General features: G+C 41.4%; 8 protein-coding genes across 11 annotated transcripts in view; 5 read left to right on the top strand and 3 right to left on the bottom strand.

Moving 5' to 3' along the window:
• Positions 1-15,338, bottom strand: part of azi2 (5-azacytidine induced 2) — a 17,798-nt gene extending 2,460 nt beyond the window's left edge. Inside the window, exons 1-7 of the mRNA XM_017703934.2 lie at positions 15,160-15,338; positions 11,780-11,999; positions 5,932-6,048; positions 4,969-5,068; positions 4,545-4,696; positions 2,968-3,029; positions 1,935-2,065 (exon numbers count right to left, since the gene is read on the bottom strand). Of these exons, the coding sequence (XP_017559423.1) occupies positions 1,935-2,065; positions 2,968-3,029; positions 4,545-4,696; positions 4,969-5,068; positions 5,932-6,048; positions 11,780-11,992 (775 nt within the window). The 5' untranslated portion in view covers positions 11,993-11,999; positions 15,160-15,338. The remainder of the gene's footprint in view (positions 1-1,934; positions 2,066-2,967; positions 3,030-4,544; positions 4,697-4,968; positions 5,069-5,931; positions 6,049-11,779; positions 12,000-15,159) is intronic.
• A 7,512-nt stretch (positions 15,339-22,850) lies between these two features.
• On the bottom strand, positions 22,851-30,386 carry LOC108431050 (nuclear receptor coactivator 7). 2 transcript variants are annotated; one of them, XM_017703935.2, is made up of 7 exons: positions 30,270-30,386; positions 27,229-27,376; positions 25,620-25,757; positions 25,180-25,332; positions 24,920-25,015; positions 24,722-24,795; positions 22,851-23,451 (listed from the first exon to the last, which is right to left on the bottom strand). In XM_017703935.2, exons 1-7 carry the CDS (start codon positions 30,293-30,295, stop codon positions 23,316-23,318), a joined length of 771 nt encoding a protein of 256 aa, XP_017559424.2. In that variant the 5' UTR covers positions 30,296-30,386; the 3' UTR covers positions 22,851-23,315. The 2 variants fall into 2 exon arrangements, with proteins under 2 accessions (XP_017559424.2, XP_017559425.2); XM_017703936.2 differs by lacking the exons at positions 27,229-27,376; positions 30,270-30,386 and adding an exon at positions 25,930-26,424.
• A 25,173-nt stretch (positions 30,387-55,559) lies between these two features.
• zgc:114181 (uncharacterized protein LOC619255 homolog) lies at positions 55,560-67,590 on the top strand. Of its 2 annotated transcripts, XM_017703872.2 has the most exons (12): positions 55,560-55,605; positions 56,086-56,193; positions 56,317-56,460; positions 57,603-57,765; positions 59,150-59,238; positions 59,563-59,760; positions 60,266-60,350; positions 60,505-60,665; positions 60,988-61,152; positions 61,523-61,664; positions 61,825-61,972; positions 67,304-67,590. In XM_017703872.2, the coding sequence occupies exons 1-12, from the start codon at positions 55,582-55,584 to the stop codon at positions 67,374-67,376; spliced, it is 1,500 nt and encodes a 499-aa protein (XP_017559361.2). In that variant the 5' UTR covers positions 55,560-55,581; the 3' UTR covers positions 67,377-67,590. The 2 variants fall into 2 exon arrangements, with proteins under 2 accessions (XP_017559361.2, XP_037389727.1); XM_037533830.1 differs by lacking the exons at positions 55,560-55,605; positions 56,086-56,193; positions 56,317-56,460; positions 57,603-57,765 and adding an exon at positions 58,680-58,707.
• A 923-nt stretch (positions 67,591-68,513) lies between these two features.
• Positions 68,514-93,535, top strand: wdtc1 (WD and tetratricopeptide repeats 1). The gene is made up of 16 exons (XM_017703933.2): positions 68,514-68,722; positions 69,878-70,025; positions 71,347-71,430; positions 72,957-73,003; positions 75,268-75,379; positions 77,668-77,855; positions 83,068-83,250; positions 83,584-83,678; positions 84,295-84,410; positions 85,144-85,219; positions 85,309-85,399; positions 85,860-86,030; positions 86,398-86,633; positions 87,129-87,297; positions 88,630-88,822; positions 90,951-93,535. Exons 2-16 carry the CDS (start codon positions 69,978-69,980, stop codon positions 91,146-91,148), a joined length of 2,007 nt encoding a protein of 668 aa, XP_017559422.1. The 5' UTR covers positions 68,514-68,722; positions 69,878-69,977; the 3' UTR covers positions 91,149-93,535.
• Positions 93,536-96,199: 2,664 nt separating this feature from the next.
• tmem222a (transmembrane protein 222a) lies at positions 96,200-101,419 on the top strand. Its single transcript, XM_017703871.2, has 6 exons — positions 96,200-96,372; positions 96,807-96,891; positions 97,585-97,616; positions 97,719-97,815; positions 97,946-98,076; positions 100,428-101,419. Exons 1-6 carry the CDS (start codon positions 96,218-96,220, stop codon positions 100,546-100,548), a joined length of 621 nt encoding a protein of 206 aa, XP_017559360.1. The 5' UTR covers positions 96,200-96,217; the 3' UTR covers positions 100,549-101,419.
• A 3,183-nt stretch (positions 101,420-104,602) lies between these two features.
• tpbgl (trophoblast glycoprotein-like) lies at positions 104,603-107,233 on the top strand. The gene is made up of 2 exons (XM_017703859.2): positions 104,603-105,333; positions 106,261-107,233. Exons 1-2 carry the CDS (start codon positions 105,080-105,082, stop codon positions 107,192-107,194), a joined length of 1,188 nt encoding a protein of 395 aa, XP_017559348.2. The 5' UTR covers positions 104,603-105,079; the 3' UTR covers positions 107,195-107,233.
• Positions 107,234-110,872: 3,639 nt separating this feature from the next.
• kdf1a (keratinocyte differentiation factor 1a) lies at positions 110,873-119,778 on the top strand. 2 transcript variants are annotated; one of them, XM_017703932.2, is made up of 4 exons: positions 110,873-111,020; positions 112,617-113,773; positions 115,122-115,202; positions 117,667-119,778. In XM_017703932.2, exons 2-4 carry the CDS (start codon positions 112,636-112,638, stop codon positions 117,723-117,725), a joined length of 1,278 nt encoding a protein of 425 aa, XP_017559421.1. In that variant the 5' UTR covers positions 110,873-111,020; positions 112,617-112,635; the 3' UTR covers positions 117,726-119,778. The 2 variants fall into 2 exon arrangements, with proteins under 2 accessions (XP_017559421.1, XP_017559420.1); XM_017703931.2 differs by having other exon boundaries at positions 110,873-111,136.
• A 10,966-nt stretch (positions 119,779-130,744) lies between these two features.
• nr0b2a (nuclear receptor subfamily 0, group B, member 2a) lies at positions 130,745-132,253 on the bottom strand. Its single transcript, XM_017703870.2, has 2 exons — positions 131,582-132,253; positions 130,745-131,368 (listed from the first exon to the last, which is right to left on the bottom strand). Exons 1-2 carry the CDS (start codon positions 132,111-132,113, stop codon positions 131,127-131,129), a joined length of 774 nt encoding a protein of 257 aa, XP_017559359.1. The 5' UTR covers positions 132,114-132,253; the 3' UTR covers positions 130,745-131,126.
• Positions 132,254-144,179: the final 11,926 nt, after the last annotated feature.

The following is a 144,179-nucleotide window of genomic DNA, read 5'->3' as shown; positions in this document are numbered from 1 at the left end:
TGTGAGGCAAAATAGTCCCCAAAGAAAACTTATTATTTCAGATTTTCCACTATTTTCCATCATCAACATTCCATATAAACCCAGAAGACTTGTCTAGGTTCACTGGTAGTTTTGTAAAGTAAATAAAATGTCTATATCTGTGTTGTAGTCATGGCAACCCTTGGTTCCTATCACCACCACTGTAAAGACATCTGAACCATTTCACAACAAACTGCTCTGAATCACTCTGATTACATCTCACACTCTGCGGAAATTCTGAAAAATGGGTGGAATTCCCCTAAAATGCTGCACTGAGAGCTAGTGCTGTAGTATTTGAGACAGAGTTTAACTAAGTTAGCCTACAGCATAAGGATAGAGGCTACTAAAAACCCCAACATTTTTAATATATGCTACAATACCACGATAATCATGATGATCACACACCAAATGCTGCAGTTTTGAGGATCTGTTAGAGTTTAAAGCTCTGCTGCTTTTAAAGCTCTAAATGACCTTAAAGCTCCTGAATGTCTATCTATGATCTCAGATCTGCAGACAACGACCTCCAAATACCTTCAGATAAACACAGAAAACGTGGAGACTCTTTCAGTTATTCTGCTTCTAAACTTACTTTTACTTTTTAAAACATATCTATAAATTAGCCTTTAATTACAGATCAACTCCTATTTTGTTTCTCCATTTCTCTATAAAATCAATTATAGTTACAAATCAACTACAATATATTCAATAAAGGGTGCATTCATTTAATTTCCAAAAAAATTCAGAACCAGTATTACTGTTATTGTCTATGCTCCAGTACTGTATATAGTCATTTGTAAAAGTCTGAGCACCCTGGTTAAATTCCATGTTGTTGATTTTCTGAATGTGAATAAGTAAACAGTATTTATAAGTAAAAAGTATTTATTGCAAAAAAAAGAAAAAAATACATATAGAATAATAAAAATGTGAAAGAGATTATTCTCTTCCAGAATGTTAAACTCAGTAAATAAACAGAACCTGTGCACTAAAGTGCTGTGTTCAAGTCTCTGCGGAGACACGTTCACTCAGGAAAAACAACTAATCATAAGACTGAACAGCTTCTCCAGTTAGAGTGCATTTTAACATTTACTCTGAAATAAGTATATAACAATCAAAATAACAATCAAACTGTGCTGTGACGACATCAGAGACTTCATGGTGGATCATTTCCTCAAGAACCAGAACTGAATCAGAAGAACTCTCAGATTAAAATGTTCCTTTTCCCCATCTAAAACCAATATCTCTCTGCACTGCAGACAGATCAGCGTTACTGTGCACATTTAGTCTGTTGGTCAGAACTTTATTCATATTAATAAAAGCTTATCCATCAAATTAGACATTCTACATTCTTCAAAAATATATTCTTCAGGGGTTCTTTAGTAAGGAAAATGGCTCTATACAGAACCAAAAATACTCCAAACACCCTTTGTATGATTAAAGAGTTCTCTGCAGGGTGAAAAGTTTTTTAGATTAATGGAGAATGTGCTGTAAAAGGTTCTATATAGAACCTTTTTGTTAAGCATTCTACATAGCACCAAAAAGTGTTTTTTCCTTTGTATACAAGCCAGTCATTGCAACAATAAAACCCTTTCCAGAAAAAAAAAAAGTTTTTCAGAAAAAGAACCACATATACCACAGCACCACTGTCTTTGGTGACCCCTTGAAAAACAACCATTTTTAAGAGAGTACACTCAGAGCAAAAAGTTCTATATAGTACCAAAAAAGGGTTCTTTGGCTTGTAACAATAGTGGAACCCTTTTTGGGTGCTGTAATCAATGTGCTCTATCAACCTGAAGAGCCCTTTGATGAGGCAAAGAACCCTTTTAACCATGCAAAGACAATGAGTGCAGTGTGTGCTGTGTGTACCGTGAGTACAGTGAGACAGTGTGTTCAGTGCATGCAGTGAGTGCTGTACTGACCTCTCCGGAGCACCGGGGGCAGCGGCCTGTCTCTGAGCTTCTTCATCAGATCAGACTGAGTTTTCACTAACGTACGCATACGGGACATTTCACTGCACATGTCTTCATATGACCTCATCACAGCCACCGCCCTGCAGGAAAAACAGGAAACACTGCAGCTCACAAACATAAAAATCATCAACACTGTCTGCACATAGAAAACATTTACAATACTGAGAAAACAGCCTTGCCTTGGACTGGTGCTGAAAAAATAAGCCTGCTACTTAACCTCATACATTCTCTTTCTATGCCATTTAGTCTGTAATTTTATGTAGAACTTGAGTTCCCTGTGTTGGAGAGTTCATGCCCACACATCAGCACACTGTGCTTCAGATTTAAAGGGGAATTCTACAGATTTTCCAAAATTCCATGTTAAGATGGTTAAGATGTAAACAGAGTGGTTTGGTTTGAAACACTCTTGAGAATTGTTCACAGCGGTGGTCATCCACCGCTCTGAACCAGAGGTCCACCTCAAAAAGCTCCTTCACAGAAAGTTACTACATGAAATGGTTATGAATTCCCTGCCTGGTTGCTGGGACGTTATCTTCATAATAATACAATAATGATAGCTTCATTTATAGTGGTGGCAGCTCAAAGTGCTTTAGAGAAGCTTTTGATCCTAAAACGCGTTAAATCCAGGGAACATAAATGGTGTTTGTGTTGTGAGGTGAAGAAAACTATTTTTTGGATTTTCCACCTTTATCCTTCCACTCCGAATGTCCTTGTTTATACCTCAGCCACTGAATTATCAGGATCTTGTTTTACAAAATATAAAAGGAACACACTAAACAAATGACTTATTAATGATCCATTATTATACAAACACACACAGCAATAACAAACAGATGTGAAAAACTATGGTCTCAACTGATTCCAGTCAAGACATGAGAGAAGCTATAACAGTCAACAGCACCATCTAGTGACTAGACTGAAAACACACAGACACAAAACAGCACACACACTCCAACACTCGCTCTCCAGTCACACCCAGTACCTGGAGTCCAGCGACACCTCCTGGCCTTCACCATTTTTAACAACTGAACTGTCTGAAACATCCTGCAAAATAAATAAATATATATAAATAAAACTGATCAATAACTGATTATTAATTACCTTTAAGTTGTGAGCTAATGGTGCTAAAACAGTCACATACACTCATTTCTGAATGGACCCGTATCACAGGAAACCCAAAGGTTCCTCCTTTTTCTAAAGAAATGAGTTTGGTTAAAAGAAAGTTGTCTCATAGTGAACAGGGTGTAATCAGTGACGGTGTTTGACTGACGGCACCATGCAGCGGTGTATCACCCCTCTAATTCTTCAGTGATATAAGATAAGATAAGAGATAAGCTAATCCTTTTAGTCCCACAGTGGGGAAATTCACAGTATTACAGCAGCAGCAGAGTAATAGAAGTAAGGCACTCAGTAATAGAAACGAGAAACAGTATAAACATTATAAATAAAAATAAATAAAATTAAAATAATAATAAATAAAATGAAAATAAAATGTAAAAAATAAAAGTTAAATCTCTAGTTAAATATGAAGCTGAAGTCAGGTATTCACCAGATTCTTCTACTCAAATTTTCCCATTCCACCTTAAATAGAGCAGCAGTTCTGGAGCTTCAGGCATCTGAACTGCTGGACTATTTAAGTTGGAGCGGGAAAGTTAGCTCGCTAGCTACTGAGACATTAGCATGCTATTAGTGATTGTTTTATGCTTATTATAAAGAAAATGACAAAAAAAATACACTGAAGCAACATTAGACTAAGATAATATGACAGTTAGTGTCATTTTTTAACAGAGAAAATTCTCACATCTGTGGGTTTCTTTGGTCTCTTACACTCCGTTTCGAGTGTCTCTGAAAAACCTCCATTTGTAGGGTCATGTAGACCCAATACTTCACTCTACCCCTCTCAACAAGAATCAGGACACCCTACACCTAAAGGAGATCACTCAGAACAGAGGGCTAAGGGCTCAGTGGTTGGCACGAGGGGTGAAACGGAACTGGGCCTCAAAGCACGAGTGTTCAACACTACAAGAAATCGATATCTGTTTTATTCCACCTCTGCAGGAGTTAGGAAACATTAGCGTGTTCTGCTACTGGAGGTGGCAGAAAAAAAAGGATTGAATTTTGTTTGCTGATCTGCTTTGATTCATAAATGTAAAAGCAGCATGTGACATAAAGAGTGGTTTAAAAATGGTCATATAAAAATGAATGATGACTCTTTTAGGTACAATCTTTGCAAAAATAGTGGAACCCTTTTTGGTGCTCTATAGAACCCTTTTTTAAAAGGTTCTACATTGAACCTTTTACAACACATTCTCCATCAATCTAAAGAACCATTTCACCATGTAAAGAACCCGTAAGTCATGCAAAGCGTTCTTTGAATGTTCATGGTTCTATATATAGAACTATTCTCTTTACTCAAGAACCCTTGAAGAACCCTTCTTGTATAATAAGCATGAGCCGTGATGTGTTAACCAGGGCTGAAAGAGTAGCCAATCAGACGCTGATGTTCTGCGCCGGTTCCTACAGTAGCTGTGGTCACTGATGAAGAGTGCGGACTCTCACCGGTGTGGCGGAGCAGAGTTTCTGCAGGCGGCTGTTCTCCAGTTTCAGTTGGTCCAGCTCCTCCTGCAGTGTGTGGAGCTGCACTCCAGTCTCACTGCAGCTACTGCGATCCACCTGCCAGTAATCCTGCGTTTCACTCAGGCTCTTCATCACTGAGAGGAACACAGCACACATGAAGACACTTATCAGCCTGTGTTACTCTAAAACCTGCACACACAGTGTATCGATAGCAGAACAGTGGCATCGTTCCATCTCCAGTCAGTGCTGCAGTGTTTAGTGTTTATCTAAATACTGCTCTGCCCTGTTTATTTTCTTCAAAATATGAAAGTGCAGAAACATTTCCTTTGGCTACTTTTTAACAACTGAGCTGGACTGGCCTGAGCAGGACTGAACAGGACTGAACTGAACTCTGTGTGCCGTGTACCTTGGCTGGTCTCCATCTCTGATCGGAGCTGCAGGATCTCCAGCTCTTTAGCCTGCAGCTGCTCCGTCAGCATCCGCTCAGACTCAGCTCGCTCCTTCTTCTGCAACACAGCACACAAACACCGCTTACTGACCAACAGCACCGGTCTGGTCCGGTCCACACGAGGATGAAAACGAAACTGAGAGCACTGTTTGTGTGTTATGGTGATAGTGGGTTCTGCAGGACTGACATCACAGGAGGCTGCAATGTTCAAATAAGCCAGTTACCAATCAAAGTGTGCTGTGATCATTCTGACCAGTCACAGCTCCAGATGAGTCTCTGTGGGTGTTTTGGTGAATCTTACACATGTAATCCAACAAAAGGAAATGACTTTGGTTAAGGTAACACAGATAAGCTTTATCCAGTGTGCTCTTAAAGGGTTCATATCATGGAAAATGTTCTTTTTTAAATTAAAACAGATGTAAAAAGCTCAAATCCTGACAATCCATATATGCAAAATAAGCTGAAAAACTGCCCATTTTCAATCAATCACTAACCTTAACATTACTCAGAAACACACTGAGAGTGACCCAGTGTTGCCAAGCATTCATGCATGACTATACTGAAAAGAAAAGGGCTTGAAAAATAAAAATGGAATTTAATCAACAAAATAGAATAATTAATAAAACAAAAATAAATACACGTAAAATACAGATGAAGAAATATATCATTAAAAAACAAGTAAATAAAATGATAGCTAAAAATAAAAAATAGCTAATTATTTTTAAAAAATCTTTCTGAATGAGATCACAATACAGGACAGGCAATGAGAACAGATGTGTGTGTATATATTATATATATATATATATATATATATATATATATATAATACCGCAAGCCCTCCTGCCACAGCATTTGTCATCATCGTAACTGTAATACGGTATTTTGTGTTGCTGTAGATGTGAGTGTGACGGCACCAAGTACCAGTTTATTCAGCTCTGCCTGCAGGTCCTTCTTCTCCATATAGATTCCTCGATAAGCACTGAAGGCTTTGTTCATGTATTGTGGCCCCTCAGAGGGTGGAGCTTCAGGTCTAAACAGCTAAACACAAACAAACAAATAAACAAACAATGCAGTTAGAACACGCTACTGATTACACAACATTCACCAGCTCTAATCATCAAATCTGAGCATAAACATTTAAGCCAACTCATCTAAACTTATCAATATCATCTATAATTCCAACAACAATAATACTAATAATTTGTGCAGTATAAAGCGGATGTGTTTATTTTACATGCACACTGATGCAAACATATAGTCAATGTTCAATTTAAAGACATTTTATGCTGTGCTTTTGGTTATACTACTGACTCTACCCATAAAATAAACAATACAGAACACAGCTAGGGTCAATAATACAGCATTTAATCTGTTATTTTAGGAAAACAATCACAAATACATTATCCTGCTGTTTTAAACACACAGAGATGCTTTTGTTTATTTATTATTTGATGAAGATTTCAACACTATCAAGTCAGGTCAGTGGGGGAGCTGTGCATTCGCTAACTCAAACTCCACCTACAAGCTCAGCTATTGGCTCAAGAGCTGCTAAATGCTGTCGTTTTATTGGCTCCCTATCAAAACATTCATGAATTAGGGTGCTCTTCATGTAAATGAGGGGCTGGTGGGCTGGCGCTTGATTTCATGTGCTGAGGCTGATTGTGCTGAAATATCGTATAAAAGTTGAACAAGAATTTCGTGAGTAGTTCATCTTTTTTTAATCAACTTTGGTCACTGATGGCTGTCGACCCCTCAAAGCATCCCTGATGTATTTCTACACCTCCAGCACAGCTGTAAGTGACCAATAAAGCAAATGATGTTTAGCCGCCCCTTGTCAAATAACGTTCTGTTGATTTTCAAGTGAAACGACCTGAACGTACTGAACTACTGAACTTACATCAAGGTTTATCTCCTATGTATTCATGTAAAAGAAGGCAGAATAATGTTAAATCAGCCATGGTAAAGAGACAATCTTCCCTTACCTAGGATTTGCAGTCAGAGATGCTCACTTTACTATGAGTTATTTGATGTGAATTTGTTTTCTTTTATCCAAATATATGAGTAATGTGTTGTGTGCTGTTCAGACACTCCCTTAATGACTAAAGTGTCAGTGTCTGCATTTACATGCCGAGATTTTCTCCAATCCAACTGAATATATTCCAATTATATATTAAGACTGAGGTGTTTATTTTCACTCTATTCAATAATCTGTTGGAAAAACTTTGTTTACATGCTCACTACAAGTAATGAGATTCAAAATGATGCACGTGTAGCGAACCACTTAGTGTAGACGTTACCCCGACAACCAGCATTACGTGAGTCCAGTCAGAGTGAGACGAGCAGCAGTGGGCAGTGCTTGTGTTTTTAACTACTTTAAAATTATGTCAGACTCAGGAAAACATGTCCTTATTAAAGAAGGCAGAGAGGAAGACGTGTTCTGAGACACATAAGCTGGACGTCCGTCCCACCACCAACTTTTAAAGATCAGAACATAAACTTCGTCTCCTCTGCAGACCAGTTTCTGGCATGTTGGACGGTATGAACTTTAACTATGACGTGACACACATGCAGAACGGATTTAAACTTTCCCATAGGGAATATAATCAGATACAGGTGTTTACACTGATAGTGTTATTCTATTTAACGGGTACTTCACAGCATTACCCACCTCTTTCAGACGGATAGAAACTGTATTCCTAATGGCCTCAATCAGACTAGACTATTCTGACTGAGGTGTTTACATGGACGTATTCTATTCCGATTGAACCATTAGTTGGAATATTAACACGCTGCCCACAGCAAAAATATTACTTTGTGTCACAAGGTTTCGGGAATATGAAAGAAAGTTTATTAGAATATTCAAGGCTTGCTTCTTTACTTTGTTCTTTATTTTGAAGACTGTTGCATTTAAGTTTCAGTACACTGGAGATGCTGTGTTGTAGCTTAATTTAAACTCTTATTCTCCAGGATATATTTTGGTTTATCCATCTGAATCTACATGACCAAATAATATGGCAAATTATTCAGCAACTGCATAAAATAAATATAAACATTTTTCGTTTATTTACTTATTTTTCCCCTCAGATTAAGAGAAATGTGTTTTATGATCAGACATATCACCCCTATGAAAACAAGAAAACAGGGCTTGTGTACCCTGCCCAGATCAGGGTTACCGGGGCCCCACCCTGGAGACAGGCCTGGGGGAGGGGCTCACCAGCGAGCGTCTGGTGGCCGAGCATTCACTCATGGTGCCCGGCTGGGCCCAGCCCAAAGGAGCTACATGAGCCCCCCTCCCATCGACGGGAGGGGCAGTAGTAGGGGTTCGGTGCATTGTGGATCGGGCAGTGTCCGAAGGCGTGGGCCTTGGCGTTCTGATCCTCGGTTGCTGAAACTGGCTTTTGGAACTTGGAATGTTACCTCACTGACGGGGGAGGAGCCTGAATTGGTGCATGAGGTTGAGAGATACCGGCTAGATATAGTCGGGCTCACCTCAACACACAGCTTGGGCTCTGGGTCCAATCTCCTTGAGAGGGGCTGGTCTTTATTCTTTTCTGGAGTTACCCATGGTGAGAGGCGGCGGGCAGGTGTGGGCTTTCTCATAGCCCCTCGACTCGGCGCCTGTATGTTGGGGTTTTCTCCGGTGGATGAGAGGGTAGCTTCCCTACGCCTTCGGGTTGGGGAACGGGTCCTGACTGTTGTCTGTGCTTATGCACCGAACAGCAGTTCAGAGTACCCAGCCTTCCTAGAGTCCTTGGGAAGGGTGCTTGAAAGTGCTCCTCCTGGAGACTATATTGTCCTACTGGGGGACTTCAACGCTCATGTGGGCAACGACAGTGAGACCTGGAGGGGTCTGATTGGGAGGAATGGCCTCTCTGGTCTGAACCCGAGTGGTGTTCAGTTTTTGGACTTCTGGTGAGTTGGATCAGGTGGGGGGGTGGGGGTGTGCTGGTCAGACCAGGCAAACCCAAACATATAGTGAGGGTTTGGTGGGAACTTCTGGCAGAAGGACCTGTCAGATTGATCTTCAACTCACACCTCCGTCAGAACTTTGACCAAATATTGGGGGAGGTGAGGGACATTGACTCAGAATGGGCCATGTTCCGCTCCTCCATTGTTTAAGCGGCTGACTGTAGCTGTGGTCACAAGGTAGTTGGTGCATGTCGGGGCGGTAATCCTTGAACCCGGTGGTGGACATCCCAGGTGAGAGATGCCGTCAAGCTGAAGAAGGAGTCCTACCGGGCATGGTTGGCCTGTGGGACACCAGAGGCAGCTGGCAGGTATCGACAGGCCAAGCGATCTGCAGCTTCAGTTGTTTCCAAGGCAAAAACCCCGGTGTGGGAAGAGTTTGGTGAGGCCTTGGAAAGTGACTTTAAGTCGGCTCCAAAAAGATTCTGGCAAACCGTCAGGCGACTCAGAAGGGGAAAGCAGTGTGCCACTAGCACTGTATATAGTGGAGATGGTGTGCTGCTGACTTCGACTGAAGACGTCATTGGGCGGTGGAAGGAATACTTTGAGGACCTTCTCAATCCGACCGACACATTCTCCAGTGAGGAGGCAGAGTCTGGGGACACGGGAATAGGCTTGTCAATTACTGAGGCTGAAGTCGCTAAGGTAGTTAAAAAGCTCCTTGGCGGCAGGGCTCCAGGGGTGGATGAGATCCGTCCCGAGTTCCTCAAGGCTCTGGGTGTTGTGGGGCTGTCTGCTGACACTCCTTTTCAACATTGCGTGGACATCAGGGGCAGTGCCACTGGATTGGCAGACTGGGGTGGTGGTCCCTCTTTTTAAAAAGGGGGACCGGAGGGTGTGTTCCAACTACAGGGGAATCACACTCCTCAGCCTCCCTGGTAAGGTCTATGCAGGGGTACTGGAGAAGAGAGTCCGACTTATAGTCAAACCTCGGATTCAGGAGGAGCAGTGCGGGTTCTGCCCTGGTCGTGAAACACTGGGCCAACTCTTTACCCTCTCCAGGATTCTGGAGGGTTCATGGGAGTTTGCCCAAACTGTCCACATGTGCTTTGTGGATTTGGAGAAGGCATTCGACTGTGTTCCCCGGGGTATTCTGTGGGAGGTGCTTTGGGAGTACGGGGTACATGGCTCTTTGCTACGAGCCATTCAGGCCCTGCACGAACAAAGCAAGAGTTTGGTTCGCATGGCCGGCAGTGAGTCAGACTCGTTCCCAGTGAGAGTTGGACTCCGTCAGGGCTGCCCTTTGTCACCGATTCTATTCATAATTTTTATGGATAGAATTTCTAGGCGCAGTCAGGGGATGGAGGGTGTCCAGTTTGGTGACCTCAGGTTCACATCGCTGCTGTTTGCAGATGATGTGGTCCTATTGGGGACATCAGGCCGTGAACTTCAACTTTCGCTGGATCAGTTTGCAGCCGAGTGTGAAGCGGCCGGGATGAGAATCAGTACCTCTAAATCCGAGACCATGGTTCTCAGGCGGAAAAGGGTGGAGAGCCCTCTCTGGGTCGGAGATAGGCTCTTGCCTCAAGTGGAGGAGTTCAAGTATCTCGGGGTCTTGTTCACGAGTGATGGTACAAGGGAGTGGGAGATTGACAGGCGGATTGGTGCTTGGTCAGCAGTGATGCGGGGTCTTTACCGGTCTGTTGTGGTAAAGAAAGAGCTGAGCCATAAGGCAAGGCACTCGATTTACTGGTCGATCTACGATCTGGACCTCACCTATGGTCATGAGATTTGGGTAATGACTGAAAGAACAAGATCGCGAACGAATACAAGCGGCCGAAATGAGTTTCCTCCGCAGGGTGTCTGTACTCTCCCTTAGAGATAGGGTGAGAAGTTCGGTCATCCGGGAGGGACTCGGAGTAGAGCCGCTGCTTCTCCACGTCGAGAGGAGCCAGCTGAGGTGGTTCTGGTTAGGATGCTTCCTGGACGCCTCCCTTGGGAGGTGTCACAGGCAAGTCCACCTCGGAGGAGACCCCCGGGGAAGACCCAGGACACGCTGACGTGACTATATCACCCAGCTGGCCTGGGAATGTCTCGGAATCCCCCCAGGGAGCTAGTGGAAGTGGCTGGGGAAAGGGAGGTCTGGGCCTTATTGCTTAGGATGCTGCCCCCGCGACCTGAACCCCAGAGAAGCGGAAGATGATGGATGGATGGATGGATGGATGGATGGATGGATGGAAGGATGGATGGAAGGATGGATGGAAGGATAGATGGAAGGATGGATGGATGGATGGATGGAAGGATGGAAGGATGGAAGGATGGATGGATAGATGGATGGATGGACATACTGCTATATAATTTTTACAGAGCAGATCACTAAAGAGACACCATCTGTTTATAGTTTATAGCCCAGATTTGTGAAAAAAAATGGGTCAACTTTCAGTAGAAAAAAAATTGTGAGCTCAGCTTCTATTATTATAAGGGTTTAAAATTACATCACCTATCTATTTGACTGGAAAGAATACAGTTACAGCCTCATATAACACCCACCTTTTGAATGTAGCTTATAAAATATGAACGTTATGAAGAATATGATGAAGTGTGTTTTGGAACCACCGGTGGGCCCAAGGAGTTGAAGAGGTTAATATAGTATGATGTAGGAGTGAATTTGTCTTCAACACTAAAGACTAGAGAAGCCACAGAACCCTGAGAAACTAACCACAAAGAAACACTCAGAGGCTGTTTCGAACGATCACTGACAGACCCACACAGTAAAACAGGAAATAAACAATACCAGTTCATCGTGTTTAGAGTCTCTGATATGTGTGAAACTGCAGGAGCTGAATTTCACTACATGACTGACCTTGTCCTCCAGCTGTTTAACACGTTTGCGCAGCAGCGTGTTTTCTTTCTCTGTGTCCCGCAGGCGCTTCTTTATGTCTTCGTATGCCGTTACCAAAGCGAAGTGGGAGGCCACGGACTCGTCGCCCGAACACACGGCCACCGGACTCTCCGCCATGTATGCTGTCTCATGCTTCAGGATGCAGATATCGTCGTCCACCAGCGGCGACTCCATACTGGAACTGACACACACACACACACACACACACACACACACACACACACACACACACACACACACACACACACACACGTCCCCCTCAAATCACTGGACTTCATATTTGGAACATTCATTGACTGAAATGTTTTCTTTCCAATGATGTAAACTTTCAAAAATTTCTTGCTGGTCTTGCTTTTAACAGGATTTTTCTCCCTGTTTTTAACAGCTCATAAATCAGAAAGCTTTATTAGATAAAGACTCAAACCTAACTAGACAATGTGGACTGTAAAGTGTTCAATAAATGTAAAAATCAGAAAGCTGTGATGTGCTGCAGTGCAGAGACACAGAGGGCCAAAATTTTGCTAACCAAAAAAAAAAAACCAGATTTTAAAAACTAAAACACTGAAGCAAAATCTAATTGAAAATGAAGTTAAACCCCAATCAGTTAAACCTGATTGATACCAAACAATCAGATTAAAGCTGAAATGATGATGATAACAGCGGCGTTAGAGGAGTGAAGAGCAGTATAGCTAATATGAGCTGAAAGCTGCTCTAACAGGATTGTTTTCAGGATGGTTTAAAGTGTCCAGTGTCAGGGCTCTTCTAATGCTCTCTGTCCACTGGGTCCATTTTTAGAGCAGCACAGAATCTTCACCTTCATTAACATTCATTTAATGGCAAAAAAAGCGCCAAGGCCACACCCCTTTAACCATCCCCATATTTGAGACACCGATTACACATTGCAGAGTGTGTCCTGGGCTCAATGTGTGAGCATTTCCTGAAAGTATTAATCAGATTTGGAACGGTCTGTCAATCAGTAAATGAAAAAGGACTGACTCAGAGGTCAGAGATCAGTTTTACTGTGTTTTTTTTTTGAGGGGAACTAAACATGGAGCTGCATTTACTTCAGTTATAAGAAAACTGTTGCTGATCCTCCAGGAACCTTCATGATAAAAACAGTTAATCCTTCAGCCTTGTGTCGAAATCTCAATTTAAAGAGAGTGATTTTTAAATCACAAGAGCTGCAATTTAAATTATAGATTTTTTTTATCAATGTTGTCTTAACTGGTGAACATTACCCAAATATCACATTAAACTGTCTGTAGGTGAGTTAGACCTGTTCTGAAGTTCTGAAGCCATGAAAAAGTGGACAATCTGGTCTTCTTGGCCAAAATAACAGGCCTGGACTTCAATTTACAGAGAATAAATGTAGTTTTGTTCTAACTGAAGTTTGGGGAAGGAGCATGGCTGAAACCCCTCCTTCTTCCAATCTAACGCCCTATAAATTCACATCCTCACCTTCTGTTCCAATTAAATATTCGTGGTCCCTACCATCTCCCCCCTGTTCCTCAGTCCTGCATCTGTTCTACAGCAGCTATGAGTGTTCAGCCTTCTATCTACAGGCAGAATCTGCCCAGAACTCCAGCCCAAGTTCTCAAAGTTCTTCCCTTCCTCAATCAGTCTTCCCTCATACTACCACCACCATGTCCAAGGCACAGTCTGAACTCACAAATCACATTAAAATCACAGCCGCAATATCAGTCAGAAAAATTCGAATTAGATATTTTCCCAAACTGTTCAGTCTCACTTCATGAGCTCCTCAGACAGTTTTTCTCAGTATCATGTGCTACTTTAGAAACCCGTGAGGTGGTGATAGGTAGGGCTGGTTTTATAAGAGTACGTGTGCTGCAACATTCCCAACTCATTCTTTTACAATATGGAATGCTGAGTATGTACGAAGCACTATAATGTTTATAAGCCTGACTGTCAAAACACTACACACACATAGTTAAAGGCTCTGTTTTCTATAGGGCTTCATGAAATACCCCTTCATCCCGAAGCATTTCTTCTCATTCTCTAAAAATATATATTTTTTAATTGGATTTTTGGATTTCCATTCATTTTTACTGTAAGAAAATGTCTAAAACCAATTAGACATTAAGTTAAAATTATTTTAATTCTTGCTTTATGAAAATGTGTTTTTATGTCTCTGGGATTTCATCGATATCAAAAATCACCTCTACAGTTAGAAAAAAGCCCAGTTATTTAAATGTGGGTGTGCTCACAGCCTAAGCCCCTCCCATTTTGCTTTGATACGCTGCTCTCCAGTGTTTAGTTCTGATCACTAACACAGTGAAAGATGGTGAATGAGATGCTCAGACACCTTTACAATCACATTCACTGATTCGATACGGTCATTTATACTGTTTATTTATGTTGTACTGAAAACACTGTGATCTTAATCTACCTCTCTAAGCACTCTAAACAAGACCAGATTGATATTACAGTATCAGAAATGTTCTATGACACTGAATTTCGGTACTAAAACCCAGACAAACCCTTTTTATAAGCAATCCTGAAATAGAAGGCCCGGGTGTGATCTTAGACTCTGGACAATGGTTCTACACAGAATTATACATACATTATACATACATACACACATACATATATACATACACATACATACATACGTATGTATGTACATACATATACATACACATACACATACATATACATATACATATGTATGTGTGTGTGTGTGTGTGTGTGTGTGTGTGTGTGTATTAGTCATAGTTTATCTATGACAGTAAAGCTTAAATCACCGGTCTGTAAAGCACTCTGAGCTGCCAGCGTAATGAAAATTGCTCTATAAACAAATACCATAATTATTATCATTATATAAGCCTTATTTATTCCGATTACATCGTATAACGTGATCTTCAGTGTCGTCAAAAGCGAAAGAGAAAGTGCTGCTGTGGGCTTATTTCACGTAAATGAAAGCATGACGGAAATAAACCTTTAACAGTGGCTAAATCTCCAAATAAAATGTGAAAACCTCCACTTATCATTATAGAACGGCTGTATTCAGTAAGACAGAACAGCAGCCACAATATTTAACGTAAAACACGCAGAGCTTAAAGACTCATTCAGGTAGATCTAAAGCCAAAACAGCTCGAAATGAAGCAATAATGACTAAGGATAAATAATGATCAGGATGAGATTTGCTGCTCATAAAGCTGAGCGTTAGCTTCTTTTTTTTCGCAATTGTACGTTCTACCTTAAATGGTGCAGCAGTTACACTAGAGAGCCTCAGGAGCTCTAATGTAACCGCTGCACCATTTAAGGTAGAACGGACAATTGTGAAAAAGAAGCTAATGCTTAGCTGCGAGAGTTGGACTTACCGAGAGCTTCACTACAAAACTAACACAATATCGACCATCCTAGGACTCCAGCTCTAAAAGAGACGCTGCAAAATCCCCCGGTTGTCTTGTCTTTTCTCTATAAACCCGCAGAAAGAAAGAAAATAAAGCCGAAGCAGGAACGGCGGACATAAACAGACAGCAGGAAACACGTCACCGCCCTGGCGATGATGACGCCGACACCGCATCCGGCGGATGCCAAACATTTGAACAAATACATAAATACGTAACGAAGATTGCTTCATTTTATCCTCTGCATACAGCACACATATGCAGCGTGTACTGTACTGTGATGTGACAGTAAATATCAGAAATATCATCCTATTTTCCCCAGACGTGATTATTTTACGTTCCTACATGACTGAAATGTGAGTCACTGATCGTGACAGAACAGTAAAGTCCACAGATGAAAAGTTCCAGGGGAAAGTCCAGGTGAGATTTAACTGGTTGCTGGTGTTTATTACTACAATTGGCTGGCGTTTAGCAGACCTAACTGGATTTTCAAACTGGTTTCTACTGGAATTTGCACTCCAGTAGGCACCAATAGAAGTGTTCTAATTTCCAGGTAAAAACAGTTGAATTCTGTACAGGTATGAGTCCACTGGTCACTTGTGGAACCAGTGTGATTTTCCAACTGCCATTTACAGTACAATACTGTAGTATACTACACTTTAATACAGTAAACAATGTAGTATACACCTACAGTATTACCTTAGAAAAGCATGACTTCTTTTCAATGCTATAATATACTACATTTTACTATAACTACTATTGTAAACAAGCTAGTAAACAACTACAGATTTATCTTGAAATACTATAGTATACTAAATTAGACCATGGTAAACAGTAAACAGTCTGGTAAATGACTACAGCATTACCTTAGCATACTTCAGTATACTACACAATTAAGCTGTTACTATAGTAAACAACCTAATATAAATAGTATTACCATAGATCTTTACAACGTCTTTATAATGTTTTAGTTTACTACATTCATACATTTTACTGCATTTTATTTAATCTAGTGTGCAACTACAGTATTACTTTACAATACTTCAGTATCCCCCAGTTTACTACAACCCCATTCTCAAAAAAGTTGGGATGATGTGCAAAGTGTAAAAAAACAGAATGCAATGATGTGCAAATCATTTAAACCCTTTGTTTCATTGAAAATAGTACAAAGACAACATATGAAATGATGAAACTGAGAAATTTCATTATTTAAAAAAAATTGCCCATTTTGAATTTGATGACAACAACACATTCCACAAAAGTTGGGACGGGAGCATATTTTTCCCGCTGTGCATAATATACTGTAAACACTAATGTGTTTTATATGGCCATTCCAATTCACTGATTCCTATGTGAAGCTGATTGACAGCTAACTGTAGTTCCTGTGTGCTGTATGAATATGGAGAATAGACTGAACATATACACTGCTTCACTTCTCTGTTGTTTCTGTAACTATAGCCATGTAGTTAACTAGGTATCACTGAGATATAGTTAAATATAATTTGCTAGTGCTGTAAAGGCAACATGGCAGAAAAATCTATACAGAAATCTAATATATGTCTGTGGTGTTCAGACAGAGGATAATCCACTTGCATAAGAAAGGACAAAGTCAAATATTGAGGCTTCTTGGTCATTTTCTCACATTCATTCTGCTGCTTTTCACTGAAAAACCAATACCTTGTACATAATGACCATTTTAACCTAATCACACCTAATGTTGAATCTGGCCGACTTCTCAGTCACACCTGGTTCAACAGCTAAAAATCTTGGCGTTATCATAGATTCAGATCTAGCATTTGATAAACACATATCTAATGTTACTAAAACAGCTTTTCTACATCTCCGTAACATCGCCAAGCTAAGAAATGCTTTATCCTTACATGACGCAGAAGAATTAGTACATGCCTTCATTACGTCAAGGCTAGACTACTGTAATGCGCTACTGTCAGGATGTTCTAGCAGTAACTTAAATAAACTTCAGCTAGTTCAAAATGCTGCAGCCAGGGTCCTTACTAAAACTAGAAAATTTGACCATATTAGTCCAGTCCTATCAGCTCTTCACTGGCTTCCAGTCAAATTCCGCATAGACTATAAAATTCTCCTGTTAACGTATAAAGCCCTACATGGGCTCGCTCCTGAGTATCTGAGAGACCTTATCTCCTATTATGAACCACCACGATTACTTAGATCACAGGGTGCTGGCTTCCTAGTAGTTCCCAAAATTCAGAGAAGCTCTGCAGGAGGAAGAGCTTTCTCTTATAAAGCGCCCCAACTCTGGAATAATCTCCCCGATAATGTTCGGGACTCAGACACAGTCTCAATCTTTAAGTCTAGACTAAAAACTTACTTGTTTAGTTTAGCTTTTGGTAGTTAATGTTAATTCCCTTTAGATAAGGCTGCAGATCCAGGGGTTCATGGACATAGTGAATTGTGGGTAAACTGAGATGCTGGTGCTGCTGTCACTCACTACATGCAGTCACTCAGGTTTGTGGACGGTGGAGTGGGTGAATGCCAGTGTCTCAGGGAGCCTCCGTGTCTATGTTACCTTCTGGCTCTCTCCCTTTAGTTAGGCTGTTATATTCAGACCTGCCGGAGTCATTAGTCACACTCTGATAATTTTTTACATTTTCTGTTCTTCATAAATCCAGTCTAAACTAATTCCTAAATCTTTCCTTCCTCCGAGTTACTGACTGTCCACCGGTCCGGCCCAATACTGATGGATGTCCCACCCTCAAGTCCCCCTGTCCCCCTGATTGACCAGACTGATGGAAGTTTCTGGAACGCAGCTTCTCCATTACAGATCACATCCAAATCTATATGAACTCTTAATTGTTTCCACTGTTGATTATACACACCTGAATATATTAGAACTGCGTGGATGTAAAATTGACTTTTCAATGTTTAACTTATAAGTTGTCTGACCAGTGGTAGGATGGTCCCCCCTTTAGATGTGAGTCTTGGTCCTCCCGAGGTTTCTTCCTCCTCCAGCTCTGAGGGAGTTTTTCCTTGCCTCAGCGCTCACGGGGGTTCTGTATATTCTGTATATTCTGTATATTATGTTCAGTGTTTTGTCTGATTCTCTGTGCTGTGATTCCCATTTTTGTAAAGCTGCTTTGTGACAACATCAGTTGTAAAAAGCGCTATATAAATAAATTTGATTTGATTTGATTTGATTAACTGGAACTAAATGAATGGTGGTCTGTAACTGTAGTACAGTGCTGTATATACAGTCCTTTACCATAATTCAATTAAGTGTAAACAAAAGCAGCTTTATGCACCCGTTTGGTTCTGTGTAACGGTCAGTCATGTTTGTGACTGCACTCTGCTGTGTGTGCGGTTCATGTGTTGGGAAATGCAGCCCTGAACTTCTGCTCTGAATAGAAACGTGTTTGTTCTCATATCCTATAACTGTCAATGTTCTGTTGTAGACGGTACACCACACAGTGAACAATGACTGTGATGTATGTTTCAGGTGTTCTTATGCTGTTCTTACAAATAAGTCGGTAAGGGTCACTTTACCACAGTCAGAAAGATCAACGTGCAAATTAGATTTCAAGATAATAATAAAATAAAAAACAAAGACAAAAAAACGCTTTATTAACTTAATTGTTTTTGTAAATATGTGTCCCAATGTCCCAAAAACCTTAGGATGGGACCGATTTAAGACTAGAAACATTCTAAAATGTCCAAAAAAGGGTCAAACAAAGGGTTAAGGCTCAACAACTTTATAGGTTTTCCACCCTCTAGAGTGCAGTGTAATGCACATCTGTGAAAGCACCTTTAACACTGAATACATTCTGGAGCAACATATGCTGCCTTTTAGACACCATCTTTTTCAGGGACACCCATGTTTATTTAAACATTACACTCCTAAAAACATCCTGCACATGTTGCAGTAGCATGGCTGCGTAGTCAGAGAGCGCAGGTACTAGACTGACCTGCCTGCAGTCTAGAACTGTCTCCCATTGAAAACATGTTGCGTATTATGAAGCACAAAATCATGAAGACCCTCTGAAGAGTTTAATAACAGAAAAATGGAAAAAAATTCATTTTCAAAACTGAATCAGTTTGTGTCTGCAGTCTCTGAAATACAATAAACCATAAAATATTGTTTTCAGTTTTCAGTGTAAAAAAAGGCCAAACAGGATTTATTAATCACTAATAAATCATAATAAATAATAAATAAATCATACAGCTTTCTGAAAACCAGTGGTGGACAGTATCAAAGTAAATGTATTTTGTTACTGTACTTTAGTAATTTTTTGGGTACTGAAGTTTTTCCATTTTGGGTGACTTTTACTTCACTACATTTCAAAGTAAAATATCTTATTTTTTACTCCACTATCTCCACTATATTTTGCGAAATCTTTCGTTCCTTTTGGTTTATGTGTGTATAAAAACATGACATCAAAAACAAAAGAAGCGTAAAGCAAGAACACCAATCAGGGCAAAATGGCACTTGATCTTGCTTTGAACTGTTGGTCATACCAACACTGTGCAAGCAGACAGTTCAATGTCAGTGCAGCAGTGTAAAATTTTGGGAGAGTGTAAAATTTTTGAGAGTAAAATTTTTTACAGAATTCGTTTTGGCTGGTTTATGTTTACCCGCGACCCTGAGGAAGAAGTGGCTTAGAAAATGTGTGTGTGTGTGTGTGTGTGTGTATGTGTGTGTATGTGTGTGTGCGTGTGTGTTTGTTTATGAACAGAGACCTATATAGTAATATAGTAAAGGAAAACGCATTTGTGAACCTGTGTTTAAAACAAGATTTTATTAAACTTGGAACTTGTACTTACTGGAGTAATACTGTATCTTGGATACCTCTACTTTAACTCAAGTGCATGGTTTGTGTACTTCCTCCACGACTGCTGAAGACTGTCTCAGCGAGCGTCCTGAGAGTGTGAGAAATTAAGAATGTGAAGAATGAAGGTAAATCAGACAATAAGCCCAGAGACACTGTTTAACAGCTTCATCTCTGCTTCACATGAAGAATTCGCCTGATTTTATATCATTAGACACACCTTCTTATTTATTTATATTATTAATCTTTTAGTTTTCGATGTAGTGAAGGTGGACATGGAGATGGTTGGTGTAAAAGTAGAGGAGGCAATGGATAGGGCAAGATGGAGGCAGATGATCCGCTGTGCTGACCCCTAAAGGGAGCAGCTGAAAGAAGAAAAAGATTAATCTTTTAGTTTTCTAGTTTTCAGCTTTATTAATCAGTATCTACTATAAATGATTTAAAATCCCCTATGAATCATTCTGCCTTTATTATGAGTTATTCAGTATCTACAAAGAATTATTCATTATATCAGTATAAATTATTAATTATTCTACTATTATAGTAGAATAATATTATAATCATCTACTATTTTTCAGTATCTACTCTAAAATGTGTAAATTGAGGAATTAGAGTTTAGGAATTTATACTTAAAATTCACCTTTAAATGATTGTTTCATGTATTAAATGCAGTTTAATATTATTTAATGCAAGTTGACTTAAAATTCATGTAGATATGCAGATTAAAAAATGTTTTTTTGCATAATCTCTACCAAATTGGTTTAAATTTAAATCTAAAATTAAAACTTTAGATGTTATTTGACAAAACATTGCTAACTCTATTTCACCCTTCATGACCACAGTGAGAGAGTTGAGGTCAGATCAGTGATTGCTGTCCCAGTATGCAGTGAGTGGTGAATAACTCAGCCACTAAGTGGAGCCATATCTCAGAGTATGATTTGATTCCACACTGAAGTGAAGTGAAGTGTACTATAAAGTGTTCCATATCCACTATGAATTATTCAGTATCCACTATGATTTATTTAGTGTCTACTATGAATGATTTAGTATCCACTGTGAATTATTCAGTATCCACTATCAGTTATTCAGCGTATACTATGGATTATTCAGTATCTACTATGAATTATTCAGTATCTACTATAAGGTGTTCCATAGCCACTCTGAATCATTCAGTATCCACTATCAATTATTCAGTACATACCATGGATTATTCAGCATCCACTATAAATTATTCAGTATCTACTATAAAGTGTTCCATATCCACTGTGAATTATTCAGTATCCACTATCAGTTATTCAGCGTATACTATGGATTATTCAGTATCTACTATGAATTATTCAGTATCTACTATAAGGTGTTCCATATCCACTATGAATCATTCAGTATCCACTATAAATTATTCAGTACATACTATGGATTATTCAGTATCCACTATAAATGATTCAGTATCTATTATAAATTATTCAATATCTACTATAAAGTGTTCCATATCCACTATGAATGATTTAGTATCCACTTTGAATTATTCAGTATCTACTATGAATTATTCAGTATCTGCTATAAAGTGTTGCATATCCACTATGAATTATTTAGTACCCACTATGGATTATTCAGTATCCACTTTGATTTATTCAGTATCCACTATGAATTATTCAGTATCTACTATAAAGTGTTCCATGTCCACTATGAATTATTCAGTATCCACTATCAATTATTCAGTATATACTATTGATTATTCAGTATCCACTATGAATTATTCAGTATCTACTATAAAGTGTTGCATATGCACTATGAATTATTTAATATCCACTATGGATTATTCAGTATCCACTATCAATTGTTCAGTATCAATGAATTATTCATTGTCTACTCTAAAGTTAAATTGTAAGATCTGTAGTTAGGAGTGATGGACCCTCACACTGAATCTCAGGGGTTAAAAGATGAATGTGACTATTTCAGATAAACCCTTCTATGATATAAAACCTTCCATTAAAGGTTTCAGATGTTAGATAACCTGAAAGCGCATGTTCATTTGGCTCCTGCTGAATTAGAACATTGTTTTAAAGAGCGAAAGCCCAGAAAAGGGTTTTATGGGTTTAAGTCAACACCAATTTACAGCCTTTCACCGAAACATTTGCCTCATAAGTCTCACAACAGACTGTGTTTCTTCTTGTTTTGAAAGCTTTGATAGCACAATGCTCAAAAATGGCCTAAAAGCCTATAAAAGCCTGACCCTTTCATAGTTTCTATGGAGGATTGCACTGTCTTTGAGGCTTAGTGGCTCCGTTTCAACAGGTTTTGTTATTTTGAAGCATTTTTAAAGTGATAGTTTGGTCCAGATCACCTTGTATGTAGTTGATCAGCCAAGACGGGTTTGGTGTCTGACGTTTGATGCTTTACTTTTAGCACTTGGAGCTACAACGCTAGTGTAGCTAAGTAATGCAAGCTTATACCCCACCAATTAGGATGGTGCTAACCACACACCACACATTGACTGCCTCACCATGTCAGTGAAGTCGGCTTCCTATTCACCAGCTTGTTATTCAAATTTTCCTGTTCCACCTTAAATAGTGCAGCCGTAACATTATGGCCCCGGAGGCTAAAGTAGCTAACAACTAATGGAAGGTAATGCCCACCACTTTGCATGGTGCTGCCACACTTGCCCGAATGTGTTAGTGAAGCTGGCTTCGTCATTTTCTCATCAAATTTTTCCTTTCCACCTTAAATGGTGTAGCAGTTACATTCCGGCGCCTCAGGCCATGTCATTAAGTTATATTTTCTTCTGAATTGCTCTAACCGGTTCTAGATATACATTTGTTTATGTGTAGCATATTGAAGCTCTGACAAACAACAACAACAGAATCAGGAAAATATTTCTTTTAATAAAAAAGCAAATTTTAAACAGCACTGATCAACAGCACCAAACACACAAACCCATCTGCAGTGTGAAATACAAAAATAAATTAAGTGTAAAAATGATAATTGTGAAAAAACTGTACACATCTTTTTTTTACATTCCTTTTAGTCATGTCAGATCTTAACAAATGTAAACAGTTCTTTGTTCAGCCGACAGTGTTAGCGTATCATTCAGTACTACACAGTAGTTCAGTCTCAGTAGTGTTTGATCCGAGCAGGAAGGCGCCCATCCTGTCTTCAGAAGGCTCCCGTAACGGATTTGTGAGCCGCTAAAAGTGCCAAACCGTCAGAAATCGTGTTCCAACCTGTTCTGACCCGTTGAGCTCTGTTCCAGGGCTGGAACGGCAGGTTAGACACTCTGAATGAGCGGCTGAGAAAACTTTCAGCTCCGCTGTGCTTGTGTGCGTGTCTTTACTGGAAGGTCCACACCTCCACGGCCTGGATAGTGAAGTCCTGGTGGGGGGAGAGAGGCTGGTTCCTGAAAGTGTTGCAGGAAAACGTGGAGCCACGGCAGAGATCTGCGTCCAACCACAACCCAAACGGTCCCCTAGGGTCAGAACAACAGTGGTCAGGTCACTTTGCGTCGAGCATTTGCAGGTATTGTCAGTATGCATGAAAATATATGCTATTTCTCGCAACAACACTCACTGGCCACTTTATTGGAAACCTTATACCTTGTGTTACTCCAAACCAAGGTGGATCTACAAGATACTAGGAGCACTTTATTATAAGGTCTGCTTCTCAATAGTCTGTGAACTTCAGCAGAGCCACAGTAGATATAAACATTCAGAAATGTGATATAAATGTATTTCTATGAAATCTTCTCTAAATTAGTTATGAACTGTTCATTGTCTAATGAGTTAATTGTATCTTTGTGTTGTTATCACACCGAAATTATGTTAGTGAAGAGCTCTGTAAACAATAAAACAGCATAAACAATCATGTTTCATAAACACTGTAATTTTACTGTAACTTGCAATACAATGTGTTCTTAAATTACACGTTTTCCTGCATTTCTCTGTAAAATCTGGAAGCAAATCTCATGTTTTTAACAGTTTATAACATGCAGAGATTACAGATATTATTTATTAGCACTTACTAAGGCAGAGATTGTTATGTATATATATATAATGTATAGGTTTCTTTTTAGTTTTCATCATTAATAAAGAATCAATTAAACAATATTTTTAGGAAATTTTTAAACCTTCAACCATCATGTAGATCTCACTTTAGACCATTTAACTCTTTTCTGTTCACAATGGACCATTTAATATCATTTACTGCACTCTTAAAATTATGGTTTGTCAAGGGCTCTTTAATATACACATCTATATAGAACCATTTGCTTGCTTAAATAGTTCTTTGCATGGTGAAATAGTTCTTTTTGACTGATGGAGAATTTGTTGTATGTGGACCTATATAGAAATAGTTCTATTTAGGGTAAAAAAGGGTTCTTATATTGTTACAATGTCAAGCTTGTAATGATAGCAGAACCCTTTTTGGTGCTGTATAGAATGAAGACCAATACATTCTCCATCAGTCTGAAGAACCATTTCACCATGCAAAGTGTGGTGTGTGAGTGTTCATGTGGAACCATTGTCTGAATATATTTATTAAAGCACATTCATGCCACATTTCTTAGTTTGCTTACAAACAAAATGGTTCAGCCATCATTAATTGCTTGCTGATAAATTAGTGATCATTAAGAAGCAGATTTTAAAATGAAGTGGTACAGAAACTAGGTGTTTCTAATAAAGTGGCCAGAGAGTGTTCCTGGACATGGAAAGCAGATGCAGTGAAAGGGTTAAAGCTCTTACCCTCCGCCCCCCATCTGCAGAGAATCCAGGAATCCTCGCACAAAGTAGGAGTTCTCTCCGCTCCAGCAGAACGTCTGTGAAGAAAAGAGAGAACCTGATCAGACGTGTGATCAGAGAAACAGGCAGTTCCAGTGAAGCAGACAGGTAGGAAGGTGATGCTGTCAGTGATGATGGTGATGCAGACGGTGGTGAACATACCTTAAACTCAGGACCGAACGTGAAGAGGAAAGTCTCTCCGGTGCCGTAGCAGCTGTCACTCACTCGGAACGTGTGGGAGGAGAAGGCACCGAACACCTGCACGCAGAACATCAGCACTGATTACTGTTCACTGCACAGCCTCACTGAACCTGTACAGGTCACTCATCACTATGAGGAGCCTAAAACAGCCTCACTGCACCTGTACAGGTCACTCTCATCACTGTCAGGATCAGAGTGGAGGTGCTAATCAGTGTTCACACCTGGTTGTGCAGGTCCTTGATGAGCAGCAGGACAGGCCGCTCTATCTGCGCTGTTTTTCGGTACAGTGTTCTCAGGCTGGTTCCATGTTGCACCGTGCTGTACACCAAATCCCACACGCAGCCCTGAACCCGTGGCGGGAGATGAGCTGCCAGCTGTGAACAAAAACCAGAACCCAGGTCAACATCTACAGATATACAGATTACTCAGTATTAGCCAGGATTACAATTTACTTATCAGTCTAAGTACATAGTATGAATTATTCAGTATCCACTATGAATTATTAGGTATCTAATATGAATTATTAAGTACCTACTGTAAATTATTCAGTATCTACTATAATTATGCAGTATCCATAATGAATTATTCAGCATCTACTATAAATTATTCAGTATCCACTATGAATTATTCAGTATCTACTGTGAATTTATCAGTGACTCACGCTCTCAATGTGATGCTCCTGCAGGATGTAGCTGGTGTGGTTTAAGGCTGGGAGTGTTTCTTCCTCATCCTCAGACATACACACACTCGGGGTACTGCACACACTCTGGGAGCGTGCTGACTTTCGCACAGTGATGATCTGCAGAGAAATGACAAAAGCAAAAATGACAGTCAGTAACAATCAAACTGAACCAGAGGATCATTCTGACACCTGCAGATCTGATCATCTGTGACCCTGAATAAACACACTGTCTGTGTGACGTGCATCAGAGTCTGATTCAGATCCACTAAACCCTCCTGCAGATCCTCACCTCCACGTACGGCTCCTCACAGCCTTTGGAGAAGTAGAGGATCTTAATGTTCTCCATAGTGGGCCTCATGTTAGCGTTGCTGTGAGCTCTGAGCTCTGCTGTGTGAGTCACTGGAGCAGATCTGTTATATTTATCCTACACACTCTCAGACCCTGATTGGCTGGCTGAGTTTTGTGCAGCAGAGCCATTGGCTGCTGGGTCACTTTCATTTCTTGTAAAGAGCTCCACAAACTGAAAATGGGAGGAAGCATAGCCAATTATGGGCAGTGAAAGTGAAGCAGGGCAGTTTCTGCAATAGGAGAATGAGCTGGAACTTTAAAAGCAGCCACAGGTATGCAGTTAAGCCTAGAACCAAATCAGCAGCTCCTTAAACTACACATTTACTGGCATTTACATCTGGAAACTAGAAACACTTACGGAAAGCCATATTATATATCAGCTCACTCATATAATCGTATTTAATAGCTTTATATGTGTGTTACTTCTCCTAATACTAAAGACTCTTAACATCATTAATGCCACATTTTTAAATTCATTAGTGAATGAATTTTTAAATTCATTTAAATTCATTGCTAACCTCATTAACTTTGTTTATGCTAACTTTTTAACTTCATTAATGCTGATTTATAAACTTCATTAATTATTATATTAATCAATACATGGGTTTATTAACTTTATTAATGCTAACTTATTAACTTTGTTAATGCTAAATTAGAAGCTTTATTTAGGCAAATGTATTACTTAATTGATGCTGATTTATAAACATTATTAATACTAACTTCTTAAATTTTTCATGCTAATTTACTAGCTTAATTATTGTTGACATACTAACTGTATCATTTATTAATTTTATTAATGCTAACTTATTAGCTTTAATTGTGCTAATCTGTTAACTTTATTAATGTTGACTTATTAACCTAAATAACTATTAATGGAATACAAACTGCATAACTGTATTACAGCTAAATGAATATCCTCATTAATCATAACTGACTACCTTTTAGCATGAGTTTGTTAAAGGTATTCATGCTAATTTAATATCATCTAAATCTGTGATATACGTGGATAATTCTGTGATAAAGTATCAGATCAATTTCACCCAGAGCTAAAAAGAGCTGAAACGAAGGTTAATTTGTGTTTAGAGAGGACGTGCTTGTCAGGTGTAGCGGAAACCAAAAAAGAGAATCCTGCTCTGGAGGGGAAACTGACGTTGGAGCCAAGATCCATGTGAAATTATCCCTTTTTATATTTTTATATTTTATATTATAGCTGTGAAAAACTGCACCGACATTCACTCACCTCCCAGTTTTTTGGGCTAGATTCACAGAGCAAGCTGTCAATCATGGCTAGTTTCTGCTTGTCCACCATGAGGAACCTCTGTTTTCTGCCATGTTTAGTGTAGAGATCTGGTGTCCACTCAACGAAGAACGTGTAGAGGTGGTCGACCCTGGAGAACCATAGAAGAGCAATAAGTGCTGAAAACTGTAATAGTGATAAATCAATGATAAATCCAAACTTTAGTGCATTAGAATATTTATCGTTACCAATAATAATTTATAAAATACTCTGTAGCTGTAATATCACTGCACTGCAGAAGTGAAAGGAGTTCAAAGATCAGCAGAATGTTGAGCAATATTCAAATTCCCATAATTTCATGTGCAGGAAGTCTAAACAATGACTGAGGACTCCTCAGCGCCAATTTGTAACAGTAAGTTGTTGGCCTGCAGTCAAATCTTACACCCACATACATTCCACACAGCTGAGGAAATAACTGCCATTATCTTTTAAAAGGCTGTGATTGAGGAAAACTGAACCACTCTGCAGAGGTCTGTCTTACTCAGACTCACTATTCACTCCCCATGATTACAATCACACTGTAACTCACACTGAAAACAGCTAACACCGGCTAACTCTACTAACTATAATTATAATTACAATAGTTAACACTAGCTTACTTTGCAAACTATCATTATAATTACAATAGCTAACACCAGCTAACTCTGCTAACTGTCTTTAGAACTGTTCATTACAACACTGAAAATTGCTAACACCAGCTAAAGCCAGCTAACACCAGCTAACTCTGCTAACTATCATTATAATTACAATAGTTAACACTAGCTAACTTTACTAACTTTCATTATAACAACACTAGTAATAGTAATAGTTTTCTCTCTTTATAATTACAACAGCTAACACTATTTAAATCTGCTAACTGTTTATATAACTACAACACTAAATAAATTGTTAGTGCTAGCTAACTCTGTTAATGTGTCCATATTTTCAAAACTAAAATTAGCGAATGCTAGCTAACTCTGTTAATGTGTCCATATTTTCAAAACTAAAATTAGCGAATGCTAGCTAACTCTGTTAATGTGTCCATATTTTCAAAACTAAAATGAGCTAATGCTGGCTAACTCTGTTAAATGGATCCATATTTTAAAGAGTAAAATTAGCTAATGCTAGCTAACTCTGTTAATGTGTCCATATTTTCAGAACTAAAATTAGCTAATGCTAGCTAACTCTGTTAATGTGTCCATATTTTCAAAACTAAAATTAGCGAATGCTAGCTAACTCTGTTAATGTATCCATATATTCAAAACTAAAATTAGCTAATGCTAGCTAACTCTGTTAATGTGTCCATATTTTCAAAACTAAAATTAGCTAATGCTAGCTAAATGTGTCCATATTTTCAAGAGTAAACTTAACTAATGTTAGCTAACTCTGTTAAATGTGTCCATTAGCTAATGCTGGCTAACTCTGTTCAATGTGTCCATATTTTCAAGAGTAAAATTAGTTAATGCTAGCTAACTCTGTTAAATGTGTCCATATTTTCAAGAGTAAAATTGGCTAATGCTGACTAACTCTGTTAAGTGTGTCCATATTTTCCACAGTAAAATTAGCTAATGTTAGCTAATGCTGTTAAATGGATCCATATTTTCCACAGTAAAATTAGCTAATGGTAGCTAACGCTCTAAAGTGTGTCCATATTTTCAACAGTAAAATTACCTAATGCTAGATAACTCTGTTATGTGTGTCCTTATTTTTAACAGTAAAATTAGCTAATGCTGTCTAACTCTGTTAAATGGATCCTTCTTTTCTGGCTAAATAGCTAATTCTAGCTAATTCCGCTTATTGACTCCATAATTCTAACTCTGAAAGTAGCCATATAGCTACTCCTGCTGCTATATCTCTCCTGCTGAAAGAAACAGCAAATCTGCCAGCCTGTGCAGGTCTGCGCTGATTTAGGCCGGTCTGTCCTGTTTTGTGTCGATCTGGTTCTGGTTTAGCTGTTTTTTTCTAGCAGAGTTCGCTAACTTTAGAATTACAACACTGAATATTATCATGATAGTTCTGTAAACTGTATTTTGAAGACTGAAGGATAATGCTAGGTAATTCTGCCAACTGTATCTGTAATCACAACACTGAGCATAGTTATCTAATGCTAAGTAACGCTACTCACTGTATTCATATTTATAACACAGAAAATATCCAACACTCTGCTAACTCTGCTAACTGTCCTGATGGTTTGTGCTGCTGTGAATGAACAGCTACTTTTGTCTCAAAGTTCACACTTGTAGGGAAAAACCAACAGATCAGCTACTAAACTACAAGATCCATTTTGCAGCTTGGATGCATGCTCTGGAAAAAACTAATTTTAAGCTGCACTTAAAAGCAGCCGAACCCATTAAATGTCCAGAAACCACTGGCAGAGTTTTATTCCACACTTCTATAATCTAAGAATAGCTCAGCTAGTCCCTGTAGTTACTGAATAATAAGGCTTACTGTGAAATAAAATAAAATAAATATATCAGTTGTTTCTGTTGTCATTTCATGGCACGGTGTCGACTTGCATAAAGCATCTTAAGTGAGTTTTGGTTTTTGTAGTTTACATGCCTTTTATCGAGCTGTTAAAATCACTGAAAGTTACTATGGGAAAGGACTTTAGAGAACATACAAAAGTTTCTTAAGACTTAAGTGCTCTACAGCTGTGTAACTGTTCATGAAATAGAGCAGATGCAATACGATGCACAGTTATAACAAAACCTCTTATCTCCCAAACTGTAACTTTACAAGAGAAGGCAAAAAATCTTAACTTATAATGGAAGTCAATGTAAAAAGACATTATTCCATATTATTATTTCCATTCATCACAAAATTTCAGCACAGTGCAAAAAGCCGCTGCAGCTTTTGAAGTGTGCAAAAAAATTAACAAGCCCCAAAAAAGCTACAAGGTTTTTGCAGTATCTCACATATTAAAACTAGGACTAATACTTATTTAGTATTTTTGATCAAAGATGTTTTAAGTGGACGCCACAGACTCCATCAGTTGCATGACTTACTCTCCAACGCTGTAGGCGACACCCATGGTGACCAGATGGAGGGGTCAGTTGGTAAAGAGAATCTCAGGTACAAAGACAGATGAGGATGTTGTGAAAGGTCAGTGCTGAAGCCTCATGTCCACTCTGCGCCCAGAGCTCCAGGCTTGCTTTTATACGGACTCAGATAAGCCATGAGTCCTCCCAGCAGCTGGCCCCAGCCAGACACCGCCTCCGTTTCATAACTGGGTTAAAATGGCCTGCGGGTGATACATTAACCCAGAGCTGTCTGGCAGTGTAGACATTAAAAAAGAGCGTCGCATGCCAAGATTATTCTGCTGCCAAAGCGATAACGTGCAAAGCGAGCAGAGCGAGAGACATGGACCTGCTAAGGGCCTGAGCCAAGAAAAACAGCCCCCGACCAGAGGAGAGTCTGATTAGGACTGAAACCGTGAAATGCATACTGAAAAATCTGAGCAGAGACACTTTAATCCTGCCTCTGTGACCAAACAGCTCAGAACTCACACTGTTTAACACAATGTGTGGTCAATATGAAGTCAAAGGTCATGCTCTTTGGTAAACAGCTGTAACGTGAGTGCTGAAGTGTATGTATCTCAGTCCATTTCACAGTTCATTTTTCACAATTTCCCCAATAATTAGTGTGAAATGGTTCAGATGTCTTTACAGTGGTGGTGATAGGAACCAGGTGTCGCCATGACTACAACACAAATATAGACATTTTACTTACCATCCCAAACCACCAGTGAACCTACATGAGTCTTCTGAGTTCATAGAGAATGTTGATGATGGAAAATAGTGTAAAAGCTGAAATAATAAGTTTTCTTTGGGGACTATTTTGCCCCACATTGGCATGTATCCCTCCACCATGAATGGAGTTTAAGTTCTCAAAGCTATCATAAAACAGTGTCTCAGTCATCAGGCAGTGAATTCATAACCATTTCATGTAGTAACTTTCTGTGAGGACATCTGGTTCCTATCACCACCACTGTGAACAGTTCTGACTGGGTAAGTTTCTGTAGAACAGAGCATTTCACACCAAACCACTTTGAACCGCTGTGTTTACATCTTAACCAGTTATTATGGAGGGATGTTGGGTGGAGTCCTCCTTTATCTTGTGTCTGTAGTTGTTAATGCAGCACTATCATATCTGTTCGCTGAATAATTGCTGTGTTTGTTCTGATAGCTAATCAAACAGATATGTGTATCAGTGCTACACCTGTACCTGCAAAAGTGTTCTCTCTCTCTATAACGTGGAGCGATGATGAGGCATACGCATGTGCGAAGAAAAGCAAGATTTATTCGGGGCAAATCCAGGGTCATGGTCAAAACAGTCCAGGTCCAGCGAGCCAACACGGAGAGCAGGAGGGACAGACATAATGAAAATGAACAGATTAAACAAACAACAGGGCCGGAAGATCAAACATCAAATAGCACAAACCATACATACAAAGACCAGCACAATCACGGGGCTTATATATCACAGGGATGACGAGGGACAGGTGGAAAACAGATGGAAACAATCAGGGGTGGAGTCACGAAACAAGGGGGCAGGACAGTGAAGTAAACACAACAAGAGCACATGGACAGGACTGGGAGGGGCCAATTGTGACACTCTACATATATATATATATATATAGGTGGAAATTATTGGCAATTAGCAAGACACTCAATAAAGGAATGGTTCTGCAGGTGGGGACCACAGACCACTTCTCAGTACCTATGCTTAGTAGTAGTGCAGCTCATCCAGGATGGTACATCAATGCGAGCTGTGGCAAGAAGGTTTGCTGTGTCTGTCAGCGTAGTGTCCAGAGGCTGGAGGCGCTACCAGGAGACAGGCCAGTACACCAGGAGACATGGAGGAGGCCGTAGGAGGGCAACAACCCAGCAGCAGGACCGCTACTTCCGCCTTTGTGCAAGGAGGAACAGGAGGAGCACTGCCAGAGCCCTGCAAAATGACCTCCAGCAGGCCACAAATGTGCATGTGTCTGCACAAACGGTTAGAAACCGACTCCATGAGGATGGTATGAGGGCCCGATGTCCACAGATGGGGGTTGTGCTCACAGCCCAACACCGTGCAGGACACTTGGCATTTGCCAGAGAACACCAGGATTGGCAAATTCGCCATTGGCGCCATGTGTTTTTCACAGATGAAAGCAGGTTCATACTGAGCACATGTGACAGACGTGACAGAGTCTGGAGACGCCGTGGAGAGCGATCTGCTGCCTGCAACATCCTTCAGCATGACCGGTTTGGCAGTGGGTCAGTAATGGTGTGGGGTGGCATTTCTTTGGAGGGCCGCACAGCCCTCCATGTGCTCGCCATATATATGTATATGTATGTATGTATATAAGTATATCAAGAAAACCTAGTATCTCATGATGAATGGACCAAAAGACATGACCCAAAATGACTTGGAAAAAAGTCTGGTTCCATTGACTTACTTTAACTTTTTTACTTTTTCCGTCTCTTTTAAAGTTTTAAACCATTTTGGAGATATAAGGTTTTCTTCCAACAACGGTGATATGCTACATTGACACACTACAATAGGTTACATTACATTATGTTCATTATGCTGCAGTGCATGCTAGGGATTGTAGTGCAGCGCACTGTGAAACAGGCTAATATTAATAGAAAATTAAAGTAATTTTTTTTAATGTTCTACAGCATTAAAATCAAACAAGCATCCTCCAGAGACCTGAAATGATGGGTAAACTGTCCTGCAGCTTCCTGTGAAGTGATACAGTACCGTTCACTCCCTGTGACGCCTGAAATTCCTTTCCAGTGGAACATTTTCACTCCCTGTGGTTTGGAATCACCCTTAAAAAAATCTAAATACCCTGTGCAGGACAGTTTACAGGCCACTGGAAGGCACTTACAGTGTGATATATGCTATACTCTTATAAAATGGTCCTTCAGAGGTTCAATAGTGAAGAAAATGGTTCTATGTAGAACCATGAACACTCAAAAAGCCCTTTGCATGATTGAATAGTTCTCTGCATGGTGAAATGGTTCTTCAGAGAGATGAAGAATGTGCTCTAGATGGTTCTATGTACCACCAAAAAGGGGTTCTTCCACTGTAACAAGCTTGTATCATAACAATAGGAGAACACTTTTTGATGCTATATACATTCCCTTTCAAAAAGGTTCTATATAGAACCATATACAGCACATTCACCATGCAAAGAACCAGTAAGCATGCAAAGGGTTCTTTGAGTGTTCCTGACTCTCAAGTAGAACCATATTCTTTACTTAAGAACCCCTGAAGAACCATCTTTTTAAGTGTGTAGTGCCAAACTTGAATTGTATGTAATTTGATAACATTAAAGTGTTCCGATCTGATCTGAACTACTTTTACATGAAATTCTGAAGCATCAGGGTGCATATAGCAGTTGTTTTGAAAGGGATTTATCCAGCCAGTAGGCTGGAGCCTCTGAGAGAACCGGCTGGGTGAATGTGTGAATATGGTGGTGAGATTGAGTCATGCTCAGTGAAACTGCATGAGAGCAATAGAGGAGAGCACGGGGGGGAAAGTGGTGGTCTTGGTGTAGTTCAGCTACTACAGTAGGACTACAGCTAATACACTGCGGCTTCAGTGGTTACTCTGTTTCAATTTCCTCGTGCTCAGGCATGGTTTCAGACAGGGCCTAACAAAGCTCTGACATCAAAGATATCTCTGTCCACCTTCAAACCACTGAGAGTGTCCACTTCCCCTCACTTCTACAGAAACACTTCACAATACATTAATGGACACAGAGGCTTATGGTAAACAGATGTTAGTGCTGTTGACCCACCACTTCACGTAATCACACAGGTTTGTTGACAGTGGAGTGGGGGGAATCCCAGCGTCTCAGGGTACTCTCTTATCTATGTTACCTTCTTGTTTTCCACGTTTTTGTTTATGCTGTTATAGTTAGATCTGCCGGAGTCACCAGCCACACTCTGAATTTTATTATTTTTTTCCATATTTCCTACAGTCATACTTCTGAGCAGAACTAATTTTGTCTCTTTACTCTTCCTGAGATAATGACTGCCCTCCTGTCCCGCTGTTGGAAGACTGACCATCAGGGCCTCCTCCTCACCTTATCAGTCAGAGACTGCCTTTATCAGTGCAGTTTCTAAAGCTTTACCATCTAGACTTCAAACAGAGATCCTCTTAGCTTTTATTTGGTATTTAGCTTATTAAATTGTAAATACTGTTTGACCAGAAGAGGATGGGTCTCCCCTTGTGAGTCTTGGTTCCTCCCAAAGTTTCTTCCTCCAGTCTGAGGGAGTTTTTCTTTGCCACCATTCCCTCTGGCTCTGGGGATATTGTAGCTGTATGTTTTTAAACTTCTGTAAAGCTGCTTTGTGACAACATTGTTGTAAAAAGCGCTATACAAATAAACTTGAATTGAATTGAAAACAGTCACACTTTGGAGAAAAATGGCATTTCCCACTTTACCCCAGATTAACCTGTCTGATAAAGCATGATGGCATCTGATGTTTGCTTCTGTAGCTACCCCACCAATTAGCATGGTGCTAACTGCGTCACTTCAGATAATCTCTTTAAACAGCATCAATGCAAGCAATTAAGCACTTTAGACACTCTACATTCAGCACCTTTGAATGGCCACCAACTTTTCAAAATCCCCCCATAACTGAGAGTTTGAGATTTAATCAGAGAGAGATTCAGGGTGGCTTGCTGTGAAATAGTTCAGATGTCTTTACAGTTGTGGTGATAGGAACCAGGGGTCGTCATGACTACAACACAAATATAGACAATTTATTTAGTATCCAAAACCACCAGAGAACCTGCACGAGTCTTCTGAGTGTATATGGAATGTTGATGATGGAAAATAGTGGAAAATCTGGAATAATCTGGGGTTCTTTGGGGACTATTTTGCCCCACATTGGCATGTATCCCTCCACCATGAATGGAGTTTAAGTTCTCAAAACTATCATAAAACAGTGTCTCAATCATCAGGCAGTGAATTCATAACCATTTCATGTAGTAATTTTCTGTGAGAGAGCTTTTAGAGGTAGACGTCTGGTTCCTATCACCACCACTGTGAACAATTCTGAATTGTCTAGAACAGAGCGTTTCACACCAAACCACTCAAATCATACAGCGCTCAAACTCTTTAAGATGTCTATTTCCTTTCACCACCACCGTGACTTGTTACGTTTCTCTAGAATTGAGCATATCTTTGTTGAATGATTTTCTGCAGAATTGTGCAGAAATCAGTGGAGTTCCCCTCTGACAGCGACTCAGAGCTGTGTATTTGCAGAGTAAACTAAAAGCTGAGGTCAGTTGCGCAGACTGGGTCACGTCAGGGCTGTGTGCCACACCATGAGGACATTGGACTGCGTTCAACTGACCCTGCTGTAAGCATTGCTGTGCATTACTGTGATTTAACAAACGCGTCTGCCTTTACTGTCTTACAGTGTGTCTGCAGTGATGCAACAAGCTGAGCAAAGAGGTATAAAAGTCTCATTATGGCTGGAGTAACTGCTCTGATCCAGCTGAGCTCAGGGGCTTAATATGTGATGCTTTACAAATCTGCAACTGACCCACTTACAGTGTGGCCTCCTGCAAAAAACCACCACTTTCTGCAGCGTGGTGGCTCTGGAGTTTCTCCCCTTCACCACTGCCCACACTTTTCCTTCCCATCACCAACAGAAAGTTCTGACCTTCATTGTCTTCAGGGAAAATTATATTTCCACTGAGTTTGAGTGATGCAGATACACAGCACAACACTGTGGTCAGAGACCAGAGACTAAAACAGTCAAATTGTTCCTCACACCTAATGCAGTAAATCAACCAAGACAGGTTTAGTGTCTCTTTTTTCATTTTAGCAGTAGAGTCATAAGGCTAAGGAGACTAGTTAGCATTAGCATGATGCTAACTGCTTAACTAGATCATCACAGACCTGTGTGGAGTTGTTCAGTAGGGGAACAACCTAACAATCTAACACAGATGTTTTACATTGTTAAAGAAGATGAAGCAGCATGAGCTTCTGGCCACATCACCATCTCCCAACCGCGGCCTACCACCAAAATTCAGAGTGGTTCATCAGCGTTTTAAAGAGATCCAAGCTAAAGAGGGTTTTCAGGGAATGTAAGTCATTTTTTCAACACCAGTTTTTTTGGTACCTGAGCTGTTTGTGTAAATCAGAGAATCCAACCTGATTACTTTAATCATCATCTTGTTTCTGCAGCACAGCAACATTTAGAAGCAGCTGACAAGCTCACAGCTAGTCTTCAGTCCAGCCTACGCACTGCGGGGTTAGTTCGTATGCAGCGTTACAGCTCTGACACCTTCAGTACACAAAGACTAATAAAGGACATTCAGTCTGTTCCAGTTTGCACAGATTTTAAACTGAAAAAGAGAAACATCTGAAAACAGAGACTTTCTGCCTTCTTAGCGTCTTTCTGACGTCAGTGTTTTAAATAAGTTTATTAATGAAATTGACATTATCAGCTGGTAAAGCTGTAGTTATTCAGAAACAATTTTCATATTTTACCGATGTTTTTATTTACTGGACTAAAATAAATCTGTCATAGTGTTCACACATAATCTGATGTGTGTGTATCAGCTGATCTGTCTGTCTGTTAGATGATAATATATAATGCAGCACAGCTGGGAAATATATTTGTTTCTTACAACATAGAATTAGTTTAGTTTATTTGGTCATTTGCACAACATGTCAGGACATTTATGCATTGAAATGCTTGTGGTGAGGCTCAGCTAATCACTCTATAGAAGTAAAAAATAAAAATACAAGAAAAGCAAACTGAAATATATTAAATATGCACAACATATACAGAAAATATAGAGACAATATGCATTTTAAAGTGACTCAGTGTTATTGTTCTTTAAAGTGACTTGGTGTTAAACTGTTATTGTCCATAGCAGAGATGATATGATATGATAACGATGTTGACAAAGTGACTGAGTGAAATGGTAGTTTCCCAGTAACCGGGTTGTTCTGGCCTGTATGCTGCGAAATCTCCTGCCTGATGGCAGGATGGTGAACAGGCTGTGTGCTGGGTGACACTGTCTGTCCGGATTGTTTTGATTTTCCTGAGGCACCAGGACTGATAGATGTCGTGTAAGGCTGGTAGCTTGTATAGTGATTTGTATAGTAATTTGTATAGTTGATAGTTAATATATTATAGAATTATATTGAATTAACTCTGTTTGCATTGATTGGTGTTAAACTGGCCCTCTGTTTCTTACAGTGAACCCACCCATGAGCTAAACTGGAACACTGCACTCCCCTCAAATTGGGTGGAGTTTGTCTGAATGGTAGGAGCTAGAGACAAAGTTCAAGTGCTCATTTGTAGCATAGACGCCTGAATAAAAACATGATTATACCAACTTAATTTTTAAAAAAATATTTTGCAAAAAACAAACTGTTAGGTTGTGCTCTGCTCTTCCCTGCATCTCTAATAGACTTAATTATGTGGTGGCTGACACTGTATGACTCTCTGTTATCTATAAACATGGACTAAAGTATGTTAAGATAGCCAAAAGCACCCAGTCAAAGGTAAGTAAAAATACATCTACAGAGAACATATTTTTATGCAGATTTTCTAGCAAAATGCATAATTATTTGCTTAATTATTTGAGTTTAAACGTCCACAGTGTGAGTTTTGGAGACCTCTCTGGTGGAATCGTGTGACTGCATGCAACATTCTGTAGCATGGGTTGCGCTTCGGCAAGTGGATGAATCTGATACAGAGAACTCAGTCAGGACTTTGTGAACCAGCATAGACTAGCATATGTAGTGTTTTGGATGCAGAAATGTCAGTTATTACACTGATCACCAGCCAAACCAGCACATGAGGTAAACTTAAATTACATTGCTTTACTTAAAAATTACGCAAAAAAGTGAGTAAAGTTGCTGAACAGGTTGGAGCTTAAAGAACTTTACATCTGAGTTGTCATTCCTCTCAAATGGTCAGTGATCCATCTCCAGAGAGTAAGGCCACTCAAACAGCCTGGTCAGTATAAATGAGTCCACTGAGTTGCAGTCTCTGCTTTTACACACTCTAATTGATCGTTGATTAAATTGATTAAAACACCTCTGTTATATTAATGGTCTGGGTTGCACAATGAATAAAGTCTTAGATCAGACTGTAATCAGTCATTTCTGAGACTCTGATAGTTTGATACATGTCTGTCAGTCTGTCAGCATCACAGCTTCAGACTGAACTGATAAACCTGATCAACTCCAACAACAACAACTCAACATCAGAGTCACTGACACTAAAACAACATGCAGAATTATTTCCATTAATCGGAAAAAATAGAAATTAATCAATAGAAAACAACAGAACCACCAAGAATGCTGGGAAGCACAGACTCTTCAGTGTGTAGGACTGATCCAGATTAACTGATCTGGACAGCACTCTTAAAAAAAGATGGCTCTTTGAGGGTTCTTTAGTAAATAAAATGGTTCTATATAGAACCATGAACACTCAAAGACCCCTTGATTAAATGAAATGGTTGATGCAGAATGTGCTGTATATGGTTCCATATTGAACCTTTTCGAAAATGGTTCTGTAGCACCCAAAAGGGTTCTCCTATTGTTACAATGTCAAGCTTGTAATAATATGAGAACCCCCTTGGGTGCTATATAGAACCCTTTTCACGCAGATTTTCCATAATTTTTTTCTTAAATCACGCAAAGAGTTCTTTGAATGTTTAGTTTAGTTTAGTTTAACTTCAGTAACGTAGCATTAAGCAAGAAAAAGTGTGCTACTAGATCAGAACACTGTTAGAAATAAAGGTTATGTGCAGGAACATTTTCATTCATTAAGGTACAAACAGTAAAAATGTTCCCTCAAAGGTACAACAGTGGTTTTAAGGTCTGATTGTGAATCTTAAATACGTTTTTCCAGGTGAACAGTTTGTATTTCATAACCTTTTCATAACCGAATGTTTTAAAACAGAACGGTAAAATAAACGTCCTGGAGATGAGACGAGGTGTGTGGAGTCAGTACATCTTAGAAAATATCATTTCAGTGGTTTATGGTACAGTTATGTTCCCTGACTAAAGGTACTGATGGAGCCTTGAGGGTTCCACCCCAGTGACAAGAGGGGAACTGCCCCAGAGACAGTTTAGTACCTTTATTTCTGAGAGTGAACAGTGCAGATATGAAAACTATATGACATCACATACCAAAATGAGTTGCACAGATCCTCTATTTTAGACTCCTGATGAATTGACATGCAAACTGAATTCATTTGTTATAAAGGATTAAGAAATTTAATTAAACTTAATTATCTGCCAGTACAGCAAGATCATTTAACCTTAAAATTACTTAAAATAAGCAAAAAGGTTTAGAAATAATGATCTAAAGAGAAATATGCACCACAATCTTAAACAAAAATGTTTTTTCAATGGTTCTTTAGTAAAGGCAGTGATTCTGTGCAGAACCATTAACGCTCAAAGAACCATTTGCATGATTGAATGTTCCTCTGCAGGGTGAAATGGTTTTTCAGATTGATGGAGAATGTGTCATATGTGGTTGTGTACAGCACCAAAGAGGGTTCTGATACTGTTACACTGTCAAACTTGTAGAAGACATTTTTGGTGTTATTCTGAACCCTTTTCAATAAGGTCTGTAGAACCGTATCACTGCAGTGAGAAAAGCAGAGCAGACTGATTGGGTGGAGTGTGTAGGCTATAAAGATCACAGCTAATCAGATCAGTTCATCAATAACAGCCAGATCTTTCCCCTCTGAGACAGCTTACAGTTTCTGTTTGAGCTCCATTTACTAAACTCTGAATTCACCCACGGTTACAATGTTACACTTCAATTAACTTTCAACAGGACTTAGTCTGGATTATAAATGACATGTACATTAGATTATAAAGATTATAAAGCAAATGACAAACTATTAAGACACTGCAATGAGAAATGGCTGCCCAGCAAACAGACCTACAGCCAAGAAACAAAACAGGGGTCCTTGGGGGTCTAGGATCCCCTAATGACCCTCTAGGATCCCCTGAATGTTTTTGAACCGAAATGAATTAATAAGAACTTTGTGTTAATTAGATTAAAAAGATTAAATAAAAGAAACAGCAACTGACTGTATATGGTTCCTAATGGTGTTCATGTCGCTCTGTGGAGCTCAAACAGTGCAGGACGTGTTTGATTGCCAAATGAAATGTTCTCTTAGTCTGACCAGGAGCAGTGGTGGACAGTAACAAAGTAAATGTAATTTGTTACTGTACTTAAGTCATTTTTTTGTGTACTGAAGTTTTTCCATTTTGGGCGACTTTTTACTTTCACTCCACTTACATTTCAAAGTCAAATATCTTATGTTTTACTACACTACATTTTATGAAATCTGTCATTCCTTTTGGTTTATGTGTGTATAACAACGGAACAGGTCAAAATGAAAGAAGTGTAAAGCAAGAACACCAATCAGGGCAGAGCGTACACTTTGTTTTGAGCTTGTTTTGACCTGTTGGACATACCAAGCCAGTACAAGCACACGGTTCAACGTCAGTGCAGCAGCATAAAATTTTGGGAGTGTCTATTCAATATAAATGATGAACTAACCTAACTTTGTGTAAATAGACCACAATATAGAAATATGTACACATATGCAGTCGTGACTGAAGTGTCTTTTTTCTGAATTTATACCAACATTATTTCATTCTATAGTAAATTAGTTTTAGCTAGTCTATGTTCATGAACAGAGACCTACAGATGCAATATAGTAAAGGAAATCTCATTTGTGAACCAGAGTTTAAAGCAAGTTTTTTTAAATTTAAACTTGTAACTAAGTTTCATTAAGTTAATTAATAATCCTTTAGTCCTTTTACTTTTGATACTTAAGGACATTTGAAGGCAAATACTTTTGTACTTTTACTCAAGTGGAGGTCTAAAGGGAGGAACTTCTACTTTTACTGGAGTAATATAGTCTGTGTATGCAGCGTCCAAACACAGGACGTGGTGTCTCAGCATGGCAGGTGAAACGTGCCCATCTCCAGAGCTTTATTACTGGATAGTGCTTGTTTGTGAAAATAGTTCTTTAATGAGGCTGCTCAAAAATCACAGTCATTGACCTTCACTTGGCGCCAATTCAGCTCCAGCTCTGAGCCAGATTTGCTAGAGACGTGAAGAACAGCACTGAGCTGGCCTCCTCAGAGTTCGGTTAATTTTTAACTCTGAAACAGGGGTGAACACATACGGCAAACGATCAGCAGCATGATAAAGATACTGTCCCTCAGACTGACCAGCTACACAGTTATTATTAATTTATAAGTCATGAAATTGATGCATTTATTTCCAAAATCTGCACAGTAAAAAAAAACTTTTGGGGTTTTAACTTTAAAAAGTGTCTGAACTGCCTTAAATACACAAAACTGTTCCCTGTTCTATTAACTTACTATTGAAAATTCAGATTTTGAGGCAGCCAAAACTTTTTATGTTTACTAAATTAAGCAGTTATCAGCTAATAAAAGGAAAGAATTTTACTTAATAACATGATTTAAAACATGTAAAGAAATCTAAAATTGACATCATTTTCCTACAACAGTCTCAAAATGAGAAATATTAGATATATTGACTAGATTTAAGATGATCTCACTTGCCAAAAGGTCCTTTTCTGCAGTGTCAGTTAAGCTCCTTGTGATACGTGTGATGAGTTGAATGTGCTAATTTTGTTGTCCTGTAAATACAGTAGAGCTCCAGGGCAGAGACACACAGCACTGAACAGGGTCTGCACATTTCTTTCCTTTCATGATGCACAGTGGGGCTCTTCAGGTCACCTGTTGTTGATTTGATGCACCTCAGAGGAGCCATAATGGAGCCACTGCAGTATTTAAGGTGGAACAGATCAACCCAAATAAGAAAACTTCAGTCTGGTGTAAATTTCTCTCCTAGAACTTTTAATGGCTTTAAAGCAGATGTGGATAGATGTGAACAGATGTGCTGTGTACTTATATGCTAGTGTGGCACCAAAGCTTGCACAGGAACACTCTCAAGTAGGTCACTGCAGCAGCTTCACCTACACGAGTTTCTGCAAGCTGGGTTTCTCAGGAGCCGCAGATGAGTCAGTGAGAAACTGAAGCAGAAGTATTTTCCTTCCAGTGACGCTAAACACAGATTTCTTCTTAACCTCCACCTGCAGGACATGCTTACCACACACTGAGCACCAAAACAGCCTGCATTCTATCAAATGTCACCTTCAGAGTGCATTGAAAAGGAAACATGCTGTGGATTCAGACTGCAGAGTTATTGCAGGTTAAACAGACAGGAGTGAATGAATGATTGAAAAGATGGACAAATGAGGATGGAAAGTTGCCAATTTGGAAGCTACTGGGACTCAAAGTTCACTTGGCCACTGATATTAAGGGTAGATTTGCTGCCTCAGCAGCGTCTGTCCAGGACTGTTACTTTAACTTTAAAGAGACCAGCATTACAGTCTGATTTTTAACACCCAACATGGGTTAAACTATCATATACTGGGGTGTTTACACTGAATAATCTGACCACTGCAGAAAATCAGACTGTGTCAGTAATTGGTTCCGCGTGTGTACACTTAATAATCTGATAACTGCAGAAAATCAGACTGTGTCAGTAACGGGTTCAGTGTGTTTACACTTAATGATTCAATAACTGCAGAAAATCAGACTGTGTCAGTAATTGGTTCAGTGTGTTTACACTTAATGATTCGATAACCGCAGAAAATCAGATTGTATCAGTAATTGGTTCGGCGTGTGTACACTTAATAATTTGATAACTGCAGAAAATCAGACTGTGTCAGTAACGGGTTCAGTGTGTTTACACTTAATGATTCGATAACTGCAAAAAATCTGACTGTGTCACTAACGGGTTCGGTGTGTTTACACTTAATGATTCAATAACTGCAGAAAATCAGAATGTGTCAGTAACTGGTTCAGCATGTTTACACTTAATAATCCAATCACTGCCGAAAATCAGATTGTGTCAGTAACTGGTTCATCATGTTTACACTTAATAATCCAATCACTGCAGAAAATCTGATTGTGTCAGTAACTGGTTCATCATGTTTACACTTAATAATCTGATACATCTGATCAGATTAGGGTTAAGTTTAGTTTGTGTTGCATTATGTTCAAAAAACAAGCATCATTAGTTTTCCCATAATCTCTCTTTATCATTCTGAATCAAACAGGCTGTTTCTGTTACTGTGCCTTTAAGACTGATATATGTAAATGAGCTCTGTTCTGATTGTCCTGTATTGTGCCTCATTCAAAAAGCTGAAACACTCCAGATAACTTAAGGGCTAAATTGCTAGTCTGAATTTGTAGACATATGTAAATGTGCTCTTTTTGTGACATCACACAGCCACTGATGTCAAAACGATGCTTATTTTCTGTTACAAAGGCTTTACAGACTGGAAACTAATAGTGTTTACACACTACATCAAACTCTCACCTGTAAGCATATCAGACTGTGTGAAAAATGGACTGTGTGTATTATTATGTCATTTTAGCTACTCTACTGTACATTTAACTGAGACCTTTTCAGTTGTTCATCTCAGTACACCAGTTTCCCCTTTTGCGTTTTTGCTCTGATTCCTCTTTGCTGACCACATCCTCAGACTTCTGTATCCTCTCCAATGAGCCAGAACAACAGATCATATAATTTCAGCTCATTTCAGGCAGATTTACTACGTCCAGGTACGCAGGAAGTGTGCTTTATAACTGAACTTAAACACTTTTTTGAATTTGAAGGTGTAAATGCTGGACATACCAACTCTCTGCACAACATTTCACATGTGTCTCCGATGTGGACTGAATGAAGAATGAAGGGTTTCCAGTGTGATGGTCAGCCATGAGTGATTTCCTGAGTGTCCATTGGTCAGTTTCACAAGAATGTAGATGGGCACACAAATCCACCAGTTCCACATGGTGAGAGACAGGTGACATGTATGTCAGCCCCTCTTCATAGGCTCATAACTCCGGATGTGAGTGTCATATGATCTTGTGAAAAGACGGAATGGAAAGGGTGACTCTACAGATTCAAGAAATGTTTGAATTGGATTTCTGAGCTGGATCGCAAGGGCGAGTCTTTCAACCCCAGAGGGTTAAAAAAGCTGCATATTTGGTTGCTGCAAAGAAATATTAAAGAATAAACACAGTATTAACAGAACAGCTGTTAGCATTAGCATCTTGGACTCTGAAATAAAGGTGTATTAACTTTTACAACCAAAATAAAAAATGGTGTATTTGTAGACAGACTCTCTCCTCCACTGTGCCCGTACTAATGTGTCTACTGTTTATTCCCAACCACTACACAGTGGTTGGGATACGTAAGGCAGTGCACATTGCACTGCCTTTAAAAAATTGCTGAACAGAGAAACCTCAGTAGATTTAGACATGACTGAGTGCTGAATGAGTAGCAGTGTTTATTAAGTTACAGACACAGCCATTAGCATGTTAAATGTACGCAAGATGCAAAATACAGGGGGTCCTGGGTGATCCGGGACCCCCTAATTAACCTCTTGGAACCATAAAATTCCCCCAAAATTCTGGGGGTCTTTGAAAATTATAAACTATAAAAAAAATTATTATAAATTATAAAACTTATTATGATGTGGTGCTGTAGCAGACTGGTTCACCCAGTTGGTCCTTCATAGCCTAGAAACTGTAACTCGGACCGGATTCATCTGAAGAACTTTACAATGAGCTGCAGCAGATCTGTAAATCTGAAAACTCACCCAGTTTCCTGAGAGTTTGGGGTGTAGAGTGACTGTTCCTTATTTCTCACACTGAAGACGAGGAAGAGGAGACAAGGAAGATCTCAGTTAATGTGAGGAAGAGCACAGAATAGCACTAGAACAGTTTTCACACACTGGATGTTCATGTCTATAGTTGCTAGTTAATTTGTGACTTTTGGATAACAGGTTTAGTAGAAGAGTTAACTAGTGTGACTAAGGACTCAGTGAAGACACTCCTCCGATTTAAGGTTCAGCTTCTGAATGAAGCTCTTTACTTTCACTTTTCTAAAATGGAAAGTATCTCAGTGTCTCTGAGCTTCACAGGATTACGAAAAACTGCAGTTTAGCATAAAAGAACAGAACTCTCTCATTATCGCCCTGTAGTGGCAGCCCTCAGTTCAGGAGTTGTTTTCTTTTGTTTGTCTGATTCTGTTCTTAGAACCCTGTTCGCTCTTTCAATTCTGCACAATGACACAGTATCTGAGGCAATAAAAAAAGAAACTATTGTTATGAAAGCAGGTTGTTATGAAAGTGTTTTAGCTGGAAAAGTGGCAGGCAGTGATGAATTTTTGCAGTGTGGATTAGCGTGAACAGTTGTTGGCAGATCAGTTAAGAACTCTGGTTTTCTGTGGGATTAAAGAGAGGCAGCAAACTGAGGAATATGAGTAGAATAATAATAAAAAAACTATGAAAATTAAAACACTGAAATAATATTACACTAATTAAAATCACCACAGAATCTGATGGCCTTGAAAATTTCACTGCAAACAACTGGATACGAAGAGTCTAAACAGTGCTATCCTGTGGCTCTACAGTGCAGGTGCACTGATTAACCACTGCATTCTTTTAAAAAGAGACCTGTTTATTTTTACTCATTTATTTTAATAAAAATACTCTTTTCAGCCAGAAATGTATTATCTTGAATATTATAAGTTTAATATATTTTTTGGTACACACTTTTTTGTTCTCAAACATTTAGTATCTGGCATCAATTAAAAGGGAATTTGACCAATTTTTCACAATTCTTGCATTATTCAGATGAAAAATTCTCATTAAAACACAGCCCCTCACATCTCACCACACAAATTACTTTTTCGCATCTTAACAATTGACGTATGCAGAAATTTAGAAACATTGGTGGAGCTCCCCTTTAACGTTAGAAGCTGGTGGTGTGAATATAAAGCAGAGAAAGTTCCCCAAATTGGCTTTGATTGTGTTAAGAATGTAATAAAGAGCTGAACTTCGTGCTCAAGAATGCAAAGTTAAAGTTAACTTATATAAAATATTCATTGTTTTAAACATGTCAGCAGTAAAAAGTTTACAAGCTTTAAAAGCTTGTAAAAACATGTTTGAAAATAGTTTTCAGTGGCATTATGTATGAATTTATTTTAAATATAATGTATTGCTGCTGTCGGAACAAAACCTCATATCTCCATTTTTGGTGTTTCTCAGTTTTTGAAAATGCCTGTTGCCCTTTACATTGTGCATCATTTTTATGATGAATGGACCAATAGAAATGACTTACTATTACTTGAAACGGTGTCCATTGACTTACATTAAAAATAAAGTATGTATGTATGTATTTTTTCTGCTTCTGTAAAGTTACCATTTTGAAGATACGAGGTGTTGTTCCAACAGCAGCAACATATTTTTTAAACACATTGTTTTGTGCAGAGACATTAGTGGGCTGGAAGTTAGGGAACTAGCCTTGTGACCAGAAGGTTGTCGGTTCAATCCCCTTGGCTGACAGTCCATGACTGAAGTGCCCTTGAGCAAGGCACCCAACCCCCAATTGCTCCCTGGGTGCTGTGGATAGGGCTACCCACTGCTATAGGCAAGTCACTCCCCCCTAGTGTGTGTGTTCACTAGAGTGCATGTATGTGGGTGTTTCACTGCATGGATGGGTTAAATGCAGAGATCTAATTCCACAGTGTGCAAACACAGTTGGCTAATGAACCCTGTTTTGGGTGAAGGTCAGTTGTTCTAATGTTATCATACAGTAATAGGTTATTATGGGTTATAATATTTTTTGTGTTTTACTGTCCTATCTAGAGTGAGGAGAACAGTCAGAATGAAGAAAATGTTCACTGTGTGCTGTTTTAAACAGTGCTGTGAGTGTCTCTGTCTGACCTGTTCCACCAAAACTGTAGGGATTGAACGAAAAGCTCTGTATTTATTACAGCTGTAATGTGTAACATTAACACTCAGTAAAGTTCTTTTAAAACTGAACTGAAACCACAGCGGCTCAAACAGAGCAGAGCTGACAGTCATGACACTGAGCTGAGCTCCGCTGCTGGTTCAGGCTGTAATTGGGTTCCCTACTGACAGAAGAATGAAAGGTTAAAGGGGACATTTTTCAAAATTTCTGCTTAATTAACTGGTTAAGATAGCACATTCAGAGTGGTTCAGAGCGGTTTGGTGTGAAACGGTCTGTTCTGGAGAAACTTGCAGAGAATTGTTCACAGTGGTGGTGATACGAACCAGACGTCCACCTCTAAAAGCTCCTTCATAGAAAGTTACTACGTGAAATGGTCATGAATTCACTGCCTGATGACTGAGACACTGTTTTATGATAGTTTAGAGAACTTAAACTCCAATCATGGTGGAGGGATACATGCAGGGCGCAGTGAGGCAAAATAGTCCCCAAAGAAAATTTATTTCAGATTTTCCACTATTCTCCATCATCAAGATTCCATATACACTCAGAAGACTTGTGTAGGTTCACTGGTTATTTTGGACAGTAAATAAATTGTCTATATTTGTGTTGTAGTCATGGCGACCCCTGGTTCCTATCACCATCACTGTAAAGACATCTGAACCATTTCACACCAAACCACTCTGTTTACATCTCACACACTGAATTTTATAAATTGGTGGAATTCTCCTTTAAAGTCTAACATGGTCTCAGAGGCCACAATCCCCATTCACTCCTGGCTGCACTTTCTACACACAGAGGGGAGATAACGAAGTGAGTGAAAGTGCAGAACTGTGTCATCTGCTGGCTGAATTTAAAACTTTCAATCTCTAACCTCCATTCATTTCTCCACAGACATATTTCTGAGAACAGAATAAAATCAGTTAAAGGTAAAACTTTAGCAAAACAGTCACTGTACAAGCACATCAGCTATGAATACAACACAGCAGCAGAACAGAATGAGTGGACTTAAACTGCCGTAGGCTGAGTGGGTGGAGCTAAACTGCTCTAGGCTGAATGAGTGGAGTTAAACTGCTATAGGATGAATGGTGGGGCTAAACTGCAGTAGACTTTATTATCATTTATACACTTTATCAATCTCCATGATCTGGACCCTTTCAAATGTTTTGATGGTGATGATTTTACATTTAGAATTAAATGTTCTTGATGGTGATGGTTCTGCAGTTTACATTTACATTTACAGCATTTAGCAGACGCTCTTATCCAGAGCGACTTAAAAGAAATGCTTTGTCAATCTAGAGAAAGTATCTTTGCTAGCTACCAATAGCTTAGAGAAAAGAGTCCTGAGCTCAGATACTGCTAGAAAACAAAATGTTACTGCAGACACCGAGAGAAAAAGTAAGAGTTGAACACAGAACTCTGTGCCACTCAATGCAATAAAATTACAATAAAATACAATACAATACAATAAACTACAATACACAGTGCATCCATCCATCCATCCATTATCTTCCGCTTCTCCAGGGTTCGGGTCGCGGGGGCAGCATCCTAAGCAATGAGGCCCAGACCTCCCTTTCCCCAGCCACTTCCACTAGCTCTCCAAGGGGGATTCCGAGGCACTCCCAGGCCAGCTGGGCGATATAATCATGCCAGCATCTCCTGGGTCTTCCCCGGGGGTCTCCTCCCAGGTGGGCTTGCCTGTGACACCTCCCGAGGGAGGCGTCCAGGAGGCATCCTAACCAGATGCCCAAACCACCTCAGCTGACTCCTCTCTACATGAAGAAGTAGCGGCTCTACTCCGAGTCCCTCCCGGATGACCGAACTTCTCACCCTATCTCTAAGGGAGAGTCCAGACACCCTGCGGAGGAAACTCATTTCAGCCGCTTGTATTTGCGATCTTATTCTTTCGGTCATTACCCAAGCTCATGACCATAGCTGAGGGTGGGAACGTAGATCAACCAGTAAATCGAGAGCCTTGCCTTATGGCTCAGCTCTTTCTTTACCACAACAGACCGGTAAAGACCCCGCATCACTGCTGACCCAGCACTAATCCGCCTGTCAATCTCCCGCTCCCTTGTACCATCACTTGTGAACAAGACCCAGAGATACTTGAACTCCTCCACTTGAGGCAAGAGCCTATCTCCGACCCAGAGAGGGCTCTCCACCCTTTTCCGCCTGAGAACCATGGTCTCGGATTTAGAGGTACTGATTCTCATCCCGGCCACTTCACACTCAGCTGCAAACCGATCCAGTGAAAGCTGAAGTTCGCGGCCTGATGTCCCCAATAGGACCAAATCATCTGCAAACAGCAGCGATGTAACCCTGAGGTCACCAAACCGGACACCCTCCATCCCCTGACTGCGCCTAGAAATTCTATCCATAAAAATTATGAATAGCAACCCTGACGGAGTCCAACTCTCACTGGGAACGAGTCTGACTTACAGCTTTGTTTGTACAGGGCATGAATGGCTCGTAGCAAAGAGCCATGTACCCCGTACTCCTGAAGCACCTCCCACAGAATACCCCGGGGAACACAGTCGAATGCTTTCTCCAGATCCACAAAGCACATGTGGACTGGTTGGGCAAACTCCCATGAACCCTCCAGAATCCTGGAGAGGGTGAAGAGTTGGTCCAGTGTTCCATGACCAGGGCGGAATCCGCACTGCTCCTCCTGGATCCGAGGTTCGACTATAAGTCGGACTCTCTTCTCCAGTACCCCTGCATAGACCTTACCAGGGAGGCTGAGGAGTGTGATTCCCCTGTAGTTGGAACACACCCTCCGGTCCCCTTTTTTAAAAAGAGGCACCACCACCCCAGTCTGCCAATCCAGTGGCACCGCCCCCGATGTCCACGCAATGTTGAAAAGGCCTGTCAGCCAAAACAGCCCCACAACATCCAGAGCCTTGAGGAACTCAGGGCGGATCTCATCCACCCCTGGATCCTTGCCACCAAGGAGCTTCTTAACTACCTTAGCGACTTCGGCCTCAGTAAAGGACAAGCCTATTCCCATGTCCCCAGACTCTGCCTCCTCACTGGAGAACGTGTCGATGGGATTGAGAAGGTCCTCAAAGTATTCCTTCCACCGCCCAATGACGTCTTCAGTCGAAGTCAGCAGCACACCATCTCCACTATATACAGTGCTAGTGGCACACTGCTTTCCCCTTCTGAGTCGCCTGACGGTTTGCCAGAATCTTTTCAGAGCCAACTTACTCACTTTCCAAGGCCTCACCAAACTCCTCCCATACACGGGTTTTTTGCCTTGGCAACGACTGAAGCCACAGATCGCTTGGCCTGTCGATACCTGCCAGCTGCCTCTGGTGTCCCACAGGCCAACCATGCCCGGTAGGACCTTCTTCAGCTTGACGGCATCTCTCACCTGGGGTGTCCACCACCGGGTTCGAGGATTACCACCCCGACATGCACCTACTACCTTACGGCCACAGCTACTGTCAGCCGCTTCAACAATGGAGGAACGGAACATGGCCCATTCTGAGTCAATGTCCCCCACCTCCCCCGATATCTGGTCAAAGTTCCGACAGAGGTGTGAGTTGAAGATCAATCTGACAGGTTCTTCTGCCAGACATTCCCAGCAAACCCTCACTACACGTTTGGGGTTGCCTGGTCTGACCGGCATCTTCCCCCACCACGTGATCCAACTCACCACCGGGTGGTGATCAGTTGACAGCTCAGCTCCTCTCTTTACCCAAGTGTCCAAAACACATGGCCGCAAGTCCGATGACATGACTACAAAGTCAATCATTGAACTGCGGCCTAGAGTGTCCTGGTGCCATGTGCACTTATGGACATCCTTGTGTTCAAACATGGTGTTCGTTATGGACAAACTGTGGTTTGCACAGAAGTCCAAAAACTGAACACCACTCGGGTTCAGATCAGAGAGGCCATTCCTCCCAATCACACCCCTCCAAGTCTCACTGTCATTGCCCACGTGAGCGTTGAAGTCCCCCAGTAGGACAATAGAGACTCCAGGAGGAGCACTTTCAAGCACCCTTTCCAAGGACTCTAAGAAGGCTGGGTACTCTGACCTGCTGTTCGGTGCATAAGCACAGACAGCAGTCAGGACCCGTTCCCCAACCCAAAGGCGTAGGGAAGCTACCCTCTCGTCCACCGGAGAAACCCCCAACATACAGGCACCATGTCGAAGGGCTATGAGAAAGCCCACACCTGCCCGCTGCCTCTCACCATGGGCAACTCCAGAAAAGAATAAAGTCCAGCCCCTCTCAAGGAGATTGGAACCAGAGCCCAAGCTGTGTGTTGAGGTGAGCCCGAATATATCTAGCCCGTATCTCTCAACCTCGCGCACCAACTCAGGCTCTTTCCCCGCCAGTGAGGTAACGTTCCAAGTTCCAAAAGCCAGTTTCAGCAACCGAGGATCAGAACGCCAAGGCCCACGCCTTTGGATACTGCCCGATCCACAAAGCACCGAACCCCTACTACTGCCCATCCTATTGGTGGTGGGTCGATGGGAGGGGGGACTCATGTAACTCCTTCGGGCTGGGCACCATGAGTAAATGCCCGGCCACCAGACACTCGCTGGCAAGCCCCTCCCCCAGGCCTGGCTCCAGGGTGGGGCCCCGGTAACCCTGTTCCGGGCAGGGTACACAAGTCCTGTTCTTGTCTTTTCATAGGGGTAATACACAGTGCAATAAAATAAAATATATATAAGTGCACCACATAGTTCAGTGCTCATTTAAGTGCATTGTAAAGAGATGAGTCTTCAGTCTACATTTGAAGATTTAAGAGACTCTGCTGTTCAGACAGCCAGTGGGAGTTCATTCCACCACTTGGGTACCAGTACAGAGAACATTCTCGACGCTTGCCTTCCACGCGCCTTGAAGGATGGCGGGTCAAGCCGAGCTGTACCCGAAGCTCGAAGGGCTTGTGGTACAGTTCGAGATTTCACCATTGCCATCAACCATCGCACCTGGGCAGCCTCTTGGGTGAGGAAGGGTCGGATCCTTCGGATGTTGTACAGGAGAAACCTGCATGACCGAGGCAGGTTCGCAATGTGAGTTGAGAACGATAACTGGCCATCCAGACTCACACCAAGACTTCTTGCCTCAACAGATGGAACAATCAGGGAGTTCTCGAATGAGATTCCAAGATCATGATGAGGACCTGTAGTTGCAGGGATGAATATCAGCTCAGTCTTGCTGGGATTGAGCTTCAGGTGGTGAGCTGCCATCCATGAAGAGATGTCAGACAGGCATGCTAAGATGCGACTGGAAACCTGTGTGTCAGAGAGTTAGAAAGAAAACATTAGTTGAGTGTCATCAGCATAACAGTGACAAGAGAAACCATGAGAAGATATTACATCACCAAGAGAGCTAGTGTAAAAGAGAAAAGAGAAGATGACCCAGGACCGAGCCTTGTGGGACACCAGTGGAGAGCCTGCATGGAGAGGATGTGAACCCTCTCCATGTTACCTGACAAGAGCGATCCTCCAGATAGGACTTGAACCACTTCCACGCATAGCCAGTGATTCCAAGGTTGGTGAGGATGTCCAAAAGGATCGTATGGTTGACTGTGTCAAAAGCTGCTGAGAGATCAAGAAGGATCAGGACAGATGACAATTTGGCCGATCTTGGAGATTGGAGGTTCTCGGTCATTGCGATGAGGGCAGTTTCTGTAGAGTGTGCTGGTTTGAAGCCAGACTGGTTGGGGTCCTGGAGCTGGTTCTGTGTGAGAAAGAGAGACAGTTGATTATAGACTGCACATTCAAGAATTTTTGAAAGGAAAGAAAGAAGTGATACTGGTCTGTAGTTGTTGACATCAGAGCTGTCAAGCATGGGTTTCTTCAAGATGGGGAGTACTCTTGCTGTCTTGAAAGTTGATGAAACTTAACCTGATGCCAAGGACTAGAAACGTGATGAAGGGCAGTAGGTCCTCAGAAATTGACTGAAACAATGCCGATGGGATGGGATCCAGTGGGCAGGTGGTTGGGTTACTGGATTTGATCAGTTGAAGGATAGCATCTGTGGAAAGAGAAGAAAACAGTTTAAGGGATTGAGAATGAGATGATGTTGTCTAGTGGAAGGAGTGGGGACAGAGGGAAAAGACTGGCGGATTCTATCAACCTTCTCCTCAAAGAAGGTGACAAAATCCTCAGGGGTGAGAGAACAGGGTGCAGGGGGAGGAGGAGGGTTGAGAAGAGAGGAGAAAATGTTGAAGAGCTTGCTTTGATCAGATGCTGATGCTTCTAGTTTTCCTTTGTAGAAAGATGACTTTGCAGCTGTAACTTCGAGTGAGAACTTGGAAAGGAGAGATGAATGGTATGAGTGAAGATCCGAGTCAAGCTGGGTGGGTTTCCTCCACCTTCTCTCAGTCTTCCTTAGATTGTGTCGGTTGCTGCACAGGACACCCGTCAGCCAGGGGGCAGGTGGGGAAGATCTTGCTGGCCTGGAGGAGAGAGGACACAAAAGGTTAATTACAGATGAGAGTGAAGAAAGGAAAGCATCCGTAGCCATGTTCAGTGAGAGAGGGGAAAATGAGTCAGGATGGGGAAGGGTGTTCAGGATGGTTGAGGTGAATGATGAGGAAGGAGTGGAGTGCAAGTTGCACTGAGAAGAGGAGCACAAAGGGGTGTAATGGACAGGATTAACAGGGAGGGCGAGTGAGAAAGATAGGAAATGGTGAACACAGCGATGCATGGGAGTTACTGTGACATCCAACGCAGAGGTAGGTCTGGTGAATATCAGGTCCAAAGCATTGATTGCTCTGTGCATCGGTGGAGTCTTGTTGAAAGCGAGGCCATTGTCTGATGGCAGGTTGAAGTCGCTCAAGTGTATGAGTGTGGTTTCGTCGATGGAGAAAAGACTCAGTAGAGTGTCTAACTCATCAATGAAGTAGCCTAGGGGAGAGGGAGAATGATAAAGAACAATGATGTGAAGTTTAGTGGGGAAATATACAGTGACTGCATGGTACTCAAAGGAGGAAATTGAAAGATGAGAAAAAGCAAGTGGAGTGAAACGCCATTTTCGAGACAAGAGCAAACCTGTGCCACCACCCCTGCCAGACTGCCATGGAGAATGGGAGAAGTGAAAGGCAGAGGACAGGGCTGTTGGAGTTGCTGAGTTCATGGGGGTGATCCAGGTCTCTGTCAACGCCAAGAAGTGCAGCGAATGGAAGGATGCGAGGGCTGAAATGAAGTTTGTCTTTTGCACAGCAGATTTTCAATTTCAGAGCCCACCTGCAACCCTGGTCTGACATTCTGACGACCGTAGTGGATAGATGAGGTTACTGGAATTACGAGTCCTGTGACGGTGAGTAGTTCTACATGATCTGTGGGATGGGTAAACAGGTATTGTAAAGCACATGATGGAAACAGTAATTAGGATATTAAAAGGTAATGAAGGATAACAAAGCACTACTTAGCCAAGTTAAGCAGATGCATCTCAGTTGATGAATTAGAGCTGCTACAGACCGCTACAGACAAATTTGTCTGTAGTGAAACACCTCCTCAATTTATCAGCCTTGTGACTGATAGTCCGGCCCCTACAGTTCACACCTTTGGCTAACCCAAAACCACACCTGAAACTAGTAATTACAATTAAGTACTAGGTACAACAAGACAGCCTTGTAACTAACAGTCTAAGCTACAGAAAATCTTAACTCAGAGCCTACCTTTACCAGCAGAAAGACAGTATTCAATCAGAAGACAAGCACAACAGTTTGCTGAAGTTGTTCTTTTGTTCTACTGCAGTGCTGCAGATTTGAGCTCCACTCTCCGTGAGTGAGCTGGAATGTGGCTGATCCTCTGACCCCTGCTGAGTCTCAGTGTGGGCCCTTTCTTTTTGATGAACTTCAGAGCTTGGACTTTTATTCAGTGTCTAATATGAATTGTTCAGTATCTTCTATGAATGATTCAGTGTCTACTATTAATTATTCAGCATTTACTCTGAATTGTTCAGTGTCTACTATGAATTATTCATTGTTTAATATATATTATTCAGTTTGAATGACCTAGGTATCTAGTGTGAAACTATCTAGTGTAGTTTAGGTTCTGTGCATTAATGTTCTGTGTGCAGATGAACAGATGTGCCATGGTGATTCTGCTGTGTGGAGCAGCTGTTCATTCATTCAGATTTGATGGGCTGATAAAATATATGGACAATCATCAGGAGGAGTATGTGCAGGTAATAACAGTTATTATTAATTCTATATGATGATGATTTCGAATGTATTGAATCCACATAAAAATTAATGAGTCGGTGTTTAAAAGAACAGTTCAGCAAAATAACCGAATGAGTGGAATGTGGCTGACCCTCTGACCCCTGCTGAGACTCAGTGTGGACCCTTTCTGTTTGATTAACTTCAGAGCTTGGACTTTTGGGTGAAAAAAAATCAATCTGCCTGTAAGCCTTTTTAAAGTGACTGCAGGAGGGTTTGAGTATTTAATACTTGAGGACACACAATCAGACCTGACCAACTCCACCATGAAACTACAGCTGCTGATCATGGTGAGTAATGACCACTTTAAACAACTAGTTTCAAAATGCATTATTAAGTGTCTACTATGAATTATTTGGTATCTACTGTGAATTAGTGTCTACTATGAATTATACAGTATTTACTGTGAATTATTCAGTGTCTAATATGAATTATTCAGTGTCTACTATGAATTATTTGGTATCTACTGTTGAATAATTCAGTGTCTACTATGAATTGTTCAGTATCTACTATGAAGTATTCAGTATCTACTGTGAATTATTCAGTATCTTCTATGAATTATTCAGTGTCTAATATGAATTATTCAGTGTCTACTATGAAGTATTAAGTGACTACTGTGAGCTATTCAGCATGTATTCTGAATTGTTCAGTGTCTACTATGAATTATTCATTGTTTAATGTGAATTATTCAGTTTGAATTATCTAGTCATCTAGTGTGGAACTATCTAGTGTAGTTTAGGTTCTCTGCGTTTATGTTCTCCTGTGTGCAGATGAACACATGTGCCATGGTGTTGCTGCTGTGTGGAGCAGCTGTTCATTCATTCAGATTTGATGAGCTGATAAAATATGTGGACGATCATCAGGAGGAGTATGTGCAGGTAATAACGGTTATTATTAATTCTATATGATGATGATGTCGAATGTATTGAATGCACATAATAATTAATGAGTCTGTGTTTAAAAGAACAGTTCAGCCAAAAACTGAATTTGCCTTGGTTTAGACTCTGCGGGAGTGGGTTGCTGTGGAGAGCGACTCCAGTGATGTAACAAAGAGGGCGGAGCTGTACCGTATGATGGACATGGTTGGGGAGAAGCTGAGGAAGATGGGGGGGAAGGTGGAACTGGTGGACATTGGTGAAGAGCAGGTCAGAATCATTTATACTGATAACACAATATCTTTACTTCTACTTACAAACACAAATGATGACTCAGAGTTAAGAATCTGTACTTTACACACAATTTCTCCACTTTTTAATCAGCTATGAGAAAAATAAACAAAATATAATATCTGAAATAATAATATCTGAATAATATCTGAAATCTCTCTCTCTCTCTCTCCTCAGTCCTAATTACTGAGAGAGAGAGAGAGAGAGAGAGAGCTAGACAGACAGATAGATAGACAGGGTCAGTACCCCTCTTGACACTGGGGTAGGACCCTCAAGAGTCCATTTCAGTACCTTTAGTCAGGGAACATAATTGTACCATAATCTACTGAAGTTATATTTTGTGAGCTGTACTGCCTCCACACATCCTGTCTCGTCTCCAGGACCTTATTTTAGTGTTCTGTTTTAAAACTTTTGGAAAAGTTACAAATACATACTTTTCACCTGGGAAAACTTATTTAAGGGTTACAATCAGACCTTAAAACCACAATTGTACCTTTGAGGGAACATTTACACTGTTTGTACCTTGATGAATGAAAGTGTTCCTGCACAGATCCTTTATTTCTAACAGTGGTACTGTCCAGATAGCCCCTCAGTGTTTCTACAGCCTAAGGTGAACATTTCCTCACAGTCCTCGTGGTCACTACCTATCTCTGAACTCTCTGAACTTGCACAGTGAAGTGAGGTGGACCAGGTCATAGTCTGAATGGTCCAGCAGTGGCAGAGCTGTAGATTTCTGTGCCTCTTTAACGCTGGTCTCTCGTCCTGCAGTCCACTAACTGGCTGAGAGTGGGCAGACATGCTGAGAGGGAAACGTTATTTAATGTATGATGTAGTAACTGCTGTCACACACATATTTTTGTGTACTAGCTTAGCTCTGACACCATATGACATCACTCTCCATGTGTTAATGGCATGGTTAATGCAGTGGTTTATAGCAGGTTAAAGCAGAGCTCACTGAATAGGCACTTTTCCTCTCCTCATCTCTTGATTCTGTTTATTCTCTCTCTCTCTCTCTCTCTCTCTCTCTCTCTCTCTCTCTCTCTCTCTCTCTCTCTCTCTCTCTCTCTCTCTCTCTCTCTCTCTCTCTCTCTCTCTCTCTCTCTCTCCGTTTCCTCATCCAGCTGCCAGACGGTAGCAGTCTAGCTTTACCTAAAGTGGTCACAGCTCAGTTCGGCAGTGATGTGAATAAGCCCACAGTGTGTGTGTATGGACACGTGGACGTCCAGCCAGCACAAAAAGAGGATGGGTGGGCCACCGAACCATACAACCTCACAGAAATCAATGGTCAGTTTAATGTCCACTCTTTCTACTGAATTAATCAGTAAATATTATTAAGTTTTCTATGAATTATTCAGTATCCATCAATGAATTATTCAGTATCCACCATGAATTTCTCAGTATCCACTGTGAATAATTTAATATGCACTATGTATTATTCATCATCCACTATGAATTATTCAGCATCCACTATGAATTATTCAGGATCCACTATTAATTATTTAGCATCCACTATGAATTATTCAGCATCCACTATTAATTATTCAGCATCCACTATGAATTATTCAGTATGCACTATGAATTATTCAACATCCACTATGAAATATTCAATATGTACTATGAATTATTCAGCATCCACTATGACTTATTCAGCATCCACTAGGAATTATTCAGTATCCATTATGACTTATTCAGCATTCAGTATGAATTATTCAGTATCCACTATGACCTATTCAGCATTCAGTATGAATTATTCGGTATCCACTATGAATTATTCAGAATCCACTATGAAATATCCAATATGTACTATGAATTATTCAGCATCCACTATGACTTATTCAGCATCCACTATGAATTATTCAGTATTCACTATGACTTATTCAGCATTCAGTATGAATTATTCGGTATCCACTATGAATTATTCAGAATCCACTATCAAATATTCAACATGTACTATGAATTATTCAGCATCCACTATGAAATATTAAATATGTTCTATGTATTATTCAGCTTCCACTATGAATTATTCAGCATCCACTGTGAATTATTCAGTATCTACTATAAATGATTTAGTATCCACTAATAATTATTCAGCATCCACTATGAATTATTCAGTATGCACTATAAATTATTCAACATCCACTGTGAAATATCCAGTATGTACTATGAATTATACAGCATCTCTATGACATAGGGCCACCGAACCATACAACCTCACAGAAATCAATGGTCAGTTTAATGTCCACTCTTACTACTGAATTAATCAGTAAATATTATTTAGTTTTCTATGAATTATTCAGTATCTATCAATGAATTATTCAGTATCCACCATGAATTTCTCACTATGAATAATTTAATATGCACTATGTATTATTCAGCATCCACTATGAATTATTCTGTATCTACTATGAATTCTTCAGCATCCACTATGAAATATTCAGCATCCACTATGAATTATTCAGTATCCCCTATGAAATATTCAATATGTACTTTAAATGATTCAGCATCCACTATGAATCTATTATTTCCATTGAAGTTAATTATAATGTTCGAGTTGAAATATGATATTGTTGGTCTATGTTATGCTATCAGAAGAACAATCAAAACTCAGAGCTGAATTATATTAATATGATTGATAATGAGTAATTATATTAAATCCTCTCCCCCATAGGTAATCTTTATGGGCGTGGTGCGTCTGATAATAAAGCTCCAGTGCTTGCGTGGATCCACGCAGTCGAGGCCTTTAAAGCTCTGGACATGGTGAGACTGAACACACAGTACAACAGCACTGTGACCAGTGGACAGTGACTGTAAAACGTCTTTTTTATCCACTGCTTTTTTACCCAGAAACACTTTTAACACCCTTGATCACAGTTTATAATGTAGTTATTAATCATAAAACGTATTATTCAGATTTAGATTCTGATAATGGTTGTGATATAGATTCTGACACTGATGATGAAACTGCTTCTTATCCTGATTCTGGTTGTGAAACTGATCCTTATTCTGTCTTTGACTCTGCTTCTGATCCTGATTCTGGTTCTGATTCTGACCGTGTTCTATTTGTCCTCTTGCTGCTCTCAGGATCTGCCTGTAAATGTGAAATATCTTATTGAGGGGATGGAGGAGACGGGCTCTAACGGACTGGACGCCATGATTAAGTCTCAGAAGAGCACCTTCTTCTCTGATGTGGATTACATCATCATCTCCGACTGCGGATGGCTCAGTAAACGACCCGCCCTCACCTACGGCACCCGTGGCAACTGCTACTTTTTCGCTGAGGTACGAGACACAGAGAAACAGTATTGATACTTCACACGTAACAGTAAATTCTTCAAATACAACTGCTTGATTTTTACAGCATCAAATCAAAAACTACTTCAGTGCTGAGTAATGTATAGAACTGCAGTGGAACCTCTTAGAACATCTATCAGCATATCTATCAGAATACATCAGCATAGAAACCGAAGACTGTATAGTTCTGTTTTACTCATTTGTGGTTTATTTCGGTTTATAATAAAATGCTAAAGCTGGGGCTGTAAAACCAGCTGCAAATACTGGTAATAAATTCTGTGTATCCTGCCTTCCGCCCGAAGAATGCTGGGATAGGCTCCAGCATCCCCCCGCGACCCTGACGGAGAAGCGGCTTAGAAAATGGATGGAATGTTTTAAAACATGCAGCTTTTCTAGCATCAGCACTGCTCGCTAACAAAGTTACAGCCCTACATAACAATGTCTATCTAAACTGAGTGTGTGTGTGTGTGTGTGTATGTGTGTGTGTGTTCAGGTGGAGGGTCCGAAGCAGGATTTACACTCCGGAGTGTATGGAGGCACAGTGATTGAGCCCATGACCGACCTGATCGGGATTTTAGGTGAATTCAGAATTATTATTATTATTATTATTATTATTATTATTTTATTATTATTATTATTGGTAGTAGTAGTAGTATTGTATATGATTTAATGTAGCGGATCTAACACAGTGCACACTCCCCCCTCCCACTCCCCCTCCCCTCCCCTCCCCAGACACGCTGATCAGCCCCAGCGGGACCATCCTGATCCCCGGAATCAGAGATGCCGTGGCTCCCTTCTCTGACGAAGAGTGGAAGATGTATCAGGACATTGAGTTTGATGTGGAGAGCTACAGAGAGAAGATCGGAGTGGAGCAGCTGATGTACAACAACAAGGTGATCAGACAGAGTTCAAAGTTCACTCTGAAACAGACGGTAACATCACTATAACTGAAACTGACCACACGGTGACATCACTACAATACCAACGTAAAGCTTACAAAAGATAGACAGACAGATAGACAAGCAGACAGAAAGACAGATACAAAGATGGATAGATGGACAGATGGACAGAGAGATAGATAGATAGACGGGGAGACAAGACAGATAGACAGATAGACAAACAGACTGACAGACAGACAGACAGACAGACATATAGATAGATAGCTGAACAGATTTGGCATCACTGTAAACCTCACTCTCTGCTCTCTGCCTGCAGGTGGAGCTGTTGGCCCATCGCTGGCGTCACCCCACTGTCTCCATCCACGGCATCAATGGAGCTTTCTCTGCCCCCGGAACAAAAACTGTCATACCTGCTAAAGTCACGGGCAAATTCTCCATCCGCCAGGTGCCGGACATGGACCCCGCCGTGGTGGAGAAACAGGTCAGCTCAGGACGGCATGAATGATAACGAGGAAAAAAGAGTTTCCTCAACAGAACACAGGCTGACCACAGCTTACACTGTTTGACATGGCTGCTGCTTTGAGGCCAGGTGGTTGCTGTGGTATTCCAGCTGGTTTCTAGATGGTTGCTAGGTGGAAAAAGAAGAAGAATATTTACAGTTGGATAAGAATACAATGTGCAATTAGGAATAATAATGATAATAATAATAATAATAATAAATAATAATAATGAATTATAGGATTAAATATAAAAAGTGTATGAATCACTGGTCAAAGCTAGTGGTGTACTGCACTGATGCTGTTTCAGTTCTGATGTGTTAGTATAAGCTGACCTGTCTGTCTCTGCTGCAGGTGACTGACCACCTGCACTCTGTGTTTGCCAAGCGGAAAAGCCCCAACAAGCTGAAGGTGAAGATGATTATCGGAGCTAAACCATGGCTTGCTGACATCAAGCACTCACTGTACGAGGCAGGAAAAGCAGCAGTGAAAAGAGGTCACTAACCGGTCACTTTATTAGAAACATCTCACAGTACATATGTCCCACATGTGTCCGTTAGCTTGGTCTCTAACATCGCGTGGATAAGACTTCACTCCAATGCTGTTGCAATGGGTGTGGGTTACGATGCTTTCATGTCGTTTCTGTCCTGATGCAGTGTTTAACGTGGACGCTGACATGATCCGAGAGGGGGGGACAATCCCCATCGCCAGAACGTTTCAGGACGTGACGGAGAAGAGCATCATAATGCTGCCCATTGGAGGCTTCGACGATGGCCTTCACTCTCAGAACGAGAAGATGAGCAGGTGACTGACCACATTCCAAAACACTCCTTAACACGAAACTTACAGAGATCTAAAGATGAAAAACAGTATTTAATGTACTAAATCCTGGCTTTATGTACTAGTATTTGGCTTATTGTACTAAAATGTGGCTTAATGTACTACAACTTGGCTTTATGTACTATAATATGGCTTAATATACTAAAACCTGGCTTTATGTACTGAAATGTGTCTAAATGTACAATAATTTGGCCTAATGTACTAAAACTTGGCTTAATGTACAAAAATGTGGTTTAATATACTAAAACTTGAATTAATGTACTAAAATGTGGCCTCATGTACTAAAACCTGGCTTAATGTACTAAAACTTGCCATTATGTACTGAAACATGGCTTTATGTACTAAAATGTGGCTTAATGCACTAAAATGTGGCTTAATGTACTAAAACTTGGCTTTATGTACTAAAATGTGGCCTAAGGTACTAAAACCTGGCATTATGTACTAATGTGTGGCTTATTGTACTAAAACCTGGCATTATGTACTAAAATCAGGCCGTGAACTTCAGCTTTCGCTGGATCGGTTTGCAGCTGAGTGTCTGCAAACAGCAGCGATGTGACCTTGAGGTCACCAAACCGGACACCCTCCATCCCCTGACTGCGCCTAGAAATTCTATCCATAAAAATTATTAATAGAATTGGTGACAAAGCGCAGCCCTGACAGAGTCCAACTCTCACTGGGAATGAGTCTGACTTACTGCCGGCCATGCGAACCAAACTCCTGCTTTGTTTGTACAGGGCATGAATGGCTCGTAGCAAAGAGCCATGTACCCGTACTCCCGAAGCACCTCCCACAGAATACCCCAGGGAACACAGTCGAATGCCTTCTCCAAATCCACAAAGCACATGTGGACTGATTGGACAAACTCCCATGAATCCTCCAGAATACTGAAGAGGGTAAAGCGTTGGTCCAGTGTTCCACGACCAGGGCAGAACCCGCACTGCTCCTCCTGAATCTAAGGTTCGACTATAAGCTGGACTCTCTTCTCCAGTACCCCTGCATAGACCTTACCAGGGAGGCTGAGGAGTGTGATTTCCCCTGTAGTTGGAACACACCCTCTGACGTCTTCAGTCAAAGTCAGCAGCACACCATCTCCACTATATACAGTGCTAGTGGCACACTGCTTTCCCCTTCTGAGTCGCCTGACGGTTTGCCAGAATCTTTTCGGAGCCGACTTAAAGTCACTTTCCAAGGCCTCACCAAACTCTTCCCACACCCGGGTTTTTGCCTTGCCAATGACTGAAGCTGCAGATCGCTTGGCCTGTCGATACCTGCCAGCTGCCTCTGGTGTCGCACAGGCCAACCATGCCCGGTAGGACTTCTTCTTCAGGTTGACGCCATCTCTCATCTGGGGTGTCCACCACCAGGTTCAAGGATTACCGCCCCGACAGGCACCAACTACCTTGTGACCACAGCTACAGTCAGCCGCTTCAACAATGGAGGAGCAGAACATGGCCCATTCTGAGTCAATGTCCCCCACCTCCCCCGATATCTGGTCAAAGTTCTGACGGAGGTATGAGTTGAAGATCAATCTGACAGGTTCTTCTGCCAGATGTTCCCAGCAAACCCTCACTATATGTTTGGGTTTGCCTCGTCTGACTGGCATCTTCCTCCACCACCTGATCCAACTCACCACCAGGTGGTGATCAGTTGACAGCTCAGCTCCTCTCTTTACCCGAGTGTCCAAAACACATGGCCGCAAGTCCGATGGCACGACTACAAAGTCAATCATTGAACTGCGGCCTAGGGTGTCCTAGTGCCATGTGCACTTATGGACATCCTTGTGTTCAAACATGGTGTTCGTTATGGACAAACTGTGGTTTGCACAGAAGTCCAAAAACTGAACACCACTCGGGTTCAGAGCAGAGAGGCCATTCCTCCCAATCACACCCCTCCAGGTCTCACTGTCGTTGCCCACATGAGCGTTGAAGTCCCCCAGTAGGACAATAGAGTCTCCAGGAGGAGCACTGTCAAGCACCCTTCCCAAGGACTCTAAGAAGGCTGGGTACTCTGAACTGCTGTTCGGTGCATAAGCACAGACAACAGTCAGGACCCGTTCCTCAACCCGATGGCATAGGGAAGCTACCCTCTCATCCACCGGAGAAAACCCCAACATACAGGCGCCGAGTCGAGGGGCTATGAGAGCCCACACCTGCACGCCGCCTCTCCAGAAAAGAATAAAGACCAGCCCCTCTCATGGAGATTGGACCCAGAGCCCAAGCTGTGTGTTGAGGTGAGCCCGACTATATCTAGCCGGTATCTCTCAACCTCGCGCACCAACTCAGGCTCCTTCCCCACCAGTGAGGTAACATTCCAAGTTCCAAAAGCCAGTTTCAGCAACTGAGGATCAGAACGCCAAAGCCCACGCCTTCGGACACTGCCCAATCCACAATGACAAGGAACCCCTACTACTGCTGGACTCATGAGTGAATGCCCGGCCACCAGACGCTCGCTGGTGAGTCCCTCCCCCAGGCCTGGCTCCAGGGTGGGGTCCTGGTAACCCTGATCCAGGCAGGGTACACAAGACACAAGTCCTGCTTTCTTGTTTTCATAGGGGTGATTATGGATCACACTTTGTCTGGCCTGTCACCTAGGACCAGTTTGCCATGGGAGACCCTACCAAGAGGGTCTGTTTTGCTCCAGACAACATAGCTCCTATGATCATTCAAGCACACAAACCCCTCCACAACGATAAGGTGGTGATCCACGGAGAGGCAAATGAACTAAACTTGGCTTTATGTACTAAAATTTTAGAGGTGCTGTTTTTCATCCCAGCCGCTTCACACTCGTCTGCAAACTGGCCCAGAGAGAGCTGGAGGTCCCGGCCTAATGATGCCAACAGGACCACATCATCCACAAAAAGCAGACGTGAAATCCTGAGGCCACCATACTGGACACCCTCTGCCACTTAGCTGTTCCGAGAAATTCTGTCCATAAAAGTTATGAACAGAATCGATAACAATGGACAGCCCTGGCTGAGTCCAACCCTGACTGGAAACCAATCTGACTTATTGCCAGCTATATGAACCAAGCTCCTGCTCCGTTTGTACAGGGACTGAATGGCCTGTAACAACGAGCCCCTCACCCCGTACATCCCACAGGATCCCCTGAGGGACACGCTTGAATGCCTTCTTCAAATCCACAAAACACATGTAGACTGGTTGGGCAAACACCCACGCACCCTCTGGGAACCTGGAGAGGATAAAAAACTGGTCCAGTGTTCCACGACCAGGGCAAAACCTGCATTGTTCCTCTTGTAGCTGAGATTTGACTATTAGTCAGACTCTCTTCTCCAGTACCCCTGCATAGACCTTACCGGGTAGGCTGAGAAGTGTGATCCCCCGATAGTTGGAACACACCCTCCGGTCCCCTTTCTTAAAAAGTGGGACCACCACCCCGCTCTGCCTCCTCTAGGGAATTATCGTTGGTGGGACTGAGAAGATCCTTGAAGTATTCTTTCCACCATCCAATGATGTCCCCAGTCAATGTCAGCAGCTCCCCAGCCCCACTGTATACAGTGTTGGTCAGGAACCGCTTTCTTCTCCTGGGGCGCCTGACGGTTTGCCAGAACCTTCTCAGTGCCTGTTGATAATCTTTCTCCATGGCCTCACCAAACTCCTCCCACACCCGAGTTTTTGCCTCAGCGACCACCGAAGCCGTGACCCACTTGGCCCTTCGGTACCCATCTTTTGCCTCCAGAGTCCCACAAGCCATCCAGTCCTGATAGGACTCTTTCTTCAGCTTGACGGCTTCCTTTACCCGAGGTGTCCACCAACGGGTTCAGGGATTGCCAAGACGACAGGCAACAACCTTGGGACCACAGCTCCAATCCACTGCATCGACAACTGAGGCACGGAACAGGGCCCACTTGGTCTTTATGTCACCAATGTCATGCGGTCGAAACTTTGTCGGATGTGGAAGTTGAAGATCTTTCTGGTAGGTTCCTCTGCCAGACGTTCCCAACAAACCCTCACAACTCGGTCTGTCTGGTATTTTCACCCACCATCTGATCCAGCTCACCACTAGGGGGTGATCGGTTGACAGCTACGCTCCTCTCTTCATCCAGTTGTCCAAAACACATGGTTGTAAATCCGATGACACAACTACGAAGTCGATCAATGAACTGCGGCCTAAGGTGTCCTAGTGCCATGTGCACTTATGCACACCTTTGTGTTTGAACATGGTGTTTGTTATGGACAGACTGTGGCAAGCACAGAACTCCAATAACAAAACAACACTGGTTCAGATCGGAGAGGCCGTTCCTCCCAATCATGCCCTTCTAGGTCTCACTGTCATTGCCCACGTGAGCATTGAAGTCACCAAGGAAGACAATGGAGTCCCCACAGGGGGCACTTTCCAGTACCCCCTCCAGGGTCTCCAAGAAGGCCGGGTACTCTGAACTGCTGTTCGGTGCATAAGCACAGACAACAGTCAGAGCCCGTTCCCCGACCCGAAGGTGCAGGGAAATAACCCAATCGTCCACCGGAGAAAATCCCAACATACAGGCTCTGAGCCGGGGAACTATGAGTAAGCCCACTCCTGCCCGACGCCTCTCACCCGGGACAACTCCAGAATGGAATAAAGTCCAACCCCTCTCGAGAGAGTCTGGTCTAGAGCCTCTGCCATGTGTTGAGGTGAGCCCAACTATATCTAGTTGGTGTGTCTCAGCCTAATACACTAGCTCGGGCTCTTTCCCTGCCAGAGAGGTCATGTCCCATGTTCCGAGAGCCAGTTTCAGTAGCCGAGGATCGGAACGCCAAGGCCCCTGCCTTCGGCCGCCACCCAATCCACATTGCACCGGACCCCCATAAGCGCCTCTCCCACAGGTGGTGGGTCCATGGAAGAGGCTTAATCTTGCACTTATGCAACTATACTTTATGCAACTATGTTTATATGCGTAAGGCGTAATATCCTGTGCATATCTGCTCACCCGGATTTGTCTGTGTACTAAATGTGGCTTAATGTGAAAAAGAGTGGTTTAATGTATCAAAATGTTGTTTAATGTTTGGAAATGCAGCTTAATGTCCTACTACATGGCTTAATGTACTACAACTCTATTTAAAATCCTAAATATTTCATAATGCACTAAAAATTTGTTTAGTATACTAAAACATGATCTAGAAACACTGTAAAAGTATGAACCTGTAATGTAACTAATACTTCTTGTTGTACATTAAGCCACGTTATGCTTTGTTCATGTTAAATGTTTAGAATGTCTCTGTAACTGTATAACTCAGATCAGCAGATTGTTTTGTATTTTCTGACCATTTATGGTGTCACGTGTTTCACCTTTTTCAGGTACAACTACATTGAGGGAACCAAGATGTTCATTGCCTACCTGCAGGAGGTGGCTCAGATTAAGAAGGACTGATCAGATGCTGGGAGAGTTTCTCCACCCCTCAGCTGAAGAGTCTCAGCTTTCATACAGCACTTTGCTCCTCAGAATTCATACATTACCGTGTTTACTGCTTTTATCTGTTTCATTATTATTATGATAACTTACTGTGTTTGTTTGTTTTCAAACCTCTCTCTCACTTCTTGCTCTACCATGTCTTGGAATCGATTAAAGTTTGATCATATTAAACTGGAGAACTTTGCAGTGTCCATGTCCTGTAGATACAGTAAATAGTGCGGATCAATGAGTTAAAACAGATTTTCAAAAAATGAGTTCTGTATGAACAGTAATATTAGCCGCAGTGTAACAATGTAAATTCCACACAGCACTTACAGGGTGGATTAAAATCAAATCCTTTGAAGGGATTAAATTTTCTTCCTCTTTTCATCTCTCTTTTTATTCATAAAGTTTCATTTTCTCAGCCGAAACTGGAGGATTTGACGGGGTCGCTTTTATTGTGTAGTTTGTAGACCGGAAGTGCTTGTGAAAGGCTCGATGTTGCCAGGTTTAGCAATTTGCCACTTTCAAACCCAACTTCTTTAGTTTTAAGTATTATTGCTCTTTCCAATTATAACACGGTGAGGTGAAAAATCTCTTTAGGCTTCTAAACATACAGAGGAAATTCATGGATGTTGTAGCTGTTTATTCAGTCAAACACAAAACATTTTTTTTGCTAAATTGTTTAATCTTCCAAAATCAGGCCATATTCCATATCAGGAATATTGTATTTATAACCAGGTTATATGCTATATAGCCGAAAAGCAGGCTATATACACATGACTGCTTTTCATAAACACTGCATTAATTTTTTCACATTCGACAAAAAAATCCTTAAAAAATAGAATGAATGAGAAAAAGTCAAATAATCTTGATCTGTTGTTTTTCCAATCCTTTAAATGTAGCTTTCTATATCCGTTCATATTGATCTGTATTTATGCATATTATTTGGTATCTTTTATATTAATTTAGTATTTCTTTCAAAATATAAATGTATGTTCTCTACTTTTATACACCGTTTCTAGATATGTACATTTGTGTTTACCTTACTTCTTAAGTTTTATATTTATCTTCGTTTCACACCGCAGTGTATTATGGTTGAATTAGTCCATGTGGCATCTGGCAACCCTGTCTGTCAGTCAGAGCTGCAGAGAGTTAGCCGTGTTAGCTGCGATTTAAAACCTTCTTTTGACCACAAACACGGATTTATTTGAGTTTGTGCGCTCGGGAGGACTTTACTGAGTGTCCAGGTTAAAAAACATTAAAATCATTTACTGCCTTTTTCTGAGGAGAATCGGCTCCCATTCGCCGCTGCAGTATTACAGGTGAGCAGAGAGCTAGTCTAGGCTAAGCTAAGCTAACGCAGCAGCATTACAGTCACAAACTGACACTTTCAAATTAGGGTATAATATAATATTTAAATATAATATTCAATCAAATGGTTGGAAATGCTTTTGTATGAATCTGAACTCCGCAGCCACAGATGCGAGGCTGTCCAGCAGCAGTTAGCACAGAAGCTAAGCTAACGCTGCGCAGCTCAGAGTTCAGGACGTTGTTTTGTTTTTAGCCTCCAAGCTAACGAGCTAAAATCAGATTGTTAAGTTTTTATTTTAGTATTTTCGTCATCTACGGCTGTCCAATAATGTATTAAAGATCTGACATCAGATATGTTGCAGTGCACTTGCTGTCATAAGCGTTCGTGTTCTGCTGGAGTGTTTAACTGTCAGTGTGTTAGGCTAAAGTACACTCTTAAGGATGGTTCTTCAAGGGTTCTTTAGTGAAGGGAACGGTTCTATTTAGAATAGTGAGTGCTATATAAAACCATTTCATGCTTAATGGTTGTTTGCATGGTGAAATGTTTCTTCAGATTAATGGAAAATGTGTTGTGATTCCTAATAGAGTTCTCTTGAAAATGGTTCTAATATTGCTATTCTGGCGATATCAAGCTTTTGGTGCTATATAGAACCATGTACAATATACTGTACATCAATTTGATGAACCATGCAAATACATTTCTAAGCATGAAATGGTTCTACATAGAACTCATGTTTCTTATTATATTGAGTGCAGATGGTTCTTTGGGTGTTTGTAGTTCTATGTGGCACCATTGTCTTTATTAAAGAACTCTTGAAGAACCATGTTTTTTAAGAGTGTGGATGAGTAAAGGTCTTTGGGGCAGAGAGCTGTCAGCTGATGGTTTCTCTGCGCATCACACTTTTCATTGCAGCTTATGCTGAGTGTGAAGATGCAGAGTGGAACCAGATGGAGAAGGAGGATGAGATGATTGTAGAACTAGACTAGTACTGCTCAAGGCGGCCTTTGTTTTTTTGAGCTGTCCCAGGAAGTCCAGGCACTGCTGAGTGTCTTCATAACTGCAGTGCTGTGTCCGTCCGTCTGAAGTCCTGCTGGATGTGGGGAGTTTGTGAGACTTTTATTTGTGCATGTTTGTCCTCATTTGTGTTTCTCTTCTGTTTTTAAAGCTTTAGTCCATCTGGCGATGTGAGTTGTATTGATGCCAGATGAGCTCTGACCCCTGCTTTGTCCACCTTGAGGCCATGCTCAGTGATAAGCTGTGAAGCCATGACTCAGAGGAACATCGCCAGGGATATCCTGCACAGACAAATCCGGGTGAGCAGATATGCACAGGATAATGCGCCTTACGCATATGAACGTAGTCGCATAAAGTATAGTTGCATAAGTGCAAGTTTCATGTATTTGTGCTCATCTGCTTGCATTCTGTTGTGTTGGATCAGCTCCTGTTTTGCTTTACTGATGCTCACTCCTCTCTTTTTGGAGCTTTAGCATCTTATTTCAGACCAAAGAGATCCAAAAAGAGAATAATAGAGCTTAGCAGGCTCCAGTTCCTGAGCTGATGTATGCTGGATGGACTAAGAAGCTCTGCTGGGGATCTTTGATCTTTCCTTACTTGTTTGCAGTACCACTACTTTTAGTTCAGTTAGGCTACCCTGCTCTGTGCCAAAACTCAAACAGACTGTCTTTGTAGTCCAAGTTTTGGCTTTATCTGAGTTTGGGAAGTGGCCCAATCCAGTCACTGTGGTTGAATGTGTTGTCTCTGAATCCAGTGGGGTCCAGAAGTCTGAGACCACACTGAAAATGTGGGATTTTCATTTAAACCTGCAAACGAAAAATGGAAAGTTTTAGAAATTTGAAACATTTTAAACGAAGCAAAGTTCTGAGAAGTAAAATGTAGATTCTGTGTCGTTGTTTCAAATTTTGATCAGATTTGTCACTTTCAGGTCTTTGTACTAAAAGCTCATATTTGTTCTGAATCTTATTCCTTCCAGTGAAGCTCATATTGGGAGACTCTCAGGTTGATCTGACCTGCTTGATAGAGGCTTTTACATAAACAAGAGGAGTCCATGCAGCTCAAATTCATACTGCCGTTAAAGCAAAAGAGGCACACACCACCAAATTGTTATGTTACAATATAATCTGTGATGAAAATTTAGGAAAGAGTGCAAAATAAAGCACTTAAACACATGCTCTCAGGCTTTTGGACCTCACTGTAGAACTGATGTAATAAATCGCCGTTGTCCGATCAAAAAAAAAAAACTCATATCTTTAAAAATGTAACTTGACAGGAGAGGAAAAAACCCTCTTAACTGTCATTGTAAGCAGATGTAAGCATTTTATTCATTCAAAGTCATTTTATTCAATGACTTTATTCAAGTCATTTTGAAACATTTCTATCATATTGTTCATGAAATTTTAACACAATGTAAATAACAGCTGTTTTTTTTTAATTATTGCAGACATGGAGAGGTAAGGTTTTGTTCCCACAGTGATGATATGAATGACTTTAGATTAATGACGGATTCTTTAATGAGGACTGCATGTTTAGGGTGGAGAGCAGGTCTGTTGGAGGAGCTGTTGAAGGTGCAGACACGAGTGGTGTTGGTGTTTGTTGATGTTTTGTGTTTTCCTGCAGGAGAATAGGGCGCTGGGCTTTCAAAGGCATTACCATGTGACCGATCCCTTTATAAAGCGCCTCGGCCTGCAGGCAGAGCTACAGGTGAGTGACATCATCCAATGTCTTTATTGACCTGTACTGATCCCCGAATGAAGGACTCTGTGGCTGTTTCTCTATAAAGAAAAAGTGAAATAGTGGCAGATGATGAGTTTTATCCCCAGTGATGCTACAGGCACCCATAACCAGGGGCTGAATTATAGAAACTTCCTCACTTTTAGTCTTAAGATCTGACAGGTCAAGATAAGATTTCTCACAAATTTATATTACAAAATCTAATCTAATCTTAATTTAGGACTTTTATCTTATCTTACAGCATCTTATCTCCAGTTAGGAAATCTTAACCTACTCAAAGCTTATCAGCTGTCATGTCTGTTACTTAGCAACAGACCATAAACACTGAAACACAACACAGCTGAAACACAAACATGTTATCAAAATAATGTTAAAATGTGAGTTAAGCTGCTGTTACTGATGTAAAAAATGGTCTAAATAGAACTAAAGAATGATAAACTGTATGTGGTGAATACTGGGAGAGCGCCCCCTGCTGTTTATCAGAGCTTTGCCACTGCCCAGTTTCAGTCTCCATTTCTCCATTTACACTTTAGCTGAGCACGCTAACGTTATTGCTCCTAACAAACAGACACATGTTCAACTCTCTCCTCATTATTTACCACCATCACTGTAATATTTCATCATCAACATTAACATACGAAGGTAATAAGAGGGACGGTGGAGTTTGAGTCTGAAGCATCTAAGATTTTTAAAACACAGAGATAGAAATGAAAAGCATCTCACAGTGAAAGCAGCGTTTTAGTGAGCTCTGCTGCCTGACACAGCTGCCTAAAAACCATAGAAACAGACCTTAAACAGAAGTTAGGACCCTGTTTGGGTTTATCCTAAAGTTAGCACAGTATTTAGGAGGTTTAGTCTAGTTAGGATGTTTGTGTGATGCTGTTTTTTTATCTGGAGTTAGTGATGCGATTATAAAGTTAGTAACTGTTATTCTAGAATAGCTACTGTCTGAAATTCAGACTGAATTCGTCATGGTGACTAAATACATCAGATTTCAGAGTTATGATGATTCTGTAATATGACCCCTGGAGCGTTAGAGATCATGACTGTCATCTTTCTCTCAGTTTTAGTAGATATTGCTTGTCTCAGAGGAAGCTCATGTTAGCTTTCATGCTCCCAGTGTGATAGCATTGTGAGATAGAGGGGAGAGGTAGCTAACGGAGGAACTGGACAGGACTAAATTGGGGAGAAAAACTGGGTAAAAGTAAACCAATTAAAAAAATAAATTACTTATAATGTAGTCTTTGAAAAAGTAGTGAATGCTATAGTAAAGTAAAAATGCAAAAATTAAAATATCTGAAGCTCATTTTCAGCAGCTCTTCATTTTTTTCCTGCGTTTAAAAATATTTTGAAAATCCACTGTATCGTATTGAATCAAATTCCCAATTTGATGAATTACACTCCTGAACTCAACCTGCAGCCTGAAGCTGCCAAAGCCTCTTAATTGTTGTGTAATTGAGGTAAATCTAATATGCTGTAAATCTCTCTGTTTTCAGGGTCACTCAGGGTGTGTGAACTGTCTGGAATGGAACGAGAGAGGAGAGTAAGTAGTTGAGTGAATCTGGCAGATTGATAGACAGGATCAAACTTTTTCATAATACAACCCCAATGAAGTTGGGACGTTGTGTAAAACATAAATAAAAACAGAATACGATAATTTGCAAATCCTTTTCAACCTATATTCAATTGAATACAATACAAAGACAAGATATTTAATGTTCAAAGGGATAAACTTTATTGTTTTTTGGAAATATTCACTCATTTTGAATTTGATGCCTGCAACACTTTCCAAACAAGTTAGGACAGGGGCATGTATACCACTGTGTTACATCACCTTTCCTTTTAACAACACTCAATAAGCGTTTGGGGACTGAGGACACTAATTGTTGAAGCTTTGTAGGTGGAATTCTTTTTTGCTTGATGTACAACTTCAGTTTCTCAACAGTCCGGGGTCTCTGTTGTCGTATTTTGCACTTCATAATGCGCCACACATTTTCAATGGAAGACAGGTCTGGACTGCAGGCAGGCCAGTCTAGTACCCACACTCTTTTACTACGAAGCCATGCTGTTGTAACACGTGCAGAATGTGACTTGGCATTGTCTTGCAGAAATAAGAAGGAACGTCCCTGAAAAAGACGTTGCTTGGATGGCAGCATATGTTGCTCCAAAACCTGTATGTACCTTTCAGCATTAATGGTGTCTTCACAGATGTGCAAGTTACCCAAGCCATGGGCACTAACACACCCCCCATACCATCAGAGATACTGGCTTTTGAACTTTGCGCTGATAACCATCTGGGCAGTCCTTTCCTCTTTGGCCTGGAGGACATGACGTCCATTATTTCCAAAAACAATTTGAAATGTGGACTCGTCAGACCACAGGACACTTCCACTTTGCGTCAGTCCATCTCAGATGAGCTCGGGCCCAGAGAAGCCGGCAGTGTTTCTGGGTGTTGTAGATATATGGCTTTTGCTTTGCATGGCAGAGTTTTAACTTGTATTTGTAGATGGAGCGACGAACTGTGTTCACTGATAATGGTTTTCTGAAGTGTTCCTGAGCCCATGTGGTAATATCCGTTACAGAATGATGTTGGTTTTTAATGGAGTGCCGCCTGAGGGATCGAAGGTCACAGGCATTCAATGTTGGTTTTCTGCCTTGCCGCTTCTCTGAATCTTTTGATGATATTATGGACTGTAGATGATGAAATCCCTAAATTCCTTGCAATTGCACGTTGAGAAACGTTGTTCTTAAACTGTTGGACTATTTGCCCATGCAGTTGTTCACAAAGTGGTGAACCTCGCCCCATCCTTAATTGTGAACGACTGAGCCTTTCAGGGATGCTCCCTTTATACCTAATCATGACACTTACCTGTTTCCAGTTAACCTGTTTACCTGTGGAATGTTCCAAACAGGTGTTTTTTGAGCATTCCTCAACTTTTCCAGTCTTCTGTTGCCCCTGACCCAACTTCTTTGAAAATTCAAATTGAGTGAATATTTGCAAAAAACAATAAAGTTTATCCGTTTGAACATTAAATATCTTGTCTTTGTATTGCATTCAATTGAATATAGGTTGAAAGGGATTTGGAAATCATTGTATTCTGTTTTTATTAATGTTTTACACAGCGTCCCAACTTCATTGGAATTGGGGTTGTACTAACCTAAATAATGAAAAGCTGTGTTTTATGTACAATTAGTTTAACAAAGCGTCTTTGTTTACATTAGAGATGTCAAACTACAGACTTATTACCTGCACTACCTTCAATTTGTATTCATTTTCATAATGTTGTAGCAAATCTAAATGCAGTATCAGTGTTATAAAAGATTCATACACACCCGCACACACACCAGCCTACAGCAGTTTAGCCCCGCCCACTCAGCCTACAGTGGCATAGCCCCGTCCTCTCACCCTACAACAGTGTGGCCCTACCCATAGTGACCTGTCAATATTCCCTTAAATAGAACGTGACACACGCAAAATTCATTCTGCCAAAACTTTAGGGCGCGCAGTCGCTCATGATGGCAAACTCCATTGAAATTAATGTAACGTTGGTGTGACTTGGTCTTTATTTACATATTGGACCTCTCTTTGTATTATTATTGTATATTTGTCTGTTCCAATACTGTGAAAAGACTATTGATTAGATCTAGGATCATGAGCTACTGTGAAACTGGTGTAGATGCTTTGTTGATTATAATGGGACTGTTTTCGGTTGTTGCTCACTGTTCTTGCTCTTAGACAAGATCTTGAACCCCCTGGATTTTCGTAATGCAGTTTTTTTGTCTTCCTCTGTGTCCTGTTTATTCCAGCCTGCTGGCCTCTGGCTCTGATGACCAGCATGCCATAGTGTGGGACCCCCTCAGGCAAAAGAAGCTCATTACTATGCACACGGGCCATGCAGCTAACATCTTTTCAGTGAAGGTACAGTCAAGTCCACACACTGATCCCCTGTGTGCAGTGTTTATTCCCCTGCTTTCAGAGGGATAGTCAGTCACAAAGACTATATAAGGAGTATTTTTGTTTTCAACAGCTTTATAGTCAGGAATTTAAAGGTATTATACTCTCCATTTTTCCTATTTTTTCTGTAAGGTCCATTTATAACATTTGTATTCTTTTAAGGCCCAGGCCTGTTTCACCCCTCGCTCCTACCACTCAGCCCTCCCCCTCCGTTTTGCATGTTCTCGTCTAGTGGTAGGGTGTCCCGATTCTTATTGAGATAGAGTGGAGGGCTGAAGTGTTGGGGCTGCATGACCCTCCAAACAGTGGTTTTTCAGAGACTCCAAACAGAGCGATATAAGAGAAAAAAAGAAAAACTGGCAAGATGGAGCACAAAATGAAACACACACATGTGAGAATTTTCTTTGTTAAAAATTATGATGACCACTGTTTTATATTAGTTTAATGTTGTTTCAGTATATTATGGTCTTTTTCTTCATAAGTAGCATATAAAATCACTAGTAGCAGCTGATGTCTCGGTAGCTAGTTCAATTTCCCATTCCACCTTAAATGTTTCTTTTTTTTAAACGGGAAAATCTGAACAAGAAGCTGGTGAATTATCTGACTTAAGCTTCATATCGCTGAAGAATCAGGGGTGAGTGATGATAAATAATTGCCCACATCATTCGAAAGCAGTTTGAATTTAAACTTTAAAAGCCAATTTTGCTGTCCTAATTTAAGCCTAAGCCCAGAATAAATTGAATGTTAAATGGTGAAACACAGTTGATAGTAATACATTTTTTAGTAAAGGTTGGGCAGGTAAAAGTAATCATGTTGGTTGTAGTGACATCACAGAACAGTGGGCTGTTTTTGTGGTTTAGTAACTGCATTAAATTCTTTCATTTAAAGTGATTTTTCTTGATGCAGGACCTTTAAGCTGCTAACATGATCAGAAACAGACATTGCTAAATGTTTTTTTAAGAGGAAAAGTTTAATTGCAGTTTAACAGTTTAAAGTGCGCTACATTATGTCTCAAAGTCTGTTCATACCATCGTTTTTTTAAAGGTGCAGTAAAATGCATTTATTCCAAATGTTAAATTGTTTTTTTGATGTGACACTTTGATCAGTGTGAAAAATGCTCAGAGCTGGTTTTACATGTTTTCCCTTGTTTTGAGGGCTCAAGAATAATATGATAAGCTTTGCTCTGATTGGCTAGTTTACAGTAAGTCACCGCGACGCCTCACACAGAAGCAACACGTGGACATAAACACAGCAGGACATGAAATTGACCCTCTGTATAAGTAAGTTCCTAAAACTGTTTAGTTAACTATGCTAGTTACTCAGAGCGTGCTAGTAACTAATGTTAGCTAAACTAGCTCCTCGCTTACGAGGAAATTAAAGCTTTATTCTCACTATGAATCTCTCAGTTTAAGATGATCTGCTTCAACCATGAGATAGTGATAAAATCTCTCAACAAGGCTGCTTAAAGGCTGCTGTTGGCATTGTGATGCTAATAAAGGTGGAACTGCATATCTGTCTCTTCAGGGTCAAATGCTGAGCAACGCTGCTCGATGCTGTCTTAGCTTTGAGAAACTGTCTGGAGTGAAATGTGCAGAGAAACTAACAGCTCTGAGTTAAAGCTGTTGGGATCTTTTTAGAAATGTGGGAGCTGAAGTTCCTGTTAGTCAGCTTGGTTTGAGAATTTTGCGCTCCACCTTAAAAGGTCCTACAGTTACATTCTGTACAAGCTGTAGTGTTTAAGGTGGAACAGAACATTTGATTAAGAAGCTGTGAACAGGAAGCCCTTCAGCCTGGATTAAAGATGATCATCAGCCGCTGACAGTTCGGTTCTTGTGAAGGCGATGAAAAGTGCTGACGTCTCTTCACAGCCTGGATCTGCATTTCTGCACACAGTCTGACATTTTCATTGCTGCTGCTCTGTTGTTGTTCCACTGGGCTAGATCGTGGGCTGGGGTGTGTAAATTTGAGGTCATGAAAATTTATTGAATCTAGACTGATATGTAATGGTTTAGTATTTTCAAATCAGCCTGTTTTACTGCCTGCTTTTGCGTTTGTGGAGTTTGAGGTTCACGAAATATCAGTTCCAGATCACAAACTCCACTTATTCAACTGTGCCAGCGTAAATATAGTTTTCCATTCTATGCCATATTTAATCTTTCCCACTGACCTTTATTCTGTAAGTGTGGTGATGTTATTGCTCTAATTCTGTAATGAGATGTTTCTGTGACACTCTATTATATGTGATTTTGCAGTTCCTGCCGCACTCCGGAGATCGGATATTGGTAACCGGAGCTGCAGATACCAAAGTGCACGTCCACGACCTGACAGCCAAGGAGACCATCCACATGTTTTCTGATCACACTAACCGGGTCAAACGCATCGCTACCGCCCCCATGTGGCCTAACACGTTTTGGAGTGCGGCGGAGGACGGCGTCATCAGGTATACCGACAGGAACGCCTCACTTTAATTCTGAAATTGTCATCTCTAACAGCTTCAGCTCAGGGTCAGATGTCTGTCCAGAATTAGCATCCCTGCCAAGTGGCAGAAAGAAGTGAAATAGTCCAGATAAAATAAAAGTCCAACTTTTATCCATTTAAAGAACCCATATCCTGCAGTTCACTTATAATATTTCTGCTGGTTTATGTACCAGAAACTCTGTTAATTTTTAAATGACTATTTTTAATCTCCCTTACAATCAAACAAGTTTGTGCCTTTAAGACTGATTTATGTAAAAAAAAAAAGCCCTGTTCTGATTTCCTGCCATATTTTTTGTTTCAACCAAAAAAGTAGTCGATGCTAAAACATTCCTTCAGCCTTAAACATTTTTCACACAAGGACACAAACGCAAAAATGCTTCAAGCTGCGCAGACGGGGTTGCATTCAAAAATGTGTCACGACACATTTCATAACACAGTGCAAGCCAAGCTGCATTCTGAGCGTTACAGTCGCTATAACGACTGCCAAGCCTGTCCAAGTGGTCTCGTACTGCCAGTGTCTTGCTCACGTACCATAAAAGACGAGCAGCTTACGCTGTCTCACTCAGACAGCTTACGTAAACATAAACATATGATCCATTATGGCCTTTCAGTTCCAGTAGAAGAGCTAACGCAGCTCACTCTCCTCTACAGTCCACTTTTAGATGTCGAAGCTCCCGAAATAACAGGAGATCCTCTCTGATCTGTCCGCTAGCTCCCCCTTCAGTATGGAGTATTTTAACAACGACAGTAGGTGGATGGATGAACGGATGGATACATAGATACTTTATTGATCACAAAGGAAATTTAGCGATTAGAGCAAAAATGTTCAGCAGTAACGTAAGAGCTCACAGTGAGTTTGTACAGAAGGATTGAACATTTGCAGTGTGCTGGCCGAGCGCTGTCATTTGCTTTTGCATACTTTTTTGGTCTTATAGTTTCAGCATGAATGGGCTGGGCTAAACTGCTGAAGACTAAATAGGCTGGTGTATGTAAATATTGTCATTTTTATGAGAAAATATTTCAAAGCAAGCTGTTTTTACGGCTCAGTTTCCATAGATGGACTGTACAGACTAAGGAACGAACACTGTTTGACAGTACTTACAAACCACATCAGACTCCTTTTTTCTAAACAAAAGGAAGAAGAAAATAGTTTTTTTCATGGACAGGCCAGCCCTTTAACACTTTCCTAAAACAGGAGGTTTAGGTGTCAGAGCACCTTCTGTGAGGTGAGTCTTTCTCCTCCACGTTAATCCATCTGCACAGCCACTCTCGCCCTTCACCACTGTGTGTGTGTGTGGGCTGGATACCGGCAGTGTTCCTCTCAGGAGACACACACACACACACACACACAAGCGCTGGCAGTGACTGATGAGTAGATGCACTCAGACTCTGCAGGACTGATGGTCACTCTGCCTATAGAGGACACACTGCCTCACACACGCAAACCTAACACCTTTCAGCACAGTTCATTATTCTGAATGCTGAATAGGTCGTTAACACGAATCATGTAGATCTGACGAGTTCTTCGATTCAGCACAGAGTGAGGGGGGCCTGAGAGAGAATCGCTTCTCACCCCCACCAACACAGCACAGCAGCAGCTCACAGTCATTATTCAACACTTAAAATTGGTATTGAATTTTTATAGACATTAATTTTCTCATATTCAGATTGATTTCATCTGTAGTTTTCAGGCGGCGAACAAAAAAGGTTAATATTTCACTGCTGTCAGAACAAAACCTCCTATCTCCAAAATGTTAACTTTTCAAGTGAAGAACTTTCTTAATTGTGAATAGAAATTAAAGGAACTCTATTTTTTTCCAGCCACTTTTGGAGCATTTCTGTTGGTGTGTTATTCATGAAGTTTTGACACATTGTAAGGGTCAGCTGGCATTAGCAAATGTGAGGTTTTTTTTTCAGTAATGTGAACAGATCTGATGTTTTCAGGGCTGTGTGAACACATCTGATCGTTTCAAATCCAATCTGAGCCACTTTCATATGTGGTCCTAGATCAGATACGTTTCTGATTCGTGGCTGTGTGACCTTAATGAGACACTCTGTGTTTTTTTTTTTTTTTTTTCCCAAAACCATCCCATCTGATGCTTTTCACTTGTTCAGAGCTGATTATATTTGCAGTGAAGCCTTGTCCTGCTAGTTTGTTTGCTGTTCATGACGTGATTCATTCACATAATGTTCATGATTATGATGAGCTCATGCGGGTCATATTCAGGACACCGGTTCACATTAATGACAGATCTGAGTCTCTTACCTAAACGAGTGTGAACCATCATGTTAGAGAGATCAGATATGAGTAAAACATCGGATTTAAAGCAATAAAGCTTGTAATATGACTGTAGCCTTAGTGTGTGTTTGAAATGAATGCAGATTTGAGTTGATTTGCTGCTGTAACTGCTGAGATTTAAATGATCATTACATCACAGCTGCACCCCGACTTCAAGCTTCTCTTTCATGAAGCGTTTAGTTTATAGATTTCATGCTCAGTTTGTTGCCAAATTACAACCCCAATTCCAATGAAGTTGGGATGTTGTGTAAAACATAAATAAAAACGTCTTGGGAATGTTCAAATGTTTTTTGCAAATATTCACTCATTTTGAATTTGATGCCTGCAACACGAAGAAGTTCCAAAGAAGTTGGGACAGGGGCATGTTTACCACTGTCTTACATCACCTTTTCTGTTAACAACGCTCAATAAGCCTTTGGGAGCTGAGGACACTAATTGTTAAAGCTTTGTAGGTGGAATTCTTTCCCATTCTTGTATGATGTACAACTTCAGTTGCTCAACAGTCGTATTTTGCGCTTCATAATGTGCCACACATTTTCAATGGGAGACAGGTCTGGACTGCAGGCAGGCCAGTCTAGTACTCTTTTACTCTCTTTTACTACAAAGCCACGCTGTTGTAACACATGCACAATGTAGCTTGGCATTGTCCTGCTTAAATAAGCAGGACGTCCCTGAAAAAGATGTTGCTTGGATGGCAGCATATGTTGCTCCAAAACCTGTATGTACCTTTCAGCATTAATGGTGCCTTCACAGATGTGCAAGTTACCCATGTCATGGGCACTAACACACCCCCATACCATCAGAGATGGTGGCTTTTGAACTTCGCACTGATAACAATCTGGACAGTCCTTTTCCTCTTTGGCCCAGAGGACACGACGTCCATGATTTCCAAAAACAATCTGCAATGTGGACTCGTCAGACCACAGGACGCTTTTCCAATTTTGCGTTAGTCCATCTCAGATGAGCTCGGGCCCAGAGAAGCCAGTGGCATTTCTGGGTGTTGTTGATATATGGCTTTCGCTTTGCATGGCAGAGTTTTAACTTGCACTTGTAGATGGAGCGACGAACTGTGTTCACAGATAATGGTTTTCTGAAGAGTTCCTGAGCCCATGTTGTAATATGCATTACAGAATGATGTCGGTTTTTAATGCAATTCACCGGCATTCAGCGTTGGTTTTTGCCTTGCTGCTTACTTACAGAAATTTCTCCAGATTCTCTGAATCTTTTCATGATATTATGGACTGTAGATGATGAATTCCCTAAATTGAGAAACGTTGGTCTTAAAATGTTAGACTATGTGCTCATTCCGTTGTTCACAAAGTGGTGAACCTCACCCCATCCTTGTTTGTGAACGACTTAGCCTTTCAGGGATGCTCCCTTTACACCTAATCATGACACTCACCTGCTTCCAATTAACCTGTTCACCTGTGGAATGTTCCAAACAGGTGTTTTTTGAGCATTCCTCAACTTTTGTCTTTTGTTGCCCCTGTCCCAACGTCTTTGGAACATGTTGCAGGCTTCAAATTCAAAATGATTGAATATTTGCAAAAAACAAAGTTTATCTGTTTGAACATTAAATATCTTGTCTTTGTAGTGTATTCAGTTGAATATAGGTTGAAAATGATTTGTAAGTCATCGTATTCTGTTTTATTTATGTTTTACACAACGTCCCAAATTCATTGGAATTGGGGTTGTGTTTCTTGGCCACATTTAGCCCAAAATGTCTGTCCTTTTTTGTGGTGATTGAGATGTTGTTGCTGAGGATCAGTTGTTACTCTTTAACAGCAGCTTTATTTAAATGTTTGCTGTAACAGTGAGACCTTTTGAAACCTGATAAAGCACCAACAGTAAATGAGTATGATATAATAATAATAATAATAATAATAATAATAATAGACAGAAATGTTACATAATAAAAGCCTTGGAGATTTTAGCCAATGAATTATTACCCTACTCAGTGCACTTCAAAAGTGAAATAATAAACAGTTTCACTTCTCTACCATTATTTAAACACAAACATAGATAAAACTTTAAATATTTCCTAACATGAGCATATTTGAGCTCTAAACTACAGACGTTTCTTTAATCTCTTCAAAGCTCAGCTTAACACTTGCTTTTTTTTCCCCACTGTACTTTCATCCTCCTCCTCACTGCTGTTGACAGTCATTTTTTTTATTTTATTTTATTTCTTGATTTCATATATGATGTTTTTACATAGTTATAATTGCTGCTATTGTTATTAATGTTATTGCTATGTAGGGGTGGAGAATATGTTAAAATATAAATATTTATATTAATATAAAAATATTATATTAAATATTTAAATGTTTTTTACCATACACAATAAGCATTAAGATGTCTGATATGTTTGATAACAACAGAAAAAAGCACCAGCAATGCCACATTAAAAAGTCAAAGATTTGAAATATAATGATTTTTATTCAGTGTTTCAGAAACCTCAGTGTTCTTTAAGTACTGAAAAGTGCATTCTAACATAATATGATATTTATTATTATTGTGATAAACTACATCATGTCCACCAATATTATTATTACGATAATGGTGCTATGGCCGTTATCTGTAATGATGTGATATGGTGTATGTGTGGAAGACTAAGGAAGACTGGCCACTTCACCTGAAAATATGAACATACATGACTAGAAGATGAGGAATATTTAAATCCTTCATTTCCTCAAGCATGAATTTGGTTTCACTGTCTCTCCAGAAGTGTTTCATGGCATTGGTGTTTGCTTATTTCCAGTACCGTTGTCTGTTTTCACACCTGCTCAGACTGAGAAATCAGAAAGAAATGTGCCATTAGACATTGAGAAGTGAGTGAGGAACTGATGGAGGATCATTTTGTGGTTTTTCACAGGCAGTATGATCTGAGAGAGAGCAGTAAGCGTTCGGAGGTACTGATCGATCTGACTGAGTACTGTGGTCAGCTGGTGGAGGCGAAGTGTCTGGCCGTTAACCCACGGGACAACAACTACCTGGCAGTGGGAGCGAACGGTCCATTCGTCCGGCTCTACGACATCCGAATGATCCACAACCATAGGTACATTCTTCCACTGTCACAGGATAACTCATCATCAGGGACTTGCTGAGGTGAACGTTTGTCAGATTACATTTTTAATTTTAGCGTTCTGCCGTGCTTAACAAGTTTAGTTTATTTTTTACATTTTTTTATTAATTAATTCATTTATTTATTTATTTTTAAGAACCATGCATTGAAAGGTCCTAAAGGGAACCCATTGTCGGTCTTCCATTGCACCACTCCAAAGAACCCTTTTTGGTATCAACATGCTCCTTAAGAGAGAGTGACTGTTTACAGTGCTTTATAAATGAGTAGAACGAATGTCTGTTCTGAAGCTGTTCTGCTGTTCCTTAGGAAATCTCTGAGTCAGAGCATGTCTGCTGGAGTGCACACATTCTGCGATAAACAGAAACCCATCCCAGATGGAGCAGGGCAGTACTATGTGGCAGGTACGCAGTAGACATTGCTGCGGTCACATCTGATAATCAGACATGCCAGAACTTAATTGGGGAATTCCAGCAATTTTTTTAATTTTATTCAAAAATTCAGTTATTCACTGCAGTGATGGTGATGGGAACAAGGGGTCGCCATGACAACAACACAAATATAGACATTCTGTTAACTAACCAAAACCACCAGTGAACCTACACGAGTCTTCTGGGCTTATAAGGATTGTCAATGATGGAAAATCTGAAATAATAAGTTTTCTTTGGGGACTATTTTGCCTCACAGCACCCTGCATGTATCCCTCCATCATGAATGGATTTTAAATACTCCTAACATACAACACTGTCTCAGTCATCAGGCAGTGAATTCATAACCATTTCATGTAGTAACATTCTGTGGGGGAGCTTTTAGAGGTGGATGTCTGGTTCCTAACACCACCACTGTGAACAATTCTGACTCGGTAAGTTTCTCTAGATCAGAGCGTTTCACACCAAACCACTCTGAATGACTTTGTTTACATCTTAACCACTTAATTATGCAGAAATTTTGAATCATGGTGGAGTTACCCTCCACTGGTAAGTGTTACAATATTACAGTGTTTCCTCTGTCTCTCTGCAGGTCACTTGCCAGTGAAACTTCCAGACTATAATAACCGGTTGAGGGTGCTGGTGGCCACTTACGTCACCTTCAGTCCAGATGGGACGGAGCTGCTGGTGAACATGGGTGGAGAGCAGGTGGGGAAGTTCGTTCAGCTCTGTTTACTGCAGGGCAAATTCCACAACCCAGATGCACTGAGGTGTAGTCCCGTCACAGCTTCGCTGCAGCACTCTGTGCTCTGCTCTGGGTGCCAGTGTTCAAAGGTTTTGATTATTATTTGGATATTTGCTTTGCAGAAGTCACAAGAGGTCATATGTACATACTTACACGCAATTTGACATTCATTAATGCCTTTACTGTACATGCTGTACATTTGATATTTGAATAATTTCTCTAGATTGTTTTTGTGTGTCCCACAGTTAATCAAATATTAATTAAAGGGTCCATATCTTGGGAAAAACAATTTGACTCTATTTTTTTTTTTTTTTAAATAAGAGAGCTTAGTTGCAAAAACAGTCTAATTCATTGTATCTGTGATGTCACAAGAACCTATTTATTTGTGATAAAATGGCCTGACATGCACCTGTAACCTGTTTATGGCGTTAGTTCACACTCCTTCACGACAGTGTTTTGTCAGTTTGAGTGGAATTTATATTACACTGATGATAATGGAATGAAATATGATAATATACAAAATAAAACTTACCACAATGATAAGACATTGGGTTTATTAACAGAAAAAAACAGGCTACAACTGAACTTGTGAAGACCCTTATGAAAAAAACAGCATTAGAACCATTAGCAGTTTTCTTTGTGCTGTATACTGTGCTATCTGTCTTACACAGTAACGTTCTGCTCTTCGGTCTGCAGGTGTATCTGTTTGATTTGACGTTTAAACAGAGGCCATACACGTTTCTGCTGCCCAAGAAGTGCCATCCTTCATCAGGTACAGCCATCCAAACAATGTATGAGGTTCTGCAGGTGTGTTCTGGATAATTTCTGTTCTCTTCAATACTTTCTCCAATGCTTGTTCAGAGGTGCAGAACGGGAAGACCACTACCAGAGTGGCCAATGGAATCCATCTGTCCACCAGCCGCCTCAAACTGGCCAACAGCAAGGCATCCAGGTAGAGCCAAGAGCCATGAACAGTGTGCTGTGATTTAACCCACGGCCAAACAAATCTGTTTTCATTAGTCACATGAACAGTGTGCTGTGATTTTACCCACAGCCAAATTAATCACAGTTATCATTACTCACATCTCTCTCTCTCTCTCTCTCTCTCTCTCTCTCTCTCTCTCTCTCTCTCTCTCTCTTTCTCTTTCTCTTTCTCTTTCTCTTTCTCTCTCTCTTTCTCTCTCTCTCTCTCTCTCTCTCTCTCTTTCTCTCTCTCTCTCTCTCTCTCTCTCTTTCTCTTTCTCTTTCTCTTTCTCTTTCTCTCTCTCTTTCTCTCTCTCTCTCTCTCTCTCTCTCTTTCTCTCTCTCCCTCTCTCTCTCTCCCTCTCTCTCTCTCTCTCTCTCTCTCTCTCTCTCTCTCTCTCTCTCTCTCTCTCTCTCTCTCTCTCTCTCTCTCTCTCTCTCTCTCTCAGTTCCACAGAGCTGCCCCCTCATCTGGAGCGGATTAAGCAGCAGGCTAATGATGCATTTGCACGCCAGCAGTGGACTCAGGCCATCCAGCTCTACAGTCTGGGCATCCATGCAGCTGGACACAATGCCATGCTGTATGGCAACCGGGCAGCTGCATATATGAAGCGCAAGTGGTACGTGTTCTAAGACATAATAAAGTATGTTTTGGCTGAAGTTAGCAGAAGCTAACTGTTGGGGTTTTATGTGAAGAATCAGAGATTCTGGTTAGTGAATGTTTTTTAAAATTGCCAATTTTGCAACTCAAGTGACGATTCTGTGATGATTGCATTCAACCAATCAGTGGTCTCCACAGTGCTCAGTACATCATCAAGAAGGCTGGCCAAATTCTGTATAAGTGCTCAGGTTTTCGTACAACTCACTCAGCAGCACAAATGAAGAAAAAAGAAACTGTCGAATGGAAAAATGCCATTAGTTAACACAGTAGTCTTGATGTCATTTTTGTATTTCAGATAGTTTTATAAACTCTGTGTATCGTTGTAGGGATGGAGATCATTATGACGCTCTGAGGGACTGTCTAAAGGCTCTATCTCTGAACCCTGGTCATCTGAAGGCTCATTTCCGGCTGGCACGCTGTCTGTTTGAGCTGAAGTATGTGGCAGAGGCTCTGGAGTGTCTGGATGATTTTAAGGGTAAATTCCCTGAACAGGCCCACAGCAGCGCCTGCAACGCCCTGGACAAAGACATTAAAGCAGCTTTATTTTCCAAAACAGACTCGGGTAAGAACTTACAACTCTCCTATGCCCAGTCCCATTTCTTATTTTCACCCTTGCCCCTTGTTTTCGAGTGTTGCCCCTTGGAACTGAGTTACAGGGTAGTGGTTGAAATCTTCGCTCTGAAATGGGACCTAAAAGGAGCATTACTTCATTAACAGCTACTACCGCTGCTCCGTAGGTGACCTAGCCAGTCTGCAAAGATAGCAATGGAGGGTAAAGTTCAGCTCCTCATTGCTGGGCTTTAGTTACATTTAGGGAATCATATGCCTTCAAAGAGCGGGAGAATTATTTATTATCACCCACCCCTAATTCTGCAGTGATGTGAAGCTGAAGTCAGATATTCTCCAGCTTCTTGTTTCACCTTAAATGGAGCAGCAGTTCTGATGTCTGAGGCACCAGAATGTAACTGCTGCACTATGAATATGAAGATTATTTATATGTTAGTAGTTTTACAAGACATGCTGTTAATTTTGTTTTGTTTTGTTTTGTTTTGTGCAGCCGATGAGAAGAAAGGAAACAGCTCGATCCGCTTCCACAATTTCAGCCGGAAAGAGTCCATCCCTGAGGACGAGATCATCCTGAGGGAGCGAAGCTTTGACTATAAACATCGCTACTGCGGCCACTGCAACACCACCACCGACATTAAAGAGGCCAACTTCTTTGGGAGGTATGTGCATAAAGATAGGATTTCAGCTTGAGTTTATTTATTATTTTTATTGCATTATTAACGATACTTCTTTGCAGGTTATTGCAACAAGATAAAGAATAACAGTGTTGTTCCATCCATATACAGTATACAGAGCAGTACAGTAGTTTAGTATACAATAGATCATTAACAGTACACAACTGAGCTTATAGCTCAACAGCAAATAGAAATCAGTAAATACACAGTAAAAACACCACGAGACAGATAGTATCATATAAATTAATGTGAAAGAATCCAGACCTGAGCAGAGCTGTACCCTGAAATTTTAGCAAGTAATGCTGAAATGCAGCAAGTAAAAATATAAGCAGCATGTAAATGGTTTATATATCTGTTGTTGATGTTTAAAGGTGGACGCTGAGATTACAGGAAAGGAATTAGATCATTGTAAAACTGCTGTGTGCATTTGCACCTTATACCAACTTTGTCTTCAGAAATAAACATGCCATAATGGTGTAAAAAGGGCTTAAAGAGATACTTTTTAAACCAAATTAAATAAAATTTTATTCAGTTTCATCTCTTCTTCCAGATGTAATTGATCAACCAAAGCATGTTGTTTGCCTATTTAGTGTTTAGCACTGCAGCTACAAAGCTGATGAATCTTTTAGTAACAGTGTTTTCTGTGACTCATTTTTGTCCATGTTTATAGATAACAGTGAGTCTTGAAAGGCTACAAGTGTTGTGGAGAAAAACAATATCATACTTCTGAAATGTATTAATTAAATTTTTTTTGTTTTATTGCATTTTATTAATTGTTATTGTCTCTCGTTGCACGGAGATCTAAAACATAGATGTAATAGTCCTAGACAAACTGTTTGTAATTGTAACTGTGTTAAAGCAGAAGCAGCATGTAAAAAGTTTTTAATTTTAAAGTTTATTTTGTGAATTTTGTTCCACAATAATTCAGATTGCCCACAAGGGGCACTATTGGCCCTATTTGTATTTTTGTGCATCATTGAGAGAGAGGAAACCCACACCAGCAGGAGCTCACAAATGCATGTTTGTTTGCACTCACACATTTCAAAACAAAATAGTTTATTATGCTATATTTTCTCATTATGATGTGATTTTTCATTTTCTCAGTTAATTGTAAAAGAAAATAAAGGATACCAGCCTCTAGTATGTACAACACACACATTACAAACACAGGCACACATTAAGGTCTTTGGTGTGTGATGCTCTGCTGACTGTATAAACTTGGTAAATAATTATAAACCTATAATAGCTGCACTGTGCATTGGTAAGTGACGCACTCTCAGGGTGAAGGTGGTGATGTGACATTCTGTGTGTGTGCAGTAAAGGCCAGTACATCGTCAGCGGCTCAGATGACGGCTCTTTCTTTATCTGGGAGAAGGAAACGACGAACCTGGTCCGGATTCTGCAGGGAGATGAGTCCATAGTGAACTGCCTGCAGCCACACCCCAGCTACTGCTTCCTAGCCACCAGCGGCATCGACCCCGTGGTGCGGCTCTGGAACCCGAGACCAGAGGTCAGATAAGCTTCTCTGATACACAGACAAGTTTAAACTGGTTCTGCATGATTCTCATACCTGAACCACCGTCTCAGTGTGAATGCTAGTTAGATATACATGTTGACAGTGAAAGTTAAAGGTGCACACTGAGATTTTAGGAAAGGAATTTAGTGTTAAACTTAATAATAAAAATAATACGTTTTATATAGCACAATCTCAACTCAAGGTGCTTGAAAAATAAACTAAATTCATAAAACCAAAGAAGAAGAAAAAAAAGAAGAGTCTTAATCCAGAACACCTTAGAACATAATATTCCATAAAACACATCTAAACGGAAAAGTCTTAGGAGTCTTTTTAAGAAAAGAGATCCAGAATTACTTAAAACAAACAGAAAATAATTTTAAAGACAGGTCTAAAGAAAAAAAGATTCTTTTTAAAATGAGATAAAGCTCGATCTATAGTCATGAACCCGAAACAGTAAAAACTTGCTCACCCACAAAGCAGAACCTAGTGCGTAGAACTACTAGCAGATTGAAAGATCCAGACCTCAGTGAAATTGTAAATTCTGAGGAGGTAAAAGATCCTGAAAATATACTGGAGCTCGGGCTTGTAAACATTTCTAAACCAAAAGAGAAATGTTTAAATCAGTTTTCTCTTCAATGGATAACAAGTGCAAAGACTCAAATTTTTTCTAGCTTTGGTTAAAATTAGCTCAATTCTGAACATGCTGCAGTCTCTGTACACTCTTATTTGGAAGTCCAGCCAAGAGGGCATTACAGTGATCCAACCATGAGGTCACAAACGCATGAATCAGCCTCTCAGCATCACAGAGAGTCAGAAAGTCCTGATTCTCACTTTTTAATAGGTGGTAAAGAGAGGATTTACAAACAGAGGTAATATGAGAATCAAATGACAATGTGGTGTCAAACATAACCCAAGATTCCTCACACTTGGTGGCTGTGCTAAGTAGTACTTCAGGCTGGAATTTGATCACATTGTGGTAGGAACGCTGCTCTGTGCTCTTAGAGCCTTTTAAAGTCTTCAGGAATAAACATGAACCTCCTATTATGGCATAAAAAGGCTTGAAGTGATATTTTAGCCAAAATGAAATTCAGTTTAATTAAATTCTCTTACTCCAAATGTAGTCAATCAGCAAAGGCATGCTTGGTGTCTAAAGTGTGCTTCTTTAATTTTAGCACTGGAGCTAAGAGGCTAATGGATCTTCTACTACTAACTGTTTTGTTTGGCCAAAATTCAGACTCATTTTTGTCCATGTTTACAGACAACAGTGAGTCATACAGTGCTCCAGATGCTTTGAGATGAACATCATGATTTCAGCCTGCAGTTAGCACCGTGGGGTATAAGCTTCCATGATGTGTAAATTGCTTGGACCATTGCATGTAGATTTACTGTAAACTCAAACTGTCTGCCCTGTATAGGCAGGGAATTTTATTATTTTATGTTGAATTGCCATTCATTTCTCCATAGAGAATTTTTTATGCAAGGGCAGTAGCTATAAATACATACATAACAGCAGAGTATTGAACTGAGCAATAGAGCTATTAAGATTAGAATCATCGAATCATCAAATCACTTTATTTTGTCACATCCAAGGAATTTTTGTTGGTGATTCATACGTGTCTGACTTTAGCACACTGAACAGACCAGACAAACAAACAGACTGTTAACAAGCATTTAACTAAGAGACGAATAACATCAAAACACATCAAATAGAATAAAGATTAAAGAATATTGAAGAGCTATGGAGGAGCTTTATACAGATAAAAGTACATGTACATATGTACACAAGTTCTGATGGCATATGCATTAAACTATTATATACAGAATATAACAATGACATGTATCATCATATTACAATAGCATTATCTTGCAATAGCATTATCTTAAAATCAACCCACAAAAAACCCAGCTCGGTGCTGTCAATGTGATATTCCACACATCCATCCGAGGGGGAAAACACTCATACAAACTGTATTTCTGTCATTTACTGTTAATTAATCATTTGGACAGTTTAATATTGTCAAATATAAATGACTATTGTTAATTTGCATTTTCAACACAAACTGCAGGGGGTGCTCTCACAGCCTTTCTTCTGTCCCCTGTGTATTCCCTGTGTTTGTCACAGACGGAGACCGATAACGGGCGCGTAGTGGAGGATATGGAGGGAGCGGCGCAGGCAAATCAGCGGCGGATGAACGCGGACCCTCTGGAGGTGATGCTGCTGAACATGGGCTACCGCATCACCGGCCTCAGCAGCCGTGGCCAGGAGGCGTCCGACGATGAGGACAGCACTGAGGGGCAGGTGCAGTGTCGGCCCAGTTAAAACGGACGGCCCTACAGCCCCCAGCGCGAATGTGTCTCTCTCTCTGTGTGTGTGTGTGTGTGTGTGTGTGTGTGTGTGTGTGTGTGTGTGGAGGCAAATGCACCGTAGATATTTAATTTCTTCAGCAACCTTCTCACAGCCAGCACTGCGCTGAGCTAAGGTTGGTGGCTGTGCAGCGCCCCCTAGGACAAGAATGGAGAACAGCAGGCCGATGAGGAGGTTTTTATCAATGAAGATAGAAGCCTGAATCCCACCCCCTACCACACTGGAGCCCCCCAAACAGAACACAGTACAGTACTCATGTCACAAAAAGCAGTGCATCTCAACCAGGAGCCTTCTGTCATCACACTGAAATCATAATTTAATGTCAAATGAAAGCATCTTAAACGTATACAGTTTACTTCTGCAGTTCATAACTCATTTTATTTTATTTACATTTTTGCACTATTTGAAAATATTTGCCTTAAAATTAGTACATTTCACGCTAAGTTGACATATAGAAACAGTCCAAAAAACTGGCTTGCAATGACATGCATCAAATTAAAGTGACAAATGTCTCCTAAATACATTACAGAGATCAGAGGTTTTCTTATTTCTCAGTATGAAATGCTGTTTGTATTACATTACAGTCTATTATAGGAATATTATTCAACCAGTTTCCAGCCATTTTTCCTATATGAGATCATATTAAGGGATATAATCTTCACTTACTTACAAAACTTCTTATAATACCACTGTAGTAAGATACTTTCACTTAAGTAAATTGCTTAAATAATCTTAAAACGTCCCAACAGCAACTTCATAATGAGAAATATTAGAAATTTTCCCTGCATTTAAGATGCTTCCACTTGCTGAGACAACATTATTCCCTTCCTTATCAGCTCATTGAAGTCTTGACGATTACCTGCATGTATGACACGCAAAAATAAAGAGGCTCCTGTTTCACACTGAAAAACACAGAGATAAAGTGAACTTAAAGCTCTTAAACCTCCACCTGTGCAAAATGTCTTGGACAGAGATGCTCCAGCTCAGTCCCAAAGGTGCCAGCTCCTTAGTGCTGCCGCCGGTTCATTGTTTTTCTCAGCAGGGCCATGTGCTTCAGTTATTTTCTGATTTAGGGCTTGCTCTCTGGCGCCCCCATCACACACTGAGGCTCTTCTGCTCTAAAGCCGGGATGTTTTGCTTTGCTGCCCTGATGAAAGATGCAGCAGAAACGCCGGCAGAAGCGCAACTTTAAGATGGACTCTGTTTATTGAACTCTTCTGCAGCACTTTCGAACCCATCCCAGAGAAACCGAGCAGTGTTGTGTTTCTGAATGTTTCCGAATGGAGATTCTGGGATTGAAAATCGTTTTTTGAGATTCTGGTGATCAGTGTTTGATGTTCACCTGTCAGATTGTCTGAGTTATTATGGGGAGTTTTTGTATGTTTATTTTTTGGGGGGGATATGCATTATCAGAGTTCGGAGATGTATATGCAGATTATTGTCTTTTCATTTATGATGAAATAGTTACATAATTAAGCACACAACAGGCAGCAGCTGCCTCACAGCTCCCCTCACAGCTCCCCACACGCTAAAACAGCAAATAAAGAACCTATACGGTCACATAAAACTGCAGAAAATTAGGCCAAGCTGCTGACTCTGCCTACATGCAGTGTGAAACTAAGTCAGGGAGGAAATAATGGCAGATCTAAAGTGCAGTTCCAAGTTTGTTTATCTTTTGTCCTCTCTAGGCTGCACCCACAAATGTGTTCTTTCATAGCTGTTGTTGCGAGGCTGGACAAGCTTTACAGAACACTAATAAAAATCCCATTAAACCTAATGAGGAGCTCAGTTTATATCACAATACCTACATTTAGAGTGAATAAGGCTCAGTTTATGTTCTACAGTTTCTCTTTTAGGTTTAATGGGATTTTTACCAGCATTCAATAAAGCTTGTCTGTCCTCAGAACAGCAGCTATTAATGAATATATTTGTGGGCGGAGCCTGTAGAGGACAGTTAACCAAGGCCAGAGTAATCTAGGTGGTTGTTATAAGCACTTTTTGGCCCTTCACAGACGACTAGGTTCCTGCAGGTGATAGTAATAATCACCCCCACTGTTCTCGAGTTTTAGCTGTACGTTATGAAACAGACATTTTCAAACAGACAGCAGTCTAAAACTGCCTTTCTGCTCACTTGGCTTTGCTAAAGCTAGGCTAGGAGACCCCCAATCAGTTTGGAGGGAAGCGCAGGACTGAAGGACTGTGACTTTAACACTAGGCTGCCATTTGTATTTATTTGGGTGAGGCTGTCCTTGTGTCTCATTGTTTATTTTTCTTTGGAGAATTCAGTAACTAAGTTTGCTGCATAAAGAATTAAAAAAAGAATAAACAAGGATTAAAACTGATGCTCTCTTCCCGTTCCTATTGGTTCCTCACCAATAGATCCAGCGTTTCTGCTGAAGTGACGTTTGTGCTCGAGTAACAGCCTCTATTCTTCTGGGAAGGTTTTATGCTAGATGTTGGAACATGTTAGAATTTGATTGCAGTGCCATTGGAGTTGCCATGTTTACAACACAAATATAGCCATTTTATTTACTATCCAAAACCACCAGGGAATTTTGGAAGAGAAATTAGTGGAAAATCTGAAGGAATATGTTTTCTTTGAGGACTATTTTGCCTCACAGCTCCCTGCATGTATCCCTCCTTCATGAATGGAGTTTAAGTTCTCAAAACTATCATAAAACAGTGTCTCAGTCATCAGGCAGTGAATTCATAACCATTTCATGTAGTAACTTTGTGAGGGAGCTTTTAGAGGTGGACGTCTGGTTCCTATCACCACCACAGTCACACCAGCTTTGTTGACATCTTTACCACTTAATTATTCATTTTGAAATTATGGTGGAATTCCAGGCGGCACCTTGACATGGTGGGTAGCGCTGTCACCTCACAGAAAGAAGGTTCGAGTCCCCGGCCAGGTGACCAGGATCCTTTCTGTGTGGAGTTTGCATGTTCTCCCCGTGTCTATGTGGGTTTCCTCTGGGTTCTCTGGTTTCCTCCCACAGGCCAAAGACATGCAGTCAGACCATTTGGACATGCTACCCCTAGGTGTGAATATGGATGTGTGTGTATGTCTGTCTGTCTGCCCTGCGGTGGACTGGCGACCTGTACAGGGTGTATCCTGCCTTTCGCCCAATGACAGCTGGGATAGGCTACAGCACCCCCCCACAACCCAGAAGGAGAAGGCTTAGAAGATGTGTGTGTGGTGGAATTCCTCTTTAAGATCATCTAAAAAGAGACCACCATTATCAAACTAATTTATTCTTTTCCCCACTGATATCCAATCCAGTCATATTCATTTTTGACTGTATAAAATTATATCCGACAGTATCTTTGGTTCTCAGATCCTTCAAATCAGTATCGGTTACAGTATTTTCTTACAGGTCAGACTGAAATCTCCACAGTTGGTCAGAGCAGCTCTGTCTCCTATCGTTCCTCACTGTCTGCGTTGTGCTGAATAGTAGGTTTAAGGCCTGCGGTGATTTATGAGCAGCGCTGCTGAGCCAGACAGTAGATGCCACCTGGCCCACATTGGCTAATGAGCCGCCCCCGGCTTATCTGGGCTACAGGAGAGGGTGACCCACATGACCGTCCGCCCAGAGACTGCAAATGTCACCTTTTTTAATGGAATATCCTCACAGTCCTGCAGCGCTGGGCCACTGTCCTGCTGCCTGCAGCGTGCACCTGCGTCCTGCTAAAGACACCAGACAGTAAGCAAAGAAAAAAGACAACTGCAGCCATAATGATTCGGTTAAACTTGTTATTTTTGTAGGTGCACTCTTATTTCAGTGGAAATAAGCAGATATGGTACTGTTATTACATTAAAGGGCCCATTTACTACATTACTATTGTTATTTTTAACCTTGATAGCCACTTATGTGATTTTATGTAGCAAAAATGGCCAAAAGTCATTCCCCCAACACCTCTTTATCTCTTACAAATAAACAGATTTAAGACTGATATGTAAATGAGCTCTGTTTATGTTTGGATGTCCATTCTAAAAAGCAGTCCAGGATGGAACACTCCTCTTATATCTTGAGCGTGAATGGGCAGTGCTATACTACACTTTTTAAAAAGGCGGTTCTTTAAGGGATCTTTAATAAAAGGAATGGTTCTGTGTACACCCCTAAGTGCTATATGGAACAATTTCATGCTTAAATGGTTCTCTGCATGGTGAAATGGCTCTTCAGATTGATAATGTGTTGTACATGGTTTAATATGGAACCTCTTTGAAAATGGTTCTATATAGTAGTGAACCAAAAAACTGGTCTTCTTTTGTTACAAAGTAAAGCTTTTAACAAAAGAAGTACTTGTTTAGGTGCTGTATAGAATCATGTACGTCTCATTCTCTGTCAGTCTGAGGCGTGCAGATGGATCTATATAGAATTCATGGTACTATTTAGAATAGTTCACTTTACTAAAGAATCCCTGAAGAACCATCTTTTTTTAAGTGTGTAGGTGGATATATGTAAATGAGGTCTTATGACATCACAAACAGTTAATACAAAAAGGGCTGTTTTCACAGCTTAGTTTCCATATATTATGGAGCCCCGCTGGTGACATCCTGTATAAATAAAAACAATGCATGGCTTTAGTAAGTCATGTGAATGAGATGATTAAATCGTGGCCACAACTTAGTAAAGCGTGGCAACAAGATCCTAATGCGTGGCCATGACTTAGTAAGGCGTGGGAAAGAGATCATGCCTTACTAAGTGGTGGCCAGGCATTATTTTTATTTATACAAGATGTCACCAGCGATGCTCCGTATATTTCACGAAAACGAGGACGTTTTCAGTGATATGGGCACTTTAACGCTTAAAGGGGTACATGTTGTGAAAGGGTTTAAAGGGGTTTCTCAGTCCTGCTCCTTGTGTTTTCCTGCCCCAACACATCCCTTTCCTCCCCACAAGGTGTTTGGGAATAATCTGATGAATAAATTACGTGTATTGGGACAGTAAACAGTGAACATGTGCTTAGCACGCAGCGCCAAAGGCTGCAGCTGAATCGCTGGATCAGACTGACGAGTGCGCATGCGCTGTGCGTCACTGTTTACTGTAATGGCGGATGTGTCCGCGGTTGACAACATGAAGAATTATCAGAATTTTCAGGGCACTTTCGACAAAATAGACAGAGAGCAGAGCAGATATCCTTACTGCATCGTCTGGACACCAATCCCCGGCCTGACGTGAGTATCCTAATCCCTTAACTCGTCCCATAAACCCGTTTTAGTGTCGTGGTCTGGAGCGTATCAGAAGAAAACCAGATGTGGGTGTTGAAGTCCTTCGTTTAAGCCTCCACGGTTTCTCAGTTTAGATAATGAACACCAGCTAATAAATCATGAAGCCGAAGTTTGGCCAGCCTTTTATGATTTTCCGTTCCACCTTTAATGGTGCAGCAGTAACTGTAGCTGCTGCACCATTTAAGGTGGAACGGGAAATTCGAATATGAAGCCTCATTCAGATTGTTTGGTTCAAATGAATTCAGTTTCCTGATTTAATAACAGAAGAAAGAAATGTGTAAATGCTGTTAAGCTTCACTTCATATTAGACTGTATGTGATTATGTAACCTGTGCCTGTCTAATAATGACGTGATTTTTTGTGAATGCTGTGTTCCTGCAGATGGTTCCTGCCCTTTATTGGTCACATGGGCATCTGCACGTCCACAGGTGTGATCCGAGACTTCGCAGGGCCGTATTTTGTGTCTGTAAGTGTGCATCATAATCCTGATATCACTGTGTTTGATACGTCGTGCTGTATAGAACCATATGTCTCATTCTCCAGAAGTCTGAGGCATGCAGATGGTTCTATACAGGATTAATGGTTCTAAACCGAACAATTCCCTTTACTAAAGAATCCTTGAAGAACCATCTTTTTTAAGTGTGTAGGCTGTATATGATATGTAAATGAGTTCTTATGACATCACAAACAATTAATAAAAGGGTTGTTTCCATATATGGACACACTTTGTTTTTTTATTTCTTTTCTGATATTTAAGTGTTTACTTGCTACATCACTCTTATTTATACGGAGCCCTAAAGATGCCTTACTAAGTCATTATTTTTATTTATATAAGATGTCACCAGTGGGGCTCCTTATATTTAACGCAAACGAGGACGTTTTCAGTGATATGGGCACTTTAACGCTTAAAGGGGTGCATGTTGTGAAAGGGTTTAAAGGGGTTTCTCAGTCCTGCTCCTTGTGCTGTCCTGCCCCAACACATCCCTTTCATCCCCACAAGGTGTTTGGTAATAATCTGATGAGTAAATTATGTGTATTAGGACAGTAAACAGTGAAATTGTGCTTAGTACGCAGCGCTAAAGGCTGCAGCTGAATCACTGGATTAGACTGATGAGTGTGCATGATATATGTTGATCTCCATCATGTCTGTTGTGTGCAGGAGGACAACATGGCATTTGGGAAACCAACAAAGTAAGTAAACATGACCTCAAGGTGCATCAATGCAGTATGTGTACTTTGGTGTAAAGCAGGTTTGTTTAAAAACCTCAACATCTTGTTTATTGTGATTCTCAGGTACTGGAAGCTGGATAAAAACAAAGTGTATGCAGGGGGCTCAAGCACATGGGATGCAGCAGTGCACGACGCGTCTGAAGAATACAAACACAGAATGGTAAAGACAAAGGAAACCTCCCTTCCCACCTGGCAAAGCCGCTTACTTTCAGTTTATCTGTCTGTAATGCCAGAGTTCACTAGCCGAGCTACTTTAACTGACTTTCTCTCCTCTTCCTGCATCACCTCAGCATAACCTGTGCTGTGATAACTGCCACTCTCATGTCGCCATGGCGCTGAACCTGATGCGCTACGAAAACAGCACCTCGTGGAACATGGTCAATCTCTGCTTGCTGTCCTTCATCTACAGTAAACACGTCAGGTGAGCCCAGACCTACCAGCTAACCCTTAGAGAAAAGTCACATGAATAAAACACATGGTTTTTGCACACTTCACATGTTAAATGTGACTTTGCTGTAAAAAAAAAAATCCCCTAATTTCTGATCATAAATTAAGCTGCAGTGAAATTGTTATACAGAGCAAAAGCACAGTATTGGTTCCAGAAGTGTGTGTAGGGTAACTATGGAAATGGGTCTGGTCCAGGGGTCAGCGGCATGCAGCTCTTACTGTCCTGTTGTGGCTCCACAGCAGAATTTGATTTGTAGGTAAAAATAAAATTATCCTCCTTTACAGTAAAAAAAAAAAAGCTCTGCTGATCATTCAACACAGTTTAACAATGAATATGGTCTTACAACCCCAATTCCAATGAAGTTGGGACGTTGTGTAAAACATAAATAAAAACAGAATACAATGATTTGCAAATCCTTTCCAATCTATATTCAGTTGAATACACTACAAAGACAAGATATTTAATGTTCAAACGGATAAACTTTAGTGTTTTTTGCAAATATTCACTCATTTCGAATTTGATGCCTGCAACACGTTCCAATGAAGTTGGGACACTGGCAACAAAAGACTGGAAAAGTTGAGGAATGCTCAAAAAAACCTGTTTGGAACATTCCACAGGTGAACAGGTTAATTAGGAACAGGTGAGAGTCATGATTGGGTATAAAGGGAGCATCCCTGAAAGGGAGCATCCACTTTGTGAACAACTGCGTGAGCAAGTAGTCCTACAGTTTAAGAACAACGTTTCTCAATGTGCAATTGCAAGGAATTTAGGGATTTCATCATCTACACTCCATAATATCATTAAAAGACTCAGAGAATCTGGAGAAATCTCTGCATGTATGCGGCAAGGCAGAAAACCATCACTGAATGCCCGTGACCTTCGATCCCTCAGGCGGCACTGCATTAAAAACCGACATCATTCTGTAATGGATATTACCACATGGGCTCAGGAAGTCTTCAGAAAACCATTGTCAGTGAACACAGTTCGTCGCTCCATCTACAAGTGCAAGTTAAAACTGCCATGCAAAGCAAAAGTCATATATCAACAACACCCAGAAATGCTGCCGACTTCTCTGGGCCCGAGTTCATCTGAGATGGACTGACGCAAAGTGGAAAAGTGTCCTGTGGTCTGACGAGTCCACATTTCAAATTGTTTTTGGAAATCATGGAAGTTGTGTCCTCTGGGCCAAAGAGGAAAAGGACTGTCCGGATTGTTATCAGCGCAAAGTTCAAAAGCCAGCATCTCTGATGGTACGGGGGTGTGTTAGTGCCCATGGCTTGGATAACTTTCACATCTGTGAAGGCATCATTAATGCTGAAAGGTACATACAGGTTTTGGAGCAACATATGCTGCCATCCAAGCAACGTCTTTTTCAGGGACGTCCCTGCTTATTTCAGCAAGACAATGCCAAGTCACATTCTGCACGTGTTACAACAGCGTGGCTTCGTGGTAAAAGAGTGCAGGTACTAGACTGGCCTGCCTGCAGTCCAGACCTGTCTCCCATTGAAAATGTGTGGCGCATTATGAAGCGCAAAATACGACCCCGGATTGTTGAGCAACTGAAGTTGTACATCAAGCAAGAATGGGAAAGAATTCCACCTACAAATCTTCAACAATTACTGTGTTGAGTAATTGAGTGTTGTTAAGGAAAGATGATGTAACACAGTGGTAAACATGTCCCTGTCCCAACTTCTTTGGAACGTGTTGCAGGCATCAAATTCAAAAAGAGTGAATATTTGCAAAAAACAATAAAGTTTATCCGTTTGAACATTAAATATCTTGTCTTTGTAGTGTATTCAATTGAATATAGGTTGAAAAGTATTTGCAAATCATCGTATTCTGTTTTTATTTATGTTTTACACAACGTCCCAACTTCAGTTGTAAATGGAGTCAATGTAGAACTGCTAATTCACCCTTTAACCCTGAAGATCAGCGCAGACCCGCTGGTCACCATAGCAACACAGACATCAGTTTTGCCCAGCTAGTAGTTAACGAAACTGCAAAGAGGCAACATTGATAATTTGGAGATGAACAGACTGATGTTTTTATAATCACTCCAGCTGGTTTCCCGATATGTTTAATCTGCAGCGAGAAACTGAAATACTAAAAAGTTGCAAGGCTGAAGTCAGTTTCTCATTCTCCATTTCCAGCTACTCGTTTAATTTGTCCCGTTCCACCTTAAATGGTGCAGCAGTTACATTCTGGCACCTTCATTTAAAGTGAAACGTGAAAAATAGAACAAGAAGCTGGAGAATGAGAAGTGACTACTACCCCTGTGTTGTATTGGTGTACAAGGGTGTTTTCCTCTTTTCTGTGTGTCTTAGCTTTGTGGGCTTCTTGAAGACGTGGCTGCCCTTCCTCATGATCTGCGGAGTCATCGTCACAGTTACGCTGGCCTTCAAGCTCCAATCAGCAACACTGGACACAATGAACCACAGTGGATAAGACAGCTGTGAAGTGAGAGGGTGAGAGGGGTCACCATCGGGGGCACTCCAAACCAGCTAGCACTGTAGCAAAAAGGCGAATGTAAAACGCATAGTTTAAAGTACCTCAGTGTTAATTAACACCTCTTTATGCCATCATATCTCACGGGAGTGACCGCACCTTTGGGCAGACCGACCCACTGAGAGACTTTCACAGCAACTGGCTCTCTGACATGAAGACCAGCAGCATACGAAGACGACCATCAGACCAGACTTGCACCTCACAAGCCTCCTGCTCTGAGATTGATTTACCTGGACATGCTCTGCCCACAAATGTGTTCCTACAGAACCCTGGGAAAAATCCCACTTAACCTAATAAGAAACTGTAGAACCGACTCAGTTTATATCACAATACCTACATTTAGAGCCAGTAGTTTACACTAATTTACATTAGTGTTTTACAGTTTCTCATTAGATGTAATGGGATTTAATGGGTAACGTAAAGCTGGTCCCACCTCACAACAGTAGCTACAAAAGAACACATTTGTGGGTGGAGCCTGGAAAGGGGGAAGTGGTTTATTAATTCTTATTAATTCTGGTGATATTCAGACTTCCTGTTTGCAGATGATGCCATTACTATTAATGGTGACCAAGCAACTCCGCTCTGGGCAGTTTTTACCATATCATCTCTATTATTATTCTTTTTTGATGATTTTTATTATGCAATACCTCTTGAAATGGTAAACCTCTGTTAGACACTCCATCCAGGATACTATGTCATTTTTAAGGTTGACTCTATATGTGGCAGAAACAAGGGCTGCTTTTCCTTTTGATCTCATTGTTATTCATTATGTCTTTGTGTTTTGAATTTAAATACACATCTACCATCTGAATGTAAGGCCTCTTGCTTATGTTTTATGCAGGAATGTGTAGAATGGAGTATAAGTCTAGTTACAGGTCAGTGATGTGATGAAATATTAGTGTTATTGTGATAAATTACGCCTTTTCTGAGTGTGTAATGGGTAGATTACTGGATTAAAATGGATTATTAGACTAAAAAAATTATATTCTGGATAAATCAGCTTGGTGATTAGTTCGCAAGTGATAAACATGGTATCTGTCACAGAACATTTGCCATAAGTGGGAGCTAATGGTATGCAAGAGCACCACTGAAAGAGAGGAAACCCACACCAGCAGCATTGTGTATATGCAGATAAATACACAAATAAATACTTGCAATAATTTACATGTATATGATGTAAAAGGGGGCGGCACGGTGGTGTGGTGGGTAGCGCCGTCGCCTCACAGCAAGGAGGGCCTAGGTTCGATTCCCCTGCTGGGTGACCAGGTTCCTCTCTGTGTGGAGTTTGCATGTTCTCCCTGTGTCTGCGTGGGTTTCCTCTGGGTTCTCCGGTTTCCTCCCACAGTCCAAAGACATGCAATCAGGCCAATTGGACATGCTGTCTGCCCTGCGATGGACTGGCGACCTGTCCAGGGTGCATCCTGCCTTTCGCCCGAAGACTGCTGGGATAGGCTCCAGCACCCCACCGTGACCCTGACGGAGAAGCGGCTTAGAGAATGGATGGATGGATGGATGATGTTAAAGGTTTTGTTTAATTAGATCTAGGCTGAAGTGTTTTACTGAACAATTCACTGTAAACCTGCAGTATATACAGTGAAAAGTATTGGACCTTTTTTCAGAAATTCCTCTCAGAAATTTCCAGTAAAGTACAAGTATGGAATGCTAATGAAAAAAAGCAGTGATTAGTAAATTCTGGTGACATGTCTTACATTTATAAACCGTACAAAACGTAGTATTTGATATTTTACCTAATTCTCGTTCTAAATTTGATACCCTCAACACATTCCAAAACAGTTGTTATAGGAGCATGTTTACATTTTGTTACATCAATTCTTTTACCAGCACTTAATAATTGTTAAGAGACATGAATACACAAACTGATCCAGTTCTGAAATTGGAATTTTTTGCCATTCATCTGTGAGAAAAAAAAAGTGTCTTGAAAAAAATGTCTAGAAGGCAGTGTATGTTGCTCCAAAAAGTTTTCATTCCTGTGCAAAAAGATGGGCCACTGATTGTTTTGGATGGTTGGAGTCCAGATTTAACCCTCTGTAGAGAATATTTGGTCTCGAACACAAACTAGCTCAGCACAGTTTTTCAGCTGTTTGAAGCCATCAGTGCTGAGTTGATCAATACTGACTATTCTTTCTGTAAAAGACTGTCTGCTAATTCATACAATAAAATACAACATTTAAAGAAATCAAAGGGAAAGTTCCATACTGACTTACTGCATCTGTTTGTTTGATAATTTGTTGTTAAGACCTTTAAAAGCTGAATGTTTTGCCATTTTTTGCATGGGATGTAGATATCTTTCACTGATAATTGTGCTTTCACAGATGTGCAGGCAAATAACGCCCCCCACCACACACACACACACGCACACACAAACACCATGACAGACGCTGGATTTTAAACTTAACCCTGGTAACGATCTGGATCTTTTCTTCTTTGGCCTGCAGTAAACGACGTCCATTATTTCCATAAACAATCTGAAAGGTAAACTCATCAGACACTACTCTTTCTGGTGCTAGATAGGACCATTTTCAAAAAGGTTCTATACAGAACCATAATCAACACATACTCCATCGATTTGAAGAACAATTTTATCATGCAGAAAACCATTTAATCGACAGATGGTTCTATATATGGGTTTAAATAGAACACTGCCTTTACTAAAGAACCTTTGAACTGTCTTTTTGATGTGTCCATATGCTATATGTATTTTACATACTGTCAGAACTTCTTGAAATTGTTTCGTGTTTGTGTCTTTGAAAGTCTCCACATATTATATTGTTGTTCAGTTAAACCTAATTTTATTGTTGGCCTTTGGAAAAACAAAAAAATTATTCAAGTACACTATATTGCCAAAGGTATTCACGCACCCATCCAAATCATTGATTTCAGCTGTTCCAGTAACTTCCATGGTCACTGCTGTATAAAACCAAGAACCTTGGCATGCAGACAGTAAAATTGTGTCTCACTCAGGAGTTCAGTGAATTCCAGCAAGTTCAGTCATGAAATTTCCTTGCTGCTTAATAATTCCACAGTCAACTTTCAGTGGTATTATAACAAAGTGGAAGTGATTTGGAACGACAGCAACACAGCCACGAAGTGGTAGGCCACGTAAAATGACGGAGTAAGCGGATGCTGAGGTGCAGAGTGCACAGAGGTCACCAACTTTCTGCAGAGTCAATCGCTACAGACCTCCAAACTTCATGTGGCATTCAGATTAGCTCAAGAACAGTGTGTAGAGAGCTTCATGGAATGAGTTTCCATGGCTGAGCAGCTGCATCCAAACGCAATGCAAAGTGTTGAATGCAGTGGTATAAAGCGCCACCACTGGACTCTAGAGCAGTGGAGACGTGTTCTCCAGAGTGACGAATCACGCTTCTCTGTCTGGCAATCTGATGGATGAGTCTGGGTTTGATGGTTGCCAGGAGAATGGAGAATGGTAATTGTCTGACTGAATTGGGCCAAGTGTAAATTTTGGTGGAGGGGGGATTATGGTGTGGAGTTGTTTTTCAGGAGTTGTGCTCAGCCCCTTAGTTCCAGTGAAAGGAACTCTTAATGCTTCAGCAGACCGAGAGATTCCGGACAATTTCATGCTCCCAACTTTGTGGGAACAGTTTGGGGATGACCGCTTCATGTTCCAACATGACTGCACACCAGTCCACAAAGCAAGGTCCATAAAGACATGGATGAGTGAGTTTGGTGTGGAAGAACCTGACTGGCCTGCGCAGAGTCCTGACCTGAACCTCATAGAACACCTTTGGGATGAGTTAGAGCGGAGACTGTGAGCCAGGCCTTTGCATCCAACATTAATATCTGATCTCACAAATGCGCTTCTGGAAGAATGGGAACAAATTCCCATAAACATACTCCTAAACATTCTGGAAAGCCCATAAACATACTCCTAAACATTCTGGAAAGCCTTCCCAGAAGAATTGAAGCTGTTACTGCTGCAAAGGGTGGGCCAACATCATATTAAACCCTAAAATAAAGAATGGGCTGTCACAAGTTTCAAATGCGTGTGAAGTACTGAATACTTCTGGCAAAATAGTGTATCTAACAATCAAATATCTAATATACTCACACATCTAATATACTAAATATCTAATATAATTGGTAGTGAATTAAATATCATCATTCATAGTTTATTAGCTTTTTAAAATGTAGTTTTACATATTATCTGTTTCAAACTTCATAAAAATGAAGTACTGCTTTATGTATCGTGTACATGATGTGATGTTTCTGCTGTATCGTCCAGCCTTCAATTCTCTGTTTACTCTGCCCCAGTGTCCTTAATGACGACCACACACATACGCACACACCCCCTTCTCCAGATGGATGTCCTGTGTAAATTCGGCAGCCCCTCCCTCCTCCCCTCGTATTTAAGCGCTGAGGCTGTGTGTAGGTTCTCACACCTGCAGTGATGTGGATCAGGTGGTGTTCCTGAGCTGCTCTGCTGGAGAAGATGCTCCTGGTTCCTCTGCTCCTGTGTGTGTTGCTGTGTGTAGGTGCGTGCTGTGCGGAGTGTGCGGTGGGTTGCCAGTGTATGGAGGATACACACAGCGTCAGATGTGTTTCAGCGTCTCTGAGCCGCATCCCCCCTGCTCTGCCCAAAAACACCCTCAGCCTGGTCATCAGAGGAGACCAGATCCACCAGATCCACCAGAACTGCTTCAACGGAATGGAGAACATCAGTACCCTAGAGCTCACCAACAACGGGTAAGAACCTTTCTATCGAGTAATCAACACTGTAGAAATACAACTCAATGTAATGAAAGTTGGTCTTTCATGCTTTTATACACACTAATAACTCATACAGTCTAGATTCAACTATTACAACTACTAATCAGCCATAACACTAAAACCACCTCCTTATATTTGCGCTCTGTCCATTTTATCAGCTCCACTGACCATATAGTTTCACACTGTAGTTCTAGGTACAGACTGTAGTCCATCTGTTTCTCTGCATACCATGTTACCCTGTTCTTCAGTGGTTAGGACCCCCTTGGACCCTCACAGAGCAGGTACTATTTCAGTGGTGGATCATTCTCAGCATTGCAGTGACTCTGACATGGGGTGGTGTGTTATTGTGTGTTGTGCTGGTGCAAGTGGATCAGAAACAGCAGTGCCCCTGAAGTTTATAAAACACCACTGTCCACTCACTGTCCACTCTATTAGACACCCCTACCTTTACATCTACAAGGTGGACTGACAAGTCAGAGATGATAGCTCATCTGCTGCTGCACAGTTTGTGTTGGTCATCCTCTAGTCCTTCATCAGTGGTCACAGCATGCTGCTGTCTGGATGCTTCTGGTTCTCAGTCCAGCAGTGGCACTGAGGTGTAATTAGAGATGTATTCAATATGGATTTTTTAGCACAGGACTGTGTATAATGTTTAAAATAAAAATGAATATGGATTAATGGATTACAGAGCTGAGCTCCTGCGCTTTCATGCTTCTTATTCTGGTGTTATAAATAATGATTTAATGTTCTTTGGCAGCTATAGAGCTTTCACGTTGTATTTTTTTTAAGTTAGAAATAATCAAAGAGTCTTTTTTCTGGACAATTATGTTATAAATAACAACTATTCTCTCAGAATTGCAGTCCTTTTCTACTCTTCTGATGTTTTTCTGATTTTTCTTTCAGAATAATGGAGTTGGGTTCTCACGCGTTCTCTGAGCTGCGTGTGCTGCGCAGACTGGACCTGAGTGAAAACCGCCTGGTTCTGATCCACCCTGAGGCGTTCTCTATCCCGGGCAGCCCTCTGCAGCAGCTCATCCTGAGCGGGTCGCTCTATAATTCCACCTCTGTCACCGACCTGATCACCGCGCTCCGCTGGGGGGCGCTATCCAGCTTGCTGGAGCTGGACCTGTCAGGGAACCGGCTGGTTCTCTTGCCCCCGGGCTCGTTTTCGCCGCTGCCTAGTCTGCGGGATCTCAGCCTGGCCAACAACTCGCTGGTGGCCGTCTACAGCGGGACATTCTCTGGGCTGGAGCGGCTGCGGGACCTGGACTTGCGCTTTAACGCGTTTCGGGCTGTCAGCTCGGAGGCTTTGAGGGAGTTGGAGAAACTGGGCCAGGCCCGGGTGCTCCTGGGCCAGAACCCCTACAGCTGCTCCTGCGAGGCTCAGGAGTTCTCCCGCTGGATAAACAGCTCGAGTTCACAGGTTGGAGACGCTGATAAGCTGCTGTGCGGGTCTCCGGATGAACTGCAGGGGGTCCCGGTGAGGATGCTGAGCTCACGCTCCCCGGGCTGCTACGGAAAGGCTAACGCAGGGGAGGCGGACGTGACCCTGCAGACGTCCTACGTGTTCCTGGGCCTGGTGCTCGGCTTCGTGGGCATGATCTTCCTGCTGGTGATCTATCTGAACCGCAGGGACATAGAGAAGTGGGTAACGGACCTCCACGCCGCCTGCAGAGATGTGCTGGAGGGCTATCACTACCGCTACGAGCTTGACTCGGACCCCAGACTCAGAAACCTCTCCGCTAACAGCCAGCATCATCTCCGCAGCGAACCACTCCCACCGCACGCCTCGTCTGACGCCCGCACCACTCAGATCCCCTCTGACGTCACACTGTAGTAGAACTCAAACCCAGAGTTCAGTCACATTTCTCATTTACCCAAAATTGACCAACTTTGAAAGAAACAGATCTGATCTGCCCTGCTGAGTGGACAATGCCAGCGAGTGACCGGATCTCACCTCGGACAGACTGCTGTAGAGTAAAGAGGCTGTGTGTGCAGGATCTCCACACTTCACTCTCTGCAGACGCCTGAGTGGTACTGGAACTGTACAGACTCTCTTTTCCATCATCTACTCTCTCAGCCACAGAAACTCTGGTGAAGTGGTCTCAGAGCTCCTGACCAGGTCAGAGGGTGTTGAAGAGTTTTAGTGGTGTTTCGATGGGTTTTAGGGGCATTAGTGGTATTAGAAGAGTATTTCAGGTGTTTGAAAGGGTTTTTTGGGCAGGTGTGAAGGGTGTTTTGAGTAGTTTAGGGGTGTGTGAGTAATTAGGATGTTTTGTGGGGGTGTTGCTATGTTTTGTGGGGTATTGTGTTGGTGTTTTGGGAGTGTTGGAGGAGTTTTGGATGGCTATGTATGAGTGGCATTAAGGGTGTTTTAGGGTTGTTTTGTTGGGTTTATGGGGTGGTTTATTAAGTTTAAAGGATGTTGGGGGTTTGATGTGTTTTGTAGAGATGTAACGCATATTATGTGGTTTTAGGGATGTGTTCCTGGGGAATTAGTTTTGTTTTATTGGGTTTTAGGGGTGTTCTGTAGAGATGTTGGGTCTTTTGTGGGGTTTTAGGCATGTTTGTGACATTTTAGAGGTTCTTTTAGTGGGTTCTCAGGTGTGTTTCTGGGATATTAAGTGTGTTTTGTAGGTTTCAGGGGTGTTTTGAAAGGTGTTAGGTATGTTGGGTTTTAGGAGTGTCCTGGGGTTTTGTTGGTTTTAAGGTGTGTTTTGTAGAGATGTAAGCTTTTTCACTGGATGGATTTTAGGGGTATTAGGAGTGTTTTGGGAGTGTTTTGTGGGTTTCAGAGGTGTTTTGTATAGATGTAGTTTCTTTTATGGGGTTCCATGGTTGTTCTTTTGGATTTTCGGGGTGTGTTGATGGTTGTTGGGGTGTTTTGTAGAGAGGTAGGGATTTTTTTTTCAGGTTTTAGGAGTGTTCCGTTGGATTTTAGGGCTGTGATTCTGGGGTATTAGTTGTGTTTTGTGGGGTTTTAGGGGTTTTCTGATGTATTAGGGGTGTGTTGACATTTTTTCTGTTTTATAGGGTTTTAGGGGTGTTCGGCTTTTGGGGTGTTCATGGAATTTTAGATGTTTTTTTGGATTTAGGGGTGTTGGGTTTTTTATTGTTTGTAGGTTGAGCAGGTAGTGAAAGTGGGGCAGAGTGAAGAATCACCACCTCTGGGCTGCTCGCACAGTCAGGGCTGTGAACGACAGAGCTGACGTCACACGCAGCCGTGATACACTGCTTTCACACACGTGTGTGTGCAGGAGTTCGGAGTTAATGACTGTAATGGATCAAAGCAGGACACCTGATATTAATCTACGTCTCTGCATTTGGCAAACGCATCAGCCTGTGTTACATACAGCAGCAGATGCCCTCAGCTCCACTTCTCTGTGTTTCGGTCTGTTACACTGAATTAGCGCTGACACTTTCAGTGCTGCTCATCAGAGACGATGACAGAGACGAGGAGAAGAAGAGAAGCATGTAATAGAGTTTACAGTAGAACGGAGAGAACAGCTCACTGTATATCCACAAATCACAGCTGATGTAGCCTGTATGCCTGTGCTCTGTAGCATAGAGGAGTATAAATAAATAGGAGATATATAAAATACAACAGAAACAGAGACGGTGGTAAACAGATCACAGTTGGGTTTCAACACAGCGAGATTAATTAGGTCTGTGAAGGTTTCATTACTAGATCTGTATTATTTTTATTTTATTGAGCTTCAAAGAGGAGCATCACCTGATAAGTATCTAAACCTGGATTAAACCAGGCCTTAATCAGATGAAGAAGGCATGTTTTTAACTCAATAAAGTCACTTTTCTTTTTTTTTTACATCATATCTTTGAAACAACTTTGTCTCCTAAACCCAGACTAAATTTATCATGTGTAGCCTATAATGTGTGAGTGTGCTTTAATTTCGTTTCATTATTCATTGAAATAAACACTTTTTCTGTTTAAAGCTCTGAAGTTTATGTAACTAAAACAAAAGTGCAATATGTAAATAAAACTGCTGAAATGAACAGACTCTAATATGAAGGTGCTGTGTGTACAGCTGGGCGGTGTGGAGGAACTCAGCCTGCTGCATCCTGCATGCTGTTTACCGTCTGTCTGCCTGTGAGTGTCCATGCTGATGGACAGTTTGAGGGTCAGGGAGGGTCGGCGGTGGGAGGTGTTCATTAGCACTGAGGACAGACAGAGTTCAGAGTGTTTCTGTGTCTATAATCTGCATTTTATTGAGGTTTAAACAAGTGCACTTATATTCACTGTATATAAGCAATAAAACACTGGAGGTTGTGTGTTTTGGTGAATCACAGCTGTGATCAGGTCACAGGTACAAGCTGAAGGTGAGTACAGTAGTCTCACCGAGTCAGAATTGTTCAGAGTGGTGGTGATAGGAACCAGATGTCCACCTCTAAAAGCTCCCTCACAGAAAGTTACTACATGAAATGGTTATGAATTCACTGCCTGATGACTGAGACATTGTTTTATTATAGTTTTGAGAACATGCAGGGCGCTGTGAGGCAAAATAGTCCCAAAACATTTTTTTGTTTCAGATTTTCCACTATTTTCCATCATCAACATTCCATATAAACTTGGAAGGCTTGTGTAGGTTCACTGGTGGTTTTGGATAGTAAATAAATTGTCTATATTTGTGTTGTAGTCATGGCGACCCCTGGTTCCTATCACCACCACTGTAAAGACATCCGAACCATTTCACACCAAACCACTCTGAATCTCTCTGATTACATCTCACACACCGAATTATGGGGATTTTTTTTGGAAATTTAATGGAATTCCTTTTTAACCAAAAGTCATCACTGAAAAAAAAAAAAAACATCAGGTGTGTCTGTTGGTTCCTGATGATTCTGTAATGTGTTTAGTCTTTTTCAATGGGTTGACATCACAGTGTAAGTGACTCTAATGGTTTAAGAGGCATCCAGTGGCTAATTCAAAGTGCATTTTATGGTTTCCTAATGGGATGTAAAGGTGTTCTATTAGGAAATTAGTGCCCTATATTGATAACAATAAAGCCAATTCCCATTAGAAAGCAAAACTACTAGGTTTTATTCCTAATGGTCTCTAATGGTCCCTTTTCAGTAGGGAAAATAGTACAGTTCTACACTCTCAAAAATGATGGTTCTTCAAGGGTTCTTCAATAAAGAAAATAGTTTTCTCTAGAACCATGAACACTCAAAGAACCCTTTGTATGATTAAAGGGTTCTCTGCATGGTGAAATGGTTCTTGAGATTGATGGAGAAAGTGCTATAGATGGTTCAGAATAGAACCTTTTTTGAAAAGGGTTCTGTATAGCACGCCAAAGGGTTCTTCTACTGTTGCATCATAACAGTAGAAGAACCCTTTAATCATACGACGTGTTTACTGAGTGGTCATGGTTCTATGGTTCTATATAGAACCATTTTCTGTACTAAATAACGCTTAAAGCACCAGGGGTGGAGGCGGGGGGAATCCCGGTTGGGCGGCGCTGTTGAAGGCAGCATGATCATACCTGTAGCCCAGGTAGCTCAGGTACAGCCCGAGAGAGCGGAGAAGAACCGAGCCTTCAACGAGAACCTCCGGCGTCAGCTGGGCCTGAATCCCGCACACGTACCTCAGGGGTCATGTGCAGGTCCGGTGTAAGGGGTTTGGGTGAAGATTAGTGACGTAAAAGGTGATTAACGTTAATTTTCTCTAAAGTAAAATAGCTCAGCTTTACTTCCGCGATCCGCGCGCAGAGACGGCGGATTCACAACAAAACAGCGAAGATTTGTGACCCGAGCCTATGAGGTGAGGACCAGCGTTCACCGGTTTTTGGGGGAATTGCTGGTGTTTTCTGTCTGTAAATCAGGGATTAGACTCACTAAGTGACCCCGGCAAACGTCTGAGGATGGACGAAGCTGAAGTTAGCCTCGAATTTTCCGTTCCACCTTAAATGGCGCGGCAGTTACACTCTGGCGCCTGAAAGTGCTGCGCCATTTAAGGTGGAACGGAAAATTGGGATAAGTAGGCGGCCTGTCAACAAAACCACGACCTGCTGTTAATGCTAGCTTATTAACCATGTTCACGACTGAATCAGGCTTGTTCTCCTCTGACTGGGGTACAGAGAGTTTAAGGAATTACTCGGTTGTTGATCTTCATCAGAGGTTTTGCTGTTTTTACCCCACTTTTTCAGTTTTTAAATGAAAGCCTGATATAGTACATAAACCATGTTAAAGTTTCAAATCCATTCTGACCATCAATGGAAACTAAGCTTATTCTGAATTGTTTTGTTAGGCTGGGCGATATGACAATATTTATGATTATCATGATAAATTATGTCACAGTACAGTCTGCTCTTCATCAGTGCTTGTAGACACTGACCAACTGCATGATTCATTATAAAAGAGCAAAATGAATCCTGTTTAACTGGATTTAGTGACAAATACTGAATAAAAATCACTGTATTCACACTTTTTGATATAATTTTTTGAAACGCAGCTCTACTGGTTCTAGTGTCTTTGTTTCAACTGATCAGACGTCTGAAAAATACATATCTTGATATGCTGTGTGTTTTTGATGTATCCCAATGTTACTATTATTGTCGTACCGCCCACCACAAGTTTTTTCATTGTCACATTTGCATATTTTATGTAAATTGAGCTTGGGATTGTGAAAGGTACGATATAATTGTCATTTATTATTGTTATTATATCCGCTTATCTTGCCTACGGCAGTTTGGACCCACCCCTTCACTGTGAAGTCATAGGGAGTGTTTCAGCCCAGTTGCCCAATGAGCCAATCAGAAAATATCTCCTTTCCAGATGTCAGTCTTAAAGACACAGTAACAAAAACAGTAATGCTGCTCTTAGATTTTGGCATTGGGAGACAAAACGTTCCATGCCTCATTGTGGTATGTGACAATATTCACGTCGAAACAGGGAGAGCAGCAGAGTTGAATGTTTATTTAAGGTGGAAAAAGTCAGCAGGACGTTGTGTAAATAATCCTTCGTTATTTGTTGTATAATACTGGCTATAGTTGGATGTCTCCCAATAATAAATAATTACAAGCTCTTCCAATATTGCAGCTGACAGCAAAAGTTTGGCAGCAAAACCAGAATTAAAAAAAAAAAAGAAAAGAAAAAAACCCACACAAATGCCATAAGTGCAAGGAAAGTCTGGGATTTAAATGTGGTCTGTGGAAAATGGCTTTGTGTTATGAGTAGAAGATGTGTTTTCCAGTCTGTGCTGGCAATGAATGAATGTTCAGTTCTTCCTGGTTGTTCCACAGGTCCTGAGCGCGGAGTGCCATGCCTGGCCACAGCACTGCACCGAACCACAAGTCCCGCTCCCACACACACGGTTCGGGGCGCTGTAGGGCCGAGGGCTACCGGCAAGGTCGCGCCAACTCCCGGGACAGCACCACCAGCCAGGACTCCTGCCGGGATCATCACGGCACTGGCCAAGAACTGTACTTGGATCACCACGGCACCTGCCAGGAACCATACCGGGATCGTCATGCTGCTGGACAAGACCTGTCCCGGGATCACTACAGTGACCGGCCACGGATCATTGACACACAGCCCTCCCAAAAGCCTCCGTCACGCTATGCCAATGGCCGCAGCTCCGAGACGCTGGGCTTCATCCCGGGTTCGGCAGCGGTGCCGGTGGGAGGAGGCAGAGCCTGCGGTTCCTGCTCCTCCATGGGCTGGAGTGGCTGCAGAGCCTTGCTGTGCTGCGTGCTCACTTGCGGCCTTTACGGCAACCGCCAGCCCTGCTTACCTCCTAACGAGAGCTCCACTGACGCCCTGCCGAAGTCTGAGCCAGAGCCTCGGAGAGCCCCCATCCTGGCCATGACCAACCCCACCTGCGGCATAACGCTGGAGCCCAGCAAGCCCCCGCAGCTGCCCAGTTCTGAAAGCTTCCGCTATCGTGATGTCTACCTAGCTGGAAAGAAGGTGGTTTACCCCACCAACTCAGAAGCTCCGGCACGTCGTAGCAGGGCAGCGGGTAAAGGAGAGAGCCAGCGTCCGGTGAGCAATACCAGCATCTACTCCAGAGAGGATCTGGATGTGGACGACGTGGATGATGGCGGCACAGACATCGACTCACTTATCACCAAGAAGCTGCTGGAGCTCTACAAGCTTCACCAGATTGAGCAGCTGGCAAAGTGTACATCAGACCAGTCCTTCTCACGAAAGACCAACGAGATCAGCGACCTGATCAACAGCATCGCGCAGGACTACAACCTAGAGGAGCAGGAGGCTGAGTGCCGGTTGGTGCACGGCGTCATACGCATCAGCACACGCAAGTACAAGTCTCAGAGCTCCAAAGCCTACAGCAACAAGGACTACAGATCCCAGGATGCACTGCTCCAGGCCAATGGGAGGAGGGATGGGACGCTGCCCGACAGCGGGAACGAGACGATGACCTTCACCTTCAGCAATGGTAAGTGGAACTGGATGGAATAGCCCTAGAGGTCCATTGGGTTGTACTTTATGCCTAGTACTCAATCCACAACTCATGTGCAGAAATAGGGTTTGTGTGCTGATACTGATGTCCAATATATGTATCTGCAGATACATAATCACTTATAAAAAGTAGAAACTGGACATACATCAGCGTTTATCAGCCTTGCAGAGAGTAAAATTAATCAAATCAGGACAGCGTCACCTTCTGGTGTTCAGAAAATGAACACCAGAAGGTGAGGGGGGGCGGGGGGGTGGGGCTGCAGCCTCTCCCAGCGGTCTGGGCGGAAGGCAGGATACACCCTGGACAGGTCGCCAGTCCATCGCAGGGCAGACAGACACAGACACCTGTTCAATTGCTTGTTAACACAAATAGCTAATCAGCCAATCACATGGCTGCAACTCAATGCATTTAGGCAAGTAGAGGTGGTCAAGACAACTTGCTGAAGTGCAAACTGAGCATCAGAATGGAGAAGAAAGGTGATTTAAGTGACGTTGAACATGGCATGGTTGTCGGTGCCAGACGGGCTGGTCTAAGTATTTCAGAAACTGCTGATTTACTGGGATTTTCACACACAACCATCTCTAGGGTTTACAGAGAATGGTCTGAAAAAGAGAAAATATCCAGTGAGCGGCAGTTGTGTGGATGAAAATGCCTTGTTGATGTGGGAGGTCAGAGAAGAATGGGCAGACTGGTTCAAGATGATAGAAAGGCAACAGTAACTCAAATAAACAACCAAACCCATCTCTGAGGAATGTTTCCAACACCTTGTTGAAAGTAAGCCACGAAGAATTTAGGCAGTTCTGAAGGCAAAAGGGGATCCAAACTTTTACTACCTAATAAAGTGGCCAGTGATTGTATATACACATTAAAGTCTAATATCTAAATATGCACATTTATATACACTAGTATTGCACCATCTCCAGTGTATAGTTTGTGTACAGTAATAGAAGTTATGAAATAAAAGCTATGATATGTACAGTTGGACATAGTGCCACATATGCAATATGTAAGTCTGAGGTAGATGAATGATGTGCAGGATACATGGGATAGAATAGGTCTAATATATAATAATTTATATATATTGCAGATTATATAACATATGGATAGAAGATGTCAATCTATATGTGCAGATACAGAATAAGTTGGGGGTTGGGTGGGGATAAAATCTAAGAATAATATAGGATTTGGGTCCTTATAGCATTTACCTGTCAACACTAGTGTCATCATATATCCTTAAATGTGGAAAAGAAAAAGGTTCTAGTTAGTCAGTCATGTATAACAACTGCTCCATATTTCTCCTGACCACGTTTCTATTCCTTCTAAGGGGAGCCAGAGGTTCAGGTGTCCGATTTGACGCCGTCAGATGAACTGGCCCGGAAGATGAGAATGCACAGTGGACGCAGCGGTGAGTTTACACACTACCTTCCTTCTCACATCTCTGCTCTTCATACTGATCTGCCACATTGATGCTTTTGTTCACTGGTGGTGTCATTATTAGCAACATGAGCCCAATACTGCAGGATAAATGACCCGATCTCAGCCCTGAGGGAGCTCAGCGCCCCCTGCCTTGAATTGTCCTGTTTCACAGTGTAGGATTGAGCTAACTTTAAACTGAAGTTCAGTTTAACCCTGAATATTCTGTCTCATGATGGTGATCACTTTTTACCAGCATCCATCACCATAGCAACGTATTCTGCAGACCTGATCTGCTCCTGTGTTCAGGATTTCAGCTCTAAGACCAATCAGGGAAAGTCTTCTGACCAATCAGATCAGGGAAAGTCTTCTGACCAGTCAGATCAGGTAAAGCCTTCTGACCAATCAGATCAGGGAAAACCTTCTGACCAATCAGGAATCTTGTCTGTGCCATGCTTAAGGAGACAGGGCCCTGCTGTATTATAATAATGATGATGATGATTATTATGATTATCATCATCATTTTATAATAATAATAATAATAATAATAATAATAATTATTATTGTTGTTGTTGTTGTCACACCATTACATAGTCATATAGATGGTAAATGCATTGCTTTAGAATAAATAAAAGCTAAATTAAAAGATATTTTTCAGATGTTTGATAAACATGTAGTGAGTTTGATAAACGTCTAATAAAAGCTGAACTGAGCTACACAGTTTAGAAGCAGAATAACAGAAAGAGTCTCTCCACATTTTCTGTGTTTTACTGAAGGTGTTTGAAGGTCAGTATCTGCTGATCTAAGATCATAAACAGGCAGGCATTCAGGAGCTTTAAGGCCATTAAGAGCTTTAAACTCTCTAAAAAGACCCAGGTGGTCAGTGCAGTGTGTAGACGGGGTGATGTGGTTGTTTTCTCCCATTAAAAAGAACATTTGAGTAATTGGCTCTGCTGTAACAAACACAGGAACGTGTCTGTATGGGACGTTTTCTCCTCCACTCTGTTTTGTGGAGGATAAAGAACGGAGCCCCTGGCTGCCTCTGGGATCCGAGTCTCTGGGCCCGGAGCTCCTGCTTCGCCTTTGTCTGCCCCTGAACGCTGGAGCTCCTCAGCTCATTTTTCAGACGTTCAGAAATCACCTCCCAGCGCTTTGTCCTCCACACCGCTGGATCAGCTCACACGCTGCTGCTCCATGGATAAAGAGCACCTTCATTATGTCATTTAGTGATGCTCTCACCTTTCAGCAGGATCGTGTGATGGAATGTGTTTATGAAGTGCGGAGAAGGAAAGTGGTGGTGTCGTCTTACAGCGTCGGGGGAAAAGGACTCTCTTACACAGATTATCGTTCATATGAAGATGATGTTAGACTCCTTTTGTGTGTTTTGTGTGGATTTTGTTCTTCCAAATGTCTTCCAAATGTCATCATTTATGTTGGTATTTGTGCAAAAGGTAAATTCACAGATTAATAACAGACACAATTTAAAGTGTACATACACAAGGTTGGAAATCTGCACTGATCTGCATACTTTTTATGTCAAATTCACATTATCACTACTTACGAACATGGCTCCTCAATGGTTCTTTAGTAAAGACAATGGTTCTATATAGACCCATGAAAACTCAAAGAACCACTGGTATGCTTAATGGATTCTTTGCATGGTGAAATGGTTCTTCAGATTGATGTACAATGTGTTGTATATTTAAAAAAGGGTTCTGCTTTGGTGATATATAGCTGCAGAACTATTTTTGGTGCTATATAGAACCATCTACAATGTCCATTAATGCTAAGAACCATGTCACCATGCAAAGAACCCATTAAGCATGCCACTGGTTCTTTGAGTGTTCATGGGTCTATATAGAACCATTTTAGTCTTTAGTAAAGAACCCTTGAAGAAACGTCTTTTTTATGAGGGTAGTGGTGGGCAATATGGCAAAAATACAGTATCACATTACTTTAAATTGTTTTAACAAAACATTTCACGCTTTTAGGTTTTTAGGTTTTTTAATAAGTGTAACAGATCAATTTGGTGAGTGAGAACAAAGAAAGAAGCCCCAGCAATTCAATATTAAAATATTACTGTCAAAAACTATGAATATGATGATTATACAGTGATTTGTATTAATTGTTTCAGACCCTGCACACACTAAATTTGCAGTCTTTGAAATGACACATGCACTGGGTCAGTGTTCATGTTCTGACAATATCCACTCAGATCCACTCAGATTCGCAGGAATCTGTATTGTAACATAATTTGTCACAATAATGGCAAAATATTGTCATATTGCCCACCCCTACTTCTAATGTGATTTTTCATAACCAATCATTTTAAGATCATATCTGTGTACAGATGTTTTGTAAACAAGACCGTGGCAGAGTTGTGGGTCAGTGGTGGTTCCTGATTGAGGTGTTTGTGTTTGCTGTAACTACAGTCTGTTGGTGTTTTGTCTCCACAGCGTATTACTCCAGCACAGCCACAGGAACAGACTCTTCAGGGGCACCTCTGCTGTGCTGACCACCCAGTTGGACTGGATTTGAGACTCTACAACAGAACTAAAGACCACTCGGATGCATTAGAGACTGCACAACAGAATTAAAGACCATTCAGATGGATTAGACACTCCACAAATGAACTAAAAACCTTTCAGGTGGACTAGAGACTACTCAGCTGATGTAGGCACTGAATTAGAGACCACACAGTGGGACTTTGAAACTGCATGAAGACGGCTCAGCTGCTCTAGAGACCACTCAGCTTAACTAGAGACCACATGGCATGGTTAGAGAACACTCCACTGAGATAGAGGCAGCATGGCATGGTTGGATACCACTCCACCTTAGTAGCAATTAAAGACTGCTCAGCAGGTGTAAAGGCCACTCAACTGGGAAACATAGCTGGGTTAAAAACTACCTGGTTGGATGATAAAGTGTATGGTTGCAGTAGAAACCACTCTAGCTGGGCTAGAGACCACTCAGTGGGACTAGAAACCACCTAACTAGACCACAGAGCAGAGTAGATCCCTCTCAACAAGATCAAAGACTACACTGCTAGGCTAGAGACCACACGGCCAGGTTAAAGACTGCACAATAGCACTAGAGTCACCGTAGCTGGATTAGAGACCACTTATCTGGGCTAGAGACTGCTCTCATGGACTACAGACTACTCGGTGAGATTAGACACCACCTGGCACCACAGCAAAATTAAAGACTGCACAGCTGGGCTAGAGACCACATGGCTAGGTTATAAAGATGGCACAACAGCACTAGAGACGCAACAGTTAGATTAGAGACTGTCTAGTTAACTGCTGAGTTTAAGATTGCATAACAAGACCACTCCATTGGACTAGAGATCAAACCATTCAGCTGAGCTAGAGACTACTCAGATGGACCGGAGACAGCTCAGCTGGAATAGGGACCCCTTAGGTGGACTGAAGACTGCTCAGCTTAGATAGGGACCCTTCAGATGGATTAGAGACTGCTCAGCTGGACGAGAGACCGCTGAGATGGCCTGGAGACCACTCAGCTTGGCTAAGGGCCCTTCAGATGGATTAGAGACTGCTCAGCTGGATGAGAGACCACTGAGATGGGCTAGAGACTGCTCAGATGGATTGGAGACAGCTTAGCTGGGCTAGGGACCTTTCAGATGGACTGGAGACCACTCGACTGGACATCGCTCAACTGGCCAAGGAACCCTTCAGATCTACTGGAGACTGCTCACCTGGGCTAGAGACCAGTCACATAGGCTAGAGACTGCTCAGATGGAATGGAGACTGCTCAGCTGGCCTGTAGACCACTCAGATGGATTGGAGACTAAACAAGGCACCAGTTGTATCCGTTGAGCCTCCTGTCTCTTCACTGCTCCAGGCAGCTGTCCAACCTGTCCAGGAGTGTTTTATCAGAGTGAGGACGTTGGCTGAGGTCAGGCTGATGGGATTAGGCTGATGTTCTGTATCCGTGACCATCCTGAGAAGAACCCAGCTCGGTCTGAAGCTGATAAGATGGATGTGTCCTCCTGGTGTCTCCTCTGTCCACCGTATTTACGACTTCATCACTGTTTTTATATTTTCTTTATTTTTCCCTCCGTTGTACATGAGCAGCTGCCCCTCCGTCTGATGGATGAGGCTAGAGTGATGTGCCTGGCTTTGGTTCCTCGCGCTGCTCCTGTCCGTAACCGTCCTCCTGTTATGCCATCCTGAGATCATCTTCAAACTGTCTTATGTTACAAACTGAGCTACATTGTTTTGCCCCACATTTTCTGTTATTTTTTCACTTTTATAACACGTTATGATGTTTATTGTTCTGTTTTGTGTTTTTTTATAAATAAAAGTATGTTCTATATTTTCTCTGATTTTTGTTCACATGTGTGAAGTGCACAGTGTGTTTGACATGGGTGTTTATGGACTCTGATGGTGTTTTATTTTGATCTGATATTTTTGAGGATGAGCCAAAAAAAAAAAGCCATTTATTTACTAAATGCTGCACTTTTTAAATTTCCCTAGATATTTTTTTGCTTCCTTCCTCTCATTCTCTTTCTACTCTTTTTCTTCTTACTCACTTTCTGATGGCTCTCCTGAACTCGTTTATTCTTTTTTTCTATTCTCTTTTTTTCTCTCATTTTTACTCACTATTTTTCTTTAGTCACTCTGTCTTTATCTCTCTTTTTATTCCTTTTATTTGTCTTTATTCATCGCTTTATCTTCTTCCTCTCTTTACTCTCTCTCACCCGCCCCATCTCATTACTCTTTTGATTCTAAAACTTACTCCTTCCCTCTCTCTCTCACTTCCTTTATTTATTCATTTATCTCTGTGTCGTCTTTCTTTCCTCTATCCCTGTTGCTTTCTATCTGTTCTATCCCTGTTGCTTACATTTTTCTCTCTCTCTCAAGGTTTGCAACCCCCCCTCCCTTCCTCCTCCTTCTTCTCCTCCTCTCTCCCCCGCCTCCTCCTCTGTCTGTGTAAACTTGTTTGGCTGGTTTGACTAAAGAAAGGAAATAAAATCTAAGTGTTTGTTGGAGCTGCTGGTTGTGGAGGAGGGGCTGAATATTCCTCTCTCTCTCATGCTCTGATGTCAGAGCTGTGTTTGGCAGATTAGAAATCTGACCTGAAATCTCTCAAACGTTTTCTAATAAAGTGGATAAAGACACTGTAGTGAACTCTTTGCAGTTAGTTGTGTTTTACAGTCGTGTGTTTGTCAGCTCGGGTCCTGACGGCCCACCGTCTTGCACAGTTTCGATGAGGCTAATGTTAGCCTCTTATTGGCTAGCTTGTTATTAGAATTATCCTTTCCACCTTATATGGTGCAGCAACTTTATTCTGGCACTTGTGCAGATAGGAACCAAATTTTCGGTTCCACCTAAACTGGTGCAGCCATTGGTTTTTTTTAAGGCCAGCTTTTTATTTGGATTTCCCATTCCACCTTAAACAGTGTAGCAGTTAGCTTCTCATTTGGTCAGTCTCTTATTTGCATTTCCATTCTTACGTACAGGGTGTAGCAATTACATTCTGGAACCTATTCAGAAAAGAACTGAATTTTCAGTTCCACCTTAAATGTTGCAGCAGGTCGCTTCTTATTGGCCGGCTTATTATTTGAATATTCCCATTTCAATTTAGTGTTTAGCAGTGTTTACTAATTTAGGAATTTTTTGTTCCACCTTAAATGATGCAGCCTTTAACTTCTTATGGGTCAGCCTCGCATTTGGATTTTCAGTTGAATGGTACAGCAGTCAGCTTCTTATTAACAAGGTTTCTATTTGAATTTACTGCTCCACCTTAAATGGTGCAGCAGTTAAATTTCAGCACCTGTATAGAAAGGAATGGAATTTTCTGTTCCACCTTAAATGTTGTAGCTGTTAGCTTCTTAGTGGCCAGCTTCTTATTTATTTTTCCATTCCACCTTAAACGGTTCAGAGGTTGTTCTGGTGCCTGTATAGAAAGGAACAACATTCTCTGCTTCACCTTAAATGGCCTAGCAGTTACATTCTGGCACCTGTACAGGAAGTCACAGAACTTTGAGGTGCCGGAGTGCAACTGCTGCCCTGTTTTAAGGTGGAACAGAAAGTTTTTCTTTCTTTCTTTCGGCACCAGAATTAAACTGCTGCACTACATTCATCTGTCTATACTTTATCAACAGCTATTTTCATCTGTGTTGGTAGAGGTGGATTACAGCACTGATCAGATCATTTGTATCATATTTCCCTTTCTCCTCTTTCAGTAAACCACTTTGAAAAGTGGTGAAAATGTCCAGCCACAGTGCCTCACAGCTTTTTCATGATGATCTCAGTCTTTATTTACTTAAAAAAATGCCATCCATTCTAACTAAGTGATCCTGCATGGATAATTGCAATATACAAGGTATGTTAAATGTTATAAGAAACAGATAAATAGAGGCACAGCACAGGCAGAACACCCTTTTCTTAATCATATCAGACACCACACAAAAGTCTGCTCTTATTTCCTTATAAGCGGATGCTTGTTGTTCAGGTGTTCATGCTGTTCCTCTGTTGGCCACACAGGGGCACCAGAGCTCTTGCTAAACATAGGCTGTTCATTTTTAATACAGGGGTTTGCTTTGATCAGTAAGCGAAATCCGTAGATATACATACCCATATGCTACGTTGGGTCCAGCAAAGCACGTCAACGGAGCCACCATTTTTGGGCGGTCAACATCGCTGCTGGGCTGCATTCAGTACCACTACAGAACAGCAGTTTAAGAAAGATACTGTCCAAAATTATACTATTTCAAGAACATTACTCTTGGAAAGTGGAATAGGATTATATAACAGAGGGAACGTAGTGATCCACGCTCATGTTTGTGATGCGAATTGTTTGTATGGTGTTTATTTTTATGTAGATACGGCCGTGTGATCTTTTACCAAAGGGGGCGGGGGGGCGCAGAAACCAGTGATCATTGCGATGTGACGCGTTTCCCTTTTCAAAGCCAGACAAACCTTTTTAAAAGCTACAGCAGTGAACAGCTTTACAATGCTCAACATTTCAACACCACTCGATTTGCTGGGCTTTAAGTTACAAACTGCTCCGTCTGATTTACACGACAGTTCACATGGCTAGCAATTAGCTTACTGAGGCTAACCTGCTGCGGGCGAGCTCCTCACTGTCGCTCCCTCAGCTTCTGTTAAAACTGACAGGAACAAGGACTCGCCATGACTACAACACAAATATAGATATTTTATTTTACTATCCAAAAGCAGCAGTGAACCTACACGAATCTTCTAGGTTTATATGGAATGTTGATGATGGAAAATAGTAGAACATCCATCCATCCATCCATCCATTCATTATCTTCCGCTTCTCCGGGGTTCGGGTCACGGGGGCAGCATCCTAAGCAATGAGGCCCAGACCTCCCTTTCCCCAGCCACTTCCACTAGCTCTCCAAGGGGGAGGCGCTCCCAGGCCAGCTGGGCAATATAGTCACACCAGCGTGTCCTGGGTCTTCCCTGGGGTCTCCTCCCAGGTGGAATTGCCTGTGACACCTCCCGAGGGAGGCGTCCAGGAAGCATCCTAACCAGATGCCCGAACCACCTCAGCTGACTCTTCTCGATGTGAAGAAGCAGCGGCTCTACTCCGAGTCCCTCCCGGATGACTTCTCACCCTATCTCTAAGGGAGAGTCCAGACACCCTGCGGAGGAAACTCATTTCAGTCGCTTGTATTCGCGATCTTATTCTTTCGGTCATTACCCAAAGCTCATGACCATAGGTGAGGGTAGGAACGTAGATTGACTGGTAAATCGAGAGCCTTGCATTATGGCTCAGCTCTTTCTTTACCACAACAGACCGGTAAAGAGCCCGCATCACTGCTGACCCAGCACCAATCCGCCTGTCAATCTCCCGCTCCCTTGTACCATCACTCGTGAACAAGACCCCGAGATACTTGAACTCCTCCACTTGAGGCAAGAGCCTATCCCCGACCCAGAGAGGGTTCTCCACCCTTTTCCGCCTGAGAACCATGGTCTCGGATTTGGAGTTACTGATTCTCATCCCGGCCGCTTCACACTCGGCTGCAAACCGATCCAGCGAAAGCTGAAGTTCGCGGTCTGATGTCCCCAATAGGAACACATCATCTGCAAACAGCAGCGATGTGACCCTGAGGTCACCAAACCAGACACCCTCCATCCCCTGACTGCGCCTAGAAATTCTATCCATAAAAATTATGAATAGAATCGGTGACAAAGGGCAGCCCTGACGGAGTCCAACTCTCACTGGGAACGAGTCTGACTTACTGCCGGCCATGCGAACCAAACTCCTGCTTTGTTTGTACAGGGCCTGAATGGCTCGTAGCAAAGAGCCATGTACCCCGTATTCCCGAAGCACCTCCCACAGAATACCCCGGGGAACACAGTCGAATGCCTTCTCCAGATCCACAAAGCACATGTGGACTGGTTGGGCAAACTCCAATGAACCCTCCAGAATCCTGGAGAGGGTGAAGAGTTGGTCCAGTGTTCCACGACCAGGACGGAACCCACACTGCTCCTCCTGGATCCGAAGTTCAACTATAAGCCGGACTCTCTTCTCCAGTACCCCTCCATAGACCTTACCAGGGAGGCTGAGGAGTGTGATTCCCCTGTAGTTGGAACACACCCTCCGGTCCCCTTTTTTAAAAAGAGGCACCACCACCCAAGTCTGCCAATCCAGTGGCACCGCCCCCGATGTCCACGCAATGTTGAAAAAGCGTGTCAGCCAAGACAGCCCACAACATCCAGAGCCTTGAGGAACTCAGGGCGGATCTCATCCACCCCTGGAGCCTTGCCACCAAGGAGCTTCTTAACTACCTTAGCGACTTCGGCCTCAGTAATGGACAAGCCTATTCCCATGTCCCAGACTCTGCCTCCTCACTGGAGAACGTGTCGATGGGATTGAGAAGGTCCTCAAAGTATTCCTTCCACCGCCCAATGACGTCTTCAGTCGAAGTCAGCAGCATACCATCTCCACTATATACAGTGCTAGTGGCACACTGCTTTCCCCTTCTGAGTCGCCTGACGGTTTGCCAGAATCTTTTCGGAGCCGACTTAAAATCATTTTCCAAGGCCTCACCAAACTCCTCCCATACACAGGTTTTTGCCTTGGCGACACCTGAAGCCGCAGATCACTTGGCCTGTCGATACCTGCTAGCTGCCTCTGCTGTCCCACAGGCCAACCATGCCCGGTAGGTCTCCTTCTTCAGCTTGACGGCATCTCTCACCTGGGCTGTCCACCACCGGGTTCGAGGATTTACCGCCCCGACAGGCACCAACTACTTTATGGCCACAGCTACAGTCAGCCGCTTCAACAATGGAGGAACGGAACATGGCCCATTCTGAGTCTATCTCCCCCACCTCCCCCGATATCTGGTCAAAGTTCTGATGGAGGTGTGAGTTGAAGATCAATCTGACAGGTTCTTCTGCCAGACGTTCCCAGCAAACCCTCACTATACATTTGGGCTTGCCTGGTCTGACCGGCATCTTACCCCCCACCTGAACCAACTCACCACCATGTGGTGATCAGTTGACAGCTCAGCTCCTCTCTTTACCCGAGTGTCCAAAACACATGGCCCGATTACACACACGACTACAAAGTCAATCATTGAACTGCCTAGGGTGTCCTGGTGCCATGTGTTCAAACATGGTGTTCGTGATGGACAAACTGTGGTTTGCACAGAAGTCCAAAAACTGAACACCACTTGGGTTCAGATCAGAGAGGCCATTCCTCCCAATCACACCCATCCAGGTCTCACTGTCATTGCCCATGTGACTGTTAAAGTCCCCCAGTAGGACAATAGAGTCTCCAGGAGGAGCACTTTCAAGCACCCTTTCCAAGGACTCTAAGAAGGCTGGGTACTCTGAACTGCTGTTTGGTGCATAAGCACAGACAGCAGTCAGGACCCGTTCCCCAACCCAAAGGCGTAGGGAAGCTACCCTCTCATCCACCGGAGAAAACCCCAACATACAGGCACCGAGTCGAGGGGCTATGAGAAAGCACACACCTGCCCGCCGCCTCTCACCATGGGCAACTCCAGAAAAGAATAAAGTCCAGCCCCTCTCAAGGAGATTGGACCCAGAGCCCAAGCTGTGTGTTGAGGTGAGCCCGACTATATCTAGCCGGTATCTCTCAACCTCCCGCACCAACTCAGGCTCCTTCCCCGCCAGTGAGGTAAGGTTCCAAGTTCCAAAAGCCAGTTTCAGCAACCGAGGATCAGAATGCCAAGGCCCACGCCTTCGGGCACTGCCCGATCCACAAAGCACTGAACCCCTACTACTGCCCCTCCCATTGGTGGTAGGGAGATGGGAGGGGGGACTCATGTAACTCCTTCGGGCTGGGCCCGGCCGGGTCCATGAGTAAATGCCCGGCCACCAGACGCTCACTGGCGAGCCCCTCCCCCAGGCCTGGCTCCAGAGTGGGGCCCCGGTAACCCTGTTCCGGGCAGGGTACACAAATCCTGTTCTTGTCTTTTCATAGGGGTTATCACACTTTGTCTGACCTGTCACCTAGGACCAGTTTGCCATGGGAGACCCTACCAGGAGCTTTTGCTCCAGACAACATAGCTCCTAGGATCATTCAAGCATGCAAACCCCTCCACTACGATAAGGTGGTGATCCATGGAGAGGAAATAGTAGAACATGTGGAATAATATGTTTTCTTTGTGGGCTATTTTGCTTCACAGGGCCCTGCTTGTATCTGTCCACCATGAATGGAGTTTTAGTTCTCAAAACTATCATAAAACAGTGTCTCAGTCATCAGGCAGTGAATTCATAACCATTTCATGTAGTAACTTTCTGTGAGGGAGGAGGGAGCTGGATGTCTGGCTCCTATCACCACCGCTGTGAACAGTTCTGACTGGGTAAGTTTATCTAGAACAGAGCGTTTCACACCAAACCGCTCTGAACTGCTCTGTTTACATCCTAACCCCTTAATTATGCAGAAAAGTGCATAAAAAAGTGCATAACGTTTTGTGAAGTAGCGTGATCTGTCAGTATAAATGCGAGATATTTCACTTTTGACTGGGTATTGTATGTAAAAATGTCTAGAAATAGTCTGAATGGTATTAAAATTTCTAAATGATGAGAAATATGAAACTGATCACCTGCGGTTCAGATTATTTGACTTGTCAGATGATCATTTGCAGTGTTTGCAGCGGATGCTGTGTGAAGAAAGCCTGCTCTGGGTTTTTCCACAGCTGAGTGTAGGACAAAGGTGAAGGATGACCCATCAGACCATCTGACTTGCGTCCATTAGTCTGGGCTGCTGCTCTAATGTTCTATTATATCTGCTCATATGTTCTATTACACCTGTTTATATGTTATACCTGCTTATGTTCTGCTACACTTGTTCTGCTTGTGTTCATTTACTAATGAGCATCTCATAAAGCTACTTAAGCTCAAAGGAACTTATGGATCTGCAGTGAAACTTTTTAGAACATCCTGCGACACTCGGCTCAGGAGCTGCAGGCTAAACTGGGTTACTGCTGGAATTTTCTGTTACCCTTTAACTAGTGCAGCTTCAGACCTTTTACAGTAGAATGGAAAGTTCTAGTGAGAAGCTGGTGAAGGTCCTAAATTTTTTTGTGAGTCTTTTAATTCTGTGGTCATTTTTGAGGCCTTAATGTTATACTAACTGCCCTATTTAATGTCCATCTACTCTGGTCAGTGAGCTTTGTAACCCTCACTGCAGCTGTTAGTCTGTGTTTGTCAGTCTGATAGCAGTTTTTGTGACCGATGGACCTACAGCTCAGATGCTGACTGTTTGGCCTGTTTGGACCGCTGTTGTGTGATTCATGCTGCTTTGTAAACAAATTAAAGTGCTCATCGTGCTTTACAAATAAGAAAATACAGAGTCAATTTATAAAGGAGAATAGACTAAACAATTAAAACATGATTAAAAGAGAATATAATTAAATTAAAAGTCAAATTAGGAATTCAATTAGAATGATTAAATATCCAATTAAACCTTAAATTAGTTAGATTGGTAGATAAAATTGGTAAAACTGTGATTTGGCTTAAACACTTTAAATGTGGTGTTTCCGTTATTTTGTCTGCCTGCTCTCAGTGGTTCCTCTCATTGACTGTATGCAAAATTCTGAGAAAGGCCCGCCTCTCTTAGTTACTGTTGCTACGTCCGACTTTCAATTTCAGCTACCACATGGCGTCTGTTTCTATGAAATCACAAGAACCCACACATTACTCAGCCCCACCTACCGCCATCATGTGTTTGCTGGTCATGTACTGCCTGCATTTTTAGCTCAAAATAAAATACACAAAATGTGTGACTGGTTTGTGTCTGTGTGCAGTAGTTCCCTGGTTCCCTGCTCAGTAAAATCATGCATGGCCGTTAAGGCATGGGGACAGCTGTGATTATCTGCTGTAGTGAGTTGAGTCCTGCATTAGTATGTGTATGCTGAAGGACATCCTCAGCGGGGCTCAGTGCTAATGCAGTAGTGAGATCCTGCATTGCTCTCCTGATCCATGCGCTGCTTTGCTAATGTATCCGCCTCTGAGTGAGTTTATGTCCTGCAGAGAAAACTCAGAGCCTGGATTAATATCTGATTATGATGTTTTGAGTGTTCTCACCCTTGGTAGCCATGTGTTTCCATTATTTTGTCCCTCCATAGGAGGTTCCTCTAGTTACAGAGTTGCAGATGGTGATCATGAATGAACAACCCACATGACACGGCTGTGTTCTGTGCTCCGTCTGCAGGGTGAGTTCCTGCTGCTCTGTTAATAACTATGTAATAAATGGTTGGGGTTGTCTAAGTGTTTAGAGCTCAGACTGGGTGTGTGTGTGTATGTGTGTGTGTGTGTAGAGCACTGGGTCAGTGACCTCCAGCATGACTGCCGTTACATACTTCTGCACAGTAAACACGGAGCAGACGGTGTCAGGCACACACACGCACCTCAGTCTTTATGGCGCTGATACAATGTGTTCTCCACAGAGGAGCTGAACAGCATCACATTCACAGTATGTTTTACGGTTAAAGATCATTGCAGCACAGAGCCTTGACCAGGGACAGGTTATAAACCCTCAGGGGCCTTCTAGGACAAGGGTCGGCAACCCAAATGGTAATAAGCGCCATTTTGTCCTTTTAAAAAAAATCAAACCACCTTGGTAACTTTTTACCATTGTGGCTGTAAATATGTCTCAGTATGTGTTCATGTATAAATATAGACTAAAAAATATAAATGAATTTAGCTCAGCTATAGCATCTTTTCTTGCATCTCTGGCAGGAAACTTTCCTCAAAAGTAGAACAGTTTCTCCTAAATTGTCTCTCACCATTCAACTTTTTACGAGGCTGAAGTTGCTTCTCATTTGCCAGCTTCTTACTCCAATTTTCCTCTTCGACCTTAAATGGTGCCTGAAGAGCCAGAATGTAACTGCTGCACCATTTAAGGTGGAACAAGAAAATTCAAACAAGAAACTGACTTCAGCTTCGCTACTTATTACTGTTACTTAGTTTCTTGTTACAGGTTAAACGTATCAGGAAACCAGTTGGAGTGATTATAAACACAAAGAAGTCTATTCATCTCCAAATATCGATGTTCTTCTGTCTTTGCTGTTTTGTTAGCTACTAGCTGGGCGAGACCGTTGTCTGCATTGCTGTGGTGACCAGCAGTCTGCACTGATCTTCAGAGTTAAAGGGTGAATATATATATATATATATATATATATATATATATTTTTTTTTTTTTTTTTTTTTTCTTTTCTTTTCAGATGTATGTGATAATTATTGAGTTATATAACAAAATGACATTTTAAATTGGTGAGATAAATTTCATGGGGCTCATTCTGGTTTTGTATTCTGTACAAGCGAGTTTGTTCCTGCTGCAGTTGATAATGATAATTCGTTAGAAACACGTCGAGAAATGCTCCACATGGCCGCTCATTTTGTTTCGTTTTATACTAAACTTCAGCAAAAAGCATCACCAGTAGAAAGCGGCCATTTAGTCCTACAGGAACTGATGGACAATACCAGCCTGACTCAGAACTGACAACCTCACTAGCAAGAGTGGGGTCACCGCAAATGGATGTTGAATTCACAGACAGAAAAGTGAAAAACTGTATTACTGCGTTTTTTCAGAGCCTATATTCCTGAATACACTGCAGGCTACAGTGGTGGTTACTAGCCTAACAGACATTTCGTACCATAGAATAGATCTTCATTAATAAGCCAAGTCACAGTGTTAATTAGCTGAATGGGCTGATAATATGTAAATACTTAATGATTTGCATCATTAATGACTATTAATGTATGACTTGGTTGGTTAATAATGTATATGCTTCATTATTTCCTAATGTCTTAAGTATTAATTCATATGTTAATATAATAAAACCATGAGTGTAATATAATGAACCATGAATATAATAAGAAGCTTGTCCTGTTTCAAGTGAGTAAAAAACTTCTAAAAAGAAGTTGGCACGCTGTGTAAAACATAAATAAAAACAGAATACGATGATTTGCAAATCCTTTTCAACCTATATTCAATCGAATACACTACAAAGACAAGATATTTAATGTTCAAACGGATAAACTTTGTTGTTTTTTTGCAAATATTCACTCATTTTGAATTTGGTGTCTGCAACACATTCCAAGGAAGTTGGGACAGGGGCAACAAAAGACTGGGAAAGTTGAGGAATGCTCAACTGAGGAATGCTAGGGATTTCATCATCTACAGAAATTTCTGCAAGTAAGCGGCAGAAAACCAACATTGAATGCTCGTGACCTTCGATCCTTCAGGCGGCACTGCATTAAAAACCGACATCATTCTGTAACGGATATTACCACATGGGCTCAGGAACACTTCAGAAAACCACTGTCAGTGAACACAGTTCGTCGCTCCATCTACAAGTGCAAGTTAAACTTCTGCCATGCAATGCGAAAGCCATATATCAACAACACCCAGAAATGGCCCCGGCTTCTCTGGGCCTGAGCTCATCTGAGATGGACTGACGTAAAGTGGAAAAGTGTCCTGTGGTCTGACGAGTCCACATTTCAAATTGGTTTTGGAAATCATGGACGTCGTGTCCTCCAGGCCAAAGAGGAAAAGGACTGTCCGGATTGTTATCAGTGCAAAGTTCAAAAGCCAGCATCTCTGATGGCTTTTGACAATGCCAAGCCACATTCTGCACGTGTTACAACAGCGTGGCTTCGTAGTAAAAGAGTGCAGGTACTAGACTGGCCTGCCTGCAGTCCAGATCTGTCTCCCATTGAAAATGTGTGGCGCATTATGAAGCGCAAAATATGACAATGGAGACCCCGGACTGTTGAGCAACTGAAGTTGTACATCAAGCAAGACTGGGAAAGAATTAAAATATATTCATATAAATTTAAGTTTATATGAAAATGTACTGCTGTGATTATTAGAGGGATTTTCTGTTAAAAAATATAGAAACAGGGCATTCTGGCCACTTAACCTGCATTATTTAATGGCCATTATTGATTTTTTTTTTCTCTTCACAAATAAGTGGACTTAAGGACCTTGAAAGATCAGTGTGAAGTTTGTAGTGCTGTATTTTTAAAGCTTGTGGTGTAATTTCTTAAAAACAACCAGGACTTTGAGTAGAAAAATACATTTTACTTTGAAATGCTCAGGAACATCCAGAAACATTCAGGAAGAACTGAAGTCATCAAACAGGAACAAACAAACAGTCTCTTAGAGACTAAATTCATCACCTCCCTCAGATCTGGAGATTAGTAAAAGGGTTTTTGAAAGGGCTGTCTTAAAAAGTCACACATTACATAAAGCATCATCTGACAAAGACAAACAAGAACACAAAACAACAAACATCTCATTCTTCTGTAACCTGAATAAACATTTTCAAAGGTGCAAAACATGTAAACAACTGTGTAACCTGTTCATATCTTTCTTATTAGAGGCAACAACACGACCACTGTCCAGTCACTTCAGTTCTAGGTGTGTTCCTCCAGGTGTTTGGCTACCTGCTGAAGAGCATGTCTGCCAGCAGGTCCAGCAGGTGAGCCTGGCTGATGATTGGTCTGAAGAACAGCTCGGTGATGAGGCCTGGAGTGATGGTCTTCAGAGAAGATCCAGCCAGCAGCAGACGTGCAAAGCGTCCATGATCTTCTGGATGTAGAAGGGCCAGAACTTCCTTCAGAGCATGCTGGGCTTCCTGCTGGAGCCCCTCAATGAAGAGCACTGCCCGCAGGCCTGGCACGTCTGTGTGAAAGAAAATGCTAGATTATTCTCTGATTTGTTCCCCAGCATTTGTGGAGTACCTGAACATCTGCACCTGCTTCAGAACATGGATGCTCCAGAAGCAAGAACCCCTGGGCTTTAACTAATTTCTAATTATCAGATAATTCTTCATTATTAATCAAGTATTGTTTTCAGCAAATCTACACCAAGTTTAACTGAACAGAGCCTCCGTACCTGGATTGAATATCATGGTTCCTTTAAGGTATGCATACTCCTTTGGGCTCAGGTCCAGACTCCAGAACTTCTTCAAGCAGGATTTGAGTTTCTGGACCCCTGCCAGAGTGGGCTGCTCTCTGTCTGGTTCCTTCACATCCTGGCGGTTCAGGAGGATCCTCTTCAGCATGCTGGGGGCCTGCATGTCCTCTACCTCGAAGCTAACATGCTCTTGTGCCAGGCCCAGGATGAAGAGCGGTGCCCAGCAACTCTGCAGCAACACCAGCTGATCTTTTGGTGGAAGCTGCTGGAAGGCTGGTAAGCTCTTCATGAAGTAGATGGTCTTCACCAAAATGCTGGAGGCCACCTGGCACGTGTCACTGGGCGTCTTGAGCCGCACAGTCCTGCGCATCTCGCAGTGGCATCTGTTGGAAGGCAGATAGTTCAGGTTGCTCCTCGCTGGCTCACTATTTGGGGCCTGGCTGAGGATGTTGAACAGGATGGCGTTGGGTCGTCCATTAGAATCTTCCGAACAGCGGCATTCGTAGTCCATCTCGGCAGAAGAGGACAGGCTGAGCGGTCGTGTGAAGCTGTGGACGTCTATAACGCAGCACTGCCTCCTTCAGAATGACACTGGAGCTGTAGGAGATTCATGCCAGACTCTCGTCATACTGCTGTTTATAAAGGCCGTTTACTGGGTTACACTGTTGATCTTTGACCCACAAAATTATGTTCTCCTGTAGAGAAAAACAACTTGCCCCCGTCCAGCCACTTGGCAGAGCACCACGCAGCGATAACATTCAGGCATCAGGAACCGACCGCTGGACAAAGTCACAGGATTCAGATGAGGCAACGTTATCTCGTCCCCGGTCATTAAACCAGGCTGTACCAAGGATCCAAGGACTGCTCAAGTGTTGAGCATGTGGACGCTTTCATCACGAGCTCACACCTGAACAGCTGGCTGCCAGCCAGATTACACAGGTATGAGTTCACTGACCCTGATGGAAAACCTGGAGGGATCATATCATATATTCACCCCCGGTTACTTCATGATTGGTCTGAATGATTGCTTATTTCCTGTGCACCATTGATAGTAATAATGTAAAAGACTTCACCCTAATTCAAAGTGATTCATTTTTTTATGGAATATCAGTCTGCAATTTGACCAGTCTGTGTGAAGGTCTGAAGCTGGTTGTCTGCCCAGTAAGCATTTATTTGTTTCAAAAAGCACATATTAAAATAAAAACCAATAACTTTAATCCAATAAAAACAATCCCTTTTTTGGAAGAATTGGGATATTGTGTAACATGCAATAAAAGCAAGAATCTTTGATTTGTTAATTCTCTTGAACCTTTATTTAACTAAAAAAAGAAGAAAGGAAGGGTTTCCAATGTTATCTTTGACCAACTTAAATGTAAATGTAAACAAATGTAGAATTTGATACCTGCAAGCACACTCAAAAAATTTCAGACAGACTCCTGTTTACCACTGTGTTATATCACGTTTCCTTTTATTTACATTTTTTAATCGAGGATACTAAGTGGATTTTTGCCCCTTCTTGCTTGATACAGGATGTCAGGTGTTCAACAGTCTGTGGTCGTTGTCTGAGACAGATATGGACTGCAGGCAGGCACTCGGTGTCTACAAAGCCACAATGTTGTAGCACATGTGGAATGAGGCCTGGCATCGTCCTGCTGAAGTAACCATGGACTACATGGGAAAAGGTGTCTTGATGGCAGCATCTCTATCTAAAATCCAGGTATACGCCTCATACAGGTCACCCTTGCCGTGGGCACTGATTCTCTCTGTACCATGACAGACAGCTTTTTTTCCCCCAAAACAAGTTGAAATGTGGACTCATCTGACCACACATCTCCACTGTCTTTCAGATCATGTGAGATGAGCTCGGACCCAGAGCTCAGACCAGCAGTGTTTCTACATAGGGTTAATATAAGGCTTTCTCCTTGTGTAAAAGAGGTTCCCATGAGTCACATCCAACAGAGGTTTCCGGACTGAGAAAGTCTTTTCATAGTGTGGTAGATGGTGAATGACCCAAAATGTATGTGTTTCACCATGTTCTAAATCTAATGTCCTGTATATATTGCAACATGTCTGTGTTGTACCACATTCTATATCTGCCATTCTGTATGTGTTCCACCATGTTCTACCTTCCTGCATGTATTCCATCATGTTCTATGCCTGCAATGCTGTGGGTTCTGGATGTTCTATATTTAACATACTGTACATGTTCCATTATGTTCTATACCTGTCATCCTGTCTGTGTTCCACCACATTCTATATCTGTATGTGTTCCACCATGTTGTACCTTCCTGCATGTGTTCCATCACGTTCTATGCCTATAATGCTGTGTTCCACCATGTTCTATATCTAGCATGCTTTATGTGTTCCACTATGTTCTATATCTACCATCCTATATGTGTTCCACCATGTTCTATATTTAGTGTGCTGTACATGTTCAATCATGTTTTATATCTACTATCCTGTATGTGTTCCACCATGTTCTATAATCCTTTATAAGTTCCACCACATTCGGTATCTACTATCCTGTATGTGTTCCACCATGATCTATGTCTAACTATCTCATATCTAACATGGTGAAGCACATACAGGATGGTAGAACAGGACACACATATAGGTGGACCCGAATACAGGACAGTAGATATAGCATGTGGTGCTAGATATTTAACATGATGGAACACATAGAGATGGCAGATTTAGAATGTGGTGGATCATGTACAGGATGGTAGATATTGCAAAGAGCTTGTACAGTACGTACACAGTAAAAATAAAATAATAATATATAATAAAATAAACACAACAGTAAACGTATAAAGACTGAGTATAACAATGTAGTAGACGATAATAAAACTGATAAAATTCACATCAGTCCAGAAACAGTTACGATATAAGAATTCTTGAGTCCTAGTGGATATCCAGAACCTCTGCCAGCAATAGTTCCTCAGAGCACGGGACGTCTCCCTGAGCTGTTTTTCTGGGCATAATGATTATATGAGATGTTCCTCCCACTTTATTACCACAGCAGTGCCTGGCACAGAGGCCACAGCCCGATAAGCAAATTACTTTATTGATCTGAATCAAATCAACAAACAGTTAAAGCTCTCATGTGTCCGCTCGTCCCGCCAGACCTCGGGATCACAAATGTTAAACCGAAGCCTCCACTTGATTCTGTAAATCTACCAGCTTTTCATCTTTATTGATGATTGATGTGAAGCAATTGATAACAGTGCTGATGTGTACAGTGAGTGTTTGTTCCACTCAGCCAGGTTAAAATAGACACTCTGTCCTCTTTTGGTTTTTGTGTAGAAATTATGTGTGAAATGATGATGTCGTGTTTGGACTTTGAGTCTCTGAAGCCCAAAACAGCTCTGATGAATCAATATGATCTTTGCATTCTTGTAATAATACGAGTCTGTTTACTATGTCGGTTTTGCAACCAGCAGGTTTAATGTCAGGGTCAAACTACAGATAAATCTCCACTGACCATCTGCTGGGCATTACAGCCCACATTACTGCTGTATCCTTAACTCAGTATTAGGTATGTTATAATTACTTGGTATTATTTATTATTCCTATTATTTTGCTTATGCACTGTTATAAATTATTTTGGGATTTCATTAAAATCTAAAAATTGCGGGGAATGTTTATATTCATATTTATTCATTTATATCTATGATGCTGTTAAATGTCAATACACTTAATCGTTATTAGACAAATAATAAATAATAATAATAATAATAATAATAATATTTTTTTGTCTCTCTGCCTGTCTGTCTGTATAGATCTGTCTATATGCTTGTCTATCTCTCTGTCTGCCTGCCTGTCTATCTATCTATCTATCTATCTATCTATCTATCTATCTATCTATCTATCTATCTATCTATCTATCTATCTGTCTGTCAGTCAGTCTATCTGTCTATATATCTGCCTATTTGTCTGTTTATCTATCTGTCTTTCTGTCTGTCTATCTGTCTGTCTATGTAACTGTCTGTCTATTTATCTGTCTATCTATCAGTCTGTCTGTCTGTCTGTTTATGTATCTGTCTATCTGTCTGTCTGTCTGTCTATCTAACTGTCTGTCTGTCGATCTATCTGTCTGTCTGTCTCTCTATCTGTCTGTCAGCCTCTCTTTGCCAGTTAAACAGCAGTCTCATCCTGTAACGTCGTATAATGTTGGAGAACTCACAGCAGAGAATCTGAGAACGTACCTCTTTACAGAACCTTTTCAGATTGTCCAAGCTCCTCAGTCCTTTCTTGTGTGCTCTCAGCTTTTGCTCAGCCCACAAGATTTCTCTGGGGTTGAGAGCAGGGGACTGAAGTGGGCTTGACAGAAGCTGATGTTGTGTTTAATAAACCATTGTGGTGCTGATCTGGATTTTTTTATTACTGTCCTGCTGGAAGATCTAATGATTTAAAATGGTTCTTAATGAGGTTCTCAGGACCTTTGGAGGAAAAACAGACCCACCGCATCATAGGCACTCCCTCATATGTAACAGTGGACATCAGGTTGTCTTCACTGTGGCCTTCCTTCTTTTTACTCCTAACCTACCTTACATATTTCTGGAGTGAACTCTATTCCCTACTATCATGTTCTATACAGTGAACCAGAATTTCAAATGTAGGGTTTAGTGATTAGAGGACCATTTCAGATACAGCATAGGTGAACTGTGTCACCTCATATCATGTGTCAACCCAAGTGAAACAGAAAGCCATGGATTAGTGCTTGAAAGTTCCTAAACAGTCTGATCAACTTAAAAAAAGTAAAATATAAATGGAAAATTGCTTTAGTTACATTTTATTCCTAAGACTTTTTAGGAGTGCCACATATCAGTTTTGTGACTGGCCTTAGAGGTTTACCACTGTGCTGAATCACCTTTCCTTTGATTACACTTATACATATAAAATTTTGCAAGATGTATTGCATTCTTGCTTGATACAAAACTTCAGATGTCCAGCAGTCCATGGTCGTTGTTGTCTGAGACAGATCTGGACTGCAGGCACGTGAGCTAAGAGTCCCAGCATTGTCCTGCTGAAAAGATGACTTTATGGCAGCATCTCTCTCTCTCTCTAAAATCCCGATATACATCTTTGCCTCAATGGTACCTTCACAGATATGCAGGTCACCCACGCCATGGGTGCTGATCTCCACACCATAACAGATGTTAGCTTTTGTACGTGTCACTAATAAGTCAGGATGGTCCCTTTCATCTTTGACACTGGGAACTCATTGTCTGTTTTTCCCCAAAACAAGCTGAAACATGGACTTACCACACATGTCCACTGCCTTTTATACCATTGGAGATGAGCTTGGTCCTAAGGAACTCAGCAGTGTTTCAGCGTAGAAGTGATATAACTCTTTCTGTTGGTGAAATAGATCTTTAAGTTTCTTGTTGCAGCGGCGGACTGTGCTAAATGACAGCTGATTTCTGAAGAACTCCTGAGCTGATGTCACAATATTTTGCACAGTAGCTGACAATTTCTCATGCAGTGCCATCATGGAGGGTTCTGGCTTTGCCTACACAGACAGAGATTTCTCCGTAATCTTCTATCATTTCACAAGATTACATACTGTACATCATGAAATTCGTAAGATCTTTACAGTCTTATGTTGAAAAATGTTCTGTTGGAACTGTGTGACAGTTCTCTTGTGAGGTTTGGCACAAAGTGGAGAGCCAAGGCCCATCTTTGCTTCCTCTGCACCCAATCATGCTGCCCTCACCTGTTATCAATCCACCTGAAATGTTTCAAAATGTTCTTATTTTGCCTGTCCCAACTTTTTTGTGTGTTGAAATCATCAAATTAAAAATCTGTTTATATTTCCATACTGCAATAATATTGGTCAGTGAAAACATTGGAAACCTTTTGTACATTTGTGGGAAAATGCCTCCAAATTACATATTTTGTCCAAAAATTTCAAATTGCTTCATAAAATGTACGCTCAATATAGCGCCAAATTTACCAAAATCCTTTCATGTGAGTTTTTCGACTGTTCATAAATTACCTAATTTTTACTCCATGGCATTAAAATGCCTCCAAATTATGTATTTTATCTCAAATAATTCAAATTCATTTATAAAATATACATTCGATATAGCGCCACATTTACCAAAACATATGTCTTACCTTCATTTGTGTTTTTCACTATCACTTATACTAGATCATATTAGCCTATAACACTTATTCTAGCTTTTATTGGCCTATATCCCCTTTACTAGCTTATATAAGTCCATATAACTTTTTCTAGACCATGTTAACCTGTTAGCCTATATCACTTACACTAGCCTATATTTGCCCATATCACTTTTACTAGCCTATATTAGTCTGTATCACTTTTACTAGACTATATTAGGCTATGTCACTTATGCTAACCTATCATATATCACTTATATTAGACCATATTAACGTAAATCACTTATACCAGCCTATATTAGTCTCTATCACTTATATGAGTCTATACTAGCCGATGTTGGCCTATATCACTTATACTAGCTTACATTAGTCTATACCATGTATACTAGCCTACATAGCCTTCATTTGTGTTTTTCGCTATCACTTATAGTATACTGGCTCAGATGTGTGTTGACAGCAATTATTTGCGTCCCCTTTAATGTGGTTAAAATTGATATTAAATTGACGGCCCTCTGGTGAACTTTGTAAACAGACAACAGAGCAGAACTTTTGAGCTCTGTCTTTGAAATCAATGAGATTTTTGCACAGATACCAAAGTGTCCTTGTGCACGTGGCCTTAGCATTTGACAGAGTGACAGTGAGCGATAAGAATCTACACGTCTGTGTAAATCTCACCTGAGTGCCACTGACCCTACTAGTGACACAGTTGCTGCACAGACATGAACTAAATCACAGACACTGATTCACCTGCCTTACTGCACACTGAGCTCTTCTCACATTCACACTGACAGGTGATTGTCACCGGCTCTAACAGCTGTTACTGCTTTTCATTGGTGACTCTGGAGCCCTGCTGGTGTCATCTGGTATAAATAAAGTAATTTGGGGCCATCACTAAGTAAGGCGTGGGAAAGAGATCCTAATTTGTGGCCAAAATTTAGTAAGGCATGGAAACAACATCATTTCAGTGATCATGCCTTATTAAGCTGTGTTCAAGTCTTAATTATCTCATTCTCATGCCTTACTAAGTTGTGGCCACTCATTAGGATCTTGCTCCAATGCCTTACTAAAATAAGTTGTGGCCATGACTTATCTTATTCCCACACCTTACTTAGTCATGGCCACGACTTAATTATCTCGTTCCCATACCCTACTAAGTCACGGCTACTACTTAATTATCTTGTTCTCATGCCTTACTAAGTCATGGCTGTGACTTACTTGTTCCCACGACTGACTTACAAAGTCATGGCCACTCCTTAATTATCTTGTTGTCACACCTTACTAAGTAGTAGCCACAAATTAATTACCGCATTCCCATGCATTACTAAGTCATGGCCACAAGTTAATTATTTAATTCCCATGCCTAACTAAGTCATGGCCCTAACTTAATTATCTTGTTCCTACACCTTACTAAGTCATGGCCATGCAATATTTTTATTTTTGTGCGATGCATCCAGCAGAGCTGTGCAGATAACGCTGATTCTCACAGATCTGTTTTTTTACTGAGTGAATTTAGGTGCACTTAATAATGTGATAACTGCAGAAAATCTGATTTTGTCATTAATTAGTTCAGTGTGATTTCATGCACTTGAGTAATCAGATAATGAGGAAACTCCAGGTCTTCATGAGTAAACAGATTTCTGCTTAACAACCAGCCAGTGAACTCACAGAGTAAGGCGTGATGCAAACATAATGTAAAACTCAAACTTCATAAAATATCGCACTGCTTCACCTGAACTCATGATCATACATCATCTAGCAGATGAAGTATATTTAAATGTTTGGTCAAGCATGTATTTAGTTTCAGCGTCAATCCAATAGTGTTTTGCCGCGTCTTGCGGCAACGCTTCTTGCTTATTTCCTGTACTGCAGTTTGTTTTCACAAATGCTCAGACTGAGAAATCCAAAAGAAATCAGAGTAAGTTTACAGCACTGAGAAATCTGATTACTGAGCTGAAATTCTGCCTCTTTATCAAATTTCTTAATCGGATTTCTAGATCATAGTGTGGTGTTTACATGACCACTTGAATAATCAGATAACTGCAGAAATCTGATTATGATCGGATTATTGAGCATGTAAACACCCTTAGTGTTACTCTTATTGGCCAGTCATCAGTTATCACTGCTTAATATAAATATTTTAGTCCAATCACAGGCTGTTTTTTTATACTTCATATTAATGTTTAAATATTTTTCTCTGTTCATTTTGCTGTTGTGTTATTGTTTGCTGTCCGATGTTTACCAGAGGAGGATGGGTTCCCCTTTTGAGTCTTGGTTCCTCTCAGTGTTTCCTAATCTTACTCTTATGGAGTTTTTCCTGCCACCGGTGACACTCATGGGGTCTCGGACCTGAACTGTTCTGTAAAGCTGTTTTGTGACAACACCTGCTGTAAAAAGTGCTATATAAATAAACTGTGACTTGACTTGATTTTACTGAACAGTGACCCAGAAACTGCTTCGTTCGTATTTTTGACGCAATTTTTATATTAAATACACTTGTGAAGACCTATGCAACGTTTATGATGGTTTCCCAGCAGCACTGTTTATGTGTATTAGTCGGTGACAGCTCCTGGACGTTATTTATATTCCGCTTTTATTGTCTCTGTGAAAGTTGAAGCTGTAAAGTTGAAGGTCAGAGCAGTAAGAAGATTTGGCTGCCGAATGCCAGTGACCTGCGTAACAAACATCTCAAGGATAAGCAGAATCTGAGGAGGAGCTTTATGGCTGAGGAGTCTAAAATGTTACATAACTCCAGAAAATCGCTTATTTAACTTGTGATTTCCACACAAACTCCACTGATAATGCTTTAAAGTGTGCATTACTCTGCCATTCAGAGGTTTAAATAACACTTTATCTGCATGATGAAAAACCACAGACTAAAATTAATATGTTCACTGAATATATCATAATATAACTTAAAATTGCTACTAAACTCCTTTGGCCTGTTTAAATGCATAGTTTCATCCATCTATCCAATCATGCCTTCATCCATACAGGGACAGTCTGGTAGTGATATAGATTAATATTGGCTAATAAGTCATATGGGTTAGTAATGTTATAAGCTATAAAGTTATACAGGCTAATCTAATATACGTCATATAGGCTAGTAGCAATGTGCTAGCAAAGTACATGAGCTAGTATAGACTAATCATATAGAATATCATAGGCAAATTGTCATATAGGCCAGTATATAGCTAATATAGATTAAATAGGCTAGCAGTGACATAGACTAATATATATATATACTAATATAAAACTCAAATAGGCTAACATTGATAAAGGCTAACATATAAGCTAATGCAGGTAGCTTTGCAGTGATGTAGGCTAAAATATAAGCTAATATAAAAGTCAAGTAGGCCAGAAGTGATATAGGCTAATACTTCTGCTAATAACCCCTAGGTGTGAATGTGTGTGTGAATGTCTGTCTGCCCTGTGATGGACTGGCAACCTGTCCAGGGCATATCCTGCCTTCTGCCCAATGACAGCTGAGATAGCCTCCAGCATACAACATGCTAGCAGTGTTACATTTACATAATTAGGATTTGTATACAAGCCCAATTCCAATGAAGTTGGGACGTTGTGTAAAATATAAATAAAAACAGAATGCAGAATTGTCTTGCTGAATTGTCAGAATTGTCTTGCTGAAATAAGCAGGGATGTCCCTGAAAAAGACGTTGCTTGGATGGTAGCATATGTTGCTCCAAAACGTGTAAGTACCTTTCAGCATTAATGGTGTCTTCACAGATGTGCAAGTTACCCAAGCCATGGGCACTAACACACCCCCACACCATCAGAGATGCTGGCTTTTGAACTTTGCGCTGGTAACTATCCAGACAGTCCTTTTCCTCTTTGGCCTGGAGCACACAACATCCATAATTACAGAATGATGTTCATACAGAAAACCTACATTTTATAAAATTAATTTTGAAACTTGACAGATGAAATTTTAAATTTGATACTGAATCTGATGAATTACAGCCTCAGTAATGAGCCTCTTTATTTCTCCATTAGCTTTACCTTATTCTGTGTTGAGTTTAGAGTTCAGTCTGTTATCAGTTACACTAAGTATTTAGGATGTGATTTACTGATTAGGCAAGACAAACATTCATAATAACTAATAACTAATTGGAGCAAAACTTGAAAATCCTGCACAGATGTTTTGACATATAAATCCACAACCCGGACCAACCCGAGGTGAGTTGGCTTGGAAATACCCAGCATGCTTATTACATTTAGTCCATGTTCATAGAGAACAGTAAACACATAATTAGGTCTATCACTGTAACTCCACTGCCATCTAGTGTCCGTCACCTACTGTAACCACACATTACAATTAGCAAAAACACTTGCATGCTTATTTTGGCATCAGTGTGTGAATCAATTTATCATTTTACAATTTAATTCTTGTATCATTTACAGTAGGCTCTGAAAATAAATCTACATTATAGTCCTACAACACTACACCCTGTTACCTGAAAGATAAATTATCCTTTACATTTTCAGTGATCGCATTAATTGATTAAGCTATTTTTGAACTACAAACCTGTCCATGTATTTATTAACAGCATAAAAAAACTCAGATCATATATATATACACTACACTGCTCAAAAAAATAAAGGGAACACTTAAACAACACAATATAACTCCAAGTAAATCAAACTTCTGTGAAATCAAACTGTGAAATCAAACTGTCCACTTAGGAAGCAACACTGATTAACAATCAATTTCACATGCTGTTGTGCAAATGGAATAGACAACAGGTGGAAATTATTGCCAATTAGCAAGACACACTCAATAAAGGACTTGTTCTGCAGGTGGGGACCACAGACCACTTCTCACTACCTTTGCTTTCTGGCTGATGTTTTGGTCACTTTTGAATGTTGGTGGTGCCCGTGGTAGCCTGAGACGGACTCTACAACCCACACAAGTGGCTCAGATAGTGCAGCTCATCCAGGATGGCACATCAGTGCGAGCTGTGGCAAGAAGGTTTGCTGTGTCTGTCAGCGTAGTGTCCAGAGGCTGGAGGTGCTACCAGGAGACGTGGAGGAGGGCAACAACCCAGCAGCTGGGCCGCTACCTCTGTCTTTGTGCAAGGAGGAACAGGAGGAGCACTGCCAGAGCCCTGCAAAATGACCTCCAGCAGGCCACAAATTTGCATGTGTCTGCACAAACGGTTAGAAACCGACTCCATGAGGATGGTATGAGGGCCTGACGTCCACAGATTGGGGTTGTGCTCACAGCCCAACACCATGCAGGATGCTTGGCATTTGCCAGAGAACACCAGGATCGGCGAATTCGCCACTGGCGCCCTGTGCTCTTCACAGATGAAAGCAGGTTCACACTGAGCACATGTGACAGAAGTCTGGAGACGCCGTGGAGAGTGATCTGCTGCCTGCAACATCCTTCAGCATGACTGGTTTGGCAGTGGGTCAGTAATGGTGTGGGGTGGCATTTCTTTGGAGGGCCGCACAGCCCTCCATGTGCTCGCCAGAGGTAGCCTGACTGCCATTAGGTACCGAGATGAGATCCTCAGACCCCTTGTGAGACCATATGCTGGTGCAGTTGGCCCTGGGTTCCTCCTAATGCAGGACAATGCTAGACATCATGTGGCTGGAGTGTGTAAGCAGTTCCTGCAAGATGAAGGCATTGAAGCTATGGACTGGCCTGCCCGTTCCCCAGACCTGAATCCGATTGAGCGCATCTGGGACATCATGTCTTGCTCCATCCACCAACGCCACATTGCACCACAGACTGTCCAGGAGTTGGTGGATCCTTTAGTCCAGGTCTGGGAGGAGATCTCTCAGGAGACCATCCGCCACCTCATCAGGAGCATGCCCAGGCGTTGTAGGGAGGTCATACAGGCAAGTGGAGGCCACACACAATACTGAGCCTCATTTTGACTTGTTTTAAGGACATCACATCAAAGTTGGATCAGCCTGTAGTGTGTTTTTCCACTTTAATCTTGTGTGACTCCAAATCCAGGCCTCCATTGGTTAATAAATTTGATTTTCATTGAATTTTGTGTGATTTTGTTGTCAGCACATTCAACTTTGTACAGAACAAAGTATTCAATGAGAATATTTCATTCATTCAGATCTAGGATGTTATTTGAGTGTTCCCTTTATTTTTTTGAGCAGTGTAGATTTCCAAAAGCATTTGTTCATCTGCCTTCACACGCCTATGAGCTTGAGTGAGATCCCATTCTTAAATCCGTAGGGTTTATATGATGTTGGCTCACCCTTGGCAGTTATAACAGCTTCAACTCTTCTGGGAAGGTTTTCTAAAAGGTTTTCTTTCTAAAAGAGTGTGTTTATGGGAAAGTTTGACCATTCTTCCACAAGTGCTTTTGTGAGGTCCTGGCTCACAGTCTCCATTCTAATTAATCCCAAAGGTGTTCTATGGGGTTCAGGTCAAGACTCTATGCAGGCCAGTCACGTTCTTCCACACCAAACT

Source organism: Pygocentrus nattereri, chromosome 24 (genome assembly GCF_015220715.1).
Source record: "Pygocentrus nattereri isolate fPygNat1 chromosome 24, fPygNat1.pri, whole genome shotgun sequence".
NCBI lineage: Eukaryota > Metazoa > Chordata > Actinopteri > Characiformes > Serrasalmidae > Pygocentrus > Pygocentrus nattereri.
The sequence above is the reverse complement of the archived record's forward strand: the minus strand, read 5'-3'. Positions and strand labels throughout refer to the sequence as shown.

Excerpts from the sequence above, each read along its gene's own strand:
- zgc:114181 (XM_017703872.2), top strand. The coding sequence starts at position 55,582 with ATGAAACTACAGCTGCTGATCATG. Across the intron at positions 55,606-56,085 it reads AACTACAGCTGCTGATCATG|ATGAACACATGTGCCATGGT; the intron begins GTGAGTAATGAC and ends TCCTGTGTGCAG. Across the intron at positions 56,461-57,602 it reads TGGACATTGGTGAAGAGCAG|CTGCCAGACGGTAGCAGTCT; the intron begins GTCAGAATCATT and ends TTCCTCATCCAG.
- nr0b2a (XM_017703870.2), bottom strand. The coding sequence starts at position 132,113 with ATGGACTACGAATGCCGCTGTTCGGAAGATTCTAATGGACGACCCAAC. Across the intron at positions 131,369-131,581 it reads AACCATGATATTCAATCCAG|ACGTGCCAGGCCTGCGGGCA; the intron begins GTACGGAGGCTC and ends TCTTTCACACAG.
- kdf1a (XM_017703932.2), top strand. The coding sequence starts at position 112,636 with ATGCCTGGCCACAGCACTGCACCGAACCACAAGTCCCGCTCCCACACA. Across the intron at positions 113,774-115,121 it reads GACCTTCACCTTCAGCAATG|GGGAGCCAGAGGTTCAGGTG; the intron begins GTAAGTGGAACT and ends ATTCCTTCTAAG. Across the intron at positions 115,203-117,666 it reads AATGCACAGTGGACGCAGCG|CGTATTACTCCAGCACAGCC; the intron begins GTGAGTTTACAC and ends TTGTCTCCACAG.
- LOC108431050 (XM_017703935.2), bottom strand. The coding sequence starts at position 30,295 with ATGGGTGTCGCCTACAGCGTTGGAGA. Across the intron at positions 25,016-25,179 it reads TCAAGGACCTGCACAACCAG|GTGTTCGGTGCCTTCTCCTC; the intron begins GTGTGAACACTG and ends TTCTGCGTGCAG. Across the intron at positions 23,452-24,721 it reads CTGCAGATGGGGGGCGGAGG|GGGACCGTTTGGGTTGTGGT; the intron begins GTAAGAGCTTTA and ends TTCTGACCCTAG.
- wdtc1 (XM_017703933.2), top strand. The coding sequence starts at position 69,978 with ATGACTCAGAGGAACATCGCCAGGGATATCCTGCACAGACAAATCCGG. Across the intron at positions 83,251-83,583 it reads CGAATGATCCACAACCATAG|GAAATCTCTGAGTCAGAGCA; the intron begins GTACATTCTTCC and ends GCTGTTCCTTAG. Across the intron at positions 86,031-86,397 it reads GCATATATGAAGCGCAAGTG|GGATGGAGATCATTATGACG; the intron begins GTACGTGTTCTA and ends GTATCGTTGTAG.
- tpbgl (XM_017703859.2), top strand. The coding sequence starts at position 105,080 with ATGCTCCTGGTTCCTCTGCTCCTGTGTGTGTTGCTGTGTGTAGGTGCG. Across the intron at positions 105,334-106,260 it reads CTAGAGCTCACCAACAACGG|AATAATGGAGTTGGGTTCTC; the intron begins GTAAGAACCTTT and ends TTTTTCTTTCAG.
- tmem222a (XM_017703871.2), top strand. The coding sequence starts at position 96,218 with ATGCGCTGTGCGTCACTGTTTACTGTAATGGCGGATGTGTCCGCGGTT. Across the intron at positions 96,373-96,806 it reads ACACCAATCCCCGGCCTGAC|ATGGTTCCTGCCCTTTATTG; the intron begins GTGAGTATCCTA and ends GTGTTCCTGCAG. Across the intron at positions 97,816-97,945 it reads AAGAATACAAACACAGAATG|CATAACCTGTGCTGTGATAA; the intron begins GTAAAGACAAAG and ends GCATCACCTCAG.